Source organism: Notechis scutatus, chromosome 1 (genome assembly GCF_049901735.1).
Source record: "Notechis scutatus isolate UNSWTSFEM ecotype Mainland chromosome 1, rNotScu1.2, whole genome shotgun sequence".
In the NCBI taxonomy this organism is placed as follows: Eukaryota; Metazoa; Chordata; class Lepidosauria; order Squamata; family Elapidae; genus Notechis; species Notechis scutatus.
Window position 1 is genome coordinate 156,376,877 of NC_142009.1, and position 144,179 is coordinate 156,521,055.

The 144,179-nt window shown below is 37.3% G+C and overlaps 3 protein-coding genes across 7 annotated transcripts; 2 read left to right on the forward strand and 1 right to left on the reverse strand.

The window, feature by feature from the left end:
- Window positions 1-11,517: 11,517 nt before the first annotated feature.
- COMMD1 (copper metabolism domain containing 1) lies at window positions 11,518-98,177 on the reverse strand. Of its 2 annotated transcripts, none has more exons than XM_087949478.1 (3): window positions 97,977-98,177; window positions 64,263-64,544; window positions 11,518-11,900 (listed from the first exon to the last, which is right to left on the reverse strand). In XM_087949478.1, the coding sequence occupies exons 1-3, from the start codon at window positions 98,166-98,168 to the stop codon at window positions 11,793-11,795; spliced, it is 582 nt and encodes a 193-aa protein (XP_087805604.1). In that variant the 5' UTR covers window positions 98,169-98,177; the 3' UTR covers window positions 11,518-11,792. The 2 variants fall into 2 exon arrangements, with proteins under 2 accessions (XP_087805604.1, XP_087805609.1); XM_087949483.1 differs by lacking the exon at window positions 11,518-11,900 and adding an exon at window positions 63,523-63,782.
- Window positions 98,178-100,532: 2,355 nt separating this feature from the next.
- On the forward strand, window positions 100,533-113,486 carry CCT4 (chaperonin containing TCP1 subunit 4). Its single transcript, XM_026668420.2, has 14 exons — window positions 100,533-100,768; window positions 102,141-102,193; window positions 103,500-103,589; window positions 103,817-103,925; window positions 104,761-104,903; window positions 105,899-106,020; window positions 106,094-106,226; window positions 107,219-107,358; window positions 107,754-107,850; window positions 108,941-109,051; window positions 109,296-109,426; window positions 109,512-109,746; window positions 112,946-113,059; window positions 113,331-113,486. The coding sequence occupies exons 1-14, from the start codon at window positions 100,630-100,632 to the stop codon at window positions 113,343-113,345; spliced, it is 1,632 nt and encodes a 543-aa protein (XP_026524205.2). The 5' UTR covers window positions 100,533-100,629; the 3' UTR covers window positions 113,346-113,486.
- Window positions 113,487-116,060: 2,574 nt separating this feature from the next.
- Window positions 116,061-128,421, forward strand: FAM161A (FAM161 centrosomal protein A). Of its 4 annotated transcripts, none has more exons than XM_087949411.1 (7): window positions 116,061-116,433; window positions 117,442-117,677; window positions 119,737-120,903; window positions 124,121-124,288; window positions 124,455-124,554; window positions 124,905-125,068; window positions 127,930-128,421. In XM_087949411.1, the coding sequence occupies exons 1-7, from the start codon at window positions 116,299-116,301 to the stop codon at window positions 128,159-128,161; spliced, it is 2,202 nt and encodes a 733-aa protein (XP_087805537.1). In that variant the 5' UTR covers window positions 116,061-116,298; the 3' UTR covers window positions 128,162-128,421. The 4 variants fall into 4 exon arrangements, with proteins under 4 accessions (XP_087805537.1, XP_026524191.1, XP_087805564.1 ...); XM_087949427.1 differs by lacking the exon at window positions 116,061-116,433 and adding an exon at window positions 116,569-116,677; XM_026668406.2 differs by lacking the exon at window positions 124,121-124,288.
- The last annotated feature ends 15,758 nt before the right edge of the window (window positions 128,422-144,179 follow it).

A 144,179-nucleotide genomic window follows, 5' to 3' on the forward strand; every position in this document is an offset into this window, starting at 1 on the left:
TTATCTTGTACTCTGCTAGGAAAAGTCATTGCTCCCTTTTCTTTCTTTTTTCTCTTACCCCTTATATCTCACACCCCCTTTTCCCCATTCTCTTTCCCTCCCTCAATTTTCTATGTGTTTTATGTAATAAAATAAAATGATAAAGATGAGTTGTAAAATAAATGATACACAGTGATATATAGTCACTCCGTTAAATGTTCTGTTTTTATTTCCAACTTATGGAAGAGGAATTGTATGTCATTCAAAGATTGTTCTGACCGGAATGACCAATGCAGTAAGTGTATGTGTTCTTATTTTTTATCTTAGAATATTGGTCCTTCAGAGTCCAGAAAATGCCCATTTCGCCCTGTGGAAAATTCTTAAGAGAGAATTAAGAGAGGTAAAGCTCATTGAATAACAAGGCTGAAATAGTCATTATTTTGGCAGCCTTTTAGAATGTGAAAAAATCACTTTGGGACCAGAGAAGTTGAATGTGGAATTGAAGTCACAATCTGTTCATTCAGGAAAAAGAAAACCAATGTCTGAACTATGTTTTAGCCTTTGTAGATGACTTGTACAAATCCAAATTTTAAGACAATCCTGTAGATATATAAAAACATGGCAATGGATAAAATGAATTACCTTTGTCTCTGTTTTTAGTAAATGTACAAGCAGATATAGGCTGCAGCAATGTTACTTTCCTGCCATCACTATTGGCATTGCTATTTTTGGTGTACTTCTTTCAATCCCATAGAAAGCCGTCTTTCTTCCCCCTCAAACTGAAAGCATATAGCTACTTCAATTATATTATACTAAATATACTTAATATATACAGGTGAAACTCAAAAAATTAGAATATCGTGCAAAAGTTCATTTATTTCAGTAATGCAACTTAAAAGGTGAAACTAATATATGGGATAGACTCATTACATGCAAAGCAAGATAGTTCAAGCCGTGATTTGTCATAATTGTGATGATTATGGCTTACAGCTCATGAAAACCCAAATCCACAATCTCAGAAAATTAGAATATTACATGCAATCAATAAAACAAGGATTGTACATAGAACAATATCAGACCTCTGAAAAGTATAAGCATGCATACATACTCAGTACTTGGTTTGGGCCCCTTTTGCAGCAATGACTGCCTCAATGTGGCGTGGCATGGAAGCTATCAGCCTGTGGCACTGCTGAGGTGTTATGGAAGACCAGGATGCTTCAATCACGGCCTTCAGCTCTTCTGCATTGTTCAATCTCATGTCTCTCATCTTTCTCTTGGCAATGCCCCATACATTCTCTATGGGGTTCAGGTCAGGCGAGTTTGCTGGCCAATCAAGCACAGTAATCCCATGGTCATTGAACCAGGTTTTGGTGCTTTTGGCAGTGTGGGCAGGTGCCAAGTCTTGCTGGAAAATGAAGTCAGCATCCCCATAAAGCTTGTCTGCGGAAGGAAGCATGAAGTGCTCCAAAATCTCCTGGTAGATGGCTGCGTTGACCCTGGACTTAATGAAGCACAGTGGACCAACACCAGCAGATGACATGGCTCTCCAAATCAACACAGACTGTGGAAACTTCACACTGGACTTCAAGCATCTTGCAGTGTGTGCCTCTCCATTCTTCCTCCAGACTCTGGGTCCTTGGTTTCCAAATCAGATGCAAAAGTTGCTCTCATCAGAAAAGAGGATAGGTCTGTTTTTCTTTAGCCCAGGTAAGATGCTTCTGATGTTTGTTGTTCAGGAGTGGCTTGACAAGAGGAATACAAAGGAATATTGAAGCCCATTGTCCAGGATCCGTCTGTGTGTGGTGGCTCTTGATGCACTGACTCCAGCCTCAGTCCACTCCTTGTGAAAGTCCCCAACACTTTTGAATGGCCTTTTCCTGATAATCCTCTCCAGGCTGCGGTCATCCCTGCTGCTTGTGCACCTTTTTCTTCCACACTTTCCCCTTCCACATAGCTTTCTATTAATGTGCTTTGATACAGCACTTTGGGAACATCCAACTTCTTTTGCAATTACCTTTTGAGGCTTTCCCTCCTTATGGAGGGTGTCAATGATGGTTTTCTGCACAACTGTCAGGTCAGCAGTCTTTCCCATGATTGTGATTCCTACTGAACCAGACAGAGAGACCATTTAAAGGCTCAGGAACCCTTTGCAGGTGTTATGGCTTAATTAGCTGATAAGATTGGGATACTTTGAGCCTAGAATATTGAACCTTTTCACAGTATTCTAATTTTTTGAGATTGTGGATTTGGGGTTTTCATGAGCTATAAGCCATAATCATCTCAATTATGCCACATCATGGCTTGAACTATCTTGCTTTGCATGTAATGAGTCTATCTAATATATTAGGTTCACCTTTGAAGTTGCATTACTGAAATAAATGAACTTTTGCATGATATTCTAATTTTTCGAGTTTCACCTGTATGATATTTAATATAATATAGTCAAAGTAGCTATATGCTTTCAGTTGGAGGGAGAAAAAAATGCCTTCTGTGGGACTGAAAGAAGTAAACTAAAAATAACAATGCCGATAGTGATGGCAGGAAGGTAACACTGCTGCAATCTATTGTTTTATCAAGCATTCCAGATAGACATAAACATTGCTACTGTGCTGTCCAGCCAGTGTATGGGAATTGGATAGTTAGGTAGCAATTGTGAGCTGTCCCCTTAAGGGAATGCATCATGGTAAATATAGTTAAGGTATCCTGGGAAATGTAGTCCATGTCACGTGACCTGTAATCCTGATTGGTCACTAAATTGACCCTCAATGGGTTGGGGGAGGTTTCCTCACTCTTGACTGAACTCATGGACTTGTGGTAACTGTTCTATTTCTACCACTACGAGATGAGAGAAAAAGGGTAGCAGATAACCATCTTTTTACCTACAAGACAGATATACAAAGTATTGGTCATTAAAGAAGAACTTCGTCACAAATGTGAGTTATGAGGATACCTGATGAACCAATAAAAGTACTTTGTTATGGACGTCTTGTTGAGTTTATCTATCTGCATCTGTACAGAAGACAAATCTACCACTGTACAGAATACAGAACAGCTACAGCAGGGGAATGTAATGAGCCTTTTAAAAACTATGTAAATTTCTAAAAACCACACGTGTGAATGTGTGTGTATATGTGAACTTTAGATCCTAGCCAAGCTAGTTCCAAGTGTTCTGAGCCTAGCAGCTGGTTTCACTGCAAAGTAGATGAACATTCCTTGCTGTTTGTTTGTTTGTCTGACTTTGAGAGGCTTGAGACATTTTACTAAAATTGAATTTGAATAATTATATTATGCAGTCATTAACACTAATATGATAGAAAGCTGCTTTCAAGGGATGGTATGGTTGCATTCTTCAAACCCCAGTTTCTGCTCTTGTGGTATGGTTTACCTGTGGCATTCCCACGTTATTCCCACTCACTGAAAGGTTTTGTTCTTTTCTATCAGGCCTACGTGGCATTCAGAGGTTATTCCCACTCACTGGAAGTACTAATGAAAGTCACATGCTACTTTTGGCAGGCAGGATCAAGTGTTTCGTAGCAATCACAAAAGCTATCTCAAACTTTATTCTCAAAGGAATCTGCTACCAGAAGCCACTATTTTTGTCTGAACGAAACAGCCAGTATATATGTGGATTTAGAGGCTTGTGTAGCCCATTGGGTGACTTCTATATATACATATATATTATGTGAAATGTATAAAAGACTGTATTGCTGCAAGGTGAAGCTAACAGCAGTATTCTTTGAGAAATTCCTCTTACCAAAAGGGCTCTAATTTTCCAAAATGGAGAAATTTTAAAGACACTGCTACTTGAGACATTCTCCTCTCATTTTCTGATTTTCATGTCTGTTCTTCTTTTGTTTCAGCTAGTTTCAATATCAGCATTTCAGTATTACTTTCAACATCATCGTGGTTCCTACAGTTTTGGTATTGTATCTCCAGGACTGGAGACAGGTGATGCCGCTGCATTTCAGCAAAAGATATAGATGCATTTTTTTAAACTAAAAATGTGGACTTTGGATTTAGGTGTTATAGAGTTGCTGTTGTTAGCTGTCCAGGAGCGCCGCCCCCATATACCGCTGATTCTCACTCCACTGCTGTATTCCATCCCTCCAACCCCTCCCCCCTGGGTATGGCAAACCACTGCAGGGGCTTGACAGGTGGCTTCCTCTATCAGCACCATATCTGGAAAACAGGAAATACACAGGTATAAATATTGGCGGCACGGCTTGGCTACCCATTCCCACCACCCCTGATTTGTGGGGATACTTCTGGAGCTGTTGGGTAGCCCTCATGTCCTTATCCCTCAGCCAGGATGCATCTGTGGAGGGGTACCCCTTCCACCACACCAGGTATTGCATTATATAAGAGGTGTGTGTGTGTGTGTGTGCATTTGTTTTCTTAAGTTTTCACGGGTATTTATATGTATGGTATTCAGCTTTGTTCGGGTATTTTCCCACGTCATTATAGTTGTGCTTTTAAAGTTGTAGCAACGTTTCAGCAGAATCTCACCTGCCATCATCAGGCTTCTGTATTGTGTTCGTCTATGAGTCAGACTTTCACAGCCGTTTCTGTTTTAAATTTGGTGCTAGCCTACGCTGTGCGAGAATGGTTTTTCTTCATCCTGATTGCTTGGGAGTCTTGGTCTGTGTTTATTGGTCTTGGAGTTTGCTGTGTTCTGCTTGATTGGTGTTTTTAATATCTTCTGTCTGTTTTGTAGCTTTTTTTGGTTTGATTGGCTAGCAACATTGTGTTTCCTATATTGGAGGCTTTTAGTGCGGCTTGGTTCCGAGTAAACGGACGGCTATCATTTATTAGGAAGCTAAGTTTCATCTGGGTGCCTGGTTGGGGTGTGTTTGAGCTGGAGGTATCGGGGAGTCTGTTTGTGCCCGGGTGTTTGCCTGGCTTGTGGTGTGGATATTTTTTTTGTTTGAGAGTGCATGCTTTCAGATAATTGACAGTCTGGTGGAGTCATCTCTTCTATTCATGCTTTTAAGTCTTTTTTCAATCTCTATGGCATCTCTGTTAATTTTGTAGCTGGGGTTTTCTATAGTGGCTAGCGCTTTGGTGCCATTGAAGTTGATGCTGTGACCTGTGGCTTTCATGTGTTGGACTAGCGAGGAAGTGTGTTCCAGCTTTTTTACTCCATTTTTGTGTTCATCTAGGCAGGTACTTCTTCTATTGGTCTGTCCAATGTATGTGGCAGGGCATGATGCACAGGGGACTTCATATATGCCTTGGTTTTCCAGGTCAATTTTATCTTTGGGGTTTCTTAGGATGGCTGCTATTTTTCTGTCTGTTTTGAAGGCAGTCTTGATGTGATGCCTGTGTAGTATCTTACTGATTTTGTCTATAGTACCTCTTATTAGTAAGATCAGTAAGATACTATCAGTATACATATCAGTAAGATACTACACAGGCATCACATCAAGACTGATGATGAGCTGGCCACCCTGGCCATGCCCACCTGCCCCTCCCAAGGTCAAGCACAAACCCGATGCGTCCTTCAATGAAATCAAATTTGACATCCCTATTATAGATCAACGGTTCACTGAAACATAGCGGTTGTCAGTTCTTCCATAAATGTCCAGATAATACTTCTGGCCAGCATGTTCCAGAGAACTGAGGTTAATAGAGGAGGCCTCCTATTCCAACTATCCCAATTTCTGGTGGATTCAAAATTCTTGGCAGACACTGTTTAGGTGGGAAAATTAGACATTGGATGGGCACAATAGTACCAGTATAGATGATATCTCATATAGTCTAATGCATTGTGATCTTGGATGGGATGGCACTAACCTAGACAGGCTCAATACATAATCTTGGGGTTCTCCTGGACTCACAACTCCTGCTTGAGCAGCAAGTGGCGGTTGTGTCCAGGAGGACCTTTGTGCAATATGGATTGTGTATTAGTTATGCCCTTTCTTGGACCAACTGCTCACAGTTACCCATACCCTAATAACTACCTGTCTTGACTATGACAAAGCTTTCCACGTGGAGCTGCCCTTGAAAATTATTTGGAAGCTTCATTTAGTTCAAAAAGCAGCAGCTTGCATGCTTTTGTGCAAGTCCAGATTTGCATGTGTCACCTCTCTTGTGGGAGCTGCACTGGCTGCTGATCTGCTTCCAGGTGCAATTCAAGGTGCTGGTTCTCACCTTCAAAGCCTTAACCAGGTTATTTGAAAGACTGTCTTCTCCCAATCATATTTACCTATGCCACAAGAGTGGGGAGACAGGGAATGATCCAAAGAAGATCCATCTGGAGAAGGGCCTTCTCCATGGTGACTCCCTTCCTGTGTAACATCATCCCTTCAGAGAGAGGATTTCCTCCCATTTTGACACCCTTTTGGAAGGCCCTGAAGACATGCCACAATGAGCTTGGGGACCCAAGAATGACATGGAGCCCATGAAGTGGCTTGTTTGATTGTTTTCACCAAGGGGCTGGGATATTGCTTTTTTTTTTTGTATTACTTTTGTATTGTATAGCTTTTTGTATTGTTTTTGTATTGGGATTTTATTATTGTAAGCTGTTCTGGGAAATGAGTTGGGTGACCATATAAATTTTCCTGCATAACATACATACATACATACCTTTATAAGTTACAACCAGCACTTTGAATTGAATGAAGAAACCTACTGAAAGGCAATGCAGTAACCTCAAGATGGCTGTACCTCTGCTGTAGATTTCCTCAGCTAACTAGGCTGCCACATTTTGCACCAGTTGCAGCTTTTAAATTTTCTTCTGACACAGTCCCACATAGAGTGATTGCAATAATCAGGGTGTAAACAACCCAGAGCTTGCAGGCATTGATAAGGCTGGAATTGGCATATCAGTTAAAGTTGAGGAAGGGCTTCCTTGATAATAGCTTTCACTTGCTGCTCAAGTAGAAACTATGACCAGTGAGGATCACCAAAGTCATGGGCCACCAAGAACCACCTAGGGGACAAAGTTGTTGGAATAGTCTTTTTAGTCATTGAGTCTCTCAAAAATCATCCAAGGACCAGATGGCTTCCCAGGATCAGCAAATATGAAAAACCTTGCAGGAGCAATTTCATCCAATGTATTAGTCATCCCTGTATTCCAAACATCAACCAGGCACAGACCTGTCTGCAAAATTAGCAGGAGAATCCCAAGAACCCTGTGGAAATTTAAGGATTCAATTCTAGGTGGATTGTCTAATGAATTGATTGCCTTTCAGTCTACAGAAAGCAATTTCATCACTTCTAACTTCTGGTTATCTGAAGAACTGTCTCACCCCAATGGGATTGGTTCACCTCCCCTGTGCTGAGGGCCATGTCAGTCAAGGATTTTTGGCTGAAAAGCGTTTTCTGGTATGGCTCATGTCCTTTGGATGATTGTGCAAACCCCGCTCCCCCATGGTTAGAGCTGTACCCACCCTTCTGATCTTTCACAAGGGCCTGAAGTCTTCTGCCAGTTAGCCTAGGACCCCAAAGGGGGTGCACCATTCTGGAGGTGGCTATTGAACTAGGAAAAAACCTCACCTCTCCATGTGCTTTGTATTCCCCTCTTCCCCATTTTATTATATTTATTGTTATTTATTGTTTTATTATTTTAATGTGCACTAGTTTTAATGTTTGTAAGCCACCCAGCATCACAATAAAGATGGCAAGGAAGGTGTCAATATCTTTCATATTCAAAGAACATCTCATCCACTCTGAAATAAAAACAAGATCCAGTATCCTTCCACCATCTACATATGCTAATATGTAATTGTTAATACTTGAAACAGGACCATTATGGAGGTCATAAAATTTTGAGCCAACAGACTATTTACCCAGTGCATGAATGAAGCCTCACAAGATTTGGGCTACAGGAATTCCAGAACCAGCCCCAAGATAAATTAATTATGCTAATAAGTAAGAGGGATAAAATAATTGTATTTTTGTATATGTTGATTGTAATGAAATCAGACTGTATGCACAAAGAAGGAAAGATTTGGCACTACCCAAATGGAAGAATCAATCATTGGTGAAAGTTGATGAAAGTTGGTGAAAATGATGGAAGTTGGTGGAAAATTCACTTAGAAGATCCTAAATTGAGGCATATCTTGTTGCTTACAAATCTCTTATTTTAATGAACATTTCAAAGAAAGATATTAAACTGAAACATGAATTAATGATTAAGTTGCATGTCACTTACTGGAACATAGACTGGAAAAATATTTTCCATTTTTAATATGGATAATCATCAGATTATGCAGGGATAATACAAAAATGTGGGTTATTTTAGCTACGCGAGCAGCTACAAATCTCCTGATTTCCCTATCTGGCTTGCCAGTCTGTATCCAGATATCACTCCTTATTCTATCACAGCCAGCTGACTTTCTGTGCATATTTATCAAGGGGGTGTATTCTACAGTAATGTCACACAGCCAAACTTGTTGCCTAAATAGTGTATCTCTTACCTTCCTACATTTTACATACTTACATCTTCTGGTAAGACTAGGAGTAATAGCCAAGTGACATCACAAATGTCTAAAAACCAGGATCTAATTCTTATAGAAGACTAGATTGCATGAAATCCAAGGAGTGATGGGGAAGAGACATCCTCCAAACTCAATATGGGAAGAAATAAACATGGCATACCAGTAAAGTTCCCACATCATGGGAAATTTGTGTGTGTGTATGTGTGTTTTCAGGCATTCAGTCAAGAATTTACAACATATACAACATATACCAAACTTCCTCAAGCAGCATTGGAAAATATATTTGCTTTCTTGGAAGATTTTTGCTTCCTTGGAAGTAGCAGGAAATCCAGAAACTGGCATGGCCCTTATTATAGGAATTTATATGAACCAAACAGAATGATTATGGGGTAGTTCAATTTCTTTCAATAGCATCCAGAAACTTTAAGTATGGATCACTCTACACAGAATGCCCAATTAAATCATAGCAAGGTACTTTCCTTTAAGCAAATACTGCATTTAAGATAATTGCTAAGCCAGCCAGGTGCACCCAGAAGTTCACAAGTGTAGCATGGAGCTGAAATGTAGTTTCTAATTTATTTCTCTTCTTTAGATGCTGTCTGTCTGTCTATAGCTATACTGTGCTTTCTATTTATACAACTGCCTGTATTTATTTTCAAAGTCTCTTCCACCCATCTATTTATTCTTTTCAAAATTACAAACATTCATGATACCTTTCTTCACTATAATATGATGGAGGAAATGCAGTTCCAGACTGGCTGCTGGAAAAGGACAGAGTTTACCCAGAATCTTGCTATTGCCATGTTAAGTTATCTCCTTAAAAGGCTTTCTATGTGAATAACCATAACTCTCCACTGCTAAACTAAGCTACTCTTTCTAAATATTTAGAATATACAACCCATATAAAATTCCAGGAAGTAGAGGAAAAAAGATGTTCAGGAAAAATACTAGTGTGAACTTCAGGAACTGTATCTTAACAAATTAAAAATAGGTTTTTTAAAATGTAGAAGACTGATAAATGTTTTGAAGCTTTTAAATATACTTGCATGATTATACAGAACACAAGATAGACATGATTCTGCCTTTAGAAGCAGAGAAAACAAAGACTTCATAGAATTAAAAAATAAAACAAAAATCAAAAATAGACCAAAAATTATCTGCAGATAGGATTTCAAAAATAACTGGTATTTCAATATATAATAATGACTATTATTATAGGCTAAATTTGAGGTCTTGGTTGGATAATTTCTTCCTCCCTCCCTCCCTGCTTTTATCTGAAAATATTCAGAAAATTAAAAAAAATTAAACAGTTACAGAATAGCTCAAGATAAAGTTGTTTTAGAGGCACTGTTATGGCTGATAGGATCAGGACCCACTAACAGTCTAGAAGTAATGCAGGAAAGTAGGAAGTACTGTAGGAAATAACTGGAAGTAATGTTGGAAAGTAATGTAGAAAACTGGAAGTAATGTAGGAAAATGAGGTTTAGTGACTGGATGAATAAACCACACAGTGATATCAGTATTGGAAAAGACAACATATTTTAAAAATAACAGATGAAGAATGCAATGAGGTTTTAATTTCCAAGATTCAGATAAACAAAAAAAAGCGAATCTCTTGCCTCATAAACAATATAGAGAAAACTTTCATTTTGTATCCATGCTCATCAGTAACCACACAAATCAGAATTAATAATTACTTAATACAACTCTATATGAAACCAAATTAAAATAACACCTATGTAAACAATGTAACTATTTTAAACAGAGGCTAAATATTATGCTTTGAAAGAACTTTCTCGAACTACCTGCCCTTGGGGTTGTAATTTGTAACTGGTTGGAAATTCTGAGGCTTGTAATCTGAAGGTCTTTGGAGGACACCAAGCTGAAGAAGGGCAGTTTAAAGTGTAAAGTTATTTTATGTTTGGATTTCTACAAATAGTCAATAAGCCATTTAATAATGTCATGAGAATATATGTGTATGGTAAATACATGCAATACACAGTTCTTTAAGTGTTTATTTCTCTAATGTTAATGAGCTTGATGAGTGTTTATAGGATTTGAGAATACCAAAAGACAGAAATAGACAGTAATAGATCAACTTCTGCAAATTATTTTGTTTGTACCTGCATAGATACTGATTTTCTAAAAAGAGCTATTGCAGATTTTATTCAGATATGCACAAAGATAACTGAGAAGGCTCACTTGAGAAGTCATTAGTTTATATTGCATAATATCAGGGTAGATACTATGATATCTACCATAGTATAGTACACTATGGTATAAATCACCACATAGGAATATGACTGCTTGGTATAAAAGGAGTTACTGTGTATTGTACAGATAGTCTGGTAGACAAGATATTAAAAAAACTCAATAGCTGTATCGTCGAGTGGAAAGCACATTTTCTGGAAGAAACATTTCAAGGCTAGTTTCTAAGGCAACATTTAAAAATAAGATCTGTTTTTCAGAGGACCAAGCTGAGTAGCACAAGAAAACTAAGTGGAAGAGAAGGTGGTTTGGCATAAAAGAATTTAGATTGGAAGCATTAAGACATTCTAGATTTGATACCCATTTCTTTTTAATGTTTTGTCCATATACTCTACATTTTCAATAAATTCTGAAGTATTCAATACCATACTGCTGAGATAATGAAACAGTTAATGCTGAAAATGCTTGTGAATACATACAGTATTTACTTTCTATTGCAAATGAATGCTATATAGCTTTTTTTAAATGACCACCTTTTGTTATAGTGTCTATAGCTAGGTTTTGTGCTACAGAGATGGAAGATGTATTGCACCCTAATGCAACAGAATAGTTAATAACTAAATATTAGTTAATAACTAAAGAATTATTTCTAACATGGAATCTACAATTTCCCACAAGGTCCCAGAAAGAGAAGATGAAACTAAAATACACTACTGTTTCATTTTCTTCAAGTAACAACACTTTCTGAACTGATGAAAATATGAAGCAAATAAGAAAGACAATTTTTTTAAATGGAATTCCCTCTCCTGGTTCTACAAATATACAGCAGCCATTGCTACAAATTGTTTTTCAGTGGCTGGATAAATAAATCACACAGTGATGTCAATAATGGAAAGGTGAATATATTTGCTCTTTTATTATACAAATTCTACATTTTTCTGGAGCAGTATTTTTTTTCAATGAATCCAGCGATGTTCTTTTGTTTTAATATGTACATCAGTCTGAATGCCTCAGTTATATTTTTTCTTCTTCTTTGATCCCATATTTATAAGTTTTCAAATACTGCTGAAAGAACAGCATGATGTCCAGGATAATGTACACGTGTAACTAAGGCCAACCTTATGCATACAGTGTATGAAATCAAACACTGTTTTAACTGAAAAGTCAGGGTGCTTGGGTCAGAGAAATAATGCTGTCTTCAATCTCTGAAAGTTTCTTCAACATTTCATTCAATTCAGTCTCATCAAATTCCATGGTCAAAAGCTCAGATTCCTACAATAAAAAGGAAGAAAGACAATAGGTTTAGATACAGTAACTTTTTAACGTGAAAATGAACTCAACGCTCTATTCAATTAATGACGTTCCCTGCCTAAAATCATATTTTGCATGCTTTTGTTTTATTATTAAATCTGTTTGCTGTCCATCTCGCTTTTATGGACATTAGAGTAATATACACACAATTACACTTTTATAGACTTCCTGAAGTTGCAGCACCTGGTTTCTCAACTAAATGGTACAACTTGGTGCATCACGTGCTCTGCCAAGCAGCCTCTTGAGTATCTTGCATTCTGAGAACAGAATGTCCTTATTTTTTATACTTTCCACATTCAGGAATGCTTCTCATAAGAATCTACTGATAAAAATGCTTGCATATTTGCCTTAAACTCCTTGTTACGTTGCCATTCTTAGCCAGGCCTCCTAAACATAATTTTTGTTTTTGAAAATGTTATCGAAGTCCAGTAAACATCCCAACATTCTCCTCTTGAATATAAATTGTATAGCTTGACAACTTCCAAGATTTCTTTTAGGGAAAGTGTTCTCTATTAGTATAATTTTACTTTAGTCAGCCTAGATAAATTTGCTATCAATCAAGTGCTAGTAGAACAGTCAAAAGTCAAACCAGAAAGCTTGCAAATTATTTCAGAATACGTTTTGTGATGGTTTGAATAATATGTGGAAGAAACAATTGATCTTTATATTGCCCAATATTTATTTCTTATTCTTACTAAGAGAGATAAATACATTTGTGCGTTTTATAGAACTATTATGTACCGGTAGTTGATTATTTGTTTTTCTTTGAATAGTACTATTTTAATGGGTTTGGAGTTTTTTTTCCAAAATTCTTTTTTGTGCGTATATTGTTCACCTCCGGAGTTATATACATAAGATGGGCAGCTGTATAAATTTTCTAAATAAGTGAACAAAGAATGTGCTAGTATCCTGGCCCATTCAAAACAAAATGTGTAGAAAGGCAAGAACAAGCTATTTGTGCATCAAATCTAAACGATACAAATATTGTGTCTGATCATAGAAATGTATAAATTTCTCTGGATGGACTTGTATAATATATAATGTATAGTCAAAATTTAACAAAGAGACAAAAACAACAAAACCCTGGGCTGCTTTTCTTTAGTCAACAAAAAAACCCCAAATCCTTTATAAATCACACACAAACCAAACATGTTGACTCAATCATAATGAGCATCTTCCTTAAATAATATGGTTGTTTGGTTTCAGTGGAGCATGCTTCATGAACCCAATTGTTGCGACTTGTAAACAATGATTTATAGATTAATGTATTGTGTGAATCTGGCTAAGGCTTATTCAAAAGCCCATTATTAAAAAAACAATGATTTATAGCGCAATGATTTATACTGCAAGATGTGCAGTAGCAAACATGAATTCTTGTTTATAGGGTTCATGACAGTGAGGCCTTGCATGAGAATCCCTGAAGTGAGCTAGATGAGGAAGCTGGATGGATTCACCTCTATCTCTTTATCCCTTTTAAAGTCAGGGAAAATAGCTGAAACAATTCAAGCTTTATTTATTAGAGACAGAGAATGCTTTTGAAAGCTGCATGGTGGACAGCAAAACAACAGTTGTAATTTCTTCCTTTACTTTCTTACAGGCTTAGGATGCTACATAACTAGCAAGAAGTATAAAAGACATATGAGTTCTGCTGGAAAATAAAAGGAGGCAATGTTACAGAAGAATGCCATCAGAGCCACTGGGAATCAAGCAGCATACAAATTAAATACATATATACACACATACTGTACATCTGCATTCATGCTGGATACTGTGCTGACAGATCAATCTGCAGTTTGTAAGATGCTATGAGAGTGGAAAACACTCTTGCTATTGCCCCTATTAGCTGCCTAGGTGGAAAGAATAAAAGAGGGAAGGAGGAAGTAGTAAATAACCTTTTTGTCAGGGGTATTAAGTGTATGGATGGAACTGATGGGTAGTGGTGATGGGTAGTTTGGTGATTTTCCTGCTTCTTGTAAAGACTGAAATGAGCTGCTCAGGCCAGGTAGAACTATTGTGTAAGATCAAATGAGGGGGTTGCAATCTCAATTTTGGGAAACAAGTGATGTAAAGTCCTTCTACTGGAAGGAGCAGATGGAAAAGGCTTAGGATTTAACTCTGGGCAAACACACACATCAAGCAATTTGATCACTAAGCAAAATGTGATGGTGATGGACTTAAGTCATTTTTGCTGCGGTTGTTGAAAGAATCACTTGAGGTTGGTTAAGTGAGACATTACACAACCGTAACCTACTTCTCCATTGACTCTGCTTGTTGGAATCCAGGTATGAAGTTCACAAATAGCAATCATGTGACCATAAGATGCTGCAATGGTGATAAACACACACCAATTGTGAAGCACCTGAATGCCAATCATATGACTGGGATGATGGTTGTGAATGTGTGGACCCATTGTAAAGGTACTTTTTCAGTGGTGTCATAAATTCGAATGGTGATTAAATAGGTCGGTCATTAAACAAGGTGTATCTATAAGCAGATCGTGTGTGTGTGTGTGTGTGTGTGTGTGTGTATTCCTACGTGTGCAAAGAAAAATACCTTACAGTATCAAATTTGTGACACTTCTCCTGTTAAGTAGTCACTGATGTAAGGTTGAGTTTCAGTAGAATGAAGACTTATCACTGTCCCATAGGCTATAATTGGCTTTAAGGAAAAAATGTGTGTTCTATACTCTGTGGTTGCTCTAGGTTCAGAACAGATGAAACCTGAGATGGTGTTTCTTAGTTGTCTACCGAGTTAAAAAATGCATAATGCCAATGGAATTCTTCATTTACTAGTTTTTTTAGTATACTATATTGATAAGCCCTATCTGCTTCAGCAGAGTCAGGTATGTTTCTTATCAAAACCTTCAAAATGGAACTTTCTTGCCAAGTTTCTTACACTCCCATATTTTTCCAATGACGTTTAACAGTTCTCAAAAAGAACAAAGACATCCTTTGGTTAATCCTATTTTAAGGACTGGTACTTCTCTATCCCTTAATGCTCCAATCCTACACAATCCTCCACTTTGTAAGAGGCCCAGCTTCACATTTAACAGATAAAGTGTGAAATAACTTTCATTGCATCCTTTCTTTGTAGATCATTTCTCATTTCCAAAATGTTCTTACTAATGTTGATAAAATAGCAACTAAGGTAGGGCATGTTTTAACACGTAATACCAATCCTAGATGATATTTATTTTGCTTGATCTTATTATGTTTTTTGTTACTAGAAATCCAAAAGGCTGCAATGTAGCTAAAATAATTTTCAGTACTTTGGTATGCCAGTGACAAAATCCACCTGCATTCTGTTCCAAACCTCTATTTTCTTTGGTTTCCTAAGCTTCTCTGAACTGGTTACTAGCTTTCCTCCCAATGGTGAGAAATGCAAAGTCATCATGTGATCTGTGGGTTCTGAGATCTGGCAGCAGTACAGCTGGTATCTGGAAAATACTGCATCTGGAATTAGTAGCCCGGGGGAAGTCAGCTGCTGAGTTTCAATATGGTCATGTGTGATATTTTCATATTAATGCTAAAGAAAATAACGCTCAAGTTCTGTTATTTGAAATCCATATACTCAGTAGCTCTAGAATTTAATAGCACAAAGTAGAGGTTGTATTACAAGAAGCCTGAAAGGTAACACTCCTAATTTGATTCTTTTAATGATGCAATTAAGTGGTAGTGTTTAGGACTGCATTGTATCATCTTGTAATGCGAGTATTTATAAACCTTAGGCAAACAATTGTTTAGGACGGTAGGCAATGAGACACATGAAAGAGGATCTGCAGACATGATATTGGTATACATAGGGCTTCAGAAAGAAGTCCTGTTGATATAAATGCTTTTGTTGATAGCAGCTGAAATATATCTTGTAGTGGTACAAATCTAAGACAAGTGGACTTTTCTCTGTCTTCTCTATAAAAGTGTTATGTATTTCAGCTTTAATTGCAGGGGTCTTTCTGATTATGTCCTATGACAAATCTGAAAAAAAAAAAAGGTAGTGTTCTACATTTTGGAAAATAGGTTGCCTTCCCTTAGGTGTAAAAAAAAATATCCAGCTATTTAAATAGGGCTTTAGGTAACTAGTTGCTGTTTAGCTAAGATTTTTTTTCACCCTATAGGCTTGCCTAGAATTGATAAGCTATGGCTTTAAATCCACATGGATGTCAAAAACAAATACATAACTATTAAAAATGATACAGTATCACCCCCTTTGTAATAAATACAAGAAATAAAGGATATGCAAGTAATCTCTGATATATAACCACAATTGAGCCTGTAGTTTCTGTTATTAAGCGAGACACTTGCTAAGTAAGTTTTGCCCCATTTTTCTTGCCACAATTCAATGAATCTGGCTTTCCTATTGACTTTGCTTGTCAGAAGGTTGCAAAAGGTGAGCACATGACTCTGGGACACTGCAACCACCATAAATATGAGCCAGTTGACAAGTGTCCAAATTCTGACTACGCAACCATTGGCAGCAGTGGGATCCTGCCTGTTCCACTACTGGTTCGGTGATCACGTGCCCGGGCTCCTAACGTGCCCGTGCAGCTTTCTGCACACCAGCTGAGGCCTGCAGTGCAATCAGCTGAGAAGAGAAAAGTGCAAGGACGGGTGGGGTGGGGTGGGCGATCCTGTACTTTTCTCTTCTTTCTCCTCTCGGCTGATTGTCAGGAGGCTTTTTTTTACTACTGGTTTGGCCGAACTGGTCACATACTGAACCATGGGGATGCTGCAACAGTCGTAAGTGTGAAAAATGGTCATTAGGTTACTGAGTGCCATTGTAACTTCAAACAACCACTAAATGAATTGTTGTAAGTCTAAATGAATTGTTGTAGATGCTTTCTGACAATTTATTATCCTTGCTTTATCTTAAGTGATAGACTAATGAAGACAAACCAGAATCATCAATAACCCAGACTGATTCTTTCATATGAAATCTCAAGCAAGAGAGATTAGTATGCATTAATTTCTTTAAAAATAATATTGCATCCACAACAACCCATTGCCTTTACAAGACACAAAGATACCTGAAAGTTGGTTACTATCTTAAACGTCTACATAATGTGTAATCACTAAGTCCAAATATGATTGTCAAATAAGAAAATATGGGAAAGCACTGCAGTGATTCTATTTGCCCAATTGCCTGTATTTTTGGCAGCAGCTTTTTCTTTCTGTCAATCTACCTATCTGTGATAGTTTGTGTCTGTAATTTGGCACAAATATTGTGACATTTGAAATATCTAAAGTAATGCTTATTTCAACAATTCATTTTCATTGATGGAAAAATGAAAATATATACTTAATATGCCAAATATATTTGGTCTACATGTATTTGCTTCAGGGTATACAATCTGAAAGGCAGTATCATTTTTTGTGCCATATTATAAAGTGAGACAATAGTATTTTTTTCTTTAATTCTTTTTAATGAAATAGATGTCATTGGAAATTAAGCAGAAAAGATTGGAGCAAACCCAAGGAATACTTTCCATCTGGTATAGTGCAGCTGATTTAATTTCATTGCTTTTATAATATTAAGTTCTATTTTTTCAATCCATTTTTATCACACAAACCAAAGAAGGATTATTTTATAGAATAGAATAGAATACTTTATTGGCCAAGTGTGATTGGACACACAAGGAATTTGTCTTGGTGTAAATACTCTCAGTATACATAAAGAAAAGGTACATTCATTAAGAATCAAGGATCATAATGTACAACACTTAATGATAGTCATAGGGTACAATCAACAATCAAATCATACTAGGAAACAGTAAAGTGGGAGGGGATGGGTGATAAGGAGTGGTGAGAAGATTAACAGTAATAGTAGTGTACACTTTGTAAATAGTTGAACAGTGTTGAGGGAATTATTTATTTAGCAGAGTGATGGCTTTCGGGGAAAAACTGTTCTTTAGCAGCTCTCAAAACAAGTTAACCTTTTTTTTTGGACTTCGCTCCATATAGTACGTGCAAAGTATCAGATACACACATAATGGAAATTAACAGCAAAAATAATAAGAGTTTGGTTGTGTCCCTGAATAACTCTCAGTTAACAGCAGTTTTTCTGCCCTAACAATGAAAAAACATAACTGCACAGGAATAGCTTGTCAATAAAAGCCGTCAAATAAGCTTTATATTGTAATGAATGAAGGGAAATTTCCATTTGAAGAGGAATACTTTGAGATACTAAATGAGCTAAAGGAAAGTAGCTGACTTGTCAGTTCAAGTAAATGGAAGGCCAGGAAAATGAATGCTGAGAAGGCATTCAGGAGAGCCGGTTTCTCCTGGTAGGTATGCTTTTGCAAGAGGAGAGGAAAATCTCTATTTTGTCTTTGTGGTTTGGTTGTCCCCCCCTTGCTTTGAGGTTGGCTGAAAGGAAGAGAAAAGTAAACATTTCAACCAGCAGCAACTGGACTGGAATCTCATTGGGAGCAGATTCTTTAGAAAGCAATAGGTCATCTCTTCTTTACCTTTTCTTTTCTACTTTCTTCTAAGCCTTTGACCTTGATATCTAAAATAAAGATTCTTTCTGTTGAACTATGGGGCAGAGAATTCTCTCTGGAGTAAAGTGGTTGGTAGCAGCACACAGCTGTCAGTTTTTCAAAAGTTGCACTAAGATGCAACAGAGTTGTGGGAGAAGGCATTGGTGACTCCTCGTAGGACCCATTGGGGCCCAAGCTACTATATCCTTTGCATGTTCACCCTTGCACCTTGTAACACCTATACATTTTTCCCTTACGTGTCTCTTAAGCACCTTCCTTTTCCTGTCAACCTCTGCTTCACCTCTTTAGGTCAGCACATTGTGTATTTCTTCATGGTGTTTGGCCTTGGACAAACAAATTGTGACTGATGGGTAGTTCCTTGTGTGAATTGTTTAGAGAAAACAGCATTAGGTAGGCTAAGCAGATCATAACCTCCCATCACCTTTCCTGACTCATTAAAAGAAGCAATAACATTGCCAGGATAGCCATAATGATGTTTAGAAGGAAAGGTGATAACGAGAAGGGATCCTTGGAAGTGAGGAAGGTTGTGAGAAACAAGGGTAAGGGAGATCATGGGGAAAAAGTAAGACATTAACTGTTACCAATAAAGGAGAATATTGGTAGCTCAGGTTCGACATGAGGGATCCTTGGTGCTCTGAGCATGCTTGTTTTCTTGCAGATGTTTCATTACCCAAACTAGGTAACATCGTCAGCACTCACAGCATTGATGATGTTATCGAGTTTGGGTAATGAAAAGTCTGCAAGAAAACAAGCATGCTCAGAGAGCACTAAGGACCCCACATTAATTGTTATTCTACCATATCTTCTCTGTATTAATAAAACAATTGTCTCTCCAATCCCTCATTAAACTACTTTTAGCCTCCTGGATTATATATATACTTTGATTTGCATAAATCTCTACAAAAGGGCTGTATTCCCGCTCTTTTTCAGATTTGCCACTGCAGCCTCTAATACCAAAATAAACACAATTTGTATTTCTATCTATGGGGCTTCTAGTTATTACTATTACTCATAAAGGATTTTTTTTTCTTATACTGTAAGAACTAATGATGCACATATTTAGTTTGCTACCTACATTTAAACATTATGCTATTTCTACTTTATGTATTCATTACTTTATAAAGATTTGGATATGAAAAACAACAAATACATATTTAAAATTAATAGTTTTACATTTTGATCTTCCATGTCACGTTTCTCTACATGATTAAAAGGTGCTTTGTCATAATAACTGTGAAAAGTTCTTAGAGTTCCTAGGATACTGTTCATTCATAATTGATTTGGCTTAGTTTATTTTAAAGATAAATATTTCAGAACAAATAAAAACTGTTAAAGTACTCAGTTTAAAATTTCACAGACTTACTAATGATGACATGGAAAACTCATGAAATTTAAAGCAACTTCTGAATATGTCATTTATTTTTCTGGTAAACAGAGACTTACCACAAAAGATGGAATTTGGGAAAAGATAAATACATATGCATTTGGGGCTCCTCTGAAACACTTGCTAATAAACCTTAGGGGGGGGGGGGGGGGGGGGGGGGGGGGGGGGGGGGGGGGGGGGGGGGGGGGGGGGGGGGGGGGGGGGGGGGGGGGGGGGGGGGGGGGGGGGGGGGGGGGGGGGGGGGGGGGGGGGGGGGGAAAGGGGAGGAAAAAAAAAAAAAAATTTTTTTTAGAAGTAGAAGGGGGGGGGGGGGAGGGAAGAGGGGGGGTATACCTAAATAACTTCGAGAAGTGTTGGGGAGGGAACCTATGCCAAAGTCGGGTAATAGCCAATGTCAGTACACTAGATCAGTTCTTTAGGGAGTAAAAACACGGCAGTCTGGCCCCCTTTTTTTAGGGCTGCCTAGTCTGTTCTTTTGGTTTCAGAGTGCCAAGGTTATATTTGTGCTTATTTCAGATAAAATATGAACTACTCATATATTTAAGTCTACCCTTGTTTATATCTGTAGTACCAAGACTGTATGGTAGAGTTAAACCAGGGGTGTCTTATTCATGGCCTGCGAGTCAAATGCATCATATGCTGGCTGCGTCCCTGCCCGGTTTAGCTAAGGGGGAAAAGTCCCAATACATCACGTGACGCCACGAGTTTGACACCCCTGATTTAAACACATGGTAGCAACTCAACTAGGCATTTTGATAAAATATGTGTGTAAACCTAACAGGTTAATTCTTGAGGGCTTTCTGAGCAGGGTCATTTTCAAAGCTAACTTCTCAAAATAACTGAGATAAATTGCAACAATGTTTTACTGATCACATGTTTACTTTGGCTTAGAGGGCCTGATTCTTATAACATAATTTGAGCAGCTGTTCAAAGGCTCTATTGTCCTCTTTCTCATCTCCTTGAAGGACCTACTAAATGTTTTTGGCACAAAAGACGGGAAACATGTCAATGAAATGTGATCCAATCCCTTTCTGAAATGTCCTTCCCACCAAGCAAGGGACTGGGACTATAAGGCCTAACAGGAAGAAGACACTATTCTTGCTGATATAAATCTCACATGAAAACAACTGAAATGTCAGGTTTCCTTCTTTTCAAATAATTTCAAACTCTATTTAATGCTTAAAATGATTTAAAAATATTTAGCATTTACCACATGATGGCTGCTTTTAAGATTGTTATAGATGTTTAGTTTTATTAGGAAGTGATTATAATATATAGCAAGGTGGTCCCCCAAAGTGATCACTATCAATCCCCAACAGTAAATGTCTGGGGGTCAATAAGTGGTTGATAAATGATGCTCAATTGTATCAATTAATCTTTTGGGGGTCTCTGTAGAGCTCTACACCAGTCCCTAGTCCTGAAGGTAAGTTGTTAGCTGCAAGAGAATGTTACCTGGGCTTGAACCACCAGTGACAGCGTTGCCTTGAGTTGCCTTTATTATTATGCTCGGTCACACAGTTAGACAGATGTTTAGTCTGGATTTGGCATCTTTGTGCACCTATTGAGTCCTTCTCAAGGACCAGAGATAGGCAGATTTGTTTAATATTAAATTTATTGTTGCAAGATGTCAGCTATTCCAAGTAAAGCTGCCTGTTGCAATTGATTGATAGTTATAGTGTCAATGGCAATGTTGTTCAGGTGATACTCCAGATGTTTTGGAACAGCACTCAAGGCACCTACAGGTAGTTCTCAATTTACAACCAAAATTAAGATCAGAATTTGTATTGCTAAGCAAGGCGGTTGCTAAGTGAGTTGCAGCATATTTTATGACTTTTTTCCAGTGGTGTTTTAACTTTGAACAGTTGCTAAACAAATGGTTGTAAATTGAGGACTACATGTATTATCGTTAGTACTATCTTTGCTTTTGTTTGCCACAGTCATTCTATTTCTATTTGCAGGACTTTATATTTTGCAATTTTACTCCATTTCTTTCTTTTTTATTCTGCTGTATCCCAGGTATTGTAAGGTCCACTATCCTCACTCTTATGTCTTATCAACAATTATCAAGTCTGGGTGGGGTACCGTGTGGCAGACACTTGTCTGTTTAACATTATTATTATAACATACACAACAATGTGAAATTACAGCTGCTAGTTCTTTAACTGGTGTCTGCAATCATACAAATCCATTTCTTCTAAAAAAAAATCTTGGATGTTGTAATGTATTGGCATAGAATATGTGCAGATCCAAGCAGCGTGGCCTTTTGTAACTGATTATGGAACCTTTGGCAATGTGCAGATTTTCTAACTTGTTCTTGGCTTTTATGTGCAGTAAGCATCCAAAACATGTTTTTCTTCTTTGACAAGTTTGTTTGACTTCTGTGGGCCACGTTTAAGCTATCCATATCATTACAGGTATGTAAATACATAGAGAACAGCTGTTAGCTTTGTTGTTTTTTGGTCCAAACTGTCCACTTCCGCTTGAGTCTAATAATTCCAGCAGGGTATCATATTACAGGTATGGATGGCTTTGATGCTGTTTCCACCATTTTATTTTGTTTTTAGCATTTTTCTCACTGTTTGGTTGTATTCTTTGCTAATCAAATCTTGTGGTGTTTTTTTTTTCCAAATGTAAAATGCCCATCCTGATTGCTCCTGATAGTTTGGCCATTCGGCATTTCAATCCCATTACTGTTCTTGATTTTACCCCTATTTATTGCTCCCGTGGCACATTTTTAGGCCAAAATCCATTGCTATATCTACATTAAAAATTATTATATTTGTCAATGGTTGAATTTTGATTTCTGATCTTCCATAAAGTTTCACATCATTCATATAAAGCAGATGTGAGTTTTTGGTAACCAATATTTGTTTTCTTCAAAATCACTGAAAGTGGGATCAGAGCAGAGGTCATATTCAGTCAGTTCTCCCAGGTTCTGGAGAACTGGTAGCAGAAATTTTGAGTAGTTCAGAGAACAGGTAAATACCACCTCTGACTGGTCCTGCCCCCATCTATTCTCTGCCTCCCGAGTCCTAGCTGATCGGCTGGGTCTTCTTTTGTTGCCCTGCACAGAAGAACGGAGCTGGAAAGCAGGTTAGTGGGGTGGGGAGGGAATGGAGATTTTGCAGTATATCCTTCCTTTGGAGTGGGGTGGAAATGGAGATTTTACAATATCCTTCCCCTGCCACGCCCACCAAGCCACACCACACCCACCAAGCCATGCCCACAGAACCGGTACTAAAAAAAAACTGACAACCACCACTGGATCAGAGCAATGACAAATAATAAGGGTGATGAGGCATTTTGGAAGATGCCTCCCCTAATGTTTGACAAGCATCTTCAACCACCAATTCTGTCTATCACTGCTTTGTTATTTTTTCTATAACTATTCTAACTTGCATCTGATTTTAATTCCTTTCTCTTGGCTTCCAGCTTGACCCTCCTTTGTGGAATTGAGTATGATTTTGCTTTCATTTTTAAATTTTGATAATCCATTCTTCTGTAACCACTAGGGCTATATTCTAGGGAAGCAGATTGTTCTGTTTAATATGGGGGTATCAAATTCAAGGCCTGCAGGCCAGATCCAGCCTGTGATATAGTCGGGCCTATCCTGGAAAATGTAAGGGGCTGGCTCACGTTGCTTCAGCCCGGTTTACCCACGTCTTTTTGGCATAGTCTATCCACGTTGCTTTGGCCTGGTCTATACAATGCAAAGAGGAAACATCAGGCCAGCATGGCTTCAGCCCAGTCTACCCAATGAGAAGAGGAAACATGCCAGCAGTTTGGGGATGGCGTCAAGCTGGCCACGGCCACCCAGCTGGTCACACCCACCCAGTTGGCCATGTCCCCAATGTCAACCACAGCCCTCAATGAAATTGAGTTTGACACCTTTGGTTTAATAGATATTACTGTAATCCTTGCAAGTACCTTAGTCACATCCTTCATTATAGGTGCTAGTGTTACAAAGTTACTACTTTCAATACGGCAGCCTTTGTCTGTACTGGTAATTCTGCAATACTATTGTTGGTATTGTTGGAGGGTCACTTCATAGGTTGTTTCAGTGCTGGCTTATATTGGCTCCCTTGTTATTACTTCTTCTAAGTTATCATTTCTGTAGTTCAAGTCAAGTTTTTATTTTGTATTTGCAATTGTGGTTATCTTAAGTTCTTCTACTGTTCTATTGCTATTTTGGTGTCTTCAAAACATTTTTGTATCATTATTTGTAATATTATTTAAAGTAGCATTTATTATATACTTTCATATAATACATGTTTGGAGGCTGGTGAATAACTTAAACTTCATGATGGTGGGGGCGGTCAATGAACTAAAGAATTTGGATTACTTGATTTATAGTATAACTGAATATAATTTTCTTCAATCTAATGTCCTCCAATCATCATGTCAATTGGGAGTAGCATATTTAAGAAAATTTGGGAAGGCTAATATAACAAATAGTATACAAATTTAACCACAAAGAATGGGACAGAGACTATGCTAAAATGAGCACAATATGAAGACAAATACTGTAGAGAAACATATTGTTAAATTCTATGGAACATTCCCAAAGTAAGTTTATAAACAAGGTACAGAAAGCACGAGGTCTGTAATTCTTTCTAACTCCTTAAAAATAACAATGCCTGAATATTGTGATCAGGAGGAAGAAGGACTTAGAAAGGGCAGGCAGAAATTGACCAGCTGCCTAACTGACTCTCCTGTAGAGATGCACTTTTTTTCGATTTTGCAACCTGTAGCCAGATAGAAGCTATTTCAACTTGAACTTTCTTTTGCTGAATTTCTTGCCATATCAAATTCGGTTGCTTACCCATAGTCCATTGGGCTAGAAAGAATAACAGTAACCATATATAATAAAAAGCTATATTAACACATGATTTAATACTTCTCTGACATTTTCTAATGTGTAAGGTGCTAAGGAACTGGTTATTATGACAGATAACTAGTAAGCTAGATGATGTATATTAGGCATAATAGTTGCCCTATTAGAGTTGAATGAATACTTGCACAGTGCATTTTAAGTAAATGATGAATCATAAGGCAATTACCCCCCTTCATGACATCCTGTGGCATAGGAAAAACTATTATACTTTACATGAAGTTGTCCACTGTTTCCTTGTGTCATATAAAAAAACCCCACATTGCTAATCAATATCATTGACATTATTCTTCCTGTTATTTTTCTCAAGTCTGCAACAAGCAGCACCTAATTTTACACATCCCACCATTAAACACCAATTTCATAATTGTAAGAAAAATCTTGCTGGATAGTTCCAAAATCTTTGCAAAAAAAGAGAGAGATTACAAAAGCTATGACTGCTGAATGCCTTTCCTCCCTTTAATCTACTTTTATTTGCATGCTGAGGTTGAAACATTTTCTCCTCTTGCCTTGAAAAGGTTCCTCAAATTCTTCACTCTGTCATCAGTTATTTTTATTTTCTATATCTAGATACTGAATAGGTTTCTTCCATAGTACTATAATTTTACTACTCTTAGTAACTAAGTTGAAAGCCTTTTGTAAATTATGCTCTGAAAAAATAGTTTGACACTTGAGACCTCCTTTCTGATTACACAGAAACAGCCAAAATAATAACAAACACACCAAAATCTTCCAGGAAAAAAATTTCTTTGCGTGAGATTTGAACACATATGTATGGGATGGGGGTTGTTGCACTATGCAGAAGAAGATACAGAACATAAAACCAAGTCATAGTCAGCAAGGGTAGTTATTCTAAGGAGGAAAACTGCTTGCCCTCACCAATGGCTGGCCCTTCTTTCCTCTGTTACCCAGTTTTCTATCAAGATATGCCATAAACAGGCGTTTGATTTAATATAGAGTTTTCCTTGTCTGAAAAGGGCCATAGCTTTCCATGTTTTTACAGCCAAACAGCATGATTACGTATTTTGTATAAGAAGGAAGACATCTAAATATATATATATGAATACAAAAAAAGCCATTAATTGACACATCTACAAAGGAAGCAAGCCTGTTGGCAGCATATAAAGGTAGAATATTCAAAGCTAAAGTATTTGACGTACTACTCCCCTTTAAATAAATAAACATACTATAGTTAAAATATTCATTGTTTCTTCTCTCAACAGTACTTCTTGAATTGGCCATGCTTTCTTTTCATTTGCTGTATTTTACTAAAAGTGCAAACTTATATATACATAAAGTAGAGACTTATTATTGGCCGCCATTACAACTGATTACAATTTTCCTCAGCTCAGCTAGTGTGACTAATGATGAGAAATGTTGGATTTTATATTTTAGCATCACCTCAACCCTGAATTAAGGTAGTCAGAAGCATACAGATTTGGGCACGTGGAACCTCTGCAATGAAAGCAGCTTTCTCTTGATCACTATAGCAGCAGCAATCTTGATCTAGCATTACTAACTTGATAATGATGCCAATACTCTAAGGAAAGAGCTTATTTGTGCCATTTTACTAACTGCAATTTCACAACTCTATGCCAATGGACTGAACTGTGAAACTGACCACAGCGTTAGCTACTGGTCTAAGAGATAAAAGGACCTGTCTATTTTTGGTTATTTTCATTTATCATTTTTAAGCCAGTTCTAGCCTAAATTTAAAAGGAAAAATGCATGAACATGTTTATCTACAAGTACCCAATTCTGTATGTACCTTATTATATGATATGGATTCATAAACGCATACTGTAACACCTTTAGAGCTGGAAAATACTTTTAAATATTCACAGAAATCAAAAGACAACTGCATCCTGATCTGCCTGTTGTTAAAGAAATCATATCAGGATGTGGGTTTTTAAAGTGGTTGTATAAAGAAAAAAAAAACATTCAGTAGGATTATTCACTGAACAACAAAATATTTTAGTTTGAATTTTATAATTAGTTGTATGTGATGTTTTACAAAGGCTTGAAGTAAGGAACAAACTGATTTTAAAATTGCTAAATTATTAAAATAAAAATCTATAAAATCAATAGAATAATTTTATTTTAAGTTACTTAAATATGAATCTATAGAAGTTTCACTTTGAGAACTGATTTTTGAACTTCATTTCTTTTTAACAATTTGCAATGTATTTTTCAACAGTTCATATTTGAGAATATGAATCAAGAAGTGCATATTTAAATAACAATCCATATGTATATCTATATTTGTAAACAAACATTTGGGGGCAGACTTTCAAAAATAGACATGAGAATATGCATGATATAAATGAGTAAATATAAGGAAAAGAAATTTTTTGGAAAAGTGAGGAAGTTACATTTTTCCTTGTTATATGTCTTGTTCTTTTGTATTCAATCTCCCAAACTAAACTAAAAATCACTTTGATATAGAATAATTTAATTTTTTACACAGTACTTAGAATTTTGAGAGTTCAGTGAACAAATTATCATAATAACCATCAAGAATAGCACACTTATATTAAAAATGAGATCTTTAGAAAGGCATTTGATTAAAAGTGTCAAGAACCTGAAGTACAAATGAAGAAATAACAAGTGTAGGTACAGTATAGCAAAGCCAATTAAAATTTTACCATAATTCTTGGCCTATATTCTTAGCACTAAGCTAAATATAACTGAAGTATACATTTTTAGTAGTGTTGGTCAAAATGATACTAAGCAAAGCTGCAGTTTAATATAGAGCAAGGGTGTTAAACTCATGTCGTCACGGCAGTGTCACTTGAAGTATCGGGACTTTTCCCCCCTTCGCTACACTGGGTGGGGCATGGCCAGCACGTGATGTATCTGGCCCACGGGCTGGAAGTTTGACAGTCCTGATATAGATTAGAGCAGGGGTCCCCAACCGCCGGTCCGCTGGACCGGTACCGGGTCCGCGAACAACCCTTACCGGGCCGCTGGTTGCTGGGCGCCGCCATCTTTTTTAAAAAGCGCTTCCGGGTAGAAAGCTCACCGGGCGCTGTTTCGTCATAAAAGATGGCGGCGCCAGCGCTCGGTGAGCTTTTCCGGGTAGAAAGCCATTTCTACCCGAAAAGCTCACCAGAAGCTGGCGCCGCCATCTTTTATGACGAAACAGCGCTCCGGTGACGCCACCGAAGCGCCGTTCATAAAAGATGGCGGCGCCCAGTTGACGCCGGTGACCGGGCCGCGGCGCCCAGCTGATGTCGGAACCGGGCAGGCGTCGAAAAGGTTGGGGATCCCTGGATTAGAGTATACAGTATAGAAAAATACCAGCAGATCGAAGGAACCAAAATATATTAACTGACCATTTCTGTGTCACAATTGACCTATGGACACAGACAGGAATCAAAGATGAGGTTAGGAGTCAGTATTACAAATCATGCTAATATCTACAGTATTACAGCAAGGGAGACAGTTAACAGACATGGAAAACACATTTGAAAGTATCATGCTGTTAATTACCTTGCATATTGAGCCTCTGTGGCGCAGTGGTTAGAGTGCAGTACTGCAAGCCACTTCTGCTGCAGCCAGTTGCCTACAATTTGGTTCAAATCCCACCAGGCTCAAGGTTGACTCAGCCTTCCATCCTTCTGAGGTGGGTAAAATGAGGACCCAAATTGTTGGGGGTAATATGTTGACTCTGTAAACTGCTTAGAGAGGGCTGGAAAACACTATGAAATGGTATATGTCTAAGTGCTATTGCTATATTCAGCTGTATGCAGGTACTGTTTACTGTTTTGATGTAGTTATAAACAAATGGATGGCTTATTTCAGTATAGTCATTTTTTGTTTCCTGCACTATTTTTTGGAGTTGCAAATTGCTTATTCTCTAGCAACTACTGCATACCAAAGGCATATTTTTAATAAGTCAAGATTGCCGAAAAATCCCAGTGACTAAACTCCTCCTAATCAACAGGAGTTGCCTTTACTTGTACAAGTTTGCAATTATATTATAGGGATTCTAAAGGCCTTAATTAAGTCTATGACTAAAGCCAGTGAGCAGTTTTTTTTAATAGCAATATAATTATGCTACCAAATAAAGAAGGGATTAAATCTGAACTGGTTTCTATGCATCCCAACCACTTCATTTTATATTCTGAAAGCTTTATGGATTGAAGTGTTAATGCCTTACAACTAAACTGTCAGAGACCTTGAAAAAACATAATGATGGGAAATGTAGGTAAAAAAGAGTTCTGTGATCTAACAAAAATTAAGAGAATACTTCTACTAAGTAGGCAAAGATACCATAAATTCTTTGGTTATGTTTCTAACTAGGTTTTGCACATTTCTAACTAGATTTTGCTAAGTTTAAGGAATGAATGAAACAAATTCTTTCAAACATAGTACCATCAAGTGATAGATGTGTGCATAATGATGCAGCCATAAAAATAAGAGGTGGCTGTGTCTATCATTGTAGGTGAAGCATTTAAGAGTGTGGGGACCATTACTGAAAAAAAAGGTCATCTTGTCCACACCACATATATTTCTTTGGCGAGGGGAACAATCTCAATAGGCCTCTTGATGGCTCACCCAGATCGTTATAAGAAAAACCTCAAGACTGTTCAACTTGATTCTTTTTATGCAGAAAGAGAGAGAGAAAATCTTTTAAACTTTTAAGATTTTGTCATTATATTCTATAATTATTAGAATTCCAACAGTTCATAAGACTGTCTCTTCACTGGTCTATCTCAAATGGATGACAGATGGGTAGAACCCTGTTTGACATATTCCAATATATATACCAGCATCACACTGTGCAGATCTTTTTAGACAATGACCAGTACTTTGAATTGAATCTGGAAGCCTTTTGAATTCAGTGACCTAACAGATGCAATCCTCTAATAGTAGGCTTCCTGGGCTAGCAGCCTTACTGCTGCATTCTGAATCTGTGGCAGTTCAGAGTCATCTTCCAAGACAGCCCCAAGTAGAGTGAATTGCGATAGGACAGTTATATGACAATCAGTTCAGACTCCGAAGGGCAGGACAGTGACTCATGCCCATCGGAGTCTCAATCCGAGGAGGAAGACAAACAGCTGACAGGGAGCAGGAGTGTGGCTCTGTTGGCTGTGGAGGAAACTGGGGAAGGGCAAAGTCCGGCTGGGCAGAGGAGGGAAGAGGTAGAACAAGGGAGAGGGAATTCAGAGGAAGACCCAGGCCCACCCCCCTCTTCATCCTAGGGCATGCAGGGAGGAACGGAGAAGAGAGCAACGTGGGTTGCGTGGGAAGAAAGTTTAGAAGAGATGCAAGCTTTGGTTATCTGTGTTCCTGGCATCCTACCAACTGGGTTGAATTACTGCCGTTCCTTCATATCTGGAATTCCTGCTCTTGCCCTACCGGACTAATTACTTCATCTTGCCTTGATTGGATTTATAGTTACAGTTTTTGTTATTGTTTTGGACTTGAATCTCTGCAGCCAAAGGCTGTTCCCGGAAGAGTTTTTCTCCAGCCTAGAAGGTAACCAGGACATTGGGGGCAAAGTTGGAGCAAATAAAGGGACTCCTACTTATTATTTGACTGTATTGCCTTTGTGCCATGCCCTGGATCATCACAGTCACTATCACCAGAGCATCCTCATCCAGACAGTGCTATAATGGCCATGGCTTCCACCTGCTGTTCCAGCAAGACTCATGGCCATGGCTTCCATCTGCTGTTCCAGCAAGACTCTTTAGTCCAGGAGAATCTCCAAATCATGGACCAGAGATAGAACCTATACTATAGTGAATCTTATGCATTTCCCCAGGTTCCACAAACTCAGAACAATCCTAGGTCATAATCCAAGATATTGCCCTTTGCCTCCCTTGGAGCAGTCCAACTGAAATCTAAATAGAAGTGACTTGATCAATAAAAAAAACTGCAAAACTCTGCATTTCCCTAAAATGATCGTACTTTCAGTGAACAGGAAGTCCATGGATACAATAAGTGTTGATATGTCATCACTGTCAGGACACTTATTGAGAAGGATCCAACATGATCTTATACTTGCTATGCTCATTTTTGCTTTTTTATCATTGTCAGTCTCATAATCTTTTCTGTCACTTAATCCCACATTTAATAAAAAACAAACAAATATGGAGTTACTTGGAATTGATGGTTAGAGAGATACTTCTATATTCCAGAAATCAGCCCGTAAATCAGAGCTGCCCACTAAATTGTTGGAAAAATTACCAAGTACCCTCTGGATCTATCAAATCCTTGCAGAGGTCCAGAAGGCTACAATCCACAATTTGATCAGCAAAGCATCTGACAATGGTAAAAGGACATTTTAAAGTTCTGCTTCTCATGTCCAGATCCCATCTGATCTGTTCTGAAGTAAAGAAGATTTCAAGTGTCTGCTTATGTGCACCTAAGTTGCAATTGCTTCTGCTTATGCCCATGGCTGTCATGGAGGCCATAAATTCATTAAGCCATTCTAGAATTCCCTCCTGTAATGGCTTATCCAGTGCCCTTTGCCCTTGACTTTCCTACCCCACTACCAGTTTGTTTATATATATATATATTCGAAACTATGTTGAATTTGCTAACAAAGTTGACAAAAGGCCTAAGAATCCATCATGATGGACAGAATTTGTTATTTTCATTAAGTGCATAATTAATAGCACTGATGTTACCTAGTTGGGTAATGAAATGTCTGCAGGAATGAACCAAAAATGGAGCTGATGACCATGGCTGAATGAAAAGGGGGCAAGTAAGACTTCGTAATTCAAGAGGACTTGAAATCACCCTAAAATGCTCCATATGTTTGCTCCTTGTGAGAAGACCAGAAAAAGGACACTGAATATTAATGCCCAATATTCAAAGTCTCCTTTTATTAGTCTTCTCACAAGGAGAACCCATATTTGAGAGTGATCAGGGATTGAGAGAATCGCAAGCAACTAAAGTTCAGAATTAAAGGAGAAGAACACTTAAATTTGACATACTACTACAGAATGAAGCAAGATATTTTATTGAAAGATATTTTTAAAGACTAGACACAGAAGTTAATTTTAAGAGTGTTTGTTATTGTAGACAGACTGTGTTTAAAAAATGTTCTGGAAGAACATCTACTGGATCTTGGGCCAGTCACTCTAGTCCAACTCAGCTCATAGAGTTGTTCTGAGGGAAATAGGAGGAGGGAATAATATTATGCACGTTTGCTACCTTGAATTACTTATAAAGTAAAAAAGGCAGGATAAAAATTTAATAATAATTTAATAAATAAATAAGTCTGAGCTTGATTTGAAAGTAGACTTAAAAATGACAGGCTATAAAATGATATGGACAAAGATGCTATACTGGACATACAAATGAAACTAGCTGATGTTTTAATAATTAAAAGTGACATACAAATAACAAAATAAAAGAGTGACTTGGATAATATTCCTATATTGGATAGGAAATTACAGAAGTTAAAGTTAAAGCTTTGAATAATTTTGTGAAAAAGGACAAAAAAAATTGAAAAGAAATAAAATTCTAGGATATTATTTGAAGGGACAAGAGAAGTTAATACTATTTTGACCCGGTTCTTTCTTCCTGTGTCCTCCCTTCAACTCATTCTCAATTCAGTTAGCTCTTTCAACTGCACTAATGGAGCCTGGCAAAAGCAATAGACTAGGATGTACCAACAAGAAAAAAGCAGGAAAGCAAAGTTCAGAGAAATTAATGGCTATGGTGCCCTAGTTTTGCATACTGCATCTTGATGCATGAAGCAGATGTTAAAAAGAACTCTACTATATTGCTTGCATAACTAATTGGGTCTTTATGAAAGAAGCATTTTAGAAAAACAAATAACATTAAATTGTGGATTAATGTTTTAATAATGATTAGCAGCCATGTGTTCATAACCAGCTGGTAAAAATCTTTTTACATTTTGCTTTGGACCATTTTCTAATCTCTCCTACTCGATAGCAGGGCAGTGTACTATTGATTTAAAATAAAGCACACTCCATTTAAAACTTTTCAGTGACAAACTATTCTACTGAACAGCAGAACCTGTTTGATCGGTTAGTTTTCACTCCATTACTCTGGCATTAGGCAACTTTTCAATAATTGCCTTATCAAGTTTTATAAAAATGTATAGTTGCAAAGCAGAACACATGCCTAAATTGCTGTACAGAAGAAATATAAACAGTTTTCCATCCTTATATTGTCCTCTAAATGAAGTGATATTAAACCTGGTATCAAGTTTGGTGACTTTGTGACAAAAAAGTATAGAATCCTAGCATCTTTTGAGGAATCTGAATGCACACTTTTGTACTCCTATTTTTATGCTTTTTTTATTATGCTTGTTACTTGTCACAATCCTGGCAGTTTACAGAATAATCCAAAATATTAATTATCCATAATATGATAATATAACAACAATCATATAACAAAATACATAAAAATTACAAAAAAAATAAAAAAAATAAATGGGTAACAAAAATCACAATGCAAATACTCTTCTAAATAACTCAGTTTTAAGCATGCACAAGTCAAGAAACCACAGTACAGATATATAGATTGGCTCCAAGTTGCCAAAGGAGCGAGACAAGGATGTATATTTCCCCCTTATTATTCAATATATATGTGGAATTCATATAGAAGGAAACTGGATTGGAAGATGAATGTAATTTAAAACTGGAAGAAGCAATATCGAAGACCTGTGCCATGCCAATACTACTCTGATGGCTGAAAATGCAAATGGACTGCAAGCTGTAGTAATGAAAAGGTGCACAGTGAAAAATTGGGGTTAAAATTAAATACAAAGATCAAATTAATGACAATAGGTACAACAATTGGCCTTAGAATTGACAAGAACTTAAATCTTTTAGAATTGATTATAAAAGGAGCCAGCCATCAAAAAAATATGCCACATAGTAGCCCTTGCTAGAAATAATAAATACATTGAAAAAGGTATTTAGATGCCAGATACTTTGTCTATACTTACAAAGATCAGAATCAGTAAGGGATTGTTTTTCCCTGTGATACCACATAGAAGTGAAAATTGAAGTTTGAAGACTTTTGAATTTTGATGTTGGAGAAGACTCTTGAATATACCATAAATGGCCAAGAAAATATACCAATGGATCATAGAAAAAAATAAACCATGTTGTTCACTCAAGGCATAAATGATGAGGCTCAAATTATCATATTTTGGATACATTATGAAAGGGAGTTTCTATTTCTGTAAATAGATTTGGTCAGATGTCCTGTTGGCATAGTCAGCACTCTATTAAATAGGATGATAACTAATGTTGGCACATAGAGTAATTTGATTACACAAATACCTTTATCTGATCTTGAGAAAGAAACGTGTTTTAGTTCAGATAGATATATTTTAGACTAGGCCTCAACAAACCTGTTGCCAGTAAAAGCTAGCCTTCTAATCAAACCTCACTTCCCATCCCTATGACTTTTATTTTAGAATATTTTAAACACAGCATTTCTCTTCCATGTTTGAGAGGGTCTATTACCAAGACACAATGAATTAAATTCTCAGAATATTTCAGTACCTAAATCATAATATAGTAATTCATACCAGTGCAAATCTTCAGCCATAATATTATGACAAGCAGAACAAAAGAATATATCAGTTCCATCTGAATCAGGTAGCCTCTTTTGTATATGCCACAGAATAGGATATGATATTCTGATATTTCTAATGATAACAAGAGGCAAGTTTTTCAAGAGTCATCTGAAATGCATCCTGAGGCCCCTTCTTATTTTGATGAGTTTTTTAATGCTTTGTCTGATTGTTCACAATTTTAGCCAGCAGAAAATGTACTTTTATATATGCTGCCTATATGAAGACAGGTTTTTCCTCCTTATTTAAATAATAATTGAGGTTGTGCACATTTTATATAGGTTGAGAAGAATAGAAGATGCTACTGAAAACAAATGAAATGGAGTAACCGATGACTGCAGCTACCGTGTTTCTCACATAATAAGGCCGGGCCTTATTTTTTTTTGACCCCCGAAAAACCGGCTAGGCCGTCTTTTCGGGGGTGACTTAATTTCCCCCCCCCTTGCATCCTCGGGTGGGCGGGCGGCGACAGCTTGGATGTTCGGGAGACCTTCCATCACCGTTGCTTTCCCTTCTCCCTTGCTGCCGTAGCATTACAGCAACGCCGCGGCGTTTGGCGCAGCCACGTGCAGCCAGTCAGGGCTCCTCCCTGCAACTGGAGCCCTGAGGAGACACTTGGCTTCAGGCGCTCCTGTGGCCGCCTTCCCTTTGCCTTCGAAGGTAAAGTGAATTATTTTAAAAACCTCCGCTCATCCCATCAGGGCCGCGCCGGAGCCGTGAGAGCTGAGCAGAGCCGGGAAAGCGAGCCGCGGGTGTTTCCTGGTTCTGCCCAGCCTGTACGGCTCTGCCGCAGCCCTGGCGGGATGAGCGGAGGTTTTTAAAATAATTCACTTTACCTTCGAAGGCAAAGGGAAGGCGCCGACAGGAGCGCCTGAAGCCAAGTATACCAACAACAAAAGGCAAATCCTCAAGGTGGGCTGGAGGGAGGTGGCTACATGCCCCCCGGGCTGCTTCAATGCAAGGTCCTGACTTGCAACATCCTGCCGTTGCCGGCCGCGTCCTTTTGCCGCCGCCTCCCTCTCCGACTGTGAAACTGCTTCGCCAAACGCTCCGAGCAAGGCGAGCTCTTTCATACATAGAGAGAGAGGGAAAGACACCGGCGTGCTATGAGAGTCTGGCTCTTTTCTCTAGCCGAGGCCGTTGGAGCTGCCACCGCCGTTTGGAGCTGCCTCTGCCGTTTGGAGCCGCCGCCGCCGTTTGGAGTGCCGTTGGAGCTGCTGCCGCCGTTTGGAGCTGCCTCTGCCGTTTGGAGCTGCCTCTGGCATTTGGAGCCACCGCCGCCGTTTGAAGCTGCCGCTTCCGCGTTTGGAGCACTGCCGCTGTTTGGAGCACCACCGCCACTCCAAACACGGCGGCAGCTCCAAACGTGACGGCGGCACTCCAAACGGCGGTGGGCGGTTCCGCTTCCGTGTTTGGAGCTGCCTCTGCTGTTTGGAGCCGCCGCCGCCGTTTGGAGTGCCACCGTCACATTTAGAGCTGCCGCTTCCGCGTTTGGAGCTGCCGCCGTGTTTGGAGTGGCGGTGGTGCTCCAAACAGCGGCAGTGCTCCAAACGCGGAAGCGGCAGCTTCAAATGGCAGTGGCGGCTCCAAACGGCAGAGGCAGCTCCAAAGGCGGCAGCAGCTCCAACGGCACTCCAAACGGCGGTGGCAGCTCCAACGGCACTCCAAATGGCAAGCCCCCACCCTTCCCCTATTTTGCATGTTTTAAACTAGGCCTAAATTTGGGGGGAGGGGCTTAATTTGATTTTATGCCTAGAAAACATGCTGGGTCTTCCTATTGGTGGAGGCCGTATTGTTGGAGAAACACGGTACTACTATTGGGAAGAGTGTGTTTTTCATTGAAAGGATTGTTCTCTGAATTTTTTTTTTTTTTGTAAAAGTGAGAAGTGTTTGCTTTGGTTCCTCTTTTCTTGTTCAGGTCCATCCTGTTTTCTATCTTACTCCCCTGCCATTTATTTCCTCTTTTTTGGTGTAGCTATTCCTTCCCCTCACCCTGTTTCCGTCCTATCGCACTGACATATAAATAAATGCTGGTAACTCTTACTGCACTCATGCAGCTATAAATAAAAGTCCCATATGCGTTTTTAGTTGCTATGGGATTCTACAGAATGGTTTCTTCCAAAAAAATTGCAGGTACTTAAGAATCTATAACAAAGTTTACTGGTTATTTCTGGATCTTGCTTAATTTATTCCAAGTATTTCAGTTTGTAGAAGTGGTAATGATGCATCTTATGTACCAGCAAACTGTTCCCCAATCAAGAAAAATGGCTAGATTTCAGTCATTAAACATACATTCTGCCATGCCTAAATTTATTTTGTTTAAAATGTAGAATCACAGACCAAACATACAAAAAAAAAAAAAAAAGTAATGGAGATATTCCTTAAAAGCCTATTCATATCTAAACAAAACATACTTGGAAGAATAATTAAGTCCATAAATCTCTAACAGTCTAATTTCTACACTCGTGTCTTCTAAGCAACTGCATTATTTGGAATGACTTGCCTCAAAAACAAAAACAAAAACAAAAAACAGGCCCCGGGTTTCCTGCCTGAACAGAAGTTCTCCAAGGTCCCTTCCAACTCTGCTATTTATTCTGTTCTCTTTTATTTCCTTCAACACATTAACACTGGAGTTTGAATTGAATAGTGCATCATTAAATTTGTCTGAAACATATTGGAAGAATTTTTATACTTTTTATTCTGTTTGTGTTATTCTTTGGACTTAGCAACAAGAAAAGGAAAAATAAAGAGGCAGGCAGCCCTATGTTAGAAATATAATGCCAATTATTTCAGGCATCTTAAAACACCTAACTACTCCAGAGAGTAAAACAAACAGCTGCTGATGGAGCTTGTGATAAGGTTAAAGTGGTTGGTGTGGCTGGAAGTTGAAGAAATTAATAACTGAATTCCAGAGAAAATAAAGTTGTTCTGCTTCATTAAACTTCGAAGTCACAGTACTAATTATTGTTATGAAAAAAAACCAGTGAAATAGATACCAAATAAATAATACTAAAAGGAAAATGACCCTGAATTTAAAAAGCATGTCCCTCCTAAAGGAAAAACAGCCAGAAACAACAACAAAACACCACAAATGAATAGGGTTACTCTGGGCAGAGTACAACAGAAACAAGCAACCAACAAAGAAAAATAACCATACAACATGAAAAGGAACAACTCAAAATAAAACAGTGATCAAACAGGATAATTGGACAGTCAAAAGGTGACTCCACTCAGCTAGACCTAAAAGCCTGGGGAAAAACCAGGTCTCAATTATCTTTTTAAAGGTAAGCAGTGTTGGGGCCTGTTCTTTTTTGTGTGTGTGAGGGTTCAAGAGGCAGCCACCGATAAGGAATGCATTCTGCTGTAGGTCTCACAAGATGGCAGTATTAAAGTGAGGAAAACTGAGCATGCCATCCGTATGGGAATGCATGGGGCAGGCAGAGGTTGATGGAAGCAGGCAGTCCTGCAAGTAGCACGATCCTATCGCATCTAAAGCTTTAAAGACAATAACCAGGAAACTTGAATTGCACCTGACAATCTGTTGGGAGCCAATGCAGCTTGTGGAATACTGGTATCACATGGGCACAATGAGCTAGTCTCATAACTATCTGCACAGCTACATTCTGGACCAATGGAAGCTTCTGGATAGTTGAAGGGCAGCCCACATAGAGTGTTATTAGCCATGGCGAGTTCTCGTGTAGTGAGTTGGCCGGGCAAAATGGCCGTGAGGTGGCTGTGGAGAGCTGGCCATGGTGAGATGGCTGCAGCAACTAGGCCCTGGCAAATTGTCCCATTCCAGGCTTGGTAGAGTAGAACTACAGCTTGTTCTTTCCCCTTCAGATTCTCCCAGCCTCCAAACATCGGGAAAGAACCTCAATGGCTTCATTTGGACTTTCAACTGGCTTCACATAGGGCAGATGTGTATGGTCTGTACGGATGTACAAATAAAAAGAACAAGACCAGAGCAACAACAACATTAATTGAATAAATAAATGCTGATTAAAAACATTTGCCTGTAAAATAATGTATCCTACATGTAAAATTAATTGACCTTCCATTTACAAGTACTTTGTAGTCAACAGTTTTCTCTCTCACAGAAACATCTCTGACAGAGGGAAACATGTTCTCCTGACATAAAATCACGTCCCCTCTCCTGTAATCTACAGAAGTAAAATCCACTAAAACAGGAAAGATGGGGTAAGAATGTAAAAGTAAATCATAAAATAGGAAAGGGAACTCCTAACATCTTATATATTTTTCTTTCAGAACACTTAGTAAACATCCTTAGAGCAAATATGGATGCTTTTAAAATTAAAAAATGCACATGCAAAAATATATACATTTTACAACTAGAATTAGTTCATCTAATCTTACTAATAACTGAGCAATTCCCATTGACTGAAGTTATTTGACAAATACTTATTAGCTTTAGCAAAATGGTATTTCACTGGAATGGAGATGGTTGATGAGAAATTTCAGCAATGTGGAGGAATTTTAAGTACCAACTTGATCTACTTGGAGAGATTGAAAGAACAACAACAAAAAATACTCTTGCAAGCTACTTTGGGAAAAGACAGGCTCAGTATTAAGTTACTTTCATGACAAGCTAGCCTGAAGGTCAAACTATATATTATATTAAAATGCTTTTCAATAGGACTACTTTAAAAACTAAAATAGTCAGCATGCACTGCAAAGGGAGTAGATTCAGAATCATCCCCACATGGCAGTTTCTTATCTCTCTTTTAAACTGCTATATCTTCAGAACAGAACACATCTTTGTCACTAATCAAGTCAGCCATGGAACTGCAATCCACTTAGATTAATGGACCATCTTACAAAAGCAGATTTGGCATGGTTCTGCACATGCTGCTGATGGTTTCTGGAAATTAAAATTAATGACTTTTGTTAGTTTCTTACTGTTGAAAATCTGGCACAGGTGCACTTTCTGTCCTTTGTTGCAATTATCCTCCAGTATTGTGAGGATGATTGCTTGCAGCAGGAAGGCTGCTCCTATTTTATAAAAAGAATCTTCCCAACCTGACTTCTCAGATATTTAGACATAGAATAACAGAGCTGGAAGGGACCTTGGAGGTCATCTAGTCCAACCCCCTGCTCAAGAAGGAGAGTCTATTCCAAATATTAGTCTCTACCTAGGATCAAACTCACAGCCTCCTGATTGTGAGGCGACCGTTGTGACTCCAGTTTCATAATTCTATGAATGTCCATTAATTCCAGTTGTCCTTCAATGTCATTTTTGGTACAAAATGGAAATGTCTGATGAAATTCTGTCCACTTATATAATACAGTTTGGTGTGGTTTTTTAAATGCTGGACTAGAAAGTGCAGGGCTATAAGTTAAAAATGCCCGGTGGTTTGTTCCATATAATGGATTGGCTTCCTTGAAAAAGGAGAGCAATCCCTTCACTTTTGAAGAAGATTGTGGTGTGCACAATCTCTCAAGAAGCAATTGCTATACTCAAGAGTTCTGGAGAATTTCCATCTAATGTCCATTAAATTCATTCAGCTAAGTTTATGCTTACAGTTGCCTCTATTGCTCTTCTGGTAGCTATAATCTTTTTTTAGTTTTGATTTTTATTTGTAAGCTGCCGATAACTGCTAAAGAATCAAGTAGCCTCAAAATTGGATGGATGCATGGATAGATAAATAAGAATTACAATCATTTTAGTAATAGTGAAATTATGTTATAAAACTATAATATAGAATATAAAATATAATAAATAAAAAGTAATAGCAAGCAACAATAATGTGATTGTGTAAAATATAGGAAACAATCTTATATTTAAAACTAAAATATGCATTGTAATACCATTAACATTCTCAGTTCAGCTACATCATCTGCAGGCAGGTTCTTATCTGCTTTCAATAAAGAGGTACTAGCTACCACCTATTGGTTGTCTGGATTTTGGCAGCTCAGATGTCAGTAAGAGGTAACCTTATTGTAAAAGTAACTTGGTTAAAGAGTTCAGAATACATTTATGGATACATTATTATGGAGCCATAAATTCTCTGTTAACCTGTACCTTATTGCTTCAACAAGGGAGGACATTTTATTGTATGAGACAAAGGCAGAGAAAAGTTTGTATTATACTGTCATGTCTGAAAACCACTCCAATAGGAGAAGTAAATGACAGGAGTTGCCTCTTTTGAAATGCTAGCAGACTAAATTTCCCATTTCCTTGCAACCAACTTTGGACTCCTAAAGTTGGTCTGTGGGATTAAGAGAGCTTAATGGAGGGAAATAATGGGTTTAACATGAACTTAAGTCAGAGTTAAAGAATCTGCTCTTCAGACCAGTGAGAAAGCTCAGAAGTTGTTGTTCAAGACTATGAAAAATGGAATTCTAATCTCTATGGAAAATATTTGTGGTTGCCTTCATTTGGAAACTTATTGTAGTTGTTGTATCTTAGATTTTTTTTAAAAAGTAAATAAAAATCTGAGCATTAAGATTGATATACCTAAACATGAGGGTTGCCTAAAATGTTTGAACAAGAAGCTTCTCAAAGCACATTTTGTGAGAAAAGCATTTCTCTAATCCTTAAAGCAATCATGGCCGTTGGCTGCTGCAGAGGCACTGTTTGTGCATGCATAGATAGCCAGCACTTCTGCCAAATTCTTCCAGAGGATATGGCTTTGAGGAGGGGCAGCTTGCTTGTAAAAAAAAAAACCTCTACCAAATATTTTGTACCACCTAACCAAATCTTTAATGCCACCTCAGCTGGTTTTCATCAAATAAGGTGACTGGTCCAAATTACATGTCATTGGCCACAATGGCATATTCACTGATGAGCAATTTGGAAACATTAAGGTTTAATTTTGCACACATACACAAACACACACTGCAATTAAAAACAAAAATAACAGGTGAGATAGGTACATTAGTGAATACCAAAAGAAGTGAATTAATGGATATAAATGCCAGATATTATCTCTAAGCATCATGTTGAAGATATCAAGCATATCTATTCCATGTTATTAATGAAAAAGTTGTTGATGGATCCCTATGAACTGCTTATTGTAGATATTTGATAAACATAGTGGAATTCTATCCCTTTTAACTGTTTACAAAATTAGTGGTGTGGGAATTTTTTTTCACATGCAAAAGAAAATCTAGGAGTTCTCCATATTTAATTTTAATAATTTCTAGAATGTATTTTCACAGAAAACAGGATCTAGGACAACAGAAAACAAGATTCAGACAATCTCAAATAACATATATTTGTGCATAGCATTTTAGTTTATCAAGTTGCTGTCATGGTCCAGTTTCAAATTATGAATCAAGGCCACAAATAATTGACAATACTGATCTGCTGGTTTAAGGAAATAATATATTGTTTTTTATTTTCCCAACAATCTAATTTGGTATGAACCCCACTTATGGGAAGTTAGTGGACAGCTTATCAAAATTATACAGAGTACTAAAAAGATGCATGTGGGAACAAAACTTAGAAATGAGTTATTTGGCATCAAAAACCAAAATGTCAACCATATTACAGTATAATAGTCCAAAATAGCCATCTTAAAAACATAGCAGAAAACAAGAAAATAATGAATCATTACAATTAAAATTATTTTTATTATATTTGTGATTAAAAGGCAAAGTATACAAAGCAAAACTAAGATACCACATATGTGAAAAGACAGAAGAATAAGTAAAAAGCATTTTAGAAATTAATGTGAAATAATTTATAAAAAAAAGATCAGGGCTGCTAGACAATTAATCATATTGCAGTAATACAGTAGTGACAGCAAGAAATTTGGCAGTCCTTCCACAAATGTTTCCTGAGTTGTCAGCTAAAAGGAAGCAAGTGATCTCCCCATCTAATCCTTGACTTTGAATCAGATGAAGGTTATTAATTCAATGTGCCATCTCCTGTAAAAATGGCACTGCAAGAAAATATACTATGTTTTTTTAAAATTTCTCTAGGGTTCATGGGCAAATTCATGCTGCAACATTTCAAAGTATAATGGGAGAAAGGCATATTATAATATTGGGCCAGGGTAATGGATCTTATTTGGGATAGAAAAAAATGGTACTTTCTAAGTATTTTGCATAAGATAGTTGTTCAAAACAGATCTGGCATACCAACTGTTGTAGATGTTGTAGATGTATACATTGTAGTTGTATACATCCTGCATAGCTGAACTCTAAGTTTTAGAAATCAGTTCTGCATGGCTATATTCTAAGTCTCAAAAATCAAGACTTAGATCAAGAACCATAGACTTTCTGTGCAAAGGGAAACAAAATGATCCATTTGATCATCTTTAGTGATGAGTCTATTCATCCTATTTCCTCTGTTACACATTGCCAGCCTTTCTAGATATGGCATCTTATATCTAAGGTGCAGATATTGATGCAGCATAAGAAATTATTCAAGAAACTTGGTTAGTTGAAAAACTTTGGAACATTTAAATACATCTATCACTATTTAAACATAAGCAGTCCCACATGACAGTTTGAATGACAATTAATCGCCAACTAATATTTCTGAGAATGATCTAACTATACTGTGACAAAATTAGTGTAATTAATGTAAAAGAGGTTCATATACAAAATTAGGATCATTTTTTCCCATTTGTGCACTAGAAATATACATGTTCTTATTTACCATCCATAAACTACAACCTTGGTTTTCCTTTTCATGCATCATACTCCCCCGCCCCCAGCTATAAAGAACAGAGAGCATTCTCTGTTTGCACCAATCGATTAATAAATTCACAGTTGCAAAACTGAGGCACGTATTTTTCTACTATACTAATAGTAAGAACTATTTTTCAGTCAATTTCAAATTTTATAACACGGTGGGCAGATTTGGTTTGTGAAAGCTGATTGATTTTTGCTGACTGATGTCTAATGGACGTTGTTACAAATTCTCTATCCAATACTCATTACCACAGAGCAGATAAATAAAAATCAGTCTGATAAAATCCAGACTAACTATAATTATGAAAACTAATAATGAAAAAGTCATTAATTTGGACAAGTCAAGTTATAATTGATATGCATTGGTGGGATAATAAAATGAAGCATGGAGTAGACTAAGAAAATATCTAGCCATATTATGGGCACTAATGCAGTGTCAGTGACTCAACAATGAATCCAAAGGGAAAAAATACATACCAACAGGAATTCAGTTGGGAAGACAAAAATCACAGGTTAAATATCACAGATATTTGGCATTTAGTACTAGAGTTAGTCCTTGTTTAATGACCACAACTGGGATCAGCAAGCTAGTCATTAAGCAGTGTAGCTAAGAGAAATGTTATCTAATTTCAGATTTCCATTTCCTTTACAGACCTGCGAATGTTGTAAATACAAGGTAGCAAAGTTACGTTCTCATGATAATTGCACATGGTCATTTAATGAGGTAATTGGTAGGCAAGAGTTCATTTCATTCAATTCCATTCTTCAGATGAGTTGATGGAGGTAAGTAAAAATAGAACTTACCTGCTACTTTATTATATAAAAGATATAATATAAAAAGAAACTGGATGAAAAGTATATATAAATCTGCCTCTAAATGTAAATAACTATGGGCTGTGCTCCAACCAACTGGAATGGAAATAGTTCAAAGCAATGGTTGACAACTTTTTTGGGGGGTGGGTGGGGTGGGGGCTGATAACACAGTGTACTCATGGGTTTTCTCACAAATATTTTTTCCTGAGAGAAGGGTGTGTATATTTGTCAGTGGCTGCAGTGGAAGAGGTAACTTTAAGCAATTATATTGGCAGAATGTTCCCTGCCAATGTTCAACTTTCTGAATGGATGTTTTTTATCCACTCTATTAATCTTTGTCTTTGTTTCTGTGTGGATTAGAATTCTTTCAAACTGGTCTGTAATCATTAAGTTTTTTTTAAGGTTACTGAACCATTTTGGAACCAAGAAGTATTCTTGGGTGTGAAAATTTTGCTGACATTCCAACTATATTTTTAAACTTGTGCAACAAAATGATAATTATGTAACTAGAAGGTCCGAGGGAACATTTATGACCACTATTATTAATTAATAAGTTAATTAATTTCATGACCACTATTATTAATAATATTAATTAATTAATTATTAATTAATTAATAATAGTTAATTAATTAATTAATCTTCTCATCACTCCTTATCACCCATCCCCTCCCACTTGTGACTGTAGGACAGTAACTTTGCCGCTTGTATCCTTACAATTTATATTGACTGTTTCCTAGTATGATTTGATTGCTTATTGTACCCTGTGACTATTAATAAGTGTTGTACCTATGATTCTTGACTCTTGATGAATGTATCTTTTCTTTTATGTACACTGAGAGCATATGCACCAAGACAAATTCCTTGGCCAATAAAGAATTCTATTTTCTTCTATTCTTATGTGGTCCTCATTCAAGGAAATGTAGGCAAAGGGAGAGGCAGAACAACTGTAAATAGAATTAATCTGGCAGCAGAGCAGAGTACTTTGATCTCTTCCTCAGCTTGTACCTTAATGAAATGACTAATATGCAAAAAAAATTGGTACAGGAAGGATTAATGATTAGTAATATATTTATAGTTTTATATATTGAAAAATGCATTCTTCTCACTGAGAGTATAGAGACAGCTTACCTAAGCAAGCTAGCAAATCAATGATTCAGCAATTACAGCCAATTCAAAACCTCAGTGTTGTGAAATAGAAAAAGCAAAAACAGACAAGCAATAGCACTCCAGTTATTTTTCCTATCCTTAGGGGAGAAAAAGTTTGCAGAGGTATTGAAACTGCATGAGGTATATTCACTGAAATGTTGCCAGAAGAAAATAGGATTAAATTTCAAGAGAAAACCAACAGACTCTTCTTTCATGGTATTATCTTCTCCTAAGAGAAAGAGAGCCAATTTGGTTGAAAAATTCAAAAGTAATGTCAGTTTATTTAACAAGTAGAAAATATTTAGCAACTAGTTGCATTCATATATAGTAAAAAATAGGCCAATATGAATGTTATGCTGATCCTCTGTTATCTGTGAAAAGAACTTGTTGACAAAAATCTGTTATAAACTATTAAAGTTACAAAAACTAGTGTCATTATATAATAAGAAAATGTCCTTTTAATTACATTAAAACAAGACAATAGTCAGCATTTTATAGGAGAGAAACAGCTGACAGGAAAAAAATGGCTAACATGCCAATATTTATTAATGAAGTCAAGAGAACAATAGACTTCAGAAGGATATAGTTTCCAATGCTCAGAAGAAAGCTTTAATATGGATAAAAAGATAATTGCAACTGAAAAACATAAACTGGAATTTGAAATTGAATGTACAAAGAACAAATAATAGCAAAAAAGTATAAACTTTTGTTAAGATTTAAAACAGAAGAAGAACATGTCTGCAATGCCAAATGGCTATTAATTTTGGACATAATATACAGATGGGCACTTGGGAGAAAATGTGGGTCACTGGTGTTAAATTTACACTGTGCCAGGAACCTAAGATAAATATTGTGAAGAAACCAAAATCTTTTTTACTATGACTTACGGACAATGAATCTGAACAGAATGAAAGAAATAAACATTGATTTATGGGTTTGAAGATTTTAAAAGAGATTGATTGAGGGGTTGAAGGGACTTATATAACATCTAAGAGGAATGGGGAATCGTAAGTTTTTAATTATCTGCTGAAAAGATGGTCAGAAGCTATTATATATCATAACTTAGTTTCTTTTCCTTCCTTCCTTTCTTTGCATTTATCTTTCTATTACATTACACACACATTACAAACACACTCACAAGCACACACTTCTCGGATCCACTCTAAAGTGAGAGATCTGTTTAAGCCTTGGTAATTTAAAAGGTATTAGCTAGACTTGCTTAACTTGCTCTGGTTTTATGTATTCTAGTTATTTTTATAATATAAAGTAAATATATATTCTCTTGTCTTTTTCTTTAAATAGCTGATCTTTTAAAGTCTAGGCTAACAGATTTCCACTATACGATGTTCTTATTTTAAGGATTTTATATTTTTGTGTAATAATTCTTTAGCTAACAGCTGTAAATATATTTGAATAAGACATAAGTACCCAGGAAAAGCAGATGAGCTTAATAACTATTATTCTTTATTTATTTTATTTATTTATTTATTTATTTATTTTGATTTGTCAATTGTTTACAAGATAATAAGTACAAGTGTATACATAGTTGTGAATATATGAAATGGGTACATATAAGAAAAATAATAGAATAAGAGAAACAATAGGACAGGGACGGTAGGCACGTTGGTGCGCTTATGCACGCCCCCTACAGACCTCTTAGGAAAGGGGTGAGGTCAATAGTAGACAGTCTAAGGTTAAAGTTTTTGGGGTTTGGGGAAGAGACTACAGAGTCGGGTAGAGTATTCCAGACATTGACCACTCTATTGCTGAAGTCGTATTTCCTGAAATCAAGTTTGGTGCGGTTTACTTTGAGTTTGTATCTGTTGTGTGCTCTTGTGTTGTTATGGTTAAAGCTGAAGTATTCATTGACAGGTAGGACATTGCAATGTATGATTTTATATACCATGCTTAAGTCGGACCGAAGGCAGGCGTAATTCAAGGTTTTCTAGTTTTAGAATTTCGAGTCTGGTGGCATAAGGTATTCTACAACGAGTAGAAGAGTGGAGAACTCTTCTTGTGAAATACTTCTGGACTTTCTCAATTGTGCTAATATCACATACGTAATAAGGATTCCAGACTGATGAACTGTATTCGAGTATTGGTCTAGCAAATGTTTTGTATGCTCTGGTTAGTAGTGAGATATTACCAGAGAAAAAGCAACGTGGGGATTAGGTTAACAACTCTTAATGCCTTTTTGGCTATGTAGTTGCAGTGGGCTCTAGCACTTAGATCATTAGAGGTGAGTATTCCCAGGTCCTTTACAGAGCTTGGGTCATCAACAAGATCTTGACTATTCAGCTTGTATTTTATTTTCTGATTTTTTTACCAATATGTAAGACAGAGCATTTATTTGTTGAGATTTGAAGTTGCCATATGTTAGACCATTCAGATACATAGTCTAGGTCTTTTTGTAGGGTAGTAGTATTGTCTGTGGTATTGAACAGCTTTACATCATCAGCGAAGAGAACGCAATTGCTCTTGATATGATCACAAAGGTCGTTTATGTAGATTATGAAGAGAGTTGGTCCTAGAACACTGCCTTGGGGAACACCACTATTGACAGGTACTGGATTTGATAGGGCGTTCCCGATTTTGACCATTTGTTGTCTGTTTGACAGGAATGCTTCTATCCAGTTATTCAGTTGTCCAGAGATACCATAAGATTTTATTTTTAGGAGTAGTTTGTCGTGTACCACTGAATCAAAGGCTTTACAGAAGTCTATGTAGATTGCGTCTATTGCTTTGCCCTGGTCGAGTTGTGTAGTCCATATGTTTTTGCAGTGTAAGAGTTGCAGATTACAGGATAGTTTTTTTCTGAAACCGAATTGTTTATTGGAGAGTAGGTTGTTTGTCTCTAAATGGAGGATGATGGATTGGTTAATAATTGATTCCATGACTTTACAGGTGACGCAGCATAAGGAGATTGGTCTGTAATTTTCAACTAGGCTTGGGTCTCCTTTTTGAAGATAGGGATGACTGTGGCTTGTAACCATAGGTTAGGCAAGGAGCTGGTCCTGAAAGATTTTTCAAAGATTATGCTTAGAGGTTTGGCTATGGCAGTGGATAGCTTTCTTAAGAAGTAGGCACATATTCCATCCGGTCCAATAGATAGAGATGGTTTTAGATTGCGTAGTGCTTTTTCAACGTTGTCTACTGTAAAATCGATATGTATTAGATCATTGTTGTTATCTGTGGTACGGCTAGGAAACCTTGGGCATGATCCATTACTGTTTACAAACAGTGAGCCGAAGAATGTGTTAAAGATGTTGGCTTTAATGGTGTCGTCGCTGTAGTCTTTACCATCAGGTCCTATCAAGGGAGGGATGGACCTTGAGTCTTTTAGTTTGTTGTTTACAAAATTGTAAAAAGCACGGGTGGAATTGGTGCTTAGAAGGTTTTCCTCTTGTTTAATGTGATAATTGGTGCATTCGGTCTTTATCTGGTGGCATAAATTTTTGTATCGGTTTTGAAATTAGCAACGTGACCAGATTTGTTTTTCCGCCGAGTGATCTCTTTTTGGATTGAAGTTTCCTTATTGATATGGGTAATCTGCTTTTTGTTTTGTTTTTGGAGTTGTTGTTGGAACATATAGTTTGATGACTCTTTTGACTTCAAGTAAAAAAATGTTGTAATGGTCTTCAACAGTATTGCATCCAGTGAATAGAGATTGCCAATCGAGGATGAGAGATCGTTATCTATAAGATCATAGTTGCCTTTTTGAAGTTACAATTAGGGATAACATCATTGTGGTGATTTTTGTGTGGACGTATGTTGAGGCAAAAGTCAATCATATTGTGGTCACTACTGGAAAAGGGTTCTTTGGTTTGTATTCCGTAAATTAAATTCAAACTATTGCAGAAGATGAGATCGAGGCAGTTGTTTAGTCTAGTGTTGTTGGTTACTAGTTGTTCAAGACCTAGATTTGTAATAGCATTGTAGAAGATTGTGTGTATGATTTCAGTTGTACAATTATTTAGGGTCCAGTCGATATGAGGTAGATTGAAATCTCCAAGAAAGATAAAAGGGTATGGGCAGGATGTAGCCCATGTTAGTAGTGTATTTAGCTTGTTTACATGTTCGATGTCATAATCAGGTGCTCTGTAACATAGTAAGAATCGAATTGTGATATTTAAGGATAGTTCACAGATGATGGTTTCAGGAAGGGCAAGCTCCTGGGTAACTTGGATATTTTTTAGATGTAAGGATTTTTTATAGAATATAGCAACACCATCTCCTCGACGATTTTCACGATCTGATCGGTAAACATGATAGTCTCTTACTGTGGTAATGGAGTCGGGGAGAGATGCATTGAGCCATGTTTCACAGACAAATATAATGTCGAAGTTAGCCATATTTAAGAGGATGAGAAATTCAGGTATTTTATTCACGAGGCTTCTTGCATTGAGTAGTTTGCATTTAAGTCCGGCAGCAGTTGGGATTGAGGTAGTTGGGGGCGTGTGTGCCTAGTCTTGGGTGATGGTGGGTGGTGGGTAATGGTGGGTGATCTTGGGTGATGGTGGGTGGTGGGTACCCACACAATGAACTAAGAGAACATATCATGAGTATTATTGGTCAACATTCATAAATCTCTACCATTTCAGTGTATCCGAGATGTATGTACTGAGATTTTTCCAAGCAAAAGAACTTAAGTGAATTGGTTTGCAGGCAAGATTTGCAGAGTAAACAACGGCATACTCTTAAGCATTTCCTACATGGGCAGCATAGAAAATGTACTATTGTTATGTACCTTTATCAGCAACTACAGATGAAATACCCAATGACTCTGTACTAAACAGAGTGGGAAAAACTAAAAATAAGATTTATAATTTTGCAAGATTTAGAAGAAAATGATGGTCTTGCATTTCTTAATAATAAATTATATTATACTGCCTGTCTTTCAGAATATATACAATACCTAAAGAGTAGGCCATTAATTATAGAAGGAGCTGATAAAGCTGATGGACTTCACAGGTAACTATGGTATAAGGAAATGAAAGAAAGAATGTGAAAGGATGTATTACAAAACAAACTTTGATTATAAATATGAAATCTTTTAAAAACAAAAAATCAGGTGAGTCACCATAAGCTTCAACATCAAATGCATTTTACTTCAGGAACAATCATAAGAAAGATTCATCATATGCCAATATCGTACTTCTAGACTCAAGAAAAAGGCTAAACACACAGCAAGAGCTGCTCAATAAAGATATTTAAAATTTCTAGAAATAGAAAAAGTAATCTCACAAGAAATATCACAATTTACTAACCTACATGTTGACAGCTGCAAAAACAAATTTGGCACAACACTGGAAAAGATGAACTTTGTCAATGATTTCAGATCTGGACAGCAAAATTGGACAAAAAGGCAAAATTGACAGTATATATTCCTAATAGTCGAACCACATTAAAGCAGGAATAGCTTTATGTATGTAGTATAATATGTAGTGTGCAGTATATTTAAGCTCCATATACTGTACACTACATATTTAGACATTTGGAATATAGTTGAAATAAGACCAATAAAATAATAAATGAAAGGATTTAAAAAGATTCTAGCAATAAACTTTAATTTTTAATGTAAAGTATAAATACCTAGGTTTTGGTCAGCAGTATGGCATATAAATAGAAGAGAAATGAATATGTGTTACTACGAAGTTTTGCCCTAATATTTTTTTTACTAAATTTTATTTATAGTTAGTAAATTGTTTTTTTTTTTTGTATTATTCAACTGATACTATCTATTGTAGATCTTTTTTCTCCACTCGTACTTCATCATTCTTTTTTTTTTTTTGTAAATTTTATTTGAGTTTTCACAAAGAAATACAAATAAAACATCTTTTTTGAAAGTAGCGTAATCCCGGGTTACATTTCTTTGTACAGACACAAATTCAATTTCATGCTCATTTTTATGTTCTATTCCATATCTTATTACTGTTTTACATTTTCTACATAGCTTCTTCCCTCTTTTAATTTTCTCAATTTTATTTTAATTATCTCATCTCAATTCAAGTCATTATATTTATACTTTTTGTCTGTCCTGTTTCAATTTCATATTATCTTTTCTCATTAAACGAAGTTTCTCCTGTAATTGCTGATTGGAGTATGACACCTTTATATTTTTTAATTTTATCCATTTAACTCTTATTTAAGCTTCAATATATACGTTAAAGTTATAACATTCAATATAATACATAACTTCCATTCGGGTTCTGCTTGGTATATTCTTAAAATACACACTATATTCTTTAAAAAAAAAAAGATTATAAATATATGTAGTTAAAACAACACATTCCATTCCAATTCAATTCTATCATTAATGTTAATATTCATTAAAATCTTAACTGCTTTAACATTACTTTTCAATTAAATATCATACTTCTATGGGAACAGTTATAAGCTTTCCATAATTAATTCCCCCCCCTTCACTTATATTTTATAAAACATTAACTAATTAAAATGTTTCCGTCCCTTCCTAATTCAATTCTCTCATTTATTTTATTTCATTTGTTTTGTTAACAAACATTTCACTAGAATACAATAACTATTTTATCCCTCATTTTAATTATACATTGTTTCCAATTTTCTAAAAATTATTTCTATTACTAATATAACAATACAATCTTATGTACCTTTACAGAATCCCTTTTTCAGTTAAATTTTCACCCATTATCTCTAAATAGGCCCTGTTTCTCTATATCTTGTGTCTGTCCCTCGTAACTTCTTTTCCCTTCCTTCTTCCCTCTCTTCTTCTCTCTCCCCTTTTTACCCCCTTGTCTCTCTGCCTCTATTTCTCTCTTCTGTATTCCCCTCTTCTGTTGCTTTCCAATATTATACTTATTTTTCGAACTATTTTTCTTTTCTTTGGTTGTTTTTTTAAGTCTTAAATTCTCCATTCTCTTTCCCCCCTTTCCTTTTTCTTCCTCACATAGAATTACTTGTTCATTAAAGATGGCTTCTTCTTTGTCCCAGTCTTCTTGTTTTGCAGGCGTTCCTTGTTGTTTCTCATAGTTCCAAATCTCCATTTCTAAGAATTGAAAAACGAAACCAAAAGAACCTCTCCCTTCTTGTGCATCTTCTTTGTACTTTTTAAGTTCCATTTTCAATTCATCCAGAAGTAGTGCCATTGTATAAATTTTTAAACAACCACCCGATTGATATTAGCCATTCAAATGCAATAACCAAGAATCCAAAGATCACCAAGTAATCCAAATACATGCAAGCTGTTTCTTTTTGCTTTTTTTCACTTTCTCTTCCTGGGGTTCTACTATTTAGTTGCCAAGTTTCAGTTAAAATGTATCTTTTAGAAGTCTTATTGAAGTTTTATTGTAAATTCCTTTTAATTCCAGGCAGTCTCCTCCCTTTTTTCCAGATCCTGCCCTTTTATTCTTTTTCTCTCCTTTCCTGCTTTTAAAAGCTTTTAAGTATCCAGAAATCTTTATTATCCCTTTGACATTTTATTTTCAGCTTCAATGCCTATTGAAGTCAAAGTTGAGTTTTTCCCCAATTTCTTGCTTAAATCTCTTAGCTGTCAATATAGGGAAAGCGAGAGGAAAAAAACAACCCAAATCCTTTCCCTTCTCTCTCCTTCGCTGCTTCAAAGTCTTCTTTGGGAATGTTACTTTTTTTTTTTTTAGTTTAAATTCCAGGGTACCTTAGTTGTTGCTTTTACAATTTAACCCGGTCAGCCAGAACTTTCATTTCTTATCTTCCTCAGGCACATTCTTTTCCGGTCGAGTTCTTCTTTGAGGTGGCCATTTCTGACCACCGCTGCAACCACCTTCGGGAAAGGGAGTAATGGCCAGCTGAGGAGGAGAGATGCGGCTCTCCTCAACCCTGCTGGCAGTCTCCCCCCTCTTCACCACCACTACGAACCAGCTGGCTCGGGGCGCTCCAGCAGCGAGCCCAGACCGAAACCGCGCATGATCGCAGATTTCTGTCTGTCGCCGAAGACGCTCAAACTGGAAGTCCTCGTACTTCATCATTCTAATAATCTTTTTAAAAACAGCATATGCATTGGTCAACTTCTATTCTTAATGATGTCTTGCTGCCATTATCATTATCATATTCAAACCTGATTTAACAAGTAAGGTTTTATTGCCTCCCCATCACTTCCTCTATCAACATAGAAAATATGTATTAGTCATTAAGTACAGTGCCTATTTCTGTCTAGGCACCAAATATCTAAGATTCGGTAAAATATTGAAAATAAAGATGTTGGGAATCATAATTTTAATTCGTTTTATTTAAATGTTTAATTAGGGATGAAAGTACATTTTGTGAAAAAAACAAGATCAGAAATATAAGAGCCTGCCTTATAGGACAATAAGGCCACTGGGTCATGAAGGTTGAGATTGTCTATCTGAAACCCAGTGGTTTTCCTGGATATGAGACATGATTTTGCTTGCTTAATAGTTAAATCATTGTCATTTCATGACATGTAACTTTCCTTATAAAGCTCTTATGGATGAAGAATATTTATCCTGGGAAAAGTTTATCAACCCTTTCAACATCAATTCTTTCTAGATCTCTCATCCTATTCCTTTGAGTTCTTGATCAATGCAATTTCAGAAAACACTTTCCAAAATAATAAGAACATTTTTAAAAATGGTCTTTTATACAATCGGATTATGGTATTAAACGGATTGGGAATTAATGTATTTTGAATCACTTAGCAAAAGTTATTTGCCTAAACTAAATTCATCCACTATGCTTCTATTTAATGACTGAAAACTGAAAAATATAGGAGAAAAAAGTATTACCCAGAATTTTTCAATATTTTCAATTTTTCAATATTATTTTTATAATAGGGGTACATAGAAAAGAATTAACCAGACCTAACTTTCTAAACAAAGGGATGGAATGTATATAACATTCTATATGAGTGCATAGTTGATGTACAAGATAACCAGTTCAAAGGTGCATATAATTCAAGTGCCCAAAAATACTTTAAAATAGAAGTGACTGGATATGAAAATAATGTATTTCAGTGAGGATCTGTTGTGTTTCATTATTTCATCCAAGCTCAGACGTTTCAGGTCACTTTGACGTGGTATGAAATGTAAGACAGAATTTCTCTTTGAATCAAATCTTTTAAGATACTATTTCATTCAATATGCTTGTTTTGTTCAAATGCTATATTCTATTTGCAAGCAGAGATTGAAATACCTAGAATAATGGACCAAATCAACCTCTGCGTAGCTAGTTACTTTCAGTTTGATGGACAAATATATTAAAAAAATTAGACATAAAATTAGCAATTCAAAACATCAGAAAGGTGACAGACTGCCTATACAATCTCTTCCAAAAAAATGGATACCTACACAACTTTATCCAAAAATGCCTGGCCATTCAACCTGCTACAGCACAATCAACATAAGCTATGAAAAGGATAACACTGCCACACATCAGAAACATGTCAGAAACTATCAACAGACTATTACAACTACTTGGTATTACTATAGCACACAAACCAACTAGAGCCCTTCAAAACATCCTAAAGACCATTAATCCAAGAAGAAAGAAAACAAGAGTAATCTGTAACATAGATTGTAAACACTGCAACAATCATTATGTAGAACAGACAGGCAGAAATCCAGCTTAGTGCATCCATGAACATCAACAAATCAAGACATGATGAAAACTCCTTAATCTAACAATGATGGACAAACTCAACCATAATTTCAATTGGAAACCGTGAGAATCCTAGATCAAGCTACATTGAATTCCTGGAAGCTTGGCACTCAGACAAATCAGCTATCTAAAGACACATAGAGATAAGCCTCATTTATACACCATTCAAAAGAGACAATAAAAAAAACTAAGAAGGAAACAAAAAGACTAGAACACATCCTCTACCTGACTCTGTGATTTCTTCCCCAAACCCCAAAAACTTTAACCTTAGACTGTCTACTATTGACCTCACCCTTTCCTAAGAGGTCTGTAGGGGGCGTGCATAAGCGCACCAACGTGCCTACCGTCCCTGTCCTATTGTTTCTTTTATTTTTCTTATATGTATCCATGTATTCATAACTATGTTTATACTTATACCTATTATCTTGTAAGCAATTGACAAATCAAATCAAATCAAATCAAAAATAAAATAAAATAAATAAAATCCTCCTTGGAAGCCTACACCCAGATAAGCAGGGATTTATTACCAGGCAAGCAACCAAGCAGAAAATCATACTCCCATCAACACTGACAGGGCAAGATACTGTATATAAAGAGGGAGCAACTCCACACTCACTAGCACAAATGATATTATCTAGTCAGATAATAAAATGATTGTCAGCAAACAACCAAGCTCAGAGAGCACCAAGGACTCCATAAGAAAGCAACTGCTTAGAAACAAATGGCAATATAACATATTAAAGATGTTTTTGCTCTCACATATTTATTGTGAATGTATTATTTTTATACTTTTATACTTTTTATACTTATATAATATAATATAATAAATATAATATAAATATAATATTATATATATTATATATATTATATATATTATATATATTATATAGATCATGTTGATGACCCAAGCTCTGTAAAGGACCTTGGAATACTCACCTCTAATGATCTAAGTGCTAGAGCACACTGCAACTACATAGCCAAAAAGGCATTAAGAGTTGTTAACCTAATCCTCGTAGCTTTTTCTCTGGTAATATCACACTACTAACCAGAGCATACAAAACATTGCTAGACCAATACTCGAATACAGTTCATCAGTCTGGAACCCACATTACGTATCTGATATTAGCACAACTGAGAAAGTCCAGAAATATTTCACAAGAAGAGTTCTCCACTCCTCTACTTGTTGTAGAATACCTTATGCCACCAGACTTGAAATTCTAGAACTAGAAAACCTTGAATTACGCCGTCTTCGGTCTGATTTAAGCATGGTATATAAAATCATACATTGCAATGTCCTACCTGTCAATGAATACTTCAGCTTCAACCATAACAACACAAGAGCACACAATAGATACAAACTCAAAGTTAACCGCACCAAACTTGATTGCAGGAAATACGACTTCAGCAATAGAGTGGTCAATGTCTGGAATACTCTACCCGACTCTGTAGTTTCTTCCCCAAACCTCAAAAACTTTAACCTTAGACTGTCTACTATTGACCTCACCCCTTTCCTAAGAGGTCTGTAGGGGCGTGCATAAAGCGCACCAACGTGCCTACCGTCCCTGTCCTATTGTTTCTCTTATTCTTCTTTTATTTTTCTTATATGTACCCATTTCATGTATTCACAACTATGTATACACTTATACTTATTATCTTGTAAACAATTGGCAAATCAAATAAATAAATAAATAAATTATATATGTTATAAATTATAACATATATATATATATATGTTTTCTTAAGTTTTTGCGGGTATTTATATGTATGGTATTCAGCTTTATGTGTATGGTATTCTTATATGTATGGTATTCAGCTGACTCACAGACGAACACTATACAGAAGCCTGATGATGGCAGGTGAGATTCTGCTGAAACGTTGCAACAACTTTAAAAGCACAACTATAATGACATGGGAAAATACCCAAACAAAGCTGAATATCATACATATATATACATATATATACACCCACATGCACACACAAACACATATATACATACATACATACATGAATATATGAATGAAGAATTGATAAAAATAACGCCTGACAGGGAACAACTGTATTTTTAAAATGTTTGGAATTCTAAATCAGTTCTTTTCCTCATTTCTCACTGAGCTATATAAACCTTGTCCTTTCAGTTTTTTTTCTTTTTGTTCACAGGTCACTTTTTCCAGTTACATAACTGTTCTATTCAGTATTTATGCCTTCAAGGTGAACAATGGTCATGTGATTGCATTTGTCCTAGTCACCAAAATGACCAATGCTAATATTTTTTTTTCCCTTTGGAGAATGATACTTTGAATAACTTGCTGGATATATGCTAGTCACCTAACTCAGCTGCAAATTATTTTTACAGGAATCTCATTTTTGTTAAGTAAGATAAATAATGAAACAATGATTAAACTAGATTAAAATACAGGATAATAAGAAACTATTTTAAAGCTTTAATATTAATATATTGATGAGTCACACTTATTTTTAATTAAATGATGCCTAAATTAAAGTATGCATGAAAAAACTCTTTAAAACTTCACTGGCTACAGCAAATCTCCTTCCCAGGCAGAAGGAAATCAACAACTAGCAGATATCCTGAATGTGTTTTACTGCAGGTTTGAAAGGAAACGACAGCCACCTATCTCTACAAACCCCATCTCAAACACACCAACAACAGCCAAGCCTCCTACAACTGACCACAACCCATTGGATTCACAACCTCTGGTGATCACAGAAAAAGAAGTGCAAGATCTATTTCACAGACAAAGGCCAGGAAAAGCACCAGGGCCAGACAAGATAACCCCTTCTTGCTTAAAAGTCTGTGCTGACCAATTGGCCCCCATCTTAACCCAAATTTTCAATAAATCACTAGAGATGTGTTATGTTCTTTCTTGCTTCAAATGCTCTACTATCATCCTGGTGCCAAAGAAGTTCTCCATCAAGGAACTGAATGACTACAGACCAGTTGCCCTAACATCGGTAGTTATTAAAATCTTTGCACCTGAAAACCATCACGGATCCGCTGTTAGATCCCATGCAATTTGCATAACGAGAAAATAGATCGACAGATGATGCTGTTAATATGGCTCTGCACTACATCCTACAACAACTTGAATCTCCAAAGACCTATGCAAGGGTCCTCTTTGTAGACTTCAGTTCTGCATTCAATACCATCATTCTTCTAACTAAACTAGATCAGCTAGCTGTACCTGACCACACTTGTAAGTGGATCAAAAGCTTCCCAACAGACAGGAAGCAGCAGGTGAAGCTAGGCAGAATCACATCTGATACTGTACAATTAGCACAGCCCCCCCCCCCAGGCTGTGTGCTTTCTCCACTTCTCTTTTCCCTATATACGAATGACTGCATCTTAAACAACCCATCTGTTAAAATACTGAAGTTTGCAGATGACACAACAGTGATTGGTCTCATTCGAGACAATGACAAATCTGCATACAGACAGGAGGTTGTACAACTTGCCTCATGGTGTAACCGGAACAATCTGGAACTGAACACACTCAAAACCATAGAAATGGTGGTAGATTTTACAAGAAACCCTCCCATACTACCATCTCTTACAATACTAGACAACACAGTATCAACAGTAAAGACCTTCAAATTTCTAGGTTCTACTATATCACATGACCTAAAATGGACACCTAACATCAAAAATACCATCAAAAATGCACAACAAAGAATGTTCTTTCTACACCAACTCAGAAAGCTCAAACTGCCCAAGGAGCTGCTGATACAGTTCTACAGAGGAATTATTGAGTCTGTCATCTGCACCTCTATAACTGTCTGGTTTGGTTCTGCAACCCAACAGGACAGACACAGACTTCAGAGGATAATTAGGACTGCAGAAAAAACAATTACTACCAACCTGCCTTCAATCGAGGACTTGTATACTGCATGAATCAAAAAGAGGGCTGTGAAAATATTTACAGACCCCTCACATCCCGGACATAAACTGTTTCAACTCCTTCCCTCAAAATGATGCTATAGAGCACTACACACCAAAACAACTAGACACAAGAACAGTTTTTTCCCCGGACACCATCACTCTGCTAAACAAATAATTCCCTCAACACTGTCCAACTATTTACGAAGTCTGCACTACTATTACTATTAATCTTCTCATCACTCCTTATCACCCATCCCCTCCCACTTGTGACTGTATGACTGTAACTTTGTTGCTTGTATCCTTACGATTTATATTGACTGTTTCCTAATATGATTTGATTGCTTATTGTACCCTATGACTATTATTAAGTGTTGTACCTTAGGATTCTTGACTCTGACAAATGTATCTTTTCTTTTATGTATACTGAGAGCATTTACATCAAAACAAATTCCTTGTGTGTCCAATCACACTTTGCCAATAAAAGAATTCTAATTCTAATCTAATCTAATGAAAGAAATCTAATAAATGAAATAAATGAATGTTCTTATATTGTTGGGTACAATTTTACACAGATTCTGTAAGGAAAATGAAATGTTGTTTTATTATGAATTTATTAAGGATTATTTATTTTGTGTTATTTTTCACTGCCAAAGATTGAGACAGCATAAAAATCATTTTTAAAAAATCCTATGTGCCATTTCCTATCATTTATCTCTACCTCATTTGCTTCCAAATTGTGGGTGACTTTTTTCTTTTAAGTCTTTTTCTTATAACATTGTTTTTACACAGGTAAGACAATGATGTTCTCTCATGTATCCCATTCTCTCTTTATATCAAATACAGTATATATAAAAGGTCTATTTTGTAGTATGTTGCTTTTTTAAAATAGTTGTGATTACTGGAGAATAAACACATCATTTCACTTCTCAAATCACTATGTAGGTTAATCTTTTTCAAAGTTATTGGAGATTAAAAATGTTCTTCTCAATTCCTTGGGTGAAAAAGTTGAGTACCAGTATGAATTCGGGCAACTTTTTTTTAAAAAAGTTCTCTTTGCATCTATTAATATTCTATTACAGATAGATTAAAGAATCCATTGGTATATTATAGCATGGATTATTACTAATATAATTATTAATAACTATAATTGTTATCTAATAGAGTTATTAATAATGTCATTATTATTAATAAGCTATATTATTATAACTTTCTACTTGAATTGAGGCATTAACTATTTTATTAATGGAATCTTTTTTATAGAGTCTTTAACTTATTAAAGAACTGCTCAAGCCTACTTATACAATATCTTTTAAAAATAACCTCATTCTGTTTTTCGATTCATCCTAATTACAGATTACTTTTATATTCTCTGCTCCTCTCAACAGTTACATCATCATAAGTAACTTCTTTCGATTTTTTTAGATTAGGATAGGCAATCGAAATTGTCAGGTTAAGAATCAAAAGCTGTCCATGTACACATTATTTCTCTACCTCATTAACATACAAGCATATGCATGTTCATTCCTTCCATCCTAAACAACAAGCAACAGTCCGACTCAGGATAAGTGGTTTATTCAGTTTTTTTCTAGGTCTCATGGATGTTCTATAAAATCTTTCCTGCATAATTTTCAATACAGAAATACAGTTAAATGTATTTGGTCAAGAACCAGTATAGAGATAATTTACTGAATGAATTGCATGGGTGGTGGGCAAATGAAAAGATGTTATAATCCAATTTATTTTTTATTTACTGCACAAATTCTGTGTAGCCATGTATTCTTTCCAGCAAAGTTCTTCAGGAGACTATCCAGGCTGAAAATAGAGCCAGGAGGGCTGCAAGTGCCCCCCCCCCCAATACCCCATTTTGGCCAGCAGGGTGCTGCAGGAGGCATCCATCCCATCTTCCCCCCAGCTGGCCCGTGGAGAACTACAATGCTGATTCGGCCCTCGAAGAAATCCAGTTTGACACCCCGGCCTAGAAGATCTGCAAGGTCCCTTCCAACTCTATTATTTGGTTAAGTGTGTAATATGTGTAAGATTTTCTGTTTCCTAATTTCAGTATGTTGAATCCATAGCAATTCATGATTTTGTCAAAATAGCAACATGTGCATTGCAACGTCATAATGCAACTTCTACCACCTGAGTGCAATTTTGTGACACACAGAGAAAAATAAGCTTACAAATCATAATGAAATTTTACCTTTTGCACCCTCCATGCCACCCATGTTTTTAAATATCTTTTTCCATATTAAATCTTAATCCTATTAAAATTGCCCCCCTTTCTCTCTGTGCTCACATACAATTGTCATCATGTGTTTTGTATTCTGCTTTGTTCAGGGACGCAGCTTTACGGAAGAGTTTCTGCTTTTTTAAAAAAATGTTTGGGGTTCAAATCCAAAATATCTCCTCTTCCCATCTAATCCTTTCCATTTTCTCCACAAAATCTTATTATACACAACAATCTTTTCGAAGAATAATGAGAATTTGGAGATCAGAAACAAAATGAATTTTTCTTCTTTAAGATTGATCAAAGTAGAAAGGATACAATCCTGAATTTGTGTTGCTTCAAACAGGAAACTGTTTATATTGTTGCTTTATTTTTGTGCCCTCCCCGCATTCTTCCACTCCTGGGGAAGGCCATGGTGTATCTGGATATTTTCAGAAGTGGTTTGCCACTGCCTGTTTCCTAGGGCTGAGAGAATGTAAGTAACCCTACGGCACATTCAACTGGTTTTGTGCCTAAGGCAGAAGTAGAACTCATGATCTCCCAGTTTCTAACCTGGTGCCTTAAACCATTACGTCAAATTGGCTCTCATTGTTCATTTAAATGTTCTTCTGCAAAGCAACAATGACTGTTATATTTTGTTAGTTATGTTGTGTTTCATCGACTGCCAGCAGTGATGGCAGTCCAGTCTGATGAGTGGGAGGAGATAGAAGGGGTGCCTGGGTTACCATCAGAGCTGGCGGAAGGCTCTGAGGAACAGGAAGTCTCAGAGCCAGAGGCAGAGCAGGGCCCATCAACTAACGCAGCTGTTTTGGTGGGGCCTGAGACAAGAGAGGGGGAGAACAGCTGGGCCCTGTCCCAGATGTGCATATGCAGTGCAGGACTGAGGGCCAGCTATTCGGGAAAAGAAGACATTAACAAGCCCCACCCTGGATGGGATATAAGGAGGAGGAATGTGGGAGGCTTGGTTGTCGGAGACTTCCATTTAGAGTTCACTCCGGCGGATTCCTTGCCAGATTTCCTTGCCACCAGATTGGTCAGGACTCTTTGTGTTGGGATTGAAGTGCTAATTGACGCCCTCTGCAGGGAACTCAGAGACTGCCTATGGCTTGTGAATCACCTTCGGATGTGTGATCTGGACCTTTGTCAGTTAATGCTGTGTATTCCTGCCTTTCTGGCTTGTGAAGACTGGGTTAGAACAAGTTACAGTTGGTTAGAGTTAGAAGCAGATGATGGGAAATACTTTTGCTTGTAATCCTCTACAATCTGAATTGCCAATGCTAGGTTGTATTAGTCATTAATACATAGGAAGATATAAATTCCCATTATATAAATTCCCATTATATAAACCCCCCTCTTGTAATGACACAAATCTCAACAGACATGACAGTCCAGCTAAATTCATACAATCATTTGAGTCATAATCTGCTTTACTTTTTGTTGTGAATAGCTGGATTTACACATGAAGCTAAGCTTTAACCTGCAGGTTACCAACCACAACACCAGGCGAACAATGTAATAAATATTAGAGTGATATAATAAAAGTTAATGGAATGGAGAATATTCTTATAAATGTCAGATACCTCAGAGGATTCATGGTTTTATTGGTCTATAGAAAATTTGTAGAAAGAGCTTTGCAAACATAGTGAACACGTGTTTGAGAAAACAGATCAGTCTGGGACACATTTATTGCAATCACATGTTATTTTCCATAACTATTTAATTTAGTTTAAATATTTCTCTTCTGAAGAAGTAATCGTAATTTGCAATGAGGTGTGTTGATCTAAGGGGCAACCCTATTGTTATGTAGCACAGAAACGCATAAACGCCTAAGAGGCTTGGTAGGCCGATTGTTTGCAAGAGTATTACACAAATCCACTCAGAATGAAAGCATAGATAACAATGGGTTGAAACTATAGTGTACCCCTTTTCCACTGCTCATCTCACAATTTATTCAAAAGTTGTAACTGAATTATAGTAACTGATGGAAAGGATAACTTAGATTCTAAACCATATAGTATAGGCAGAGGTCTACAGATGATTCTGAATCAGGGAAAAGATGAAATAAAACACCTCTGCTCTGCCTCATGTGAGTTTAAAGCACCTTCTCCATTGTCTCATTCAGTACTGAGTTTATGCTTTGCACTAAACTGGAGCATAAGCTAACAGTAACAAGTGCTGACTGTTCAAGCAGTCAGGGGTCCTAAATGCTCTCTGACCTTGCTTGCTTAGCACCAATGATTTTACCTAGTTTGGTTAATTAAATGTCTAGAAGAAAACACCCAAGCTCAGAGAGTACCAAGGACTCCTCATTTCAATCCTGAGTTACAAATATTCTCCTTTATTGATATTAAAATGATGACATTACAGCAAACATGCCTGGGGCTTGCATGGTTGTGAAATCTCCAGAATTGCTGGACTGGGTAAACATCTTAGCTGCTGTCATACAGTTGGTAACAGACCTTGACTGGCAAGAAGGTGTCCAGACCTATTCTAAAATGGGCGGCTAAATAAATAAGTTTGGCAAGTATACAATTTCGAAGGTTAGATGTATGACTGGGAATACTTCATCACAATGTATCAACTGAGTCAGTGTTTATTGCAGTACAGAATATGGATATGAAACATATGCTTGCAACATCCTGCAGATACAAGGAGACACACAAGAAACTGTACCTTGGTATTAAAATGATTTTGTTATTATAGATATGGCTTGAAATGTTATGAAATGTAAACTAGAAGGTTGAGATTGTATTTTTGTTTTGTATTTTACTACACTGAAAAAAATGGATGTCATAACTTGTTTTCTTTCTCTGCACTTTTTCTTTCTCTTATTTTTCTTTTGTTTTTTCCATATTTTTATTTTATAATGAAACTTAATAAACATTTTATAAATCAAAGAGAAGCAGTGCCTTGTTAAACGCTTAGAACTGAATGTTCTCCACCAAGTTAACTGCCGCTACTGCTCAATTAGTGCACAAATTTACAAATGATTTATGCAAACTAAAAATAGAAGTTCATATGATCTGAGATCATGCCTTTCTGCTGATAGTTCAGTAAAGCTTTAAATGTATATTTTCTGCAAGTTAACAAGAATAATTTCCTTTTTTGGGAGGGGTGGAATCAGCATTCTGTAGGAAGAGAAGTAAAACATCTTTTAATAAATTATGGAAAATTATATTTTGCTATGTGGGCTTCTGTAGGAATCAGAATAATCACTTTGATTAGATTTACCATATCAACAGTAACATATAACTCAAACAATGAATAAAGGGCTATAATTTTTCTTTTTGTTCTTGCAGTTTTAAGACATCTCTTCAGATCATGCAGGAGTTTCCATCTGAATAATATAAGTTACTCTGCTTTGGAGACAATCTACATCTTGACTGGCTTCCTGAAGTTTACACACCCATATTTTGAAAAACATTGCTCCAAGGAACCATGGCCAATGATCCAAGCTTGAGATATTAAACTTAAAGAAGCCTGCATTATAGTGATTTGTAATAGTATAAGCTGTAATCTGCAGAATTCCTTTTCTTTTCCTTCATCTTTAGGAAGCAAACACTAACATATAACATTCACATTGGTAAAATAAGATAAAATGTTCTTACCTGTCCATTTTTCTCAAGTTCCATTTCAACTATTGCCACAGGACTGTTCATCTGGTCAATGTGTCTTGACTGTGTTTTTAAATCTACTCTCCAGCTTATGTTTTTCAAGCTATTTTCCCACTTGCTTTGATTTATCAGACTCTCATGAATTTTTGCTCGCTGGTTCTTCCAAAATTTTGCAATAACTATAGCATGATCGGTTGTGATTCCCCCTGGTTTCTTTGTTTGTGCAGTCAGAAAAGCTTCTAGTTGATTTGAATCCATGTCAGCTGAAGCTATTGACTGAAACAAAATGACAATTTTACAGTCTGCAATTCCACATTCTTTGATAAAGTAAGTACAATTCTCAAATAACATATTATCCACAAATCGTTATCCTTCTATCAAAACAAGCCTAGACTGAATTATCCAATTCTCAACATGAAAAGCAAGCATTTCTGGGTTCAATGAGGATGGGGGAGGAAACAAAGAAGACACAAATTTTACTGATGTGCATATTAAATACTTAATATAAGATACATAGCTCTGTATTTATACAGAGGTGATATCAACACAAAATTTTATAATAAGAACACTGAGTTCTTACTCTTTAACTGTCTCTTACCTGGAACAGTAAAAAAATTATGTTTCCTGGGTGACACATAGATTTTTCAGTTTAGGATAATAGAAAATTGAAAACATCCCAAAAGAAAGCAATTGCAAATTAATTTTGTGCTATATGGTTGTTTGGATAGTCACCAGGAACTTTTACTTCAATCTCTATTCACTGGATGCAATACTGTTGAAGACCATTACAACATATTTTTACTTGAAGTCAAAAGAGTCATCAAACTATATGTACCAACAACAACTCCCAAAACAAAACAAAACAAAAAAGCAGATTACCCATAACAATAAGGAAACTTCAATCCAAAAAGAGAACACTCTGGCGGAAAAACAAATCTGGTCACGTTGCCAATTTCAAAAGCCGATACAAAAATTTATGCCACCAGATAAAGACCGAATGCACCAATTATCACATTAAACAAGAGGAAAACCTTCTAAGCACCAATTCCACCCGTGCTTTTTACAATTTTGTAAACAACAAACTAAAAGACTCAAGGTCCATCCCACCCCTGATAGGACCTGATGGTAAAGACTGCAACGACGACACCATTAAAGCCAACATCTTTAACACATTCTTCGGCTCAGTATTTGTAAACAGCAATGGATCATGCCTAGTATTTCCTAGCCGTACCACAGATAACAACAATGATCTAATACATATCGATTTTACAGAAGACAATGTTGAAAAAGCACTACGCAATCTAAAACCATCTCTATCTATTGGACCGGATGGAATATGTGCCTACTTCTTAAAAAAGCTATCCACTGCCATAGCCAAACCTCTAAGCATAATCTTTGAAAAATCTTTCAGGACCAGCTCCTTGCCTAACCTATGGTCACAAGCCACAGTCATCCCCATCTTCAAAAAGGGAGACCCAAGCCTAGTTGAAAATTACAGACCAATCTCCTTATGCTGCGTCACCTGTAAAGTCATGGAATCAATTATTAACCAATCCATCATCCTCCACTTAGAGACAAACAACCTACTCTCCAATAAACAATTTGGTTTCAGAAAAAAACTATCCTGTAATCTACAACTCTTACACTGCAAAAACATATGGACGACACAACTCGACCAGGGCAAAGCAATAGACGCAATCTACATAGACTTCTGTAAAGCCTTTGATTCAGTGGTACACAACAAACTACTCCTAAAAATAAAATCCTATGGTATCTCTGGACAACTGCATAACTGGATAGAAGCATTCCTGTCAAACAGACAACAAATGGTCAAAATTGGGAGCGTCCTATCAAATTCTGTACCTGTCAATAGTGGTGTCCCCCAAGGCAGTGTTCTAGGACCAACTCTCTTCATACTCTACATAAATGACCTTTGTGATCATATTAAGAGCAATTCGCGTTCTTTTCGCTGATGATGTAAAGCTGTTCAATACCACAGACAATACTGCTACCCTACAAAAAGATCTTGACTATGTATCAGAATGGTCTAACAAATGGCAACTTCAAATCTCAACAAATAAATGCTCTGTCTTACATATTGGCAAAAAAACTCAGAAAATAAAATACAAGCTGAATAGTCAAGATCTTGTTGATGACCCAAGCTCTGTAAAGGACCTTGGAATACTCACCTCTAATGATCTAAGTGCTAGAGCCCACTGCAACTACATAGCCAAAAAGGCATTAAGAGTTGTTAACCTAATCCTACGTAGCTTTTTCTCTGGTAATATGACACTACTAACCAGAGCATACAAAACATTTGCTAGACCAATACTCGAATATAGTTCACCAGTCTGGAATCCACATTACGTATCTGATATTAGCACAATTGAGAAAGTCCAGAAATATTTCACAAGAAGAGTTCTCCACTCCTCTACTCGTTGTAGAATACCTTATGCCACCAGACTTGAAATTCTAGAACTAGAAAACCTTGAATTACGCCGTCTTCGGTCTGATTTAAGCATGGTATATAAAATCATACATTGCAATGTCCTACCTGTCAATGAATACTTCAGCTTCAACCATAACAACACAAGAGCACACAATAGATACAAACTCAAAGTTAACCGCACCAAACTTGATTGCAGGAAATACGACTTCAGCAATAGAGTGGTCAATGTCTGGAATACTCTACCCGACTCTGTAGTTTCTTCCCCAAACCCCAAAAACTTTAACCTTAGACTGTCTACTATTGACCTCACCCCTTTCCTAAGAGGTGTGTAGGGGGCGTGCATAAGCGCACCAACGTGCCTACCGTCCCTGTCCTATTGTTTCTCTTATTCTTCTTTTATTTTTCTTATATGTATCCATTTCATGTATTCACAACTATGTATACACTTATACTTATTATCTTGTAAACAATTCGCAAATCAAATAAATAAAAATAAATAAATGAAATGTTTTCAATGGTTTGGCTCAGCAAAATGACAATAGCTTTTAAAATAACTTTGAGTACTAAACTGACAAAATATAAGAAATATCTTGTTTAGAATAAAATATTTCTTGAGGATGAAATATTAAACATATTTAATATAAAACAAATGGGTATAAATTAAAACTATAATGAGCATATAGTACTATATGGCATGGTGAAAAACGTATAATAGGAAATGATTATGATAATTATTTGTAACAGATGTAATTGATTCATACTTATAGTGCTAGAAGACTCTATACTCAATTTGATTTCCTGGTCCATATTATCTGTAAAGTAATTATAGTCTGAAGGAGATAGTAGTAGTACTGAACTGATTGGGAATAATTATGACATTTAGCATAAAGGTTACTGCAAAATCGCCAAGAATGATTAACATAAGTGAAATCATACAACAATTGATTTGACTTCCCCATCTCAAAAAACCCCTAAAACTCTTTAAAAAAATGTGGCTAATGAAAAATGAGAGGATGTATCTATATATGGATACTTATTATGTAAAAGTGCCATTAATAAAATGTCAACGAGAATATATGATGCAGATTTGTCAAGTCCAAAAAGATCTTAGTATGATTAATATGCAAGGTCAAAGCAGTCAGAAGGAAAAAGAACTATCGCCCAGAATGAGAGAATTAAAAGTAATACAAACACTGGCCAAATTAATACAAGATGAAAGATGCAGCAAAATATTTTAAAAAAATACATTACCACTAAATAATCATGTAAAGAGCTTCGCTAATTAGACCAAGGAGTGAAAGGTATATAAACATACTAAAAAGACTACAAAGAAGCTGAACAACTTGTTACTTATCATTAGTAACAAAAACAAATGTAAAACTAGCCTGCTTTGGAAGGAATTAAAAAAAGGAAATAAATAAGAGATAAAATAAAATGAAGGAATGGATGTCATGCACAAAGAGTTCCCGAAGAACTCAAAATATTAAATTATTCATCTTCAATCAAATATGCTACTGATCTTTCAATTCAAATTCAAAACAACATGTAACTTTTTTTCCAGAGGAAACCAGGAAATAAAAATCAACTTAGGGCCTACAGTGTTTGTGTTTAACATTTTTATTGGGTTATAAAATAAAACAAGATGCAAAATATGAAAATAGGAAAATGGTGGGGAGTAAGAGGGGGAACAGATGTGAGGCAGGATAAAAGAAAAAAGAAAAGGAACATTGACTTCCAACTCTCTCTGTTGCAGTAGAATAAGGCATTAATATTAAATCACAACTTTTTGTTTTTTTTCATAATAATATGAACAAGCCATTTCTATAAAGAACTATTAATCTAATCGGCAAAACCCAAAATCACAGGGCCTATGGTGTTGATTAATCAGAGATACCTGTAAAAAGCTCTGAAAGGATATCCCCAAAGCAGATCAGCAACAACAACATGATAAAGATAAATTATATAAATAAACAATAATTCATCGCAGAAACTTCTAACTTTACCTAGCCACTGTGGTCTAGCAATTTAATAAAAATGCCAATCCACTGGGCAGCAATTTCACACAAGCCCATGTAGAGCATTGGGATATTTAATAGCAAAGAAGAATATTACTTCAGCATATTCTTCCTTTTGTTCAATACCCAACTTTAAGCGGCAGTTTATGTGCTATTGGTTTTGAATTTGAAAACCAATACCAAAATCCCCAATCACCTATGAAACTTATGGAGACAAATTAAATTCCATCTGATCTATTTCCCAGGACTGCCACATCTATCTGAAATCTCCAGAAGTAGGAATAGAACCTGGGAATGGGGCAACAAAATATTTGCCTCGGCTTGGATATAAGGCTAGAATTATGATTAAGGCTGGTAGTTAAGGCTACCAGAACTGGTTTACAGAAATCTAGCTGGTCTCTATACAGCAGCAATGTTGGAATTCTGTATCTCTCTTTTCTGACATTTAGTGGTCATTAGTGTTAAAAAGGAAGCAAGTAAACAGCCCCCCCCCCCATTTTCTATAATGATATCATAAGAAAAACAAATGTGGTTTCGTTTCCAACACAGCTTTTCTTCTTGGCAGAAAAGAAAGTAAACCTGCAACAGTGAACTGGCAAGTTGATAACCCTGAACCCTAGTTATTTTATATTTTAGGAGAAGAATCATAAGATCTTAAAACCGAGAAAAGCATTGTTTACTGCTATAAGAATAATTTCATTATGATACTTTATTTTGTTCCAACAACAGCCTTCTGATAAGTAAGTCAGTAGAATATGAAAATTCCAAATGCCATTTCTATTGTGAAATTTTTTTTTATTAATAAGATGGTTTCCCATAGCCTAATACTATAATTTTATTATATCCAAAAGGAAAGTGGGCCTAGTACCTGAAAGCCACAGAAAATATTTATGTATATTGTGTTCTCTGAGAAAGATATGTAACAATTGTGTTTTAAAATATGACAAGCATGTAATATAAGTGAAAAAGGACAACTGACAATTTCAAATGGAAAACTTCCACTGTTTCGAGAATAGATTTTTACTTGTCAATAACAATAGTGGTGTTCTACGATTTCTTTTACCACAAACCATCTAAGCTTTTTTCTTAGCAATTCCTCAAAACTGTACATCTATGCTGATAAGAAATAAATTGAAGTCAAAGGCTCAGAGAAACTGCAATTCAACTGCATGCATTATGGTAATTTCTAACTTTCCGATTCTGTAATAGTGAAGAAAAAAACTTTGTTAAAGATTTATTTATTTATTAAATGTATTTGCTTAGGACTTAGGAGAGGAAAGACTTATTCTATCAAAATGTTTTAACTGGAAATTTGCCAATGCAATTATCTGGCCTGGTGCACAGGCAGTTTTGGGTGCTTTGTTATATATCTATAGGACATTGCTGTTTCTGTGAATTGTGCTGGTTCTCTGTGGGCTTCAGGGTACAATTCAAAGTGCTGGTTAGCACCTACCTAGTATGGTGCCAGTTTACCTGCAAGACTATGTGTCCTAAATCAGTTCAACTTCCTGCAGCAGAATTGGCAGTTAGCATGCTCCAGGTTCCTTCCATTAGGAATTGTCATCTTGTGTAACCTAGAAACTGTGCCTTCACTGCCGTAGTGCCAAAGATCAGGATGCCCCCAACCCTTCTGGCTTTTCACAAAGCATTGAGGATCTGGATGTTCCCTCAGACTGTATGGTTGGGAGGTTGGATCTGTTTGGTTTGGTCTGTGTGGACTCCGAATGGACTGTTTTGTTTCTGGGTGTATGCAATATTTTTTGCTTATTATTTCAATCTATATAGTTTCTCATATCAAATTCATGTTTCTGGACAGCTAACAGTGTTAAAAGAAAACAGAATACACTCCTCTCCAAACCCTCACCCCAACACACACAGAAATAGCAGCTAGGGTAAAAACAAACATAGTGTTTACCGAGTCTGCTTTAATGCTGTATAAAAGATTCCTAATTCTATAGAACAAGGCAACTCTCTTTCGTTACACTTCCATCTGGTCGCTGAGTTAAGTAACTATTTGGCAGCACTATCTGGGCTGCAAGAGAGACCAGAGCTATAACTTCTGCAGCCATTTCCTTTTTTAATTTGTTTAAACAGGTTGGACAACCAGTTGACTTAGAGTTCAAAGCTCTGAAACTGAACAGCTTTCCTTGGCATAATGTATATTCCGGTAACTGACAGGACTTGGCTCTTAAACTTCTGCAGCTGCACGATGGGGAATTCCCTTAGCAATGACTTCTGCTCTTTAGAAGACATGGCTGTCTGCTAGACAGAGGGTTATTTGAGGAAAGTTATCATAGAATGCAGTCTGGTATAGATATGGCCTAGCATACGGCTGCAATAACATACATACATAATCAAAGCTGTATGTATATAATGACTTGTCACAAGAATCAATAAATTCATTTCTCAAACTCCACCTCTTGAACAACATTTATCTGGACTACTGCTAGCTACAGAGGCAAAACTATTTAACTCTTTCTGCCACCAGAAAGATCAATTAGAAAAAAACATACAGATGCACCCAGGACCATCCCATAATGAGTGTATCTCTCACTCACATCAAAATCTTTTCTTGAGTTCCAAGGACGCTTTCACAATAGCTGCATCTGGGTTACACACATACAGGGAAACAGTAGAAGCCCTTAAAGATGAACTCCTTGCTGGCATCTAGTGATCATACACTGACAGGATAATAGTCCTTTGGAGAAAACACTGGTTGCATGAGACACCCAGATCTTACAAACACCACTGCAGCACACATTATGTATGGCAATGAGTGGCAGCTTTCCCCGCAGCTGGCAATGTCTGAATGCTAGCCAGGGGAAATCACCATTCACTGCCTTTGTAATGCCATGCAGAGAAACTATTAGAACAGTAATAGTTCATATTAAGGTCATGCTGCATGCAATTTATGCCGACAATTCTTCTTCCTAGCTTTGGGATGAAAGAAAAGCTTGAGAGAGCAACTGAATGGATAAGGTCCATGCCAAGGCTCTGTAAGATCATGCTCCAGGTCCTTATATGATTGGAGGCAATCCAGCCTCTGATGCGCATAGCATGGATAGCTGATGATAAATTCCTGCAAGACAATGTCAGATTCTGGTCTTCCCAGGTACTCTAGACTTAACATAGATAAATCTAATTTTCATGTGGACACACACACACACACACATTATATTCATCTCTAGGAGAATGCTGATTTTATGGACATTAAGCATTCATATAATTAAATAATTATAAACATTAGATACATCAGTATAATACAGGTACGTGATACTGTTCGGTTTGTATTTATTAATGGAACAAAAAATGGAACTGAAAGATATGTTGGGTGCTATTAGTATATAGATCAACAAAATTTCAATTTTTTCCCCCTTTAAACTGATTCAGGAGTTGTGATTAACCAGTCCTGATATTTAGGATCAATTGTGTTTTGTGTGAAAGGTTCAGTTTGAAGAGAAAAAAAAATAATCCTAGCTATTGACAAAACAAAAAATAGTATTTAACCAGTAAGACAGGATTCTCATATCGATAACAAGCCTCATCCCAGTTATATAAGCAAAGCCTAAAGGTACACTGGTTTGCCTTCTCAGACAAGATTGAATAACAGAATAACAGCCCTGGAAGGGGTCTTGGAGGTTGTCTAGCTCAACCTCCTGCTCAATCAGGAGACCTTATACCATTTCAGAAAAATGGTTATTCAATCTCTTCTTAAAAATTTCCCCACAACTTCTGAAGGCAAGCTGTTCCACTGGTTGTCCTGTTAGGAAATTTCTCTTTAGTTCTAAGTTGCTTCTCCCCTTGATTAGTTTCCATCCATTGTGCACCATTAGTTTTTATTTAAAACCTTTATAAATTTATTTACAAATAAAGCATTTAGTTTTATAATGGGAACATATTAGTTTCCATACCATTGTGTTGGGTATCCCCCTGCACAGTTTCCAAACATGAGAGGAAGACTGACAGAATCTACAGCTCTGAAATGTCTATAAATAGCCTTTACGCTTGAAAATAGGTTATTTACTGGATTTCCTGTATTATCATTTCAACAGTATTCCTAATAAATCATAATTACAAAGACTGCATAGATAATTGTTTCTTGTTCTTGTTTGGTCCAGATTGTATGCGATCACCCTAGCAACAATCTGTTCTGAATATTATACTTCTACACAGACTGTATTCATAGAAGGTGGCAGTTTTAATATTTACTTGTCTAACTAATTAGCAGTTCTGCCCTTAGTCCAACTTTGCTTAGTGCTCTAGCTTTCCCTTTTGGAGTAGGCTAGTATGATTAAATTAGTTATGCCACATACAATAAGAGCTAGGTTGAATGATTAGTTTAGTTTACTTTACTTTACTTTATTGTCATTGCACCTCATACAATGAAATCAAACACCATCTTCATTGCACATCATGACCATGACCATGAAAATAAACACAAACACACATCCTTCACCTTTCACACAATGAACCGGAAACCCCCGACACCACACCAACACTGCACTATACAGCAGAATTCAAAAGAGCTACTGCCCTGGGATAGAAGCTGTTTTTCAGCCTATTTGTCCTTGTTTTTATTATCCTGTACCGTCTGCCAGATGGTAATAGTTCAAAAAAAAAAAGGTTCCCAGGATGAGATGGATCTTTGAGAATGTTTTGAACTTTTTAAAGACAGCGGGAGCTATAAAGCTCTTCCAAAGAGGGGAGAGGGCAACCAATGATCTTCTGGGCAATGATATTAACCCTCTGGAGTGCTTTCCTGTTTGCCACTGTGCAATTGGCAAACCATACAGAGGTTGCAGTATGTTAAAATGCTCTCTATGGTGCAGCGGTAGAAGGTCACCAGCAGTTTTTCATTCAGTTGTTTTCTGAGAAGCCTCAGGTATTATAATCTCTGCTGGGCCCTTTTGACCAGGGCTGCAATGTGAGCATCCCAGTTCAGGTCCTTTTTTATGGTAACACCCAGAAACTTAAAACTGGCCACTTGCTCCACTTGGTCTCCATTGATAAGCAAGGGCTGAATGTCTGATCTGTTCCTTCTATAGTCCACCCTAACCCTAACCCTAACCCTGGAGCTCCTTGGTCTTATTGGTGTTGGGGACCAAGTTATTGTCTCCTCCAAGTTATTACTGTACTATAGTGGGTTTCATATGAGGATATCTTTGAAAAGCATCTAAAATTTTCAAACAAGGCAGTCAATAGTATGAAAGGGTCTACTCATATATATCACTCCAGAGTTCAAGAAACGTGTATTGGTTATTAGTACCATTTTCTTTCTTTAAAGTGTTTATAGGGTCTCTGTAGAAGAAGGGGTGGCAGAACTGGGAGCAGAATCAAAAGAGAAATCAAGGTAAATTGTGAGTCTGTTGCTACAGAGCCACAAATGGACTAAGCCCAAGTCCCCTTGAATTCCGCTGATCCTTATCTAGCACCAAAATAATGCTAATCATTAGCTGAAAACAGTCCTATACATAGGCATTAGTAATAAATCAGTTTACCGGTAATTGGAATTTCACGTGTGGTCCTGGCCTTTGGCACCTGATGTTCTCCTATATGAATTTACTTGTTAATTTTTAGAGGCTTTTTTATGGTTGTCCTTCTGAAATCATTTGTGTGGTCAGTGGTCTCAAAGCCCCTCTTAAGATCAATTCTTAAGATCTCTGGGCTGGGAAAGTTTCCTTACTTGCATCCTTACTGTAGTCTGAACAGAGAAAACACTGGGCAAAGTAGTTTACTGCTCTAATTAATTTGCTTGCTTGCTAATGTTTAAATCTACCTCGTTCCAGATATTGTATGGGGGTTCATTTTTTGCCTTCCTGGACCCCAGGAAAACTTCCTGGGAGAAAAATAAAGCTTTATTGAGCAATAAAGTAGCTAGTTTATACATTACACATGTGAGTCTACTGTTCACGCTTGACAGTTGATATTAGTAAATAATCAAACCTACAAAAATTCTGGTGCACACTTAAATAAAACTTGTATATCTTTTAGTTGGATACATCAAACATCAGGTGTCTATTAAATTCAGTTATTCTATATAAGTCTTCCCTCCCTACCGTGTTTCTCCAACAATACGGCCTCCACCATGTTTTATTGGCATAAAATCAAATTAAGACCCTCCCCCAAATTAAGCCCCATATTAAACATGCGAAATGGGGGAAGCGGGGGCTTGCCGTTAGGAAGTACTTTTGTTGCATGCCCGGATATGGTGCTACCTCTGCGTTGGTGGGGCACTTCATATTCGGAGACCTCCCACCGTTGCTTTCCCTTCTCCCTTGCTGCCCCTTCTCCCTTGCTGCCGCGGCGTTAGAGCAACGCCGCGGCGCTTTGGCGCAGCCACGTGCGGCCAGTCAGGGCTCCGCCCTGCAACCGGAGCCCTGAGGAGACACTTGGCTTCAGGCGCTCCCGTCTTCCCTTTGCTTTCAAGGTAAAGCGAATTATTTTACAAAGCCTCCCCTGCCCGAGAGGGCAGCCCAACCCCATGTGGGAGGCTAATTTCCCGGGCCTCTTCCGTTCCTCCCGACCTCCCTACACTGTGCGCCTCTGACGCGCCGGTCCCTTCAGCCCAGCGAGCTCTTCCACCTCAAAGAAAGGCCAGGCGGGCTGCTGCAGAGCAGCAGCAGCGGGTCTCAGCCGCTCGCAGCGGAAACAGCCACCACCCTTAGCCCGACGTGGGGAGAACGAGCGAGGTTAGCGCCCGCCAGCCCGTCCTTCCTGCCTTTGGAGGCACCTGCACCGAGCGCCTCCGCGGCTCGGTTTCCCCTACTGACGGGTCCTCCTTTCGTGCGGAGGGCTGCGGGGGAATGCGCTCGCCCGAGAGGATCTCTCCCTCTCTCTTCCCGCAAGGTCAACGTCTGCACTGCGGAGGAGAGGGCTGCAGCCGGTTCCTCCTGCTTGCTGAGAGGTGAGGAAACCGCGGCTCGCCCGGGTGAGATTTGAGAACGAGGGGCAGGAAGAGGCACACGCACACCCGTGGCTCGCTTTCCCAGCTCTGCCCAGCATTTACGGCTCTGGCGCGGCCCTGGCAGGATGAGTAGATATAAACCTTAGACTTGGTAATATGCCCAGATTTGGCATATTATGAAGTTAAGGATAAAAAAATGAGAGAGGAATACAGAAAAGAAGCATAGAGGGTTTTTTAAAAAGGAAAATAAGGCTGTTTCATAGCAAACCTAAACTTCTCCCATCATCTTTATCTATCTGCAGATTTCAAATGTAAGATAAAGGGTTCTGCATTTGAAGGATTATCCAAATCTGTGAATCTGATTTTGACAACCAATGCAAAATGTAGTTGGAAATGCTGAAATTGTATTGATCTGGCAAGAGTACTCGGTTTTGTGAAAAGCTTTATCTTTAAGTAAAAGGGTTTACCTCTTTAGTAAAATCTGATAAATCAGTATCTTATTTTGGCTAGAACCCACCATCAACAGAGACTACCAATTCCTGCTGCAATACATATAGCATCTCATTCTTGTATTAACATGAAGGAATTGTACTGTAACGATATTGGAACTAGTTCCAGTCTTCCTTCTCATTAAAGGAAGTTTAATCACATGATAAAACCATTTCCAAAGGAGAAGTTTTCTGAAAAAATCCTTCATAAATTCAGCCAGATTTGATTGACTTGGGGATTTTCAATGTTAATCCCATATAGAATTTTAATATGCAATTCTGACTTTTAAATAATTCATTTATCCAAAATATTATGACTGGCTTGCATAACAGCGGGCAGTCAATCAATCTTTATAGAGAGCCACTTTTTCCTGGCATCTGTTTTAAAATCACATTTAAGGTCTGCCAGATCTTGGTGGATCAGCTTCAGAACTTGTATCTGAGCCAGGATCTCCTTTAACAAATTAGAATCCTCCTCTGCCATCTTTCCAAGCTTGACAGATGGCGATGCAGTTGTAATTAAGCTAACTGTTGAATGTTTGGATTTAATTGCCATTCCACTGGCTCACTGAAAACAAATGAAAAGCTTTATTTACCCAGATCAAAGTCTTTATCCATACCGTGTGACAAATTGAAGTTTGGAAACACTTTAATCAGGAGAGACATGAGAAATGTGACACAGTGGCATCCCAAAACAGAAACCTGGTTATGCAGTTAAAGGCACCGAACAGTTGGGCCCGCCTCCATTTTATTACCTTTCCTAAACTATGAGGCTACAAAAATAATGTTTGATTGCATAACTCAGCTGCCTGCCCTGTAAGTTCCAGAAATATTTCACTTTAAGTGGCATACTGCTATTGCATCTTGACTGGCAATATTATCACTATCACAATATTATATTATCACTATGTTAGTCTTATTATGGAGGACTTTTTATATAACCAGTCCTATGTGCACCATTTAGATGTAGCAGAACTATATATTTTCAATAGATTTATTTTCTATAACCTGAATGTCTTCTTAATGTTTTGTTTCTGCTTCAGAAACTGGACAATTCACTAGTTTAGTATGATTTTGGGGTCAACTGGTGGGTTTAATGGCCTGCTCTTCCATGGTGAAAATATCTGTTGGAATACAGGATCTTAATTTACTCATTGACTAATAATTAGGTGGAGGCCACACGCTTTCTCAGTTAAGGTATGATACTAGATCTCCAATTAAATGGAAGTTCAAGTAGTCCTAGACTTATGATAATTATTTAATGGTCATTTGAAGATAAAATGGCCTCAGAAAGGGTGCTTTTTGACCTGTAAAATATTTCTGATTGTTGTAACTCCCCCTCCCCTGATCAACTGTTTGCAGTCTGGGTGCTTGGAAATCTGTTTGCACTTACGACCTGTTATCAAGCAATTCACAATCACGTGCCTGCCGTCAGCAATCTCCTCTGGCAGATTCCTCGGTAAATCAATGGAGAAGCCGGCAGAGAAGATTGCAGGCTGTGGCTTGCCTGCCAGGAGGGTTTCCTTTCATCTCTGAGGGCTGGCCCGAAAGAGCTGCTTGCCAAGTGGAGCTCCTTCAGCAGGGTGTAGGAAAATATGAAGCACATATTTTCAGGATCTGAGCTTTCTTTCTCCATGTACCATCCCCTTCCAAATGTATAGAGAGCCAATATCCTCCCGTGGGGTGCAGAAATTGAACTTAATCCTGAAGATTCCCTTCTGGGCATAGAGGGGATCTCGTCTCCTTCAGCAGTGTAGAAGAAACATAGTGTAGATCCAGAATTTTGAGCTCCTGAGTGGAGGGACAGTGTACTAAGTTAAGAAGTACAGGGTAGGTAGGCATTGAGAGGCCCGACTTAGGCCGCACATTTATCTCCCCCCAGGGCTGAGGATCAGAGGTGGTATTCAGCAGGTTCTGACCAGTTCTGGAGAACTGGTAGCGGAAATTTTGAGTAGTTTGGAGAACCATCAAATACCACCTCTGACTGTAGATTTTACAGTATCCTTCCTCTGCCAAGCCCACCAAGCCATGCCCACAGAAATAGTAGTAAAATTTTTTGAATCCCACCACTGCTGAGGATCCTGCTTGGATTTAGGCAGAAAGGATTTTCAGCTCCTGAGGAGAGCTGTCAAGGTCTCCCCACCTCCAAGAGGCATTCTAGGTTTCTTACCATTTAATGACCACAACCAGGACTGATGGAATTGTAGTAGTTGAGTGAAGCAGTCACAAGATGTCTTATTTAATGACTATTTCATTCAGCATCCAAGATTCAGGTCCAAATTGTCGTTAAGCAAGTACTACCTGTATATCAATGTTAATACATTTCTGTGGAACAGAGAGTGGAGGATGGTGAGAATAAATCAAGTTGTCTCCTTTGAATGTTTTTTATTGTGTGGCTCTCCAGGTTAAGGGTCTTGTCCTGGTTTCATCAACCATCACTGCAATGCTTTATATAAAACTATTACCATAAATTAATTTTGATTTATATTGTTTACAGTGTATTTAAAGCACTATTGTTTTTACAGCAATAGTTTAGTCAAGGAAAGTGAAATATCACTTTGCATAATTTGTCGAACTCTCATGTAGCGCATATATAATTAATGGTATTACCACATGGAGATGAGGCTTTAAAAATTGAACTAGAGTGAAAATTAGAAATTTGAAAATTTGATCAAAATGAAAATTAGCAAATTTAAAAAAAGCAAAACTTTTGGCTGAAAAAACAATTGCCTTTGAACAAACTTTTGGGGGAAAAATTTGACACTGTATCTTAATGTTTTTGTCGTTTCACTTAAAATGCTAAAAATAGAAACAGCTCTTGTTTTCAAGACACGAGGAACAAAACTTGTAGCTTAGTTTGGTTAAAATTAGCATATAGACACTTGAGGTTGATATGTAATTACTGCATATTTAAAAAGTGCTTTTTATTGCATAGTAACAGACAAAATATATGTATTTTCTTTCATAATACAATGGGAAAATCATACTATTCCAAAAAAGGTAAGAAAAGAAGGTAACTTTCATTATGTAAGATAAATTCAGAGAAACTATTTTGCACTTACCAAAAGGAACCATAATGAGCAAAAGTTCTGTTATTATTTTCAGACCATAGCTAAACATGAAGACCAACAGGATATATTACAAACCTCATATTTCTACTCTTTAAGGATCTGCAAGCTCTAGTAAAAGTCAGTGAAAAAATAGGGCTATTTAAAAATAACAGATTCGGCAGCCCATGTTAGAATAGACAGTGAAGATAGTGCAGTGGTTAATAGCTTCTGCTTTTTGTGATCAAGCACCAACAGTAAAGGAACAAGCAGCCAAGAAATATACTACAAACTAGAAAGTGGTAGGCAGCCATGAAAGCCTTGGAAAAGATATTCAAAGTTGCAGACATTGATCACATTGATCAATGGACATTGACCATTGGATGCTGCAACCATAGTAATTGCAAATTGGTTGCCAAGGGCCTGAATCATAATCATGTGACTGCAGGAACGCTGCAATGGCCAACTTCAAGGACTGGTCATAAGTCCTCCTCTTTTGGTGCCACTATAACTTTGAACAGTCACTGAACTAGTGCTTGTAACCTAAGGGCTACCTATACAGTGGATTATTGGGAAAAAACCAATGAAGTAACTAATTGCAACTGCAATGTATTTTAAGTTCTTCCATTTTGTAGATTATCTCCTAAAAAGCAAACATCATACAACTTTAAAACTGCCACATTTGTGGAAAATTCTGACCTGGTGCATCTCAGGGTTGGTCTCTATAAGTGCATGTATCTTCAAACAGATATAGGAACATAAATAATCATTAGATTACTACCTACCAGATAGTATATTATATAAGGATTAGGGAAACGTTGGGTTTAAATCCTCAATTTGCTCCCTAGTTCTCTAAGTGATTGCTCTGATCTACTTGGGACTTCATTCTTTGCTCCTTTCCACAGTTCAATCAAGACTACAAAATGAATTAAACAGAACAAGGCCTTAGTTAACAGGTTTGAGACACTAAATCCAGGATTAAGAAGAGCACTATAGCACTACCAGGATTTTATGGCACTTGTTAAAGTTTCTATAGCAACTTAACCTTGCCTGCACTGAGTTAAAAAGATATGGATTCTTCTTAGATCAGGATGGAGAATATCTCAGAGCTACAGTTCAACCTTCCATATCCCCAGTCGAGCTGGGATTGAACTTTTCTGGCCTAGTTTTTAGCATTCCTTTTAGGATGGGAAGGGAAGCAGGAAGTCATGGAGAGGCAAATTGCTTCCATAGATTCCCTAGATTTAAAATCCTACCAAAATTTAGTATTTTGAGTGGGGTAGGAAATATGAGCCTTTGGTTGTAAGGGATACGAGGCAGGGAGGAAATGGCTTGCCTTTTAGAATGCTATCACTATTATTCCTACTGTTAAACATTATCTCCCACCCACCCAAGAAATCTGTTAAAAAAATAAGTTTAAAATAGGTCTCAAAAGGTGGTTTGGGGGAAAAAGATGAAGAAATCACATTATAAATTGGCTGTAACTTAAATGATACAATACTGGAGATCTGGGAGGGCACAGGGAACATACTTTTTATTATTATTACCTTTATTGTCAGATTACAACATGTGTACAATGAATTTGGCTACAGGACTTTTTTTTTGCCAACTTCAATTTTACATGCTAAGGGCTGGAGATTAGATAAGATCAGAGTACTGCAAGCTTGCCAGGTTATGTAGTTCTATTGTAAGATTCAAGAGAGAGACATGTTTTTCAAAGCTGCTGTCACTAAGACCTGGACATGGCAATATTATTGAATCAGCTGCCAACTGAGCCTAGTACATATGACATAAGTAAATGGGTTTGGGAGAGTATGGATGTAGCAGATGACCCGGAGGAGCCCAAGGGCAGGGTTAAAACATCATCAGTATGGAGTTTCTACGTCATTGTAAGACTTAAGTCCAGCCCCCCTTGAAGTCTGTTGACTCTTATTTGAAGCCAATTTCCTTTGATCATTAATATATCAGATTCTTGTGTATTGGTAGAATGAAATAAACTTGCAGTGCTTTTGAACTCTATCCTGGCTCCTGATTTCTTATATCTGATAATGTTGTTCAAACTCACAAAATGAATTGTTCAATGAATCAAAGGAGGCTAGGTTCATCCCTAAACAGGGACAATCTGCTTTAAGGCTAAATTAATTCCATATTTTGCCTATGGCTTACTTAGGAGTTAATTGACTCTCTTCACTGCTTAGACAATGCCCTAAAAAGCTCAGCAAAGCATTTTCTCCTTGGTAATTTTTTCTTACTGATCACACCACTGACAAGGCACAGTTGTATACATAATTTTCTTTAATGAAGTTCTGATAACTGACTTGAAAATTATCAGCTAAATAATTAAAGGACTTAATAATGTTCCATCTTTCTCTTTTCATACATCTGAAAAATTTCAAGAATTAATTTATTGTGAAGATTCTTAGATTAATAGTGAAAGAAACACTTGTTGTATCAGCGGGATGCTTAAAAGGTTGAAAATCTCATGCCCAGGCTATATTAAAAAGATATTACAGAAGATGTGATGGTCAAGGACATGGTTCATGGTAGGAAACTTCTGTATTTATCATATTTCCACTTATTATACCTTGACAATAAGAAAAAGCTTTTCCTGTGTTTCCTACCTAAGAAAATTATACTCTTTTTTTAAGCATTCCACTAGCAAAGCCTCTACAAATTTATTAAAATTTTCTATTTTGCTACCCTTTTAACTCCAGGTGACCAAAACTTTTATTTGGCATCTAACTAGACATTTGCTTGTTTTTATAAACTCTACAAACTTTGTTTACAAAATACTTGAAAAGATGATCATCTGCTGTCTTCTCTGCATGTGTGATTTATAAACAAAACCCCTATAATCATTTTTTTAACTTTTTAAAAAAGTTAAGCAGAAAGGGAATATTTTTAATCTCTATTTTTTCCTTTCTACTTTTAGTAGTGAATATAAGGTGCTGAACATATCCCTTAATCCTCTGTGAAGCTCTTTTACAATTTATTTCAACCAAGTGATTTGCAAGGCAACACGATTCACTTTGACAAAACAATGTGGTTAGCCTTGAGCTGCCATGGGAGAAGACTCAACTCAGCCTTCTTTTGCAGCTGGCTGGAGGTTTTTTTTTTAAATCTTGAAAAACATATTGTGTTTAGTCCCTTGATTACAAGGGATTGTCAATTACATGCTTCTGCCTTTTTTTGTGGTTGAATTTTCATCAAGGCCTGTATCAGCTTGGTTTCAGAATTCTTCACATGTCATTAAAAATTCAGAAATTCACTTTACTTATTAGATTGATATTCTGTCTTACATTCCGGAGGTCATTTTACAGAAAATGCAGACACTAGGGCAGTGGTGGCTAACCTTTTTGGCTCCTGTGCCAAAAATTGTGCACGTGCTTGCACGCTCATGCTCGCGTGCCAGCACCCAGAAGGCAATGCGCGCCCCCCCACACCCCCTACACATGCGCACGCAATCCCACCCACCCCCACCGCCCCCTTACCTGCACTGTGCCTCACAGTGGAACCGGAAGTGATGAACAGGGCTCAATTTTGGCCTACAAAGCTTGTAGAAGCCTGAAGAAGCCTTCCTTAAGCCTTTGGGAGGCCAAAAAAGGCCTCAAACAGGCTGAAAATCAGCTGTGAGGCGCGCACATGCGCAGTGAGGTAAGTTTGCCTGTAGCTCGCGTGCCAACACAAATGACTCTGCGTGCCACCCGTGGCACGCGTGCCATTAGGTTCGCCATCACGGCAATAGGGTATTGGATCATGTAAGCTATAAGAGGTTTCACAGCTATACAGGAAACATGTATCCCTAATCTTTCGTTAAGACATATTTCGTTTGGAATATTTGTCCTTTAATTTTATAATACCATGCTTTCTTCATCTTGTTTACATAGAAAAGCAAGTAATTGGTGCACATCCAAATTAGTAAAGATAATAAGCATTAACAAATCCTTTAGAGTAGAAACTGGGGTGTCATATAGTAGATCTGCACAATTTGCTATTGCAAAGATCATCTTCTAGGAAAAATTCTAGGAATAGCTATTAAAAGAACTGCACTTTTTATCAATTTGTTGCAGAGTTTGACTATCAGTTATACAGTATAGGCAGGATGCCTATCATTAAACCAAACAAACAAGCCAATGATAATTTTTTCTACTTCTTACTTTACTTTCCCCAAACCCATAGTTTTTGACCTCCCTTGGTTTCTAAAAATGCAACATCACAGAAGTTCTATAAAAATATCAAACAATGACCAAAGTTTAAAGCCCTGTCTGCACAACTTCAATGAACTAATTTCCAGATCAGGTAGGTGTTAATATTCCATTTGAGTACAAAATAATTCAGCTTCATCTAAAAAAATCATATAATTCAACTGATTATTAGGGGAAAAGCTTCATATATATAGTAAGATACCGGCAATACTTTACTTATTTAGCTTCTTACTTGGGAAGTGGCTCTATACTTTATCATGCTGTGAATAAGATCAATGTTTGCTTAAAATAATTTTAAGATTATGACTTATTAAACTAATGAGACTTGGATGAGCCTTTTCATTGATTAAAAAGATTGAAAGAAATAAAATATTGTTTCTAAAATGAAAGTACATTACAAAAACAAAATATCAAATGAATCTTTCAGGTCATAAATAGTACTTGCCTTTAAAAAAAAGTTATAGGTAATCCTCAATTTACAACTATTCATTTAGTGACCGCTGAAATTTGCAATGGCACTGAAAAAAGTGACATGAGTTTTTCATACTTACAACCATTGCAGCATCCCAATGGCCATGTGATCAAAATTCAGACACTTGGCAACTGGTTCATATTTATAATTACAGTGTACCAAAGTCATGTGATCACCTTTTGCGACCTTCTGACAAGCAAAGTCAATGGAGAAGCCAGATTCACTTAACAACTAGGGAAAGAAAGATCATAAAATGGGGCAAATCTCACTTAGTAACAGAATGTTGAGCTCAATTGTGGTTGTAAGTTGAGGACTACACCTTCCTTTCTACTATAGAGGTCAAAAGAGAAATAATACTAAAAGCAGGCTAAGGGAAACAAGATTGGAAGAAATGCTGCAAGACAAAAATTTAGTTAGACTCAAGTTCAATAATGCCTAAGAAACGATTATCTATTTATCGGATGAGTTTCTCTACAATGATTACATAATTTCAAAGAAAACGTTAAAAAAAACTTCAAGATATAGTATTTTTATAATAATTTCGTAAAATAAATATTCTTAAAATATGTTTCATGTTGAGAATTGATTATTCCATGTGAATGCTTTCCAAGGACTGAACATACCACAACATAGCAAATCTGTTCATTTGCTTTATTGCAGCAAATATCTTCCCCAACAACAGACTATTGCTTTGGGACACTCTACCCTTTTAGGATTTGCAAACAGCTGTTGCCATGTGAACATATCTTCGGTCCTTTAATACTCAGTTCAAACAGAAGTCTCAACATTAATTAAAGTAGAAGGCAATTTGCCTTCTTCAAAAGCTGTCACGTTACTTCGGATGAGGAGCTGCCAGGGCATAGTTGTTTGTTTGTAATTGCTGCCAAGCTCCAAGCAAAGCTCCAAGCAGGACTCCCACCAGATATGCTTAGCTTGTGATCTGGCAGCTCCTTTTGCCTACTTGTAATAGCTGACAGTTTCCAGATGTTGCTTCTGCTTCCTTGTCTGTATGTTTCCTTAATACTTTTCAATCTATATCCTTCTTCACTCTGTCTTAGCATTGCTTTTGTAAACTAATAGCCCAGGTGGGATAAGGCTGCCTATGGACATCACCCACATGTTCTAGAAAATGCCAGGGTGTGGCACAATTATGAGTTACTGTATGAATCAACATAGGAACTGGGGATGGTGTAGCAGATGGAATGGCAAAATCTGGGGGTGCAGTAAAAGGGAGGACAAGAGAGAACTAAGTCTAACCCTCCTTGAGTGCTGCTGACCCTTATCTAACTCTAACCAAGTGCAGACATTAGTTTAGAAGATTCCTGTGAATAGGTTTTTAGCAATAAAACAGTTAAACTGAACTTTCACGTGAGGTCTTGGTCTTTTGTACCTGATGGAAAGTGTTTCTGCCTGGTTATAGCTGTTTTTCCAAAGTGTGGACAGGAGCCCCAACTTCACTCCCTTACACTCTAACAAACATTTGATTGGTCAATTTGAAATAAGATTAAATCTTAAGAGAAGATAGGTCCTGGTATTTTAATAAACTTGGTGCAGTATTTTTAAAAGAATAACTAGGCAACAGATATTACAAATTGCTTTCACACTGCTTTCTTTGCTTTCAATTCCAGGGATTTGTTAAACCGCATATTTTATCATTTATTTAGATTATGTCAACTTATACTTGCAATTAATTTTTGATCCTTAATTTCTGTCTTAAAAATAGAATAGTACTAAATGCACAATTGAGAGTCAGTTGTCAACTTTGACAACTTTTAAGATGTGTGGACTTCCAACTCCCAGAATTCTCAACGCAACTCATCTCACAGGGTTGTTGTGGGAAAACAGAAGGAGGGAGGAGTATGGGAATGTTTCTGCCTTAAGTTTTGTGTGTGTGTGTGTGTGTGTGTGTGTGTGTAAAAGGGGGGGGGGGGGAAATAAAAAATCTAATTCAGACTTTGCGCCAATCTCAGATACTCTGTAACATGAAGAGATTAAATAGTTGCTGCTTGATTGTGGTATTCATGTAAATACCCTATAACAAGCAATTAATATATATGTTGTATATGAGCTTTCTTCCATTTCTGTCTACTTGGTCATTGGATCAAGACAAAATCTCCACAAAAGAAAGGAGTTGTAAAACAAGCAAAAAGAACAACCCAACCGAATCATGAACTTCAGGAGCTGGAAAAATTACTCAGGCAAATTTTCATATACAATCTGAAAGCTGCCTATTACCGCATTTTACAAGAATCAAAATCTATAGCAATTATTTGTGATGGCTTTATTTACTCTACTAATTAATAAATCCTAGTAAATGAAAACATTACATCGTTTATATTTATCGACAGGCTTCTCCAAACTGGGATCTTCTGCATATACCAAGATTGTAGCTCCTAAGCCAGGGTTCTGCTAGCTCTATAAGCTAGAGAATTCTGGAAACTGCAGTCTGAATTTTTTTTAGAAAATACACTGAAAACCTTCTAGAAAGATTCTTTCAAGAACAAGAGAACTATTGAAGATATGGACATATTTATATAATCCTCCTGGCAACAATACAGAAGTTAGAAACATGGAAATATAAGAAAAGTACCAATGAAAAAGGGAGGTTTGTTAAAAAGGGAGGTTATTATTATTATTATTATTATTATTATTATTATTATTATTATTATTATTATTATTATTATTATTTAATTAATATCAATGTAATGAACGTTGTTGTAAAACTGATGAATATTTTCTAAAACTATTTGTACCCAGGCAACAGAGTTGAAGCAAAAATGGAATTTTTATGTGTTATAAATAAAAAATCTTTATGCAAAAAACCCCAAATAAATCCCAATATGGAAAGTGCTTACCTGAGATTTTTTTTTTTAATCTCTCAGGCAAGCCTACTGCCTAGACCAGGGGTCACCAACCTTTTGGACCTCAGAGACCACCAAACTCATAATTTTAAATCCCAGGGACCACTAACCAGTTCTGTGGGTGTGGCCTAATTTGTGGGTGTGGCTTGGTAGTCATGTGACTGGCTGGGCACGGCTTGTATGCAAATATTATAAATATTGATATAAATATTGATTTTTTTTATTAAAAAAGAGCAACTTTTACCCAAAATCAGGCAAAGCAGGCAAGCAGATTGAATTGCTCACAGAATCACAGATTCATTCAGAGATCTATCTATCTGCCATCGGCTAGCTCAGGCTGTCACATAAAATTTGCTTGCAAGCAAACTCATAAAATTAACTCACAACACACCATGTATGCAAATATTGATTTTTTTATTAAAAAAAAGAGAGCAACTTTTACCCAAAATCAGGCAAAGCAGGCAGGCAGATTGAGTTGCTCACAGAATTATTCAGTGATCTATCTATCTGCCATTGGCTACCTGAGTCTGTCCCATAAAATTTGCTTGCTGTGAGTCTGCACTGAATAATAGAACCTTCAGTCCTAAGGGAGGTTTGGCTGTGCTCAAAAGCAGAGCCGAAGATCTAAAGACTATCTAGAAAGCAAGAAATTTAACAATTTCCTGCTTCCTAGCTAATCTAAATCTCCCGGAACAGCAGAATAGCTGATGGTTGAGGAAAAAAAAAAAAGGAAAAATAGCAATTTAGCAAGTGTTTGCTGGGTAAGGAGTGAGTGGACGGGGAGGGTTTCCGCGGGCCATGTGGGCAGCGCAGCCTTGTGTTTCTGTGCAGCCTGGATTAATTGCTTTGGGGGGGCTCTGGGGGTAAGATTTCTCTGTGGCCCACCAACATTTTCTCATGGCCCACCGGTTGGCGACCGCTGCCCTAGACTGCTCCCTGGAGGTGACTCATTCATGTTCTAACTAGGTCTGAGTTGCTTTCTTCCTGATCTCAGAGGTGGTCAGTAAAGTATTACCATCCACTGAAGAAAGATATAGATACTTCTAAATATAAAACCATAAATATATTCTGTGTCCATAAATACAACCTCATATAGACATTGTCTACTATAGTACATTTCTGTTTAAAGGCATCTAGACTCTGGAATTATAAAACAAATAGGGAGAAGACATATGTTATGAAGGATCGCTATATGTAATCCTACACTTATTTGTATCTTTCAGCTTTATCTGTTTGGCTGTAATGTACTTTGTTGTGAGACTTCAGCAAAGACAGGACATTAAAATGTTTCACCAAGGCAAGTGTTACTTTTTTATGTACTCTTTCTTACTTTGATAGGACAGACTAAAGAACATTTTGTGTTGTTTCATTTCTCTCTTGGTCGACCAACATCAATAAACTGAGACAGTTATTTGGCACAGGATGTATTGTACAGACCACAAATTAAATGAGGTACGATAACAGCAGAAACAAATTAAAAGAGGTATTATAACAGTAGAAACAAAACAGTTTCAATTAAATTAAGTACACAGCATCTAAAAAAACACCCTCTCTCCATAGCATCTTCATTATTTGTTTGCAAGAGATTGCTGAATATGAATGTCTGTTCTGTGAAGACTTAATTAATAGCTAGACATAATAGTTTAGCCTCCAGTCCCCTAATCATCTTTGTTGCTCTTCTCTGCACTCTTTCTAGAATCTCAGGCTTTTAAAATATATAACTTAGTGGCCAAAACTGGATGCAATAATATTCCAAGTATGGCCTTACCAAGGCATTACAAAGTGGTAATAACAATTCACGTGATCTTGATTCTATCCCTCTGTTAATGCAGCCTAGGACTGCATTGGCTTTTTTGGCAGCTGTTTGCACACTGCTGGCTCATATTTAAGTGATTGTCCACTAGGACTCCAAGATCCATCTCAGAGTTACTACTACTGAGTCAGGTGCTACCTATTCTATACCTATACATTTGGTTTTACTTTTCTTAGCATTTAATTTCATTTTGTTAGACAGGGCCCAGTGTTCAAGTCTGCTGACCCCCTCTGTATGTTGAGTCTATCTTCTGGAGTGTTGGCTATTCCTACCCACTTGGTGTTGTCTGCAAATTTGATGAGTTTCCCTTCTATCCCCTTGTCTAATTTAATTTTGGAAATATTAAAGAGCACTGGCCCTAAGACAGAGTCTTAGAGTACCAGTACATATCAGCATTATATAATGGTACCCCAGTTATATTATATGTCCCATATTATGTCAGTATGATTTATAGTAATAAGCTTTGTATAACTCAATTTAAAATGAAGTTTTTGACTATTTCCACAAGCAAATATATCAGATAAACATTAGTGCTATTAATTTGCTTTGCATTTTTCAAAAGACTATTTTGCAAAGTTGAAAATCATTATAAATGTTATATAATCTTTTATTACAAGATTTTATACATTTTAAATTTGTATTCCATCATGGAATTTAAGGCGTTATTACAATATTATGGTTGTCCATCCAAATGATGGCCTGATTTTTAGATCAGCATCAATATTGTCAGATCATTAACTACGGTATCATACCCTGTCTCAGTCTTAACTTCCTAAATTCCATATTTAAATACCTACATCAGATGGAAGTCTAAATGTTCATTCTTTGTAATATCTCAAACATCTGGTATTCCAGAAGCTTTCCATCCTTGTGATCCATAATAAAATGTAAAACAGAAAAGCAGAATTAAATGCCATAAATATCTCAATAGGAAAAATTTAGTAATGAGTTCTCCTTACATTTAAGTGCTTGCTTATCTCTTTGCCACCTTTATATGAACATATGAAGTAGCTTTAGACTGAGAAGTGAGGTTAAAGCATGACCTTTAAGGTAAGGGAAATTGAAAAACAAGTTGAACCAGAGTGACTCTAATTGAGTTCCTGACGCTCCAAACTTAGTATCAATTTCTGAGCCATGTGTAAAGGTATATTTAACACTAAGTTACTATGAAAGTAGCACTTTCCCCAAAATTCTATCTTCAAACTCATATTCTTTCCCCCTTCTTCATCAAATTGCTGCAGCACGGTATTGCTTTTTAATCACCACTGTCATTTTGTTCATTCAGTGCACTATCAAATAAAAGAATTAGAATGCACATTTTAAGAAAATTTGAATAAGCTGCTGTATTTATACATTTGAGTACCTTCTGAGAAAAGGATTGAATTTGGGGGAAAAATCCATTGAGCCATTGTTTTCACTTGAGCCTGATAACACCTAATTTAAAGAATAAGATACAGGACACTACAATAATAGAATTGTCTTCATGATTTTATCCTAGCATGGAGAGAGGGGCTCAGAATAGGAGATGTTATTAACTCTCCTCTCCAATATGCATGAGGGCACAACATTAAATGTCCTTTTGTGTGGGAAGAAGTGAATGATAAATTAGATAGACCAAAAGATTTGCTACAGAGACCCTTGTAATAATGATTGAATTTTTGATTTAAAGACTCTGTGTTTGACCTTTACCATGGCCAGCTCTGGTACAAGCATTAGCAAGGACAATGTTGAAAGACCACAGTGAGTAATTTTAGACTACATTTTTCCCTAGGAGGTAAATGCCTTGACTAAATCAAGGATCCACCCCAAGAAATTAGTTTTCAGCAATATATTATGGAACAGATTCTCATGTTAGCCTCATAGCAATACAGAATAATTCCAACTGAGTATGGAGTTGGCAGCCAGCAGTCAGCAGGAGCCTGCAATACTGCATTCTAACCACTGTGCCACCATGGCTCATATAATTCTTATACATTTTAATTGAGTTGCTACTAAAAATCCTTTTATCACTGTAAGTGCAAAGTTGTGCAGGAGACTCAGCAGCCTAGCACTAAATAATTTACCTCCTGCAGAAGGTAAGTTACTGTTACAACTAGCAAATCTGGGCATTGAAAGTCTGCTTGGTAGGAGCTGTAGTTAGTCCCACTTATTGTTTCCAAAAAAGAACAGACTGAAAATAAATTTCTAGAGATGTAAAAATCTTAATCTGTTCAATCTGAAAGCAGTGAAAGCAGTTATGTTGCTCAGGAAACAAAACCACTTTTGTTTTCAAATAACTTCTAGATTTTCATTATGACCACATGTTGCTTGAACTCATAGACTCCATCAAAAACTGATCTGCCTTGTAAGAGAATGATGGCATCCAGAGGATACAGAGTATATAAAAATATTGTCCAACAACAAAAGGTGGAATTCTGAGCGTGCCTGCACTTTGGAGTCAATATGAACTTCAAATAATGGAGAGTGGAGAGGGCAATGATACAACCCTGTTGGTCTCCTTTTACTATGAGAACAGGTGCCTCCTATGGCAACATATTTAACCTGTATGTATAGATTTCTTAAGCAATCTTATCAGTCAGAGTAATCAGTAATCTATGAAAAAATAATCCTTTCCAAGTTCAGTTAGCAATTAGAGGGATGCTTGAGGCCCCAATATCCTAAACCTGCAGTGCCCAAATCCATCAAACTTAGTGGCACAATTTTAGCTTTTGTTGGGGAATCTAAGATGATGTAATGGATAGGACTGGGAACAGACTGTTTTTGGAAGACCATCTATAAAGTCCTCTCCAAAGACTCCCCCAAAATCAGTTCCATTTCTTTTCGTTTATGTTGCACTACTGCATGACTTCCTGCACCTCCACAATCCATGAACTATGCACTTTTGGGGACAGAATTAGACTTTGCTGTTGCAACTATAAACTGGTGGCATAGTGTGCAAGAAATGTCTTTATAGATTTTAGGAAATAAGGATTTTTTTTTTAGTTTTCTGAACAAAATGTATGTAAAATATTGATGAAATTAATATATGTGTACTCCTTGCAAATATGTATGTAAAAGACAAATATATAAGTGAATTAGGAAAGGAACAAAGTAAAAATGAGAAACAGAAACCAGAACTGATTATTTCAGGATGCAGTCACATGTTGTTTTGCTTCTCCTATTGCAAATATTACAATTTAGAAGCATAAACTGACCAACAACCAAAGTACTAGAAAACTCCAAATGAATTGCAGAAATTATCAAGAGGCTGAAAATCACAAAAGTATTGTATTGTTTGGCATTTTTATTTAGGGGAAAAAACTAATGCAGAGAAGAAAGTTCTTAAATTGAGAGATTGGTAGATTATGGTGAATAAACTGCTTTTGTTTAGCATTCATAATTTCACAGATTCTCCTTAATATTTATAGTTTTGGATACTTTCAAACAAATTTTCAAACTAAATCAAGGAATGATGTATTTGGGTAAGGTCTGAATAGACTTCTTTCTTGCTTTTATGCTTCTCTTAATTTCTGACTATTCCATTTTCTCTCCCCTGTGCCAGTTGATTTTTTTTTCTTTCACCTTCACTGATTTCTTTGGGTGTCCATTGAGTCTAATTTTATTTAATAGTAGAAAGCTTGTATTATATGAATAATTAATTGCCTTAAGGACTGGATCTGCAGTAAAATCACCTTAAAAAGAAAGGTCAAAGAAGAGAGCATTAAGAACGAGACAATGTCTGGGGCAAATATTACAAGATATTCTAACAAACTATAAGATAGGAATAAGATACCGTAATTCTACTAATGTGAGAAGTAATTTAGGTCTATACTGTGAATTGCAATGTACAACCAGTTGTATACATTACCATACCAACCTTTTTTAAATAAATTTCTCCCTTAACAATCACATGCAGATAGATGCATGCATTCTTTTGATTCATACCTTATTTCCTGTCTGTATATATGTGTGTGTGTTTATATATATATATTGATAAACCTAAAGACATTTGTACAGACTCCTTTGTACTATTATATGATTGCTTCTTATAAGACCGTGATGGTGAACCTCAGGCGCGTGTACCGGAAGTGGCATGCAGAGCCACTTTTGCCGGCATGCGAGAGGTTGCCTGGAAGAGCTCCACTGCATATGTGTGCACGCCACCACCTGACAGCTGATTGTCGGGAATCTGGCGTGCATGCGCAGGGGGCAGGGCTGCATGGGAGATGTGCAGTGCACATGGGGGGTCACATGTGCATGCACAGGGGGCATGGGGGGCCCAGCACGCATTGCCTTCTGGGTGCTGGCATATGAACGTCTGCGCACACAATTTTCGGCACAGGAGCCGAAAAAGATTAGCAACCACTGTTATAAGATCCTCAAAGTAGTTTTTATTTATAGTAAAGATTTGGGGGAAAATATTCTGGAATAATAATTGACACTATTATTGCCAATTATCTGCAAACTTAAATATTGTACTCTAAGATCTGACTTAAAACTTTTTTCAGAAAATTCTCATTACATACAACATAAAATGTCTACAAAATTGTCTAACTTCACATTTTCTGTCTTGCCCACATAATAGATTATTTACTTTATACTCTATTTGCCTCACAAACACTGCTTAACTGCAATCATTTGGATCCTTCATTAATTATATTTCGATATATTGCAGAAACAAAGGCCTTTCTTAATCCCAAGCTTTTGGTATTGTGCAAATAGCAAGCCTTTAACAACTGTGTTTCATTTGTTGAAACCAGTCTTGCGACTGAAAAGATTAAAGTGCAAGATAAAAATCTGGCAATACACCTTGTGCAAAATATTTCTTGCATTTTAAAGAAGGTTGTTGTATAATTTAATGTGTTATAGCTATTAGCAGAGAGGTCATATGCTAAATCACACTGTAAATCATACCAGATTTGAAAAGGAGAACTGGAAAGAAAACAAACATGCAGCAATTTTTGCAACAAAGCTGATATTGTATATTACATTGCCATCTAGCGGAGGAAAGTGAAATAACCCAAATACTAATTATTTAAGTTAAAAACAACAACAGGGGTGTCAAACTCATGTCATCAAGGCGTCGTCACGTGACATATTGGGATTCCCCCCCTTTGCTAAACCGGGCGTGGCCATGGCCAAGGTGTGACATATCTGGCCTGCAGGCTACAAGTTTGACAGCCCTGATCTACAGTACTTGCACTGAATCACACCATGCAAGTGTTCAAATTCAGTATAAATTTATATGTCTTTTATTTATGAAATATTGTTTTGAAATTTAGAATAAGGTCCTCATTACCTAAATATGATTTTGTCAGTAAACTGACTTATTCAATGAAACAGCCAGAAATCAAGTAGGAAAGGAAGACTATTATTTCCATGGATAATCTTATTTCTGTTTACCCAAAGGAGAATAAAGGGCAATCCAATGTTCAGAGGCACAGCTTCACCCACTATGGGAAGGCACAAATACCATCAGCTGGTTTGCTCCAAATTCAAGGTGACAGGCATTATCTTTATTTACATATAGGGAACCAGGTTGCATGCAATTACGGTTTGTATAGGTGGTATTTATGTTACAACATTATAATGCAAATATGAAACAGTGGAGCTTACATTATGACATCACAATGTACATTTAATCATTTTGGCACCACAATAGTTAGAAATTGATCTATATTTCTATTTACATAAGAACTGCAATGTTCAGAAACAAAATATTTAAGTGTTGTGAATTATTTATATTTTGCTTTTAATTTTCATGTCCCTTTTGTTCAAGCAAAAAGATCTGAATAAAGGTTCTAGCATGTAATCTTTAAACAAGAATGAATCAAATATTTTATTATCTCAAATTATGTTCCCTTTCACTAAAAGTGTTACTTTTTCTTAGTTTTGTATGCCGATTGTATTAGTGTTAATTTGCTACTGCAAGTTATAACTAAATGCCATATGTCTAAGAATGAAACCAGGACAATATGTATGTAGGGTTTTATGTTATATAAACTTTTCAGACAGAAGTGGTCTGAAAATATACATTGCATATACATATGCTATCTATACACATATAAATAAAATTAAAATTAAATTAAAAGCAATTTTTAAGAAATGAAAAACAGAACTACCGTCGGCGGTGACATCAAAGATGGCACCGCTGATGGCAGCCTTGATGAAATGCTGATAGTTTTTCTGTTTTTTATCATTCTCTGTGATTTTCTATGGATTTCATACTCAAGAGACCAACTACTAAGCATCAGGGAATGTTTTTTGATGGCACTTTTCTGTGACTTCACCCCCTCCCGCATCTTTACAAATGCAGAAGAGTTTCTAACACAGGAAGAAGCAACTTCCTCTGAACAATGGATAAACAAAAACAAATGGAGAAGCTGGAGGCAAAGAAGGGGTAAGAGGCCTCTCTCCCTTCACTCTTTCTGACTAATTTACATTCACTCACTAATAAGATGGATGAAATACTTCTTTTAAATAGATGCAATTCTGATTTTTACAACTCAGCAGCTCTCTGCTTCACTGAAACCTGGCTAAATGAGTCAATTGATGATTAGTAGCCTGCATATCCCAGGATTTCAGATACAAAGAGCAGACACAATTGTAGAAACATCTGGTAAAAAGAAGGGAGGAGGCTTATATTTATATAGTAACAGGCGCTGGTCCAGAGATATAACTATATTAAAGAAATTCTGTGATGTGGACTTAGAGACATTAATTATCAATTGCAAACCATTCTATTCTCCATGAGAATTCTCCTCATTTCTCCTAATTGCTGTGTATTGCTCCACAAGCTTGTGTAAATAATGCATTACGAACTCTATCTGATCAGATTATATGGGTTGAAGTTTGATACCCAGATTCATTTCAAATTATTTTAGGAGATTTTAAGAAAGCAAACTTAAGGAAAGAGCTACCAAAAATATTTTCAGCATGTCAATTGTCTCACTGAAGGCAAGAATACTTTAGACCATTGCTATACAACATTAAAAGATGCTTTTTGGTCTTTACCACAAGCAGCTGTGGGACATTCTAATCATCTGTCATCTGCACCTCTGTAACTAACTGGTTTGGCTCTGCAACCAAACAAGACAGACACAGACTTCAATGGATAATTAGAACTGCAGAAAAAACAATTGCTACCAACCTGCCTTCCATCGAGGACCTGTATACTGCACGAGTCAAAAAGAGGGCTGTGAAAAATATCTACAGACCCCTCACATCCGGACATAAATTGTTTCAACTTCTACCCTCAAAACGATGCTATAGGGCACTGCACACCAGAACAACTAGACATAAGGACAGTTTTTCCCAAATGCCGTCACTCTGCTAAACAACTAATTCCCACAATACTATCAAATTATTTACTAAGACTGTATTACTATTATTCGTCTCATCCTTCCTAGTACCTATCTCTTCCCACTTATGACAATAATCGTGTTGCTTGTATCTTTACAATTTATAGTTTTGTTTCCTAGTATGATTTGATTGCTTATCAGTAACCTATGACTATCACTAAGTGTTACATCTTATGATTCTTGATGAATGTATTTTATGTTTTCTTTTATGTACACTGAGAGCATATGCACCAAAGACAAATTCCTGTGTCCAATCACACTTGGCCAATAAAGAATTCTATTCTATTCTATTCTATTCTATTCTATTCTATTCTATTCTATTCTATAAGATAGTTCTTTATTTGAATTTCTGTTGATATTTCCTATAAAATATCAAAATAATTTTATTAAATTATCTATGCTTTCTTTGCAATTATGCAAAGGGTAATAAAATCCCTGGAAGGTGTTTGGTTTCAAATCAGGCTTGGGAGATAAATACTGGCTAGATTCATGGTTTCTTACAAATAGTTGGCTCAATTCATACAATGTATTTAACAATATGTCTTAGTTTAAAAGTTACACTGGCTGGGTTTCAACAATACGTTTAATCAAAATGAATAAAATAACATTTATACCTTAAACTATCATGTCATACCATAAATATCAATGCAACATTTATAGCATAATTGCCTTTTGTAAACCTTCCCAAGAGGCTTCCAACAGGCAAAGTCATTGGGGGAAACCATATTCAATTAACAACCACAGCAAAAGTCATAAAATCATGGCAAGGCTCATTTAACTACCACATCATTTAGCAACAGAAGTTCCATTCTCAATTGTGGTTGTAAGTGTAGGACTACCAGTGGTTTTGTAGCAGTCCTTCTATTGATGGCAGAAAAAAGATACAAACTTTTTACATACAACATACTCGGGGAAAGCCCTATAACTCTCTCCAAATGTGTATTTAATTTTTTTCAAAAAGCCTTTTCTCAAGATTATTTTAAACAGATGAAAATAGCTCACTAAAATTGGAAAAATACTTTATTCAGGGCTAAAAGAACCTTCATTCAAAACTGAATTCTCACCAGAAATTCCCTTTGGGCAGTCTCAAAGTATCGCTGGACATTCTTGAAGCAAAAAATATTGAAAGTTAGATGTAGAAATGATATTTCAAATTCTAAGAAAAACTGCATGCATCTCAAATTCTAGCTTCGAGTTAGAAAAAGATGTTACAAGCTTTAAAATCCAAGATTGCACTGACCCAAGGAACAAACGTAGGAAATTCTGGCAATTGAGATCTGTCAGTGCCAACACTGGAGATCAATGCATGGAAAGAACTGCCATTCCTCTTTCTAAGAACAATGTGGCAAGAAGAAATGACTTCCACACACAGAGCCCTTGGGGAGAAGAGAGTGAAATGGAGCAAATGGCATTTCCTCCAGTCAGGTCACGCCTTGAGCCAGAGTGTTAAGAGCCCTGATCAGATCTGAGCCAGCTCCAGTAAGGAAAAAGCCTGCAGGGTCTCTCTGAATTATGGCAGCAGGAGGCCTGGCCTTGACAAGTGAGCAAGCTGTAGATAAGCGCAGATAAGTGAGAAGAAGAGGTGGCTGCTCTGAGGAGGAAAAGCTACTCCTCTGGCTGCATTTGGAAGATAACAAGGGATTGAAGTTCAGGGATTTCCTCCTTGCTGCCCTTTCCAGAAGAGGAGAAATAAACCCCGAGAAGACATTCTTTTCTTCAGGGCGGGCACCCGCTAAGCTTGCGCTCTCTAGAAGCATTGCTATCAGGGTATCTGTCCAGAACTGCTTTATAGAAGTGGTCTAAGTGATACTGGATTTGAGAAAATAAATCTACCCCGATCCTGCCTCTCATCCGCATCTGAGTTGCCGTGAGCATCGGGTACCGCTCTTAGCTAGCTGGTCCTATCTCTTGCTCCCACTTCGAAATGCAGGGAAAGTGTGCTTAATTCGCGTGCTTTTGAAAAGCGCGGGCTTGGCAAAGATTTTTATTGTGTTATTTCGTACCCAGATGCCAAACCGGCCTCGCTGCGACCACCGCAGCCCCTCTCCCCCCCCCGCCCCCGTTTGCACCGCTCTGCTCCACCCCAACCAACCTGCCAGCTCCGCCTCCGTTACCTTGACGATTCCTTTCATTTTAGCCAGCAGAACCCCAAATTCCTGAGATGCCGTTTCCGGGTAAAGCTGCTCCCGCAGCAGCTCCTCCGTGATCTCTGTGTTGCCATAAAAGGTGGCCTGAGCGATACCATTTAGAAGCCCGAGTAAGGGCTTGGCAGGCTCAGGCAAGGGATGCTCCGCGGAAGCCGCCATCTTGTTTGAGGAAGCTCAACTGGACCTGAAATGACTTGGAGGATGGGAGCCGGGCGGGGACAAAAACTCTTCTTTGGAAGGCGACCGCTCTTTCCTGGGGATAGTTGCGCCCCCTTTTGGTGACGGGAATTGAAAGCCGAGTTCCTTTATGCATGGCATACGAGTTCTATAGCATGTTTTTCTGACCTAGAAGCCTGCGAGTTTTTTTTTTTTACATGTTTGCGTGACGTTACTTATTAATCAAATTTATACAGGTGCTTATCTCCTCCTAGAGGGACTTATTATACCTTGCACATATAAATATTGTACAATCTAGTTCAGTGGTGGGATTCAAATTTTTTTACTACCGGTTCTGTGGGCATGGCTTGGAGGGCGTGGCAGAGGAAGGATACTGTAAAATCTCCAGTCAGAGGTGGTATTTGCTGGTTCTCTGAACAACTCAAAATTTCCGCTACCGGTTGTCCAGAACTGGTCAGAACCTGCTGAATACCACCTCTGGTCCAGTTTCTCTAGCATTTTTCCATGAGAACATAGGTATATGTTGTATAAATGTATTATTCTTACTTTCTTTAGTACATCCCTTTTATTGGAATTATGATTATTCTGTTGCCTTGCATATACACTGAGTGATTCTGCATTGGAGACAAATTCTTTGGGGAAAAGTTCAGAGAAGAGCAACTAAAAGGTCTGGAGACGAAACCATATGAAGAACGGTTGCAGGTTTGGGGTCTAGCTAGTCTAAAGAAAAGAATTAGGGGTGACATGATAGCAATATTTCAGTATTTGAGGGGCTGCCACAAAAAAGAGGGGGTCTAATTATTCTCCTAAGCACCAGAGAGCAGGACAATAATGATTGGAAATTGATCAAAGAGAGAAGGAGAAATTTCCTAACTGTAAGGACAATTAACCAGTGGAATAGCTTGCTTTTAGAAATCATGGGCGCTTCCTCACTGGAGTTTTTAAGAAGAGACTGGACAGTCACTTGTCTGAGCAGAGGGCTGGACTAGATACTAGAACACCTCCAAGGTGCCTTCCAGCTTCTATGCTATGCTATGCTATTCTAGTCTATTCTATTCCATATATTCTATTCTCTATTCTATTCCATCCCATTGTGTCTCTAATCACACTTGGTCAAATAAAAGTAGTGTAGCACAAGGGTCTTCAAACTTGGCAAGTTTAAGACTTGTGAATGTTAACTCCCAGAATTCCTGTGCTAACATGACTGGAGGAGGAATTCTGGGAGTTGACGTCCACAAGTCTTAAAGCTGTCAAGTTTGAAGACCCTTGGTGTAGCAGCGTATAGTGTATATAGTATAGTATTTTACAGTATAGTATTCTACTAAAATTGTGGAAGTTTTTTGTGAAGAGCAATTTACTTTCAATCCCTCATTAGTCAGTTTATAATTGTTTGAAAATGCTCCTGAACAGAATTCTCTCTCACTTTATCTTTGCTTTGGAATAAAATAGTTTTAAAAAAATTCCTGACATATGAAGCTGGGATGAAAAGAATCATCAAAAGGATCTATATACTTCTTCTAGTATTATAATTTTGTAATATTAAAATGATAAAGTTGCAACAATTCTGAAACAATTCTTTCAGCCCACTGCAATAAAATAAAATATACATTTGATAAGTAAAACAAAGATGTTTTACACTTAAGAATTTGTGGCATAAAGAAACCTCCCAATATTAATGATTTGCTTGCGGTAGTTATGCAACATTTGTTGCTTTTGAAAGTATTCTTCCCATTTGAAAAGTTAAACTGATTTCTTAAAACTTGGTTCTTAAATCTCATTTATCTCTACTAGTCTGTATTTTTATGCAGATTTACTCTGAAATCCCATTCATTTTATATCGGATTATTTTCAAGAGAAAGAAAACAAAATTGTAGAATAAATATGTGGATTTTTCTCTCTATTTTGTGCTTTGCAATTTACAACATTTGATTTTCTTTATTTTATTAATTATAAATTCAATAATTTAGCTTCCATTACCGTCTATGAATATTCTCCTTTCTTTTAGCAAAACTCTTCTTCCATTTCGTGGTAGTTAAATTTAATGCTTCCGATTTAGAATGACACTGCAGCCTGTGGCTTTTGACGTCTATCTTATTCGCTGTTTGGTATTATTGTCCTATATAAAATAGTTGACTTCAGCCTCTGGAAGACATTTATGCACACAAGCCAAATTCGTTCTTTCCTTTCTCAGAGGAAAGACCTGAAAAAACGCTTTCCTGTGTTTATTGGAACTCAGGCACTTTACAAAGACAGCCCTCTAAGAAACGTCATTCTCAGCGCCGGCCTGAGGGACGGATGAAAGGCCTTTTCTTCTCCAACTGCTGCTGCGCGCTTTCTGGAAGCTTCGGATCGACGTTGGGGTGGCGTTGGTGGTGCAGGTTCCAGGACTGGGGGAAAAGAATCCATCTCCATCGGAAGATTGAGCGGCCATCCGGGCGCAGACATGCCGGAGAACGCAAGCACAAAGGGGGCCTTTCTGAATGCGGCCACAGGGAACCGCAACCCCGGCGGCAATCGCAGTTGTTACCAGGATAAAGATAAGCCCGCTCAGATCCGCTTCAGCAACATTTCTGCGGGCAAAGGTGATGGGAGATCCCACGGCCTTTATAGGGAAGGAGGTGGGGGGGAGAGGATGAATGGACCGGTCTGTTGACATCTGGCGGGCTCGGCCAGGGGCTCCCAGCCCCTAAAGCACCCAGACCACACCCTCGGCCCTCCGCTTCTTCTGTTGGAATGAACTGAGGCTCTTTCGGAGTCTTGTTGAAGATAAAGAGGGGCGAGCAGCAATGGTGATTTGCTGTTTATAACCCTGTTATTTTATTTTATTTTTGATGAAAGGGAAGATGCATCGCATTCGTTTCGTGGTAATTAATGCAATATGTATTCCGCGCCAATAGAAGAGAATACAGCATTCAGACTGTTGAGCGATTTCGAATGACACTGCAGCCTGTGGCCACGAAGATGGCTATCATCCCTTCCTATTCTTTTCCACTTTTAGAAAGCGTAATGGGTGTCATTGTCCTGAATGTTTCCAATGTGATTTGAAACAAAAGACAAACTTTTTGTACAAGAAAATCTTTCTTGGATTGCGTAGCGCAGTAAACCATAATGTTGTCGCTTTGATTAAAGGTTAAGATTGAGGGCATTAAGTGGAAAAGGCTTGGAACAAACCTGAGTGTTCTTCCAGAAAGCTGTGGCTTGTTAGATTCATGGATCCTCCTCAGGGTGATGCCAGATGCAAGTAAAACTAAAACTGAGGATCAAAAGCAAATTCATATGGGGAGAATGATCCTTTAATCAGATTTTAGTTATTTTAGTGTTCACATTGAATGTGAGTTGCATGTTATTGTCAAATAACATTTGTTTTTAAGTAATATAATATATAATTAAATTGAATTGAAATGGTGCTCTCTCACTATCCAACATATTAAAATATAATTAATATAAGACAGCATTATAAAATAACATTATTTTACTATTACTGTTGCTATTTTTTGGGTAGTATTGGTTTGCTTTCTATACAGTTATTGAGCCCATACATTATACAAAAGCAGGATTTGTTCCACTTTAGTTTGCTACATGAATAAGCTATGACAGCTGATACATGGAATCAGTATACAAGTCACTTTGAAATATTTTTTGAGTTAGTATACTTTGAAAATTTGGCATGCATATTGTGATTTTTCATTTTTGGTCCATGTGATGTGAACTAAAGAAGGTGGAATTTATTGAGCAAACCATAATTAAACATGTCATGGCTTAATAGTATAAATCAGTTTATTGTATTTTTGTGGAAGCCAGCATTTTAAACATCCTAAAGGATTTAGTGTCAAATTTATTATGTTATATCATATTGTGGTCAGTTGGAGTGGGCAGCCATAACAAATCCAATAAATGAAATTGCATTTGAAGTAAATTTCTTTGGGTATATAAATTTATTTTCATCTATTTTAGCGGTTGCGGATGCTGTCAGGACAAGTCTTGGGCCAAAGGGAATGGATAAAATGGTGAGTTTTGAGCTTGGAGGTTTTTTTGTGTGTGTATGTGTGTATGTAATTTGTGCTTATAATAAGGCTGTGCAGAGCATTTGAAAGATATTTTGCAGAATGCATTAGGAAAAACAAAACATTCTGGAATCAGTAAATTAACTGTTTCCAGGAAGGCTTGATGAACTACTTCAAAAGCTTTCACCAGTTGTCTTCCCATTCATTCATAGACAGCATTTTTACTGGACCAAAAACTAAGCAACTCTGCATATGCACTCAGAAGAACCCTTTGATTCAGCCATGTCAAATTTTCCTGAAGATGCAGTTTTATTAATACTTTCTGCAACTTTTATTAATATTTTCTGTACACTCATAGTAGTGTACTTTCAAATACTTTGCAGAGGCTTAATAGTAATTGAGTTATCGTGTAGATCCATTGAAAACTGATATGAAGTTGCTGAATATATATGTTTTCAGAAGTAATAAAGGGAAGGGCTTAGAACAGGGCTGTCAAACTCTTGGCCCAGGGGATGAATGCATTACGAGCTGGCCATGCCCACGCCCGGTTTAACAAAAGGGGAAAAAGTCCCAATATGTCGTGATGCCGCCATGACGATGTGAGTTTGAAACCCCTGGCTTAAAATATTGTAGTAAAATAGATATTGGGCAGCTATTCTAGTTAATGTAACTACATGCACTTTAAAAAGTTAAAGGGAGTGTCGTGAGAAACAAAGAATAGAAATTTTATTTGGTATGTACCATATTTATAAAAAGAACTGCCAATAAATCTTTGGCAGATGATTTTTACGTGAAATAAAATGAAAGGAATGTACTTTCATTCAAACTCAAGTACATCCATCTTGTACACATTGCCATGTAACAAGTGAATAGTAAGACAAGCATGAGAAGGTGTATGGGAGGCAACTGTACAGAGCTAAATTAACAAGGCAAACAATCGGGAATCTATGAGATACGGAAACCTTAATAAAGAATGGGTACTGAAAACAGCAAAGGTTACATTATCAGTCTGGTGCCATTCGTTGGTGTCTGTTGAATCTAACATTGAAATTATTAAAAATAATTTAGCTAAAATATTCTAAGATAGGAAATTTCATGAGGTTTCATGCTTTTGAAATTTCCTTGGATGTAGCAGTGCCTGTGAACATTACTGAAAATATTTCTAACCCTAGGCTAAATAGTAATTTGCTACGTTTGTACCAATGGTTTGTACTTTATAATGCATAATATAAATTGATGCTTCAACTTGTATTCTGTAGATTTTCTCTTTTTTGAGTTGGTGTCCAAAAACTTGATTGTGCTTTTGTAGATCCAAGATGGTAAAGGTGATGTGACAATCACAAATGATGGTGCAACAATTCTGAAGCAGATGCAGGTTCTTCATCCTGCAGCCAAAATGGTAAGTAATACATAGTTTTTAAATTTATGTCAATGCAAAAACTAAAACCAAATTACACTAGCTACTATGATGGTTATATTCCTTAAAGAAAAAATTACTGTGGTACATTGACATGCAGCCTAGAAATGTGTGCATTTGTGTATTGCATGATTTTTGTTAATGAAAACCTCTGTAATAGTGTTATAGAGGAATTTACATTTTTTCTTTCAACATTTGACAATGTATAGCTGGTGGAATTATCAAAAGCACAAGATATTGAAGCTGGAGATGGCACTACATCTGTTGTGGTCATTGCAGGTGCTCTCCTGGATGCTTGTTCCAGACTTCTTCAGAAAGGTACGTTTATATACAGTTTTACATATGGAAATGTAATGTGAGATAATAAAATATAGCCTGGATGATCTTTTGTAATAAGCTTGGCTGTCATGGCTGCATCTCACCTGTTCAAACTCCATGTGCTCCACTTGGACATTGGGAGGAGAGATTGGGAAGAAGTGGATGATGGAAACCCAGCTGAATTATATGAAAAGCTACAGCCAGCCAAGATCAAATAACAAGTTGCAGAGCTGGGAACTGAGCACCTGTTTCCTAAACAATGTGCAAGCACCTGATTGGACATTTTCAGATAATGGGGCGGGGGGAGAGGGAACCCAAAGTACAACAACGAGAAATTTTAATATAACAAAATGGCTTCATTGTTTATATGACTAAAGCAACCAGTTATCCCTTCCACAAGAACATGAAAAGAAAGAGTTTTGTGGATTAAAAATAATAATTCTCTGTGTTTTATATGGCTAATGTAGGCTTAATAGTTTTAGAGATAAATTGGAAGACTGGGTATAGTATGCTACGTATGGATGAAAGCTATATTATGTTCCTGTTGAATTTGTATTATGTTATTGTTACGATTTATTTTTATGCCATACATTTTTTTGCTTCCAAAATGAAGCATTTTTAAAATCAGTCTTTTTAGTATCCTTAGCTATTCTAAATTTGGTTTTATCCATCTATCTACTACTTATGCAATTCTTTTACAGACAGCTTGATTTGAAATCATTCTGTGAGATCAAATCATTGAAATCAATATATGAGATCAGATTGTTGATATCGTAGATCAATATCTGTGTATTGATTATAGATTGAATAAATTTGTATTCTAAACTCTGCTTAGGAATTCATCCCACCATCATTTCGGAGTCATTCCAGAAGGCATTGGAAAAAGGCATTGAAGTCTTGACCAGCATGGGACAGCCTGTTGAACTGAGTGACAGAGAAACCCTCCTTAACAATGCAACTACTGCATTGAATTCTAAGGTGGGCATTGGAAAGAAAACACTTGATAAGTTTTTACTTTTGTTTATTTGGTACATATATACTTTCGTTTATTATATATATATATATGTATGTATGTATGTATGTTTTTTATGTACAATTTATAAGATTAACTAATAGATTAATGTCTTCTAAAACAGTTTGCAGATTTCTACTTTTTTTTAGGTATCAATCAGTATTGTATAAGAGTGTGCAGGATATGTTTAGTTTCAAATTGATTATGAAGATCTCAACCTTCAACAAACATTCAGCATCATTTCCTATTGAATGCTAGTGATATAATTCTCATAGTAATTTAATAACTTAATTTCCATGACTTCATCAAAATATACCTATCAACATTTTTACAATTTGAGGTACAAAAACTTTTGTCATTCCATTTGCTGACTTGATTAGATTTAATGAAGTCATCCTGTGTGTAAAATTTGCACAATATATAATACTTATAACTAAGATGCAGTTATGAGAATCTATAGAAATCATGGCACAAGCACTAAAGAAATGAATGAGAAAGATTCTTCCTCTTTGCCCACCAATATAATCTCATCAGAATGTTGTCTGTTCCCTCCTCTCCTGGACTGCTTAAACATAGAAGATTAAACATAGAAGTCTTTTGTCTTGTTATGGTTCCTTTGTCCAGACAAAATACATTCATTTGGAGATGCTGATGTCATTTCATACACGAAAGAAAGAAGAATCATACATCCATAATGAGTATTGTAGGAAAGGAAGCTTTGCAGCTGTCCCCTTGGAGTTCAGCTAATTACCTCCAGTCTTGAATATTAAGCTTCACTGAGCTTGCTTCAGGAGACCTATTGAGAGAGTCAACTGGATGCTGTGGCTTAGATTCTATGTAAACAATTGGATAAATTAATTCCTGTTGCAGTTTTGAATAATTAAAAAGATAAAGTTGTGTGAAATTCTTATACAATGGACAAACAAAAGGCATGTTAAATAAATCTTTACTGATCCTTCAGGTTGTGTCGCAGTATTCTAGTCTCCTTTCTCCAATGAGCGTTGAAGCTGTGATGAAGGTGATAGATCCAACTACAGCTAGCAGCGTGGATCTTAGAGACATTAAAATTGTTAAAAAACTTGGGTAAGAGTTAGTCAAATTCTGAATATTTGTATTTTTATTTCGTATTGCTTGTTCACTGAATATTTATTTTTAGGGGCACAATCGATGACTGTGAACTCGTTGAAGGGCTGGTCCTTACACAAAAAGTGGCCAATACTGGAGTGACCAGAGTGGAAAAAGCTAAAATAGGTCTCATTCAGTTTTGCTTATCTGCTCCAAAAACAGATGTAAGTTGCTTAATTTGTTCTTTTGAATAAATTATAGGGAGTCTTCTACTTAGAATCGTTCATTTAATGACGTTCAAAGTTACAATGGCACTGAAAAATGTGACAAAGACTGTTTTTCACACTTAATGACCATTGTAGCATCCCCATTGTCACATGATCAAAATTCAGATGCTTGGCAACTGATTCATATTTATGACAGTTGCAGTTTCCCGGGCTGATGTGATCACCTTTTGCAACCTGACAAGCAAAGTCAACGGGGAAGCCAGATTCATTCAACAACTGTGTTACTATTTTTAACTGCAGTGATTCAACGGTGACAAGAAAGGTCATAAAATGGGGCAAAACTCACTTAAGAACTGTCTCAGAATAGAAATTTAGGGCTCAATTGTGATTGTAAGTTGAGACCTACCTGTAACTTAAAAAAAAGTTTCTAAAGTATTGATCTTGTATTTGATTAGTAAAAATTAAACAGTATGTAAGATTGTATTGCAGATTGACTATCTGTGCTTGTTAAAGAATACATTAGGTTCACAAAGCAAGATCTGTCCAATTTGTTTTGAGCAATCCTCTCAAAAGACTAAATGCAGTATTATGCAAGTTGACATTGTCTCATACAACTAAATCATTCTTCCTTTCCTACAACTATCCATACCTACAGCAGATTTCTGGGGACAGACAATTTACAGAATTTGCAAGTTAGAATTCAGTCTGTTAACTATTTCAATGATGAAAATCACAGTTTATCCATCCACTAAAAGAATTGTTTTTGGAAGTCACTCAAGGCACCCTAATGTAGTGTTCTATAGAAATGAAACAAATTGACAAGAACTATAATGCCTATAAATAGATCCTTTGTGCCTAAAATAATTAAAATGTCAGCTGTAATTTACTACTTTGCAAAGCTTTTATTTTGTTCATGGTTTGTGGCATAGCTATTAAATTGTCTATTATGTACGAGTATACTTAAAATTCTTTTTTAATTTTTCTCCTAGATGGATAACCAGATTGTTGTTTCTGACTACACTCAAATGGATAGAGTCTTGCGTGAAGAGAGAGCCTACATTCTGAATTTAGTTAAGCAAATTAAGAAGACAGGTTGCAATGTATTACTCATTCAGAAATCCATTTTACGGTATGTTTATTTCAATGATTCATATTTCATTCATTTTTAACTAGAGCTTTTTCTTAGATTTAAAATTGTTCTTGTCATACCTAATATATGCAAACTCCCTAGAGTTTGCATACTGCTAAAGCTATAAGTTAAAAACAATGGAAATGAGACTTTTTAACACTATAGTATTTCCCAGTACTTGATAATGAGATGGGGAAGCAAAAGAATTAATTTCATGGTTCCAGAAGGCTTGGGAAATATCTAAAACCCATGTTTGATAGCAGGATTAGAGTAGGAAGAAAACAAAATTCTGTTCTAAAGTTTTGAAATCATTTTATGCCAGATCAGAATAGTTCTGATAATGCAATGCTCTGATGGTATATATTAATAAACCACATCAAATGTATTGGTTGTAGGGATGCTCTAAGTGATCTGGCTCTACATTTCCTGAACAAAATGAAGATTATGGTGATCAAAGATATTGAAAGAGAAGACATTGAATTTATATGTAAGGTGAGATGATAAGGTTTTTGAAAAGAATTAATTCTTAAGTAATGGAATATAATAATCCTGACAGTATCATGAGTAATCATGAATTGAAATTGATTGTAACAGTGAATGAATCTGTCTTGGCATTTGTAATGCTATAATAAAAAGCAGTCTATAAATAGCTATTTTTCTAAAAAGGTAGCTTCTCTGAAGATTTCTAAGTCCTTTTACAGAATATTCTCAGAAGCTAAGTGTCATTAATTTAATGGGTCTTATTTCCAAACAAATTGATTGAGGTTCGGTGGTAAGGCACTTCCAGTGCACATATATTTATCAGATTATTCACATGAGCTTTGTAGAATTGTTCCCATTCTGCTCCCTCAGTTGTGCTCTCTTACAAACAGCTAGGTAGTTGAGGTTACAAATACATGTATTTTCCACATTAATGCATTTTCTTAATTGCTTAGTTGTAAGCAAAGGGAATGAGTGAGAAGCTACTTTGGGAGACGCATAATCAACCCAGATACTGTAACTCTGAAGTATCTGCTTCTTTACACTATTTTGTTCACATCTATGATGCATCTTGATAGATTTGACTCACCACTGAGGACTTTAAAATAGTATATATGTGGCTATGGTCCTGTATATGGCCAATGTATGTGTTTTCATAGAAGACAAGGTGGCAGTGGTGGGTAGGAAAATGAATAAACTGTTTTCTCACTCCCTCAGTCTTGCAGTTTGTCCCTGCTTTTAAAGGAATGAAATAGCTACTGTTTTGCATTCCTCTCAGAGAAGATTTCCTCTCTTCTTTGAGCAAAAATCATGTCTCTGGAAGTGAGGAGAGGCTGCTTCTGCATGTTAGGGTACATTTGCCTCTGTCTCTGTTATGAGCAAATAAGCAAGAGTGTATGCTTATCATTTTTGGGGGATGGGGAAGCTGTGTCATCATGGAGCTGTATGCACATTTGTTTTCATTCAGGCCTGGAAGTAGATTTGACATCTGCTTGGGAAGTTTACCTGCCTTTTGATTTCCAATTGCTTGCACACTACAGAACGTTCTGAAAAAAATTACATAACTAACCTAAGATGTATTTGTGTTTTTTTTTTTTTAAAGACTATTGGAACTAAGCCAGTTGCTCATATTGATCAGTTCACTGGTGACATGCTGGGATCTGCAGAACTTGCAGAAGAAGTTAATTTAAATGGATCTGGAAAGCTAATTAAGGTAGGATAAATCTAGTCTACTTTGTTCTGAAGTTAAAGCAAATTTTTAAAACTGTTTGAATGGATTCTATAGGATAACAAGAAACAAAAGCCCTCCTTGCTAAGAACTAAAGGAAAACTCTTGAAAAGGAAACTGAGACTGTCATTTTGTTGTTATCAGTGCTTTCATAGTTCTAAAATGTGACCCCAAAAGCAGTAAGCTTTCTTATCTGAATATTCAGCATGGTGCTTGTTTTGTATTTCAGATTACAGGCTGTGCTAGCCCTGGAAAAACAGTAACAATTGTGGTACGAGGATCTAATAAACTGGTGATTGAGGAGGCTGAGCGTTCCATCCATGATGCTTTATGCGTTGTCCGTTGTTTGGTCAAGAAAAGGTACTGCATCATCTTTTTGGACCAATAAAATCATCATTCAAGTTAGCAAACTACATCTTAAGATGCATTTTAATTTTAATTTCAGAGCCCTAATTGCAGGTGGTGGAGCACCAGAAATAGAGTTGGCATTACGCTTGAATGAATATTCTCGTGTTTTAAGTGGCATGGAATCTTACTGTGTTCGTGGTTATGGAGAGGCTCTGGAAATTATTCCATCTACCCTGGCTGAAAATGCAGGCCTTAATCCGATATCCACTGTTACAGAGTTGAGAAACAGACATGCACAAGGAGAGAAAACTGCTGGCATTAATGTCAGAAAGGTAATCTGCAAACTAATAAAATAAATGATGTACCACATTTGATATTTGTAAAATTCTGCACCAGTATTATTTTTCATATTTATTGCATTGTGCATAATTCAGTGGGTTGAAATTACAATATAAATTGCAGCAAATGCAGAGAAGTGCAATAGGTTTGTAGTTATATTGTGTTGGTTTGGGTGACTCAAGTTAGAAATGTCAGTTAAACAAAATCCTTTTTGCTCTTAGAATATTAGATATTTTAGCAAGTGGCAATATAACAAGTAGTTTTTCAAATTCCCATAATGGAAATTGTGACTGAATGTTTTTTTTTTATAGCCATGTCTACACAAACAGGCAGCTAAATAGCAATTCACTTCAACAATCCCACAAGCCACATAATAGCAACTTAAATGCATGTCTCTGGCTTTTGTCCTGATGCTTCTTTCTAATACATGTACAATTTTTGCAATTAGCATTTCAACAAAGAAAACTATTTTTGCCCTTGACACTGTGGAAGTCGGAGCATTCTAGCATGATCTGTAATGTAACTTGCACGTTTCATGTATGAAAATAAAGTGCATAAAGGCACAAGGATGGCAACATTTCAATATAACTCATGGACTTTATTCTGCTGTTTAACAATAGTTGCTATTCAGGCAGATAGTTGTTTTCTTACGTCTGCCACATTGGCCATCCAAAACTGCTTCTGATTCTGTTGTGTGTATGGCTTCAAACCTATCTGGCCAAAGTAAATCAGTGTCATCAAACTTGATGGGGGAGTCGTGTTTGCTTATGATTTGGAAGGTAGGGAAAGAGGCTGGGTCTTTAGTCACTCTTCAATAGCTAGTCAAGTGTGTGCGGTGTTAATACATCATGTATTAGAACATCCACACTAATTCCTCATGAATTAAATTCCATTAAAGAGCCCTTGTTTTGAGAAGGGATATTTCATTCAAAAAGAAATACTGAATTATGCATAATTTAATGGGAATGGAAAATGGGGAGGGGATTTTTAAAAACATCTTCTCTTCATTAGTCCCTTCACTAGTCAACTAATTAAAATATATAGTATTATTAAGTATAAGTATGCTTCTGGGTCCAATTCAGGGTGTTGGTTACCACCTTAAAGCCAATCATGACATGGTCTAGGTTGAGGAACCGCTTCACCCCAAAGGAATTGGCCCACCTCGCACACCATCAGAAGGGGTTTTTGAACATTGGCAAAGCTGTGTCCTGCTGAGATTTTGCTAGATAGCCCTATATCTAATACTTCCTTCTATGGGTTTTAGGTATGTCAGTTTAAATGGCAGTCACATAGAGAGAATAATTGGTATATGTCAACAAAAAATAGCTTTTTAAATGTTTTTTAAATTATGTTAAAAGTGAAAGTGAGGAAGGTTTTTTTTTTTTTTGAATATCTATACATGAACAGTGAGGCATCGGTATCATTTGGATACAAGTAATGGTAATAATATTCGTTACTTTAATCATAATTATGTAATTGTAATGTTATACATACTTATGCTAAAATATAGGCCTTCATTATTTAATTGTTCAGTATGTTAGAACGCCATTCTGATGACAATAACAGTATCATTAAAACATACATAGTGACACCATCTCTTAACATCTAATCTTTACATCTAGCTTTTTAGTATATTTTATAGAAATATGCATTAATGTTCCTCCTATTTCTTGTTTCTGCCTCTGTTCTAGCTCCTAATAGAGCCAATCTTGTGTTATAAAGCATTTCCTCTATCCATCATCTCTTATCCATTTCAGTATTTCAATTCTTACATGTTTTTTGACTTGCCTCCCAAACTCCTCCCTTGGGTCTTTATCTCTGTCTATCCCTTTCCTGTTTAATCTAAACATTCCTTCCCTCTCTACTATCTTTTGCTACCAAGCCTCCAGAGGGTCTTCCCAAGTCCTATCTTCCTTTCAAGAGTACCTTTCTATTGATCCAATTGCATTTTTTGGTCTTTTAGTATGTATTTTCCCTGAATTATTTCATAAATCTTTATTGCCTTGTCCTTCTTGTTTTATTTGTTGATGTATCTGTTCTATGTTTTTCCCTGGTCTTTCTATTAATAATCTCCTCTATTTCCTGGGCTTTTTGATCATCATTCATTATCCCTTGTTGAACATTTTCTAAAATGAGGAAGTGTTGCCCTCTGTAGTCTTGTTGATCTTGTTTGCATAATTTAATAAAGTTGGTGTGATTTTTCATCCTACTGTGTTGGCAATAAAATAGGCATAAAAAGCTTTTATTTCCTGCAAAAAAAAAGTCTCAGGGAAACTTTCTATTTGAGTTGTATTTTCTCTTTGTATTTATTTACAAAATTACTAATTATCTCTGTAATTAAGGTTCATATTATATTAGTTCCCTATTTTAAATATTGAAAAAAATTGTCAGAATGTTTATTTCTTTAATTTGAAAAATGTCATTTGAAAAGAAATGACTTTTAAGCTCAGTGATCTTGTATTCCTATTGGTCTGATTTTTTAAAAAGAAGTCACTCCCCAGGAGTTACATACTTGGTTTTGCTTTGCAGTTCTAAGCAAAATAATGTTGAGAAACTAAACAATACGAAACTTTTTTTCATAGTTGTAAAACTCCCAACTCTCACAGATTTAATATGTAATTTCTAATGATAGCATCATTAAAAAGAAAACAGTTGCTTGGTGTTTAAGGCAGCAGTGCTTCATATATATGTATATGTATACATATACACATGCACACATATGCATATATAAAATTTCTCACAAGAGACCTCTACTTCTTAGGAGCTTTGGCTGACATTTTTTTTATTTTTTTAAGTTCTGTAATATCCCTTTTAAGTAAGAATTATAGCCACTACTTTAAGGATATCCTCACCATAGATTTGTGTAACAGCAATTTCATATTGGCAGTTCTGTTTTCAATGAAGAAAGAGTTCAATCATAAATAGGGTCATTCTCTTGCTGAATAAGCAGAATCAGATTGGATACTTTTGCATAGTTGTGTGTGTGTGTGTGTATGTGTGTTGCAGAATTTTGCTGATGGGTACAGCATATTGAGAAAACGTACTGGATGAGTATCTTTTAGTATAGACATTTGAAAAGGTATAAATGTATTTACCTTAAACACATGAAAGCTCTTAGAAATACATGATATCATGTTTAAGATGCTTGCCGATAATTCTTAGTACTTTGATATTGTGATTTTTAAATTGTAGGGTGGAATTTCAAATATCTTGGAAGAGCTGGTGGTCCAGCCTTTATTGGTGTCGATCAGTGCTCTCACCCTAGCTACAGAAACAGTTCGCAGCATTCTGAAGATTGATGATGTGGTAAGCTATTTAACATTCTTTCAATTGCTCTAATGGTTTTTGTATCTAATTTTTGTTAATTTTTAAAATCAAAATGATAGTTCTTACCATAATATAATGGTATGTTGGGTGAAAATTATTTTGTAATTATAGTTATGGTAATCTGATGTGGATAGTTAGGCATGTGCAATTGTTTTTGAAAACTTAGAATACTATATTATGGAGAAAAAGGTTGACAAATTATGCACTGGTATTATTCCTATAATATCTTATGTCTTATTTTTTTTTACAGGTAAACACTCGATGAAATGACTAAAGGAAGGGGCAGTACTCTTTAACTAGTACACTATCCTATGTTTGGAACTTGGCTCCTGCATTAGACACCTACTTAACTTGTGGTTGTGTTCATGTTTTGTCAATCTAAGTTAATAAAACCTCAACTTCAAAAGACAGACTTTGTTTAAATTCTTCAATCATAAGCTTACAGAGCTAAAAACTGCTTAAATTGGCAGGATTGTGGTCTTTTTAAAAACTGATTTCAATACCTGTTTTCAATTTAAATCAAGGAATTTAAAGTAATTTAAATTTAAATAATTTAATTTTAATTTAAATAATATTTTAAAGTAAAGTATTAGTAATTTTAAGTACTAATTTTCTCACCCATTCTTTAACATGCATTTCAGAGTGTTTTTTAACTTAGTGTATTTTTTTAATGCAAGAGAAATTTCCCAAACAAGTGCAAGGAGGGAGAATAGGTGCAAATCACCACACGTCATGACATGAAACAAATACCATGACTTGTATGCTGACATCAGGACACAAGAAAATAATTTCATTTGTGTGATATCATTGCCTGTGTATCATTTTGGTATCAAAAATTTACTTCCACATGCTGCTTGTGGAAACATCAGCTTCTCTGCCCTCTGGTAGTTTTAGCAATAAAGTTCTTGAACAAAGCTGTTTAGGAGATTATGTGCTGTTACATTGATTTCTGAAGTGTTGGGCTGAAAACCTTGTGAGATGCTAGCCTTCAGTAGGAACTCTTTGAGCTCATAATTTAGTATGAACAGTATTCTGCATTTGGTTTATCCTTTGGATTGAACTGGGATAAGTACTATTGAGAAAATATGTTTTGTAGAATTTTAAAACAGAATGAGTTCATAAATAAAGGGAACTTCCTAAAACAAACATTTTACTACCTGATTTTTAACCAGTTACCTCAATTCACATTTTAAGAGTGTAGTACAAACAATTTTCAATTGTGATCTTAATGTTTTTAGATTATATCACTATACAGATAGTCCTCAGTTAATGGCCAGTAACTCCTTTGCTAAGCATGGTTGTAAAGCACAAATTTATGTGACTGTGTCAACTTATGACATCAGTTCTGGTTGTGGTCATTAAGCAAATCATGCACAGTTGTTAAGCACAAGTTATGGTGGCGTGACTGCAATTTGTGACTTCCTGTAGGCTTCCCAATTAAGTTGGCACTGAAGATTGCAAATGGTGATCATGTGGCTACCAGATATAGATGTAATTGTATGACAGTGGCCAAGGACCTGAATTAACAAGAGTCTAACCATGGAGACAGTGCAACAGCTGTAACTTCTAGGATTAGTCATAAGTCTCATTAGGTACCATTATAATTTTGAATGGTTGCTCAGTGAATGGTCATTAAGGGACCACTACCTATAGTTAAAACTTGAATGCCGAATAGGCATAAATATACCTAAATGACAATAAAAATACGTTACCTTTTTATATTTTAAAATCTTCATGGCACTTGCTCTTTTCAAATTGTGCTGAAAGCACGGGAATTCAGTTTTGATCATACTTCCAGATGTGATCAGTAATGGTAGATGAGCGTTGTACTATTTCTGTACTTTTCATATCAGATTTCAGATTTGAACATGTTTTGTAAGGTAAGCTACGTATTCTAACTCAGTACATTACACACTAGAGGTTTGATAGCTCTTCATCAAATGGCTGACAAGTGAATGATGGAGTCAATGCACAATACACTAAAATGAAAGAAGCTGAAAACTAAGCAGGGTTTTACAGTAAATAAAGCTGATTGCAATATAAATCACAATACCGCAAGCTTACAGCTAACTAGATTATCACTGCATTAACCGATCACTTAATGTTATATGAATTGATTTGAAAGTTAAGGTTTATAGGTGTTCCCCACCTTCCACCTCTTGAATATAACTTAGAGACTAAATCTAAGCATTTTTTTTTAATTTGGGAAAGTAAGAATTTGCTTCTGAAAACGGCCTGGATAATATGATGAAATTTGAAGCAGCCCCTAAATAGAAAGTGTAGTTCTTTAAAATGGCACAAAGCCATTTCCATTAGTATATTTCCTTTGGGATTAGGGATTTCATTAATGGAGAAACTAATGCAGCTTCAAATTGTAATTTTCTTGAGTGGTGACTTAAGTTCACTGACATAATCTGTGTGAGTTAAATCATTGACAGTAGCCAAATAATTAGTTACTTTAAATATTTCGCCAGGAATGATTAACTTGGTAACCTGAAAATTTGTATTAGTGATTATAAACCACTTATTTACTACAGTTTTTTATAAAATGGGAATTACAGTATGGGGTGATTTTAATCTTTACATTGTAAAAATACGGTCCTGAATAAAAAAAAATCTTTCTGGTTTGGATCCTATTTTGGCAAAAGGCACACCAGGCTAAGAACCATGCCTTGTTTAAGAGCTAACATCTCTAGAATGTAATGTGAAAATGACGTAATTACGTTTTCTAATTTTTCTAAAAACTCACTTCAGTGATCCAAATTTTTAAAAAGTCATTTTTTGATGGGACTTGATAACCTTGTACCATTAAAATACTGCTTGGTTGCGGTTCTAGATTTTTCCCATTGTGTTCGGAAATTCTCCAGATGCCTCTTAACGTGGGAAAAGACGGGAGAGGTTTCAGAACATGAATCCCAAGAAACAGATTGCACAGGGGAGAAGCGTCTTTGTACACGAGCGGAAGGTTGATGTCTTCTTCGGGATGCCGTAGGGCAGAGGTGGAGAGTGACGGCCCTTTCCTGACCTGTGGACTTCAACTCCCAGAATTCCTGAGCCAGCATGTGCATAAGTCATAAAAGGGCCATCGTTTCCTACCTCTGCCGTAACTGTCTGAAGACTCTAAGCCAAGTAGCCGTAGCAACCAAACACGCAGGGAAGGGGCTTGGTAACCAGGCTAGCAAGGAGCTAGCTGTGGCCTCCCGTCCTTTGAGAAGCCCATGGACTCATCCCACCGAGCTGCTTTGCTCACCGCCTCCTGCCTGCATACGCCGGTGAACCCGCGCACCAAGGCGCCGGCGGCGCTTTATGAACGGGTACCAGAAAGAGCCTCGCTTAAAGATGGCGTGGGGCAGGTAGGTGGCTGTCGGACAGTCTGTCTTCGCCTTCCGTTGGTTGTTGTTGGTGCTGCTGCTCCCTAGTGGCTGGAGCGTGGAATTGAGAGACGGCATTTCTGCAAGAAATAGGGGTTCAAATCCCCCCGCCGCCTTGGCTCGTTCGGGTCATTCCCCCATCCGGATAGAAAGTGGCGCCAGCCATCGCGTGACAATAGCTTAATTATGGCGATTAGGTGCCATCAAGTTGCTCTTACCTACGCAGGTAGGTTTTCTCCTGAACTGCCCCTAACGTGGCCCTTCAGCAATCCCAGCGGTGCCTTCGGTGCTACTGTAACTTGATGCATCCACCCGTCCTCTTTAACTATAGCCTTTAAAGTGCCTCGCCCAATCCTAATTTTACCCCCACGTTCAGTTTTTAATTGAATCCCATGTAGGTTATCCATTTGGATGAGAATGATTCTAACCTTATCAAGCCAAAACTTCTTAGAAAGAAAATATTTCTTTCGTCTTTTTCTCACCTCCAAGATCTCTGGATTTTTTTTCTTTGCATTCCGAACTTTCTTAATGAAAATGCCTTCGCACCATTTGCAGCTGTTAACAGCACTGAACTCAATTTTGTAGACTTGACAGATTTGGGTGAATATGTTACTGTTGTATTAAATCCCTTTTGATTAAAAAACAACCCTCATTGATGCATTAGAAGCCTGTTCCAAAATTCGCCTGCATTTGGGAAGAGCTTCAGATTTCAGACCTTTATATATGATATAGGAGATACTCTGTACTAATTTGCAGGAAATTTTGAACCATTTGCCATCCAGAATTATCTATTGATTTTAGGCTTTGTCAAGTTTGTAATTTGGGTTAATCAGCACCAGGTTTTTTTACTCTACAAACCCAAGCAAATAGAGAAGTCTTATATGTTTCTTAACTGCCTTTAGGACACCAAACTTATTAAATTGTCAGTAATTTAATAAATATATCTTTCTCAAACAGAAGTAAAACAAACTTGACCATCTTTTATTTTAGCAATCCTTAAGTCCAGAGAGAGAATACAGTTCCATCATGTGTGCTGATTGTAAAGATTGGCTAGATCTCTCAAACATGTACCTCTCGAATCAGGAATATTATTTAAAGCTGGAAGAACTTAAGAATGCTCACCTGGAAACCATGGCAAAATTGGAAGAAATGTATCAGAATAAGCTGTTTCTAAAAGATGTTCAACCTTTAACTAACACAGATGTGGTTTATTCTAAGACTTACAGGTAATTTTTACAATAATCTACATTTACAATTATCTTTTGTCTCAAAATGTATATATTGTATTAAATGCATTGATCATTGCAACAAAATATTATTAAATATGTTAAATACATAAGAGGAATATAAAAATGTCTGGTGGAAAATAAAACTAAAAAGAATCCCTAGCTCTTGTAGACAATGACCTTAGCCTGAGCTATATCCAGGTACAGAAAAAAAAAAACCAGAAGAAAGATTGAAATTATTTGTTTCTAGTCTTTTTAAAAATTATTAGTAGATCATTAATTTTTCTGCATTTTCTAAATGTTTTGCTTTTAATAGCTAGTGTTTGCTTTAAATCATCATTAATTGTGAAACATCAGATGTGAAAATTATACCAGCCAGAATTATACTCTTGCAATTTACAGTGAGATGAATCCTTGATTTAGGACAGGGGTGTCAAACTCACACTGTTATGGTGGTGTCACGTGACTATCACAACTTTTTTCCTTTTCCTAAACTGGGTATGGGCGTGGCCAGCGTGTGATGCATCCGACCTGCGGGGCTCGAGTTTAACAGCCCTGATTTAGGAAATAGATTAAGAGGCAACAATTTCTTTTCCTGCCGATCTATAACTTTCCAGAAAGCTTGTCCAGCAGGAAATGTACTTCTCAATTCAGGAATATTATTTAATATTCTGGAAGAACTTAAGATTCTCACCTGAAAACCATAGCAAAATTGGGAAATATGTATCAGGATTTCAGAATTCCTAAAAAACATTTAATCTTTAATTAACTCAGTGTGATTTGGTTAGGTAAGCAAGAGTAAAATGAATCAGTGAGAGATACTGTATTTTTTGCACTATAAGACGCTCCAGACTATAAGACACACCTAGCTTATGGGGAGGAAAACAAGAAAAAAAAATCTGCCTCCCAGCAATTTGCCTCCTTGCAGCAAACAGCCTGGTCAGCTTCAGCACAATCTGATTTAGCACAAGCAGCTGATTGGCGGTTGGATCAGGCTCCCGGAATACCACTGATCAGCTGTTCCAGGCTGTAGGGATCGCTGTCGCCCATCCGCCACTGACTGCCGCTGCCTATTGCTGCTTCTGTGTGCCCTTTTTTTGCCTCCGCACATCCCATTTTTGGCCCATTCCAGATGGCGAGGATCGATCCGATCGAGCTGGAAAAAGTGCTTCTTATAGTGTGAAAAATACAGTAATTATTTATCTTTCTCAGGCTTTATAGGTTAGTAAAGGCTTAACAACACTGATTTCTTGACCAGTTCTAAAGAAAAACAGAAGAGGGAATCAGACTGCTTATATTTTCTCCTCCATTTTTGTTTTGAAGTGTGATTAAACATACTATTGGCTGTGACTTTGACTGGTATTAAAAATGAATATATAATATGAAACGGTAGCTAAAATCTGGCTCTTCATCATAGGTATAAAAGTAATTGTAACCCTAATTAAGTATTGTCTTAGCATTGTTTTTGTCATACATATTAGCAACATGTATAAAGTGTAAATATTAGGAGAGTATTAGGTGTCCAGAAAGATCAGATTAAAGGCTCATCATGTTTATCCCGTATCTTACAGTGGCCAATCAAAATCTATAAAAAATATCTAAGAATAGATGTAATGCCTGATTATATGAATGTTTATTAGTTTTCATTTTGGCAGTTCCTGCTCTTTCTTTAAAAGTCCAAAACAATCCAAACATTCCTTAAAAGAATTACTATAACTTTTTTTTATTTTGTTTGTGATTTTCACATTTCCAGATTTACGTTTTATCACTTGGATTAATGAATTTTATTAGAACTATAATTGTTAATTATAGCCTGACAGCGGGCATATTTGTACTCCCAAGAAAAATATGGAGAAAGGAGTACATGAATCAGAAACCAGTTTAACATTGTTTTAGAATTGGTATTCTTGTAGTCTAAAGTTTAATATATTCATAAACAAATAATTATTTTATACATTCTCTTTTATTCAGTTTGGCAAGAGATTCCACAACTATTACTAAATCAGGTTAATTTGTGCCACTACTAGACAACTAAGCATTACATTTGTGTTATGTTTAGATCAGCATGGGAAACTAAACCACTTCAACTTCAGAACATGCATAGATCATTTTCTGCATCTGATCTGAACAGTTCATTCCATTCATTAAATTTCTCTGATGTGACTGATGAAAAACTAGAGCTAGAAACAAGTGACAGTGATGTTGGATCACTATCACTGGATAAGACTGAAAATGCATGGGATGGCTGTTTTTGGGAGGATTATTCACTCTGCCCTAAAACTATTTTACCCAAATTAAATGTTTTGAAGCTAAGCAAGAAAAAGCAAAAATGGTTCCCAAAGATCACAGTACCAGAACCTTTCCAGATGACTATTAGAGAAGCTAAAAGGAAGCAACAGAACATCAAGTCCAAGTCACTCATGGAGCTGGAAAATAACTTGTTGAAGAAACAATTAGAGGAGGAGGCAGAATGTCAAAAACAATTTCGAGCTAATCCGGTACCTGCACATGTTTTTGTCCCTCTTTATCATGAAATAATGCAGGAAAATGAAGAACGTAGAAAGTCATTTAGAGAAAGTAGAGGAAATTTTCTTCTGGCTACACAAAAGCCATTTCAATTTATTGAAAGAGAAGCACAAAAGAAAGAACTGAGAAAAATGCAGTTTTTCTCACCAGAAAAAAAAGCAAAAACGTTTAAAGCTAAACCAGTTCCTAAATTTGTTTCCAGTTCAGAAATGAGAGAGAAACTAAAGGAAGAAGAACTCTATAGAGACATTAGAATTCAAGTTAGATCTGAAGAGCTCCTACGTAATTCATCACTTCCCAATAGCAGATTAGGAAATAAAAGCACCATTAGGCCTAGGCAGCAAAACTGCTTTGAACAAAGTGAAGAATCAATATGTAAGTCAAATACCAAAGTTAAAGTCCCTGATTTTGAAACATTACATAAAAAATTCCAGAAGCAGCTTCAAACACACAAGAATGTGAAAAGTATCACAATCAGTGAACCTTTCAAACTCCGTACACCAAATATTTCATCCAATAAAGAGAAAATTCTTGAGGACATAGACATGGATGAAGCAACATTAAAAGAAACACGCTGGCCTTATGTCTCTACAAGATGTCCCCCTCGAACCTTGAATGCAAGTTCATATCCTTCAGGCTGTATACTGTCTCCATCTCCAAGAACTACAGCATCTACTAGAAAACGGCTAGAGGCTGTAAGGTAAGCCTTTAATATACTGGGCATTTAATCCCAAGTTCTTTGTGGTAAGTAAAACATGCAGATGTTGAAAATACAAATACCTGTTTTACAGGAGTATGGAAAATGTTTCCATGTCAAGGATGTTCCAACTTCAGAATTGCCATTGTGACTGTTTCCAAGTGTGAAAAAAATCCTATGTGAGAGCTTTTAAAGAAAGAATGCATTATTTTTTCCTAATGTTTGAGGGTTCCACTTATGCTATTTTTGCTGTTGTTCCTGGAGTTGAAAAGGGCATGTGGCTTTTGTTGTGAAACCACCTTACTGATGCTTCAAACTCCCAGCCTCTCATCCTAGTCTATCAGCTCCTAGTCTATATGTCAGCCAGGCTGCAAACATTTTGAATATATCTTTATCTACATGTACATCTACACGTACATCTATATCATCTACATTAATATTTGTACTTATATGTGTATCTGTATCTATCTCTATCTCTTTGTCTCTGTATCTATCTCCTGTACATCTTTTATTTCAAGCACGAGTGACTACTTACCAGAATTTAGGCCATAGAAATCCTCTCAACTCTGCTTCTCTTTTGAAAGGAAAATAGTTTTTGTTTAAATCCAAGCAGTGGAAAGCTGCAGACTGAGATAAGGAAAAGGAGCCTAAAAGCCATTGCAAATCTCTAAGAAACTGGGGAAATTCAAGGAAGCAATGTGGATCCAGTTCTTCACACAGTTTGTTTCTAATGAATAGATGGAGGCGGGGAGAGAGAAGATAAAAGGAGGGAGTTTTGGTGGGAAAAGTAGAGGAGTGAGAGGGACAGAAGGCGATAGGGAGGAGAGGCTTCTGTGAGGCAAGCCTGAGGGAGAGAAGAGTTGGAGTGAAAGGGAGGCAAGCAGAGGAACCAACAAAGGAGCGGAAGCTGTGGAAGGAGAACCAGCAGGCAGTGCAAGAGAGTGAGAGAGGAGAGAGAGAGGAAGAATACATCATGTGACCTACCTGCTGGGAGAGACTGACCACTACCATCACATGACCCGTAGCCCCCTTATACCCAGACTTAGACATAATGCACTCCTGAACTAATATGATACATAGTCTCACATGCAACTGGCCTTTGAGGCCAACCATAATGCTGATGTGGCCGTCAATGAAATTGAGTTTGACACCTCAGACCAAATTTGATGGGGCTGAAAGATTTGCCAATCACAACAGAATTAATTTGGCAGCAGATTCAGGTTCATGTACCAAATACTACAAGGTCACCTGTGGAGGCTTGGAATATATATAGATATAGATATGGTATTCAGCTTTGTTCGGGTATTTTCCCACGTCATTATAGTTGTGCTTTTAAAGTTGTAGCAACGTTTCGGCAGAATCTCATCTGCCATCATCAGGCTTCTGTATTGTGTTTGTGAGTCAGACTTTTACAGTTTCAGTTTTAAATTTGGGGCTAGCCTACTGCTGTGCCAGAATGGTTTTTTTCTTCATCCTGATTGGTTGGGAGTCTTGGTCTGTGTTTATTGGTCTTGGAGTTTGCTGTGTTCTGCTTGATTGGTGTTTCTAATATCTTCTGTCTGTTTTGTGGCTTTTTTGGTCTTGATTGGCTGGCAACATTGTGTTTCCTGTATTGGAGGCTTTTAGTGCAGCTTGGCTCCGAGTAAATGGACGGCTATCATTTATTAGGAAGCTAGGTTTCATCTGGGTGCCTGGTTGGGGTGTGTTTGAGCTGGAGGTATCAGGGGGGATCTGTTTGTGCCCAGGTGTTTGCCTGGCTTGTGGTGTGGAGATTTTTTTGTTTGTGAGTGCAGGCTTCCAAATAATTGACAGTCTGGTGGAGTCATCTCTTCCATTCATGCTTTCAGGTCTTTTTTCAATCTCTGTGGCTTCTCCGATAATTCTGTGGCTAGGGTTTTCTATAGTGGCTAGGGTTTTGGTGCCATTGAAGTTGATGCTATGACCTGTGGCTTTCATGTGTTGGACTAGTGAGGAAGTGTGTTCCAGTTTTTTTACTGCATTTTTGTGTTCATCCAGGTGGGTACTTATTCTTCTATTGGTCTGTCCAATGTATGTGGCAGGGCATGATGCACAGGGGACTTCATATATGCCTTGGTTTTCCAGGTCAATTTTATCTTTGGGGTTTCTAAGGATGGCTGCTATTTTTCTGTCTGTTTTGAAGGCAGTCTTGATGTGATGCCTGTGTAGTATCTTACTGATTTTGTCTGTAGTACCTCTTATGTAGGGCAGGACAGCTGTTCCATAGGTCTGTTCATCTTCTAGGTCTCCATTATGTCTAGAAGATGAACAGACCTATGGAACAGCTGTCCTGCCCTACAAGGCATATATGAACCAAGGCATATATGAAGTCCCCTGTGCATCATGCCCTGCCACATACATTGGACAGACCAATAGAAGAATAAGTACCCGCCTGGATGAACACAAAAATGCAGTAAAAAAGCTGGAACACACTTCCTCACTAGTCCAACACATGAAAGCCACAGATCATAGCATCAACTTCAATGGCACCAAAACCCTAGCCACTATAGAAAACCCCAGCCACAGAATTATCGGAGAAGCCATAGAGATTGAAAAAAGACCTGAAAGCATGAATAGAAGAGATGATTCCACCAGACTGTCAATTATTTGGAAGCCTGCACTCACAAACAAAAAAATCTCCACACCACAAGCCAGGCAAACACCCGGGCACAAACAGATCCCCCCTGATACCTCCAGCTCAAACACACCCCAACCAGGCACCCAGATGAAACCTAGCTTCCTAATAAATGATAGCCGTCCATTTACTCGGAGCCAAGCTGCACTAAAAGCCTCCAATACAGGAACACAATGTTGCCAGCCAATCAAGACAAAAAAAGCTACAATACAGGCAGAAGATATTAGAAACACCAATCAAGCAGAACACAGCAAACTCCAAGACCAATAAACACAGACTCCCAACCAATCAGGATGAAGAAAAAACCATTTTGGCACAGCAGTAGGCTAGCCCCAAATTTAAAACTGAAATAACTGTAAAAGTCTGACTCACAGACAAACACAATACAGAAGCCTGATGATGGCAGGTGAGATTCTGCCGAAACATTGCTACAACTTTAAAAGCACAACTATAATGACGAAGCCTCCACAGGTGACCTTGTAGTATTGATCCATACAGGTATTTTGAGAAAGAGGGCCACAAAAGTTGTTATGCATTAGCTAGACTTAAGTTTATTTTCTTATTCAGGAAATCGGCTGAGGAAAAAAAGAAGGTTGAAGAAGAGCATAAAAGAAGAGAAGCAAAACAAAGAGAGAGAGCAAGAAAGCTGCAAAGGCTTATAGCTACTCGGGCTGAGGCAAATGATCCACATCAGAGCCTAGCCAAGATGCTTAACTCAAAGTTAAAATTGTTTAGGTATTCTGTAATGTATCCCCTGATTCCTGACCCTTTAGATACATTATCCGTAGTTTAGTAATAGTAGGCAGATCCATATAGTGTTGCTCCTTCCATTTTTATTTTGCTAAAAGATTCATATTTAAATTCCATACCAATTCCATGTCATGGTATATTAAAAAAACAGGAAACATGAAAAACAGAGAAAGAAAGAGTATCTGCAGGAACTGGAAGAAATTGAAGAAAGGGTGGAAAAGAGGCCTCTATTGTTGGAACAAGCGACACAGGTTATTGACCTCTCTAATATTTCTATATATCTATTCATTAAATTGCTACCTTTTGGTGATATTTTTCTCCTTGATAGCAGAAGAAGCCATTTGCAGCTGATAGCATGGAATCTGGATATATAATATATTTGCCAGCTTAAGGCTGTAATTGAGAAGTTAAAAATGTCAAGATGTAAAGCTGTCTGAACAATTTATTTAGATTTCAATCAAGTGACCTGCAGATTTGGAATCTTTCATTTTGTAAAATAAAGGACATTTAGAAACACAAGAGATATAAAGAAATAGAGTGATTTCTTTAAACTTGGAGATATCTTTCAGATGTGTTAATTTTGTTTTCTTTTTAAATGTAGAAGAATGCACGGCTAGCAGCAACGAAGCATTATTCTGATTTGCTGCGAGAGCTGGGACTGTGTGGAGACTTTATTTCAAAGAAAGGCCAAACTGCTACTGAAGAGTTTTTGCAGGATTCTTCCTACAGTAATAGTTCTGAAAGCTTGGCAGCAAATGTAGAAAGGTAGATATTTTAGCTTGGAAGATTATAACACTATTTTTGAGCTTCCTAATATGTTTTCATTCTAAATATGAAATGTCTATATAGTTGGTTGTGGTTAGGAAAAGCTGACCTTTCAGAGGAAGAATGCATAATCTGTCAATAACCGATAAATAACTCTTGAAGAGTTACCTTGTTTTGCTCTCCATGAATTAGTGTATGGCAGGGGGCCCAATCCCCTGGGCACGGCCCAGCACCGGGCTGTGACCCATTTGGAACTGGGCTGTGTGAGCTTGCAGCTCCTGCTTGCAGCTCCATTTGTGTGAGTGCACAAATCCACCACTTGTGCAAGTGGAGCTGCACAAAGCCAGAAAGGTTGGAGACCACCAATGTACAGTATTGCTTCTTTCCTTGCTAAACATAGTTAATAGCTGATTGTTCAGGGACATAAAAACACCATGAATGACTGCACATTTCTTATTTAATAATTTTTTTATTAATTTTCAATAAACAAACATACACAAACAAAACACAAAACATAAAAACATAAACATGACTGCACATTTCTTTGTGTATTATATTTACTTATTTATTTGAGTATATGTTTTTACATTTGGAAAAAATAGTTTATTGTACTCTTTAAACTGGATAGAATAAAAATTTGGAAAAAGATCAATTTCCCATATATAATTCATTCCAGTTTATAAACTTGAAGTCAAGTCTATCTTATACAGCCTTTTTTAAATTGAAAAGCAGGATAAAAATGTAATAAATTGTTCACTCCTATTAAATATTTTGCTTTTTTCCACCCCTTATAACATTCAGCAGTTTAAAATTAGATAAATTATTGGTTTGCCCCTGAAACAGTGAAAACTACTTGCTGAGTTTGAAAAGGGGACCTTATTGCTTATACTCCCTGATGCAATGTGTTTCTAAAGCAGTGGTTCCCAAACTTTTTAAGTCCACTGCACCCTTGGTGCTACAAACTCATCCTCGGTGTCCCCCACCCAAGGGTGGGATTCAAATTTCTGTGGGCGTGGCTTAATTTGAGGGCTTGACTTGCTGGTCAAGTGAATGGGTAGGCGTGGCTTGCTGGTCACGTGACTGGGTGGGCGTAGCCAGGTGACTAGCAAACCAAATACAAGTGGTCCTCACTTAATGGCCGGTTGTTTAGCAAGTGTTCTAATTTATGACTGGCCTCCCCAAAGCTATTTGACCTGTTTTGGAGTTTTGACAGCTTTAGATCAGGGGTCTAAATCCCACCCCTGCCTGTGTGTGTGAGAGAGAGGGAGAGAGAGAGGTTGGATCAGATCTCTCTCTCTCTCTCTCTCTCTCTCTCTCTCTCCCATCAACGCCAGAAAGCCACCGTCAGTCAAAATTCATATTGGTGGTCTCCGGGATTTAAAATCATGAGTTTGGTAGTCCCTGAGGTCCAAAAATTTGGTGACCCCTGATCTAAAGTGGTGAGCCTGAGAGAGGGAAAGAGAAAGAGAGAGAGAAAGAGAGGAAGAAAAGAAAGAGAAGAGGGAAAGAAAGAAAAAGGGACAGACAAAGAAGGGGGGATGGAAGGAAGGGACAGAAAGAAAAAGAAATAAAGAAGGAGGAGGGAGGAGAAAGATAATGAGATATCTATTCTAGTCCAATCACCTGCTCCAGCAGGGTTAGAAGTGTGTGTGTGTGTGTGTGTGTGCTTGTAATTTACCAGTACATTTTGGTTTTGCCTTCTTCAGAATTGGCACCGTAATACATTGGGGAAAAGTAATTTTTAGGGTGGAGATCTGGTCCAATGGATCCTGTTTAAAGCCTCAACAAAATGTGAGAGCTTCCTGATAGTCTTGACCATGTTTCGTCCACAAAACCTTTAAAAGAAGCCAAAGAGGTTTCAATGTGCTGGCAAAGATGTTTCAATGTGGAAAAGGGCCTCAGTCTAAACTAGGCCTCATTCAATCTTATGCATCAGGTATCTCTCTTTCTCTCTCTCTCTCTCCCTCCCTCCCTCCTTCCTTCCCTCCCTCCCTCTCAGACTGGCTTTGCTCTACTTTCCCGATGTACCTGCGGGGCCGATGCTTCAAACATGGATGGATGGATGGATATATAGGTAGATAGATAGATTGAGAGAGAGAGAGAGGCAGGCAGGCAGGCAGGCAGGCAGGTAGGTGGTAGGCAGGCAGGCAGGAAGACAGACAGGCAGACCTTTTGGATGGATGGATGGATAGGTAGGTAGATAGATATATCTATATTGGTAGATAGGTAGGTAGGCAGGCAGGCAGGCAGACCTTTTGGATGAATGTATGGATAAATAGGTAGGTAGGCAGGCAGGCAGGCAGACCTTTTGGATGAATGTATGGATAAATAGGTAGGTAGGCAGGCAAGCAGGCAGGCAGGCAGGCAGGAAGACAGACATACCTTTTGGATGGATGTATGGATAGGTAGATAGGTAGGTAGATAGATAGATCTATATTGGTAGGTAGGTAGGTAGGTAGACAGAAAGACAGACAGACAGACAGGTAGGTAGGCAGGATGGCAGGCAGGCCAAGAGAGAGACCTTTTGGATGGATGGATGGACAGACAGACAGACAGACAGACAGAATGCAACAGCGGCGGCACTTTGGGAAAGCGGTGGCGGAGGCTTTTCCCAACGTGCTGCCGCATTTGAGGTGCTGGTTCCGGTGAGGTACAACAGTCAATGGGGTGAGCCTGTAGGGCCGGCACCTCGAACGCACCCCTGCCGCCTCTTAGCACCCCCCTGCCGTCCCGCTTGTCTCTTAACGCCCCCCTAAGGCATCCCACCGCCCCCAGGGGGCGGTACTGCCCATTTTGGGAACCACTATTCTAAAGCAATACATTATTATTCAGTGGACCTATTGTTTCCCCCTTTGACACAGTGATAATGAACATGAAGAAAAAAGAGAATCTGAAGGAGAAGATAATTCCCAGTTCCAGTCAGCTCAGCTTAGTGGAGAGGAGGAGGAGGAGAAGGAAGAAGAGAAAGAGGAAGAGAAAGAAGATGAAGATACTGCCACTCAATCAGAGCATGCTGATCAAGAAACTCCTGAGCATGAAAGTGAAAATGATGACAAAGATTCAGTAGAAAAATCCAGTGATTATGAGGGCTGATTAAAATATATTGCTACTACTTTGAGTCTTGATGCTCATAATTTATTTATTGGACCTAATACAGGTAATCCTTGATTTACATAACCTGTTTACTTGCATAATTGGTGTTTACAATCTCACGTCACATTTGGATTCCTTCCTGACTGTTCTTAGTGTTGTTATATTTTGCTCTTGATCTTTTTTCAAATGATGTACATTTTAACTAAAATCAGGATTGCTTTGTGATATTTAAAAAACAAAAACAAATCATGAATTCTGGATGTTTTACAACACTGAATATTCTTCGGTATTGTTCTTGATTGAATTGCAACTGAGAAATAATTAATAAACCAAAATGATAGCATTACAAAACTGACCTTCCCTCAAATTACCCATGGCCTCGCAGGTATGCCATTTCAGCTTCCATTTTCCTTATAAGGATAATAATGCCATTTTTCAATACGTAAATGCTGCACACCTTTACTCAAAATGTAATTTTGGCAACCATAGGCCTGGGAGGATCAAATATTTCCTGATTGATTTTTGAAAATGTGCAATGTGTTATGCTGGATTTTCCCCATAGTTTGTTTCCATAAACAAGAGATTGATTGGTCAAAAGGAAGTATTGTTAACAAATAATGACATTGTGAATTAGATTGGAAAAAGAGCAAGTAGAGTCTAAATATTCATGAGCAGTACTTTCTAGCATTGTGCACCTGCCTCTGACTACACAAAGTAATTGTTCCTGTTTCAGGCTCTCTGGCTGGTGTGTAACAAGGCTTCTCTAGCTGTTGTGGGATCTTTGAGAGAGACACAGCTGCCTTAATCAGTTGCAGAGAGGCTGTGTTTGTGCTGCCATGAGTTCTGAAGCATCTCTTATGAATCTAATCCAAATTACTGCACAGTTTTATGCTTTGTAGGCTTAACAATAATTTTACTAGAACAGGTGTTCTTCAATTCATTGACCCCTTCAAGTTTGATTATGCATCGATTCCCAAAATTTATTTGTAAAAGTAATTTACTAAATACCATTATAATTGTCAGCATTATGAATAATAATGATAATCAACCTCTTGAACAATACCATCCACCCATCCATCAATATTGAACACTTTGGGGAACCTGAGGGTCTAGTAGCCTTGCGGTTACTGGGTTTGTCAACAAAAACTTTGGCAGTTTGAGACCCAAGTAACATATGATGGGGTGAGCTCCTGTTCCTGTCCCAGCTTCTGCCAACCTAGCAGTTTAAAAGCATGCAAATGCAAGTAGATAAATAGGTACCACTTTGGTGGGAAGGTAACAGTGTCCTGTGTGCCTTGGTCATACTGGCTACATGTCCACAGAACAAAGATGGCTCCCTCGGGTAGGAAACAGAGATGAGCACTGCCCCCTAGTGTCAGACACAACTGGACAAGGAACTTTTCTTGGACCTGAGGCAAGACAGAGACACAAAGAGGCATAGGATAAGTAGCAGGTTACCCTGAAAGAGAGTTGAAGAGGAAGTAGCTCCAGAGAGGAAAAGAAGCCAGCATTTGTGCTGGGAATAGAGTAAATAGAGTAAAAAACAAACAAACCAGGTGAGAAATGTAAGAAATGCAACTGATGGATATGGGAAGTGACAAAGCATTGCAGTCCACCCTAACCCCCTTAGTTGGGAGGCTGAACTGCTTGCCTTGCCTTGTGTGATGTTGATTTCTGTACATTCTCTATTCTAAATTGTGTTCTGCAGCTTCCTGAAGATTCAGATGTATAATTGTAATGCAACTTTGACGGTAATCAAATTGTGTCATTTAATTGCATTATAAATTCCTATTGTAGTGCAGTATATTACGATCTATGCTCATTAACTGCAACACATATAATAGCTGTAGGATGCCTGTGGCAGCAAATTCTTAGATTGATAAAATTATTTGAATTATGTAAGGATTTCACTGACCATTGTAAAATCTTTCAGGTATGATTTTGGTCTTGCCACTGACAAGTATGAGGACTTGATTTGTCATTATTTCCATTTTAAAAAGGTAAAATCTCCATTTTAAATAAACTGAACAATTTCTTCATGTGCCACCTTTAAAGTCAATGGAGTTTTGCCAAGGACTTCAGCAGGGCCAAATCTCTAGTATTAAAAATATTTATTTACCATACATATATAATGTAATGTACAGAATTTGTTATAGATGCTTCAGTTTCTAGATAGTTTAAACCACAAACCACAAATAAAATATCAATCATGTGACCATAGACACTGCAAAGTTATTTTTTCAGTATTTTTGCAACTTCAAACTATCATTAAACAGGACAGTCATTAAGCATTAAGAAAGGTTTACCTGCATTGCAGATTTTACTCGTCCTTCTGAAAAAACGTAATAAAAATGCTTAAGTTTGAGCTTCCGTAAATGTTATTTGGGGTTTGTGTATCAGATGCTATGGTACCTAAAAATATAGACTGGTTCATGGGTTGATTCTCAAAAGGTTTCAGGGAGCTGCTGCTTTGGGCCTTCCTTCCTTTCCAAAACTATAAGGCTGAAATTGTAAGCAGGGTTGCTTGAAATTTGGCTTATCAGGCGTACTGCTAAATTAATTATGTATTAAATTTAAACGTATTAAATTTATTAAATTAACACTGCAAATAAGGTAGGTGTTCAGGTGTAGTGAAGGATACGTATATAAAACCCTTTCAATATATAACATCTTGAGAATAGGACTGGAGAAAAATGGTTGTTACCTTAATGTCTAATCCTAGGTTTAAGATGGGAAGGCAAGAAACTGAAAGACTGCTTGTATTTGCTTACTCTACTTGGAGAGAGTCTAGCAAAGTGACCAGCATGACCTGGGATTCTTTTGAGCTTGGGGAGGCTGAGTTGGATGCCTAAATGCTGCAACTTGTCAGCTTCAGCTATGTTCTGTTTGCATGCCTAACAGGGTGGGATGCTACCGTTTCTGCCCGGCTCCATAGAACCGGTAGCTCTGAAGAGCAGCAGACACAGAACTGGTTCTGTGTTTGCTGCTGTTTGGCCCACCCGCCCGCTGGGCTCTTACCTGTCCTTTATTTCCTTTTATTTCAACCTCAGCTGCTTTGCGCGGCACAGCTGAGGTTGAAAAAGCAGGAAAAAAAGTGGCTTTTCAAATGCTGCGCCCCTGCATGCAGCGCTTTTCAGCTGTCCGGGCGGTACAGCTTAAGGTTTTTTACACGCGCGCGCAAAATGTAGTCACCGAACTGGTAGTAACACTGGTTGAATCCCACCCCTGATGCCTAGCTTCCTAATGTAGCTTCCTACTGTACATAATCCAAATCTTTGGACTCCTTCTTGAGTTTTGTTCCCCAAACAATTTACATATCCTCTTTGTCCCCTCTAAATTGCAGAAAGAATACATACAGAACCTCCTTTTGCTCTTTAATGAGCAGAATCTGTGTTTCTTTGAACATCATGTTCCATTAAGATTTTTTTCCAGGTAGATATTTTCCATTTCCTTTATTGGGGCCTGAGTAGCAAAAACATTCCTATCAGTACAACTATTGGATATATGAATGATTTCAGAAGACAGTTATTTTTCTGTCATGTTTATCACAGTGCCTAAAGCATTACATTGTCTAAAAGCTCATTTGATATTCAGAACACCTGATTTCTAATCTATTATAACAAGAAAGGACAATTTAAACCCCCCACCATTGTTGTCCTACCTACAGCTCCACTCCCTCCTTTTCCAATATACATGATGCAAAATGAACAAAGTGCACCCCCATATTCACTACTTTTTAATAATGGCTATAAAGTACAATATTACACCAATAAAAAAATAATTCCTGAGATTGTGAAATAAGGATTGAGGAGCAAATAAATAAACTCTTGAGTTGAATTCAAGACAAATTTAAACCTGACTTAAAAAAGTGTGCGACTCTCTGGTGCACGGATGTCAAACTTAATTATGTCACGTGACATCGTGACATTTTTTGCCTTTGCGGAGCCAGGGTAGATGTGGCCTGAGCATGACACATGGGACCCATGGCCCACCAGTTTAACACCCCTAGATTATTTCATCTCAAATAGATTTCTTGTCACAAATCTTTAAATTTGACCTTATAGGTCAACAATCTTCCTTTGCAGGGCCCTTGCTTATAATTTTTTTATTTTTTTGCCATATTCACTTCAAATCTGTCTTTTGTCATCTAAAAAGTACTTCTTTTTAGTTGTCAGCAGAAAGGGAGTGGGGAAAGCAGTGCATTCCTTAAAGCAGGGGTCCCCAACCACCGGGCCTTGGACTGGTACTGGTCCGTGGATCATTTTGTACCAGGCCGCCTATTTTGCTTGGGCGCTGCCATCTTGTTTCGACAGCGCTTGAGAAAGTGCTTCCGGGTGAGCTTGTCGGTCGTCAGTTGGAAAGTGGCGTTTGGGTGCTGAAGGAATCTTCGAAATCCTTCGTTTCATCGAAGGGGGGGGCGGCTTCGAACGAAGAGCCGTCCCGATGGCGGTGGAGTCTCACGTTACTCAGGAGGAGATTAAGAAAGAGCCCAAAAAGCCCATCGACCACGAGAAGGTACAAAGGAGGAGTTGAAGGTGGCGGGGAGAAGCCGGGGACGGCTGGCTGGCCGGTCGCTCAGCTCGCCTTGCCTTCATCGTGCGTGCTGATGCCGGTACCGGTCCGTGGATAATTTTTTACATTTTGTACCGGGCCGTGGTACAAAAAAGGTTGGGGGCCACTGCCTTAAAGGCTTCAGATAATCACTTTGGCAACCGAAGTTTCTGGCAGCAAAGTTATTACTGGAGAACATGATTGATGACTCTTGGCTATGGAAGTGTCTCATTGGTGAATATATGTCCAGGAGGTGGGGGGAAGACCAGGGTCAAGGGGGAAATGAATGATGTGTCAGAGTCGGCTGCAACCGGGATATGCCGACATGTCAACTAATAAATCAATCTTTTTCACTGTTGAGAGGTGCGGCTAGGGACTTATGATTTGAATGGGGCTGCATGTCAGAGCCCTGACATCTTTCCTTTGTTCTGCCTGGTGATTGGAGATGTCAGCTCAGTCTGTCCAATTCTGCTTTACAGGAACCACGTCTATCAAACTGAGGCCTAGTTTAATTCTTCTGCAGCTGTAAAATATTCACAGCAATCTGACCTTTTCCACAAAAATTAATGAAAGCATGGATGTAGTCACTAGGGGGTCTCCCTCTCTCTCTCCCTCTCCCCATCTCCGCTAACTAGGGCAGTGTTTCTCAACCTTGACTTCTGGAATATGTGTGAATTTCAACTCTCAGAATTCTCTCGCCAGCATGAATTTTGGCAGTTGACGTCTGCACATCTTCAGGCGGCCGAGGTTGAGAATCACTGATCTAGTGATGCTAAATTTGGCCCTAATTATGAGATGTTTTTTTTTTTATAAGAAAAAGAAAGATTATGTGGCAATGCTTGGTTTTCTGCCCTAGAAATGTCTTATTGGGCAGAACAGAGTTTGCCTTTATGGGTTCTATATTATTGATCATCTTAGACCAAGCCAAGTGCAAAAACAGGAGAAAATTCCTGGAAGCCCAGCATTCTGACAAACTGGCCCTCGAGATACATGTACATATTTTGCAAAAGAGACAGTCAACAAGACATAAAAGGAACAAAACGACTAAAACATCTCCCCACTAGAACCAACACTTAGATGAGCATAGACTAACACTAAGATTAACATCCTACCAACAATCAAGAAATAAGCAATAGCCCAATCAAGGAAGTACCAAACAAGCTCATGTAAATAGCCCAACCAAAAAATCTCCAAGACTCCAACAGTAGCAGGGCAAGCCACTGGAAAATAAATTGAGAGCAAGCCCCTCCCACTCCTCAGCATTGATGATATTATCCAGTTCAGGATATTAAACATCTGCAAGAAAGAAACCAGGCTCCAAAAGCAACAATGACCCCTCATTTCTCATTATTGTCCTTTCTGCTCAAGCATGTTTCTGATTTGACTTTCAGCAGCAGTGTGCATGTTCATAAAGAAATAGGATTGGCAATGTACTTACTTCTGCCAGCGAAAACAGGCTCCCAAGCTCCATTTTTGCTGACAGAGGGTTGCAGGAAGCCATCCCAGCCGAAAACAAAGTTCAGGAGCCCATTTTCACTGCCAGAGGGCTCGGGCCACCATAGGCGCCCCCCAACATGAGTGATGTCATGCTGGCCATGCCCACCCTAGTTCCCCAAGGTCAAACACAACCCTGATGTGACCCTCAATGAAATTGAGTTTGACACCCCTGCACTACACATCAAGAGTTTTCCTTGCAGTTTGGGGAAACTGAGGAAAAATCCATTCAACTGACAGCTATATTATAAGTGAATGGACCCCTACTTTCGGAAAGCTTTAAAAGTCAAATCAAAGAGCACAGCTGAAATTCATATTTAAAGTCCAAGATGAGATCTAGTGAATCAAATGGGAAAACTTTGAGAAATGTTGCTAAATTAAGACTTCATGGTGGAGTGTTTCATGGTTAACTTACATTTTTGCTACTATCTGTACTTCTGCTACATCAGCAAAATCTTCCCTGTTTGAGAAGAGAAAAATGAGAGCAGTTGGAGTCGAAGGATACCCTTAGGATTTCCCAGGTATATTATTCAAAAATGTTTAACCAAATACAATGTAGACAAAGATGAGATGCCATATTTATTGAATGAACCTGAAATAATCATATCAAGCAGCACTTGTTTCATAGGAGATTTACATAGGAGTCATGCAAAAAAAGTGAAGACAAAATTTCTATTTCAATTTTTCCATGAATTTCTGAGATTTTCAAATTCTTCAGAATTATATACCAGGGATGCGGAAGAGCCAAGGATGGCAAATAATTACAGTAGGTTATAAAATTAGCCATGAAATAAGAGATTTTAGATAGAATGCACTTTCTCATGGCATTAGAAATAGAATTTAGATGGTCTGTCTTGCTTGATCTGTTTGGTTGAATTGTTCCAAAGGCCAATGTGATGAAAAATCTTGCTAATATTCTGCCTGCTAAATTTTGCAGAGAAGTTATTCATCAGCCTAAATTATTTTCTCTTTCAACTTGTCTAACTTTAATTAGATGAAAATGCTGTTTGATATATAATTTAATGTGTTAGTTGTTTTTTTCATTGAAATACTCAAAAAAATTTCAAAATAGGAAGATTTGGTTTCTCTTCAAATATAGTCCTCAAATACAGGATTGTACTAACGTGACTCTATTCTAACCTTTTAAATCTATTTCAGTGAATTCAAAGTACTCCTTTTGGGGACTCCCTCCAGTTATATCTTAATCCAACCAGGGACAACCAAGAAGGATTGGATTGCTATGACTAACAGATGTAGCCATGTGGCATGTTCATTTAACAACAGTGGCAATTCGTCCAAAATTGACACCATCTGAAATTGCAAGATAATGACTACCTTTATTATGAAAATGAAAATTAGGGTCCTGAAGAAATTACTTTTGGCATCCCCTTCTTGTCTGGAGGTCAAAGTAAGGAAAAGGCTTCCAGGAATTTGAATGTCATGCAGATGGCTGTACTTTGCAAGTTTCTAACCTTAGTACCTGGGAGGTTAAGAAAGAAAACCTCAAGAACACCCAGGTGGAAGAAATCAATCATCCTTTGGGCAATATCCATTCTAGCCAAGTTAATAGGTTCCATCTGGCCAATGTCCAACCACCTCCTCACGAAAGGTGCCAGACTACAGGAACTGTACTAGGTTTTGGAGTTCCTGAACATTTGGTGGAAAATGTCCAGGACTCATGGTTGCCAGCTAAGTAACTAAGGCCAGCAGCCTTGGCCAAAGTAACTCAACTTGTAAAGGCAAACCAGGGGGAGTGCCCTAAAATAAATGAAAAATGGCAAAGTTTTGGGAAATGATTGTGTTACAGATGAAACCAGTTTACACAAGATACTAGCAAAACTATACTAGAGATGCCTCAGAAAAGAAAAAAATACCTGATGCATGGGAAAATGCTGAAGTGATTCTTATACACAAGAAAGAAGCCCAAGATGATTTAAAGAACTATCACCCAATAAGCCTTCTTTCAGTCATCTGCAGGGTTTTCACCAAGATAATAGCAAAAAGAATATTGTGAACCTTAAATGATGCACAGCCAAAGGAGAATGCAGGGTTACCGCACAATGGCTCACATTCACCTTGTTCATCAAGTCATTGAAAAGCACAATGAGTACACCATTTTTCTTTGCATGGCTTTAACTGACTATGAAAAGGCATTTGACTCATTATTCCAACAAGCAATAATTACTGCATCGCTCAGGTATTGCATAGCCAGGCAATTTTGTACTTACATTTTCCCCAATATTGAAAAACAAAACTCTGAATAGCATTCATTCAGCCAATCTGCTTGTTTTGCTTTTCCTTCATGCTTCATAACTCTTTTCAAATCTCTCACAGGGTCTGGGTGGAATAGCAGCTGCAAAAAAGAGTTTTAATCCTAGGGAAAACTAGTGATTATAGCCAGAGCTACAGGAGTGCTGCTTACATGTATGCCTGAAAGAAATTCCATTAAACCCAAGTGGATCTATATGCAGAATGTGTTGATTTTAAATCTGATTGGATTCCTTTTCTAACAAAATCTTGTGTGAAAAGGGTAAAGAAAGGCCTACTCCTGCTTATATGTAAGCTATGGTATGTGCAAAGACAACTCAGCAGACCCACTTATAAATGCATCTCAGCTGAGAAAATATATTGCTTTCTATTGCTTTTCAAGATGCGTATCCATTCCTTAATCTGTTCAGATGCAGGAATATAGCTCTGTCTTCCAAATTTTAAACAGGGACCCTTTAACCATGATGCATACAAACCACTGGTTAGTAGATGGGTGACTACAGAAATTGAATGATTGATCATTGAATGAATGAATGAATAAACTAGGCCCAATAAATTTATTCAGGTGTTAAGTCATTTTGCATATTTGTAAAATGGGGAGGGGCATGTGACCTGCTTAACAAATGCCATGACTTACCACTATAGGTCTGAGGTCAGTTAAAGTCATACATCGAAGACTACTTGTATTATAATAAATGTCAACATAATACAGAGCAAAGGTTTTATAGTCTTATTTCCTGCACATGTTGCACAAAATATTTCCTCTCCATATATTAAGCATGAAGTAAAATATATTTTAAAATAAAATATTTCATTCTTATTGAAGAAATATATTCAAACAACTATCTTTTGAAAGAGCAGGAAAGGTAACCTAGTGCTGAATTCACTTTTATTGATTGTGCTGCAAAAGAGGCTACTTACAGGCATGAAAATACAGCACATAGACTCATGAACCCTACATAAGAAGACAAACCTTCACCACTTTTATAAAATCTAATTTAAGCCTGACTTAAATCAATCTCTCTCTCCTTCTCCCTCTTTCTCAATCCCTCCCTCCTACTCTCTCTCTATCCCTCTCTCTTTCTCTTTCTCTATCTTCCTCCCTCCCTGTGTGTGTGTGTGTGTGTGTGTGTGTGTGTGTGTGTGTGTAACTGACACAAACCCAGGATCTACCTTAAAAGGGATAAGGCTAATATTTTCATTTATTCTTCACTTTTGTACCATTGAAAATACCTGAGAGAGGAAGCAAGTTCTCAGGATGAGAATCTAGGATTCCATTCTCTTTTCTCTTAAACTTAAGAGGAATGCCTGTTGACATAGCAATTTACATCTTGGGAAATCCATGAAACTGAAGTTCAGAAATAAAATTCTTCACGTTTATGAGCCCTCATCATGATTCACTGTAAAAGTTAAAATTAAGACACATGCAATACTAGAGTAGGAACATATACTGAGGAAGCATTTAGCCATGGTAATGCAATAATCTGCAATTCATAGATACATGCTAGTTGCATTCAGGTTAGCAATGTTATAAAAGTACAGAACAGGGTAAGAGATTGTAAGGAAAAGGCAGAAGATTAAAAATAAAGGAAAACTTTCTGCTTCTGTGATGATGATGGTGATTTGATATCTACAGTTCTCTTTCATCTGAACTTCACCAAGCAACTGATCCAGTGACTACCTGCAGACACTAAGGTAGTTCTTCCTCCCCCTGTCACCACCTACCCTGCACTCCCAACTCATGTGTGGGGCCAGCTAGGCCATCCTATCTGTGCCTACCCAGCAGGTCCTGAGTTCTTTGGCCACCTGCTCCCTCCCTCCCTGACAGCCAATGCTTGGGAGCCATGGTTGTTGATGAACCTTCTCTTGCTCTGGTCTTGATGCTTGGCCAGCCTCTTCCTCCAGCAGTGGCTAGGGAGAAAAAGAGCTCCAGGTCTTCCAGCATAGGTCTTTTGCTCAGGCCAGGGAAAAGAGAAAGAATGACTTCCAACTTTCTTTGGTATAGATATAAGTAAAAAATACTGTATATTAAACTCTTACTCTAAGATTAACATTTGTCTACATTACTTCCAGAATCCCATATCTAATCAATAAAGCCCCAGATCAACTTTTAATTTCAGTTTCTTCACAAAAAGTCTGATAATGGTTCATATCACTTTAATCACTATTTGTTAAGGAAACCACAACTGATTTATTGAATTGCACCAAACTCTAAATAAAACAGGAATGGAAAATCCTAAACTCTAGTCTAGACCCAGGCTTCTTAACTTGACAACTTTAAGGTGCATGGACTTCAATTCCCAGAATTCCCCAGGCAGCATGAAGTTCACCCATTTAAACTTGTTAAGACTGAGAAACACTGATCTACAGATAGGGATGTTTCCATTCCCCTTTTACTGTTACTTACTTAAAGTTTGTGATTCTCTCCCTTCTGCTGGCCAAAATGAAGTGCGGGTCCCCCATAGCCTATTTTTGGCCTGGAAGGCCTCCTGAAAAATCCTCACTCCCACCGCACCCAAGAGCAATCAAAATGCAAAATCATAAAGCCCATCTCATCTCAGAGCAACCACAATTCCCTCACTAACCTGCTTTCCACATTCTCCTGCATACAGGGCAACAAAAGAAGACCATGGGACTACCAATTAAAAAAAAAAGTACGATCAGACCTTCTGACTTCTTGGGGAAAAAAGATCTTGTGAAGTTAGAAGATCTGATTGAACTGTTTTTGGACTGGTAGTCTTCTTTAGTTGCCCTCCATGCCAGAGAACAGAACTGGAAAGCAGGTTAGTGAGGGAATTGTGGTTGCTGCAGGATTTTTCAGGAGTCTGTCCAGGCCAAAAATGGGGCATGGGGGGCATGTGCAGCCCCCCCCCACACCCCATTTTTGCTAGCAGAGGCACCATGGGCTGGTCCTTTGCTATTTCCAGGCCAGCCCTGCGGGCCAAATCTAAGTACCCCATGGGCCGGATCTGGCCCGTGGGCCTTGAGTTTGACATCCCTAGTGTAGAACCTAGATCACCCCATTTGTGGCCCAACACACCATATAGCTTCTCAGTTGAGAGAGAATTGTGTGTTGAAGTGTATTCTTTCTTCCCCCACAAATAGATACAAGATAAGGAAATTGACTTTTCCTGCGATATCTTCACTAGTGGCAATAACCTCCAAGTAAGTTCATTCTCCCTTTCTTTCTCTATTCCCTTTCCCAAAGTAGCTTCTCTTCTTTGATTGTAATCTAGCCTTCTGTAATTGCTTGACATTTAGGGCTGGGGATAATTCAATTATTACCTGGCCTCATCATGTTTCTCAGGAAGATCTTCTGTCCTTCCCCAAATTTGCTCCTCCATTTACTGATATACCCATCTTAGAAGGTCCAATTGCAAGGCACCTTATTTTTTCCATCTTTTTTTGTTTTGTACCCAATTTCCTTGCAAATTACTGAGTAGTATATATTTGCTTGAATTTCTTCATAACCTGTTATTAAAATATTGTTCTTCAGTGTGAATTGGGAATAATTCTTTTATATCTAAAGCATATACTTTATCTATTTCTATTTAATTTTTCCAATGTGGAACTCACTACAAAAATTGCTGCAGCTACTCAGGTTGAAGGCTATCTCCCCAATTAAGTGGGTGGCAGCTTTGGTGGGAGCCCTTGCTTTGGCTTCAGAGCCCTAGTCCATTTCCCCTTTTTTTTCTGCAAGCATAATAATTGTAATAAGGTAGAATCAAAGTACCATCAAATAGTAAATGAAGGAAAAATAAATGATCCTTTCCCTTCCCACAGTTACTAAAAACATTTATTTGCAACCATAGGGTAGCTATTCTTTAAGATCTTATTGAGCACAAGCAAGATATTATAAAACATTGCTATTAGTTAGCTCTATATGTGGGTAACAAAGGGGGGAAAAAGGGGAAAATGTATTCGTCTTGTCAACTTAGGGCTGAGCTAAGTCTTCTTGTTTAGTTCCATGTGTTTTGCATGTTGTCAAGTAGGAAGTGAAGCCAGAGCAACACAGAAAGGGCTCTGCTTCATGAGGACATAGGCCTATCCAGTGGGGCATAGTGTACTACATACTAGCCATGTTATATTCTCAAATCATTATTGAAGATTCATCATCAATGATTCAAGAGGTACTAACCATCAGTGTTAGTAGTCATTGATGGACTGATCTTCCATTTATCTTCCAGTCCCCTTTAAAGTCATCCAAATTAGCAGCTATTATCATAAAAGTTGGCTGCAAGTACCACCAATCAACTATGCTGTCATTACACAGGTGAGAGCTACTATTAAGCACTAGCTTGTGGTAGTAAGCACAATCAAGCAGCAATATGTTGTCTTTATTGTGTAGCACTTAGCCCCAAAGGAGCCGTTGATGATCAAGTCCTTCTTTCCCTCTTCTCAGATGAGCAGGTCGCCTGACCCAAGCACATTGATATACTTTTTGAGACATGTGGAACTTTAAGACAATAGCCCTTAGGATAAAATAAGATTAAACAGTAGAGCTACAAGTAGCAGCAATAAACACCAATGCAGTAAGTACACAGTCAATAACACAACAAAATGCAGGCAATATAGATACAAGAAACTGCTCTGTATGTTGGGTAACTTGCGGCCCACGGGCCGGATGCGTCATACACTGGCCACGCCCATCCCTGGTGTAGCGAAGGGGGGGAAAAGTCATGATACATCACATGACAACAATGTGATGCTGCAAGTTTGACACCCCTGTTCTAGGTGATCTGAGCTCTTCTGGGCAAGGGGGACCTAGAGATTCAATTGCAAGGCCATGCAGAGGAATTTTCAGAGCAAAATACATTCAAACCATATCATTCATTCCCAGTTAGACTCAAGCCTTGGTGCAGGTCCAGTGGAGATGCCTGTGGTATAGTATTGCTCTCTTATCTGTAAACAGTTTGAACCAGTTGGGCCTGAGGAACTGGACAGGGTCCTCATGATTGTGAGCTTAGCCATTAGATTCATGCCTCTCATTAGATTCATACCTCTCCTGGTTTTTGTCCAGAATCCAATCTCCTTATTTTAGGAATGGTTGTGGAAAAAGTGGTTGTGCAGCAGCCAGTGAACCCTGGATGGAGTAGGTTATTCAGATCCCTTTCAGTCAGGATTCAGACTTGGGTAAGTGATAGAAATGGTATTGGTTGTGCTTTCAGATGATTTCTGGTTGGAGTAGGATGGGGATAGTGTATCCATCTTGGCGCTATGCGATTTCTTGGCAGCTTTCAACACCATCAACTATGGTATAGTTCTGGAATGGCTATGTGGATTGGGAGTGGGTGGCACTGTGTTATTTTTTTAAATTTTTTTTTATTGGTTTTCAAAATGAACATAGACAAACAAAACATAAAAACATCAAGCTATCTTCCATATACCGCGACGGGCGGAGCTCCGCAACTTGCGAAGCCCCTTCAAGCCCAGCCGAAGTCTCTCTTCCTCCTCCTCCCACCCACCCACCCACCCTCCGCCCGGCTCGGGCGCTGCGAGGCCAATCTGGAGGTGGGGTGGGGGTGGAGCGGGAGGGTCTCTGGCGGGGCTGCTTCGCCCAGCCAGCCCCGAGCCGCGTAATGGCCCAGGGAGTGGGGGGAGAAGGTGGTGGGGGTGGACTGTGGCGCCCCTCCTTCTGGGCAGCGGGCGGGGCGGCAATTTGCTCCTCCCGCTTCTCCCTCCCTCTTTGAAAGACCGGGAGGGCTGTGCTTGGGGGGGGGGGTGTCCTCAGGAAGTTCCTGATGGGACCCCGCTGGGCAGGGCCACCCGGCTCCCGAGCTGCTTTCCAGGGTCCCTTGGGAAGAAAAGGGTCTGGTGGGCGGTGGAAGAAGGCGAGCGCCCTCCTCCCGCCCCCTGTCCCGTCCCGTCCCTCCTCTTGTCCCCTCCTCCCCTCCCCGCTTAAGAGAGAAAGATCTGCCTCCCCTGCACCGAGCTTCCACCCGGCGCCGCGTCTCCCGGCCAGCGCGCTTGCGACTTGGGAACCGGCCAAGCGACTTTAAAACCGAGCGGAGGCCAGAGATAGCCGGAATTACCCTCCACACCACACACACACACACACACACACAGAGAGAGAGAGAGAGAGAGTTGGCAGCTGTCCATCCCCACCCTTGGAGTCCCGATGGCACGCACGCGGGCTGTCACAAAGAAAGGGAGAGGAATTGAGTGCCAGCCTGAGAAAGGCGAAGCTGCCTCTCTAAAGCATTTTGGTGGCTTTGTAAGTTTGGGGAAAGGGGTTGGGGGTGTCAATCAAGAATTATATCCAGAATACCCCAAGTGTTACAACTTACCGTATTTGCCGGCGTATGAGACGACTTTTTGCCTTGAAAAGCATGCCTCCAAGTGGGGGGTCGTCTTATACGGCAGTATATAACAAAAACTATATTTTGAGTGGAAATGTTGGGGGCTCGTCCTTATACGCCCAGTCGTCTTATACGCCGGCAAATACGGTATATACATACAGTGTGCTGGTTGGTTTACAAATTGTTTTGTGCTTCTATTTCGTAGTCTTCAATTACAATTACATTGTATATATTCTCATATTTTCAATCAAGTATTAAATACATTAATATCATTGTTAATCAATCATTTGACTATGCTTTTATTCATTCATGATTTACGAAATAATCATATTTTACTTAATTTGTTTTATGACAGTTCATATTATCATCTCAAATCTATCCTACAATCATTTGGTAGATATAATAAGAAAAGAATACATCTTTATATATTTATTATTTTCTAAGAATCTACATATTTCATTACCTTGTTTTATTGTCTAACCATTGATAGAATAGATTCCAAATTTTATAAAATTGTTTATCATCTTGTTCTCTGATTTCAAATGTCAATCTACTCATTTCAGCACATTCCAATATTTTCTTAATGATTTCCTCCTGTGATGGTATTTTCTCATTTTTCCAGTTTTTAGCAAATACAATCCTAGCCGCTGTTAATACATTTACAATCAGGTATTTCAATTCTTTACTATATATTGCAGGTAAAATTCCCAATAAAAATATCTCTGGTTTCAAATCTATATGCTTTTTGTCATTTTGTCCAACCACGTGTGGATTTTAGTCCAATATTTTTTAGCGTCCACAGAAGTCCACCACATATGGTATTATGAGCCAGGTGTCTTATGACATTTCCAACATTTTTCAGATTTGTGCTTGAACATTCTTGCTATTCTTGTCGGGGGGAAATGCCACCTGTAAAACATCGTATACAAATTTTCTTTATATGCTGTTGACATTGTCATTTTATAATTTTGAGACCACAATTTTTGCCATTTCTCTAGATCAACCTCATATCCAAAATTCTTCCCCCAAGCAATCACTGTTTCTTTAACTTGTTCTTCTAGTTTAATTTCTAATAAATATCCATACAATTTTTTAATCACCTTTTCATCAGTACCTGTCAAAATCTTATCTAAATCAGTCAGTTTATCATAGAAACCTTCTGTTTTAGAGTCTTTATCATGCCTTGAATGTATTTGCGCGTATGAAAACCAATTCATCTTTATACCTTGTTCCTCTAATTTTTGTATAGATTTAAGTTCACCCTTTTCATTCAATATTTCACCATATCTGTTTGTTCCTTTTTATATATTATAGGATAAGAAAATGCTTCAATAATCGATAGCCAGACTGAAATTTTCAAATAACATTGTCTTTAGTCTTCTCCCAGTTTAACCACAGAGACTCCC

What these genes read in the sequence shown, in the direction of transcription:
- COMMD1 (XM_087949478.1), bottom strand. Translation starts at nt 98,168, where the DNA reads ATGGCGGCTTCCGCGGAGCATCCCTTGCCTGAGCCTGCCAAGCCCTTA. An exon ending in AAATGAAAGGAATCGTCAAG is followed by an intron (nt 64,545 to 97,976) that starts GTAACGGAGGCG and finishes ATTTTGTTTCAG; the next exon opens with TCAATAGCTTCAGCTGACAT. An exon ending in AACTTGAGAAAAATGGACAG is followed by an intron (nt 11,901 to 64,262) that starts GTAAGAACATTT and finishes TTTTTATTGTAG; the next exon opens with GAATCTGAGCTTTTGACCAT.
- CCT4 (XM_026668420.2), top strand. Translation starts at nt 100,630, where the DNA reads ATGCCGGAGAACGCAAGCACAAAGGGGGCCTTTCTGAATGCGGCCACA. An exon ending in GATCTGGAAAGCTAATTAAG is followed by an intron (nt 109,052 to 109,295) that starts GTAGGATAAATC and finishes TTTGTATTTCAG; the next exon opens with ATTACAGGCTGTGCTAGCCC. An exon ending in CGTTGTTTGGTCAAGAAAAG is followed by an intron (nt 109,427 to 109,511) that starts GTACTGCATCAT and finishes TTTTAATTTCAG; the next exon opens with AGCCCTAATTGCAGGTGGTG.
- FAM161A (XM_087949411.1), top strand. Translation starts at nt 116,299, where the DNA reads ATGGACTCATCCCACCGAGCTGCTTTGCTCACCGCCTCCTGCCTGCAT. An exon ending in GTTTATTCTAAGACTTACAG is followed by an intron (nt 117,678 to 119,736) that starts GTAATTTTTACA and finishes TGTTATGTTTAG; the next exon opens with ATCAGCATGGGAAACTAAAC. An exon ending in TCAAAGTTAAAATTGTTTAG is followed by an intron (nt 124,289 to 124,454) that starts GTATTCTGTAAT and finishes TTAAAAAAACAG; the next exon opens with GAAACATGAAAAACAGAGAA.